Below are 144,179 nucleotides of genomic sequence, written 5' to 3'. Positions count from 1 at the left end.
ACCAGCAGGTATGACCTGAACAAGTTCTACTGGCCATCCCCAGTAGAAGATGTAAAATGATACGGGCAAGATCAGATCATGTGCTTAATGCCAGAGCCAGTTGCTGTGAACGAGAGATCCATCCAGGTGGATGAGAAGATTTGGGCATACCTGAAAGAAGGGACTTTAAAGTGAGAGGTAAAATGGGGAAACGCCGTGTTTTTCACTGGTCTCTGAGAAAATGTCACTTTTTAAGCTATATCTGATGCTGATTTTCTGTAATGTTAATTTGCATTTGCTGTTCTAAACTTGGCACTCAAATGTTTTCAACTTCTAATCTAAATGCTGTTACTGAGTTACATGGCATTTTTATTTGCTAAATTGTTTGAAACATTAACTGAAATTAGATGAAGAATGTCTTGTGTGAAGTCATTGGTGTTATTGTCACGCCTGCTCCCAGTCAGCCAGATCAGCCACGCCCAGTTCAGCCTGGTTCAACCTCACCCACTCATCAAGAGCACCTGTGACTCGTTCTTCAATCAAGTCCTGGCTACATAAGGATTCTGCTTATGTTGCCTCACTGTGAGGTATTGTTTGTTGCAACTCTACCAAGCCTGCACTCTGTGTTTTGACTGCTGGTTTTGACCCTTGCCTGGTCCTTGGACCTTGCTTGTGTTTGGATCTGTTTTTGTACTGCTGCTTCTCGATACTGACCAGTTTTTTGTCCCTGACTATGATTTGCCTTTCGTCATTAAACTTTGTTGACCTCTTTTGCATTCCACTCTGTTTTCATTAGTTATATTGCGTCACTGGTGTTACTGCATGTTTTTTTCAGTGATGTGATATTATAGATGTAATTTGTTTTACTTTTTAGCAATATTTTGTTTGGTGATTGGTGATGTAGTCATTAGTTGATATTTTACAGTTAGTATCAAACACTTTTTGTTTGAATATTCTTCAGCTTTGGTCTGACAGAAAAAAATGATGGTGCAAATAAATTCATATAATGTTTAAACATGTACAATTTTATTAAAAAATGTAAATCAAATATTTTTCTTGGTCATATCATTCCACTACTCTGCCTTTAACTTCAGATATTCATATTCATAAATATTCTTGTATACTTGAATATTCATAAAGGTTGTAATGAGAAAAAATATTTTTATAAACATTTAATGTTGTTTACATTATAGGTTACACCAATGACAAGGGGCACATGAATTCTTTAATGAAATGTAAAAAAATAATAAAAATATATTAAGGTTTACTTGTTGTGGATTCATCATGTTTAGAAGTTAGTTATTGCTATTACAGAAGTTTTAGGTATGTAAGAAGGAATACATTTCAGCAGATTTGTATCAGCCAGATTCCACTGTTTCTGTAGAATGACCCATAAATTTTTGCAATTTCAATAGTCACCATACTGCCTTTATTCCACATTATGTTATAGAATTACTTAAAATGTATCACTTTTTATTCCCTTAGAGTGTTGTATCTTCATTTTGAGTGGTAATTACATAAAAATGTCAGTAATGGTGAAATGCATATACTTTTTACAACATATCAAGCTATTGTACTTGCCATGCCTTTATCAACTAAAAGTTTTACAAGGTTTGTAAGAACTCATCTGTAAACACTAGATTTTTTAAGAAATCTTTTTTGAGAATAATGTATGTCATTTATAAGTCCTAGGACACCAAACAGTAACCTCATAAGGCCAGACTTTTATTTTACATTTGCTCTTCTTCCTGGGTTGTAATTCATATATCACAATTAAAAGCTGCTGTTACAAGGTTTTGATGGACCTCTACTATTAAGTCCAGATTTCTTAGCTATTTTCAGATGGTTGTATGCCAGACTTGTAAGGTTATACATCTGCTTTTCATCCAAGGCTGTAACAGGATTCATTTCATCAACTTTAAGGTAAATATAGGTAGGTCTAAGGTAAGTCTAATGGTCTAAGTCTAAAGCAAAGTCATGGGGAAAAATCAAAAGAAAATGGCCATCACCACCTGCAAGCACTACCTGCTTGACATGAAAAAGTTTGTAGGTTATCTCTGGGAGGAGTCATGCCCCCAAGTAAGGCTCACCCAGCGCGGAATATAGTCCCTGGAGAGAGCCCTCACAAGGGAGCTGTTGAACCTCTTAAAGGAGATCACCACCTACAGGCAGGAGTTTCGCTCAGAAAAAGGAAGTAAGTATATAGAGCACCATGAACTGAAGTATTGTTTTTTAAACTCTGTCATTAACTCAGTATTTGTTTATAAATTTAGAGAGAAGCTGCTATTGATTGAGCAGTTGAACTCATTTAGCATGTGTGCAAACACTAGTGATACTAAAGTGTCTTGGTAAGTTGGCTAGGTTGAAGGTAGGTAACATTTAATCATATTTTCTAAGGCGCTGCATAATTTCTTACAGAAAAATTGAAACAAGAGCCAGGACATGAAAGGAGGTTCCAGAAATGTGCAGGTCTACTGGCCACATATATATGCAGTGACTGGACACCGTAAAGGGTGCTGGGCAGGTCCTGTATTGTGATAGAATTAATGACCTTGTAACAGAGCTGGCCGATGCTCTGCACATAAATTAGCAGAAGGAGTAAAACTTTACAAAAAACACAATTTATTTAAAAAAAACCATTCACAAACACAGGAGAACCAGTTTAAAACCTCCAGCACAGCAAAATGGCTTGCAGCCATCTCTGAGCCTGGCCACACACCTGTATATAACAAGCCTTAATTAGTGCAGGTGTGACCAGTTAACTGGCTCTCAGACAAAGACACAAAACAATGAAACAATCATTAAATCAACATAAAACCTGTCCCAGTTGTAATTGATTGAATGAAGCGCTTATTTTACAAGATGGAAAGTAGACAATGAGGATCCTCAATTTAACCAATTAAACAATTAACAAACATTTAACCTGTTGGGGGTGAGGTGAAGGGCTACTCCTTCACAGACCTCTATGTCATCAATGTAAGATTCATATTTATTTTCACATATTGCTTTTGTTTATGGATGTTTACCTTTTAGCTATAATGTTTTCTCTGAATGTCTGTCTGAATGTGTTGTACCCTCGGCAAAACACCACAAGATGGCTTTGATACATGGTCAAGCCAAGCTACCCCCTCAAAGGAAGAGTATGGCCGGATAATTTTCCAGAATTCGGCCATTTCTGCCAGGGTTCACACCCACTGTGAAGACCTTCTTTTTCACAGGTCTGGGAAGGAGTTTCTGGTCAATTTGTCAAAGATGTGTGGCAAAATCTAGGCTTCCCGGGTGTGACAATCACCATCATACGATCAAGTTTGTCCACCTGTTCCCACAGTTGCCTATGTGCTTGCTCTAGGAGTATTAGTTAGATGAACCGCGACAAAGTTGACAGGGCCATGTGCCACAGCATGGTCTCTTTGGACAAATTTTATGTCGCGGAGGACACTGTGACTGAGGCACATCAAGCCTGTCAACTGATAGAGAAAGCTTTGCAGGTTCCTCCTCCTACTGCAGCTGTCACTGGGAAAAGAAAATTCAAAAGAATGCGTGTCTGTGAGTCCAGTGATGCTGACTCTGCAGAGGAAGAAAGGGAGGACTGAGGAGCAAACGGGGACATCTGGGGAAGAACCTGGGCCTGGGGAGGAACCCGGGATGCTACAGCAGGGTCTGCCACAACAAGAAGTAGCTAATAGTTCTGCTGAAAAGGAATTCCTGACTCCCGAGGAAGAGGAATGCCTGAGACCTGAGGAAGAGGATTGGCTAGAAGCCCTGACCCAACAAGAGATAATAGATTTGGTATTCACAAATCCACAACATTAGTCAAAATCATCTCTCAATGTATTTGATAAATATACTTGTTCTTTTTAAACTTTCTTATCTGCAGGAACAAAGTCCACTTCCATCACAACCAAAGGTAAGTTAGAGACCAACTATCATTCTTAACATGCTTATTTTAATTTTATTTGTGATACTTTCACAGGTTTTAATATTTTTCATTATTTTTATACCATGCTCATAATACTTTTATGTTCAGTGTCATAAACTCGTATCACTACCTTTATACTGTAGTTTAGAAACAGAGGATCTTCAATTATCCTAACGACCTGATACAGGACATTAAGAAGGCATTTGCCCATTTGTCGGATAACCCCATCACTGTTAGGATGGTAAGTCTGTTTCTGTTTCATGTGTCTTAAACTAAACTTTTCTCGAATTCCCACTATCACAGTCAATATGCATGCTGTGTATGGTTTTGACCTGTAGATGTATGAAGTACTTGGGCAAGACCAGGAACTCTGCAGTGCCTGAAACTACAAATGACCATACACAATATTCCAGGCCCTAGTTCACCGCCTCCAAAAGCAGTGAAAGCTTGTATTATATGTATGTAAGTTTGTATTGTATTTTCTGTTGTTTTTTTTCTAGATTTATTCTAGGTTGTGTGCATAGTATTAAACACTAGGTTTAGGGTAATATATTGGGGTTCGGGTTAGGGGTACAAATTGTAACTTCTTGTTTGCTTTAAAATATAAAACCACTTTTGATTAATTGTTGATGTTTAAATTGTTTTGTGATACAGCTGTAAGGAAACTCAAGTGCTCAAATAGTCTTTAATTGTTAATTGTTACTCGTCAAAGAATCTTTAATTGTCAATGTAAAATTTGAGTTGTTCAAATAAATTTAAGATGTTAAGCTGTTTAACTGTTAATGTAAAATTATTTGAGCACTGTGCCGGGGCTCTAATATGCAGTAGCAGGAGCCGAACCAAATCTGGCAGTGTAGGTTTGGTGTCAGTTGGATGCTTGGTTCAACCACAGCAAGCACTTGAAATTCTCCTGCCCTGCCCTTCTAAAGGTTTTAGCTGACAACTGAAACACATCTAGGTGTTGAAAATGTACCTCTTGGTTTTACGGATTTCAAAGGGAAATGTAGATTCTTCCTTTAAAATCCGTACTGGTTGCCTCTATTGTACGTAATTTAAAGGTTTACCTGGTTAATTGCTCTCTTAAAAATTAGGCTTTTTGAGGAACATTGTCTTACTCCCTCTGAATTATGGACTGCAAGTTAGGCCTACTATCCCCATTGACTTTCAATTGCCTAACAAAATTATTTAAAATATTCATATAAAGTCACTGAAATGAGTCACATGCACAAGTCTGACGTTATTTCATCTTTATGTGGACCTTGATATTCTGGCTTTTTGAGGGACATTTATTGACTTTTATTCCGGAACACCTTGGAATTATGGATTTTAACGCAACAGTTTAGTACGAAGATTCACTTCCTTCCTTACAATTACAGTTTTTATTCACAGTAATTACAGATTTTAAAGGGGAAAATGTGTACGTAAAACCCTAAATAACAAAATTATTAGTGGAGAGTCCGGATTTTCAAGGCCATCGGTAATCCTAATCCATAATTGCTAGGAGAAATTTTGGATTTATCCCACACAGGTCTCACTTGGTCAACTGGTACAGCAAAGTGAAAAATTTTCTAAGTCTTGTTCTGTACTTCTGGCAGTTATGAACTGTGATGACAGATTATAGAACCATAAATAGCCAAATTATTAGTGGAGAGTCCGGATTTTCAAGGCCGTCTGTAACCCTAAATCCATAATATAGAGGGAAAAATGTGGAATTGTACCTTTGAAATCCTGAATTTTGAAGGGACAAATATTATTATTTTTTATTTAACCAGGAAGGTCCCATTGAGATACAATATCTCTTCTGCCAGGGAGTCCTGGTCATATTGCCACTATTGTTATTACAATCACGTATTTTCAAGGTGTTCTAATCTTAACCATCTGGATTTCAGGGGATTTCTAGGACTCAGAAAGCCATATATTTAGCTAGAAAATCATGACTTTTAGGGTTAGAGTTATGACAAACCTTAAAACACCACAGTTACGAAGATGACATTCCAAACTGTAAGGACTTCTTGAACCTTAAGACCTTAAAAATCTGTAAGTATAAGGACTGTCACAAATTCACTCCTTTTCTCCCCCTGGTGGTGGAGAAAAATAACAACAATTAAATTAAATTTTTAAAAATGACTAAGTGCCTGGTCACTGACCAAGGTTTTTAGGTTTTTCAGTGTAGCCTTACAATTACAGATTTTTTTTGGGTCAATGGAGATTTGAATGGAGCGCGTCAGAAAGTCAAGGGCTGCGATGCCTTCGCAGCCTCCCACACTCTCCAACTTTTCAAACAATGTTAGAAAAATCCAGGAATGTCAGAAATTCGGCCGTAATTGTTACCTTACAAGTATGGATTTTTACCCCACTGACCCTAACCCTAAACTCTAACCCCTAACCCCTAAAATGAAAATTCACAGCAACGTTTTCCAAAATATTGTGCTTATTGGATGATGATCATAGTGACCATTCGCACATATTCAAGTATTTAAGAACTTTTCAGTCATTTAGCTGAAACTCCCATACAGAATAAATTACATGCATGTAAGTTACAATTTTCATCCAGTTACACAATTGGATATTCAATGGGGCAATTCTGGCTTAAGTACCTTGTCCATGTGCAATATCCCAGTAGACAATTGAATCAGCAACCTTTCACTTACAAGCCCTGCTCCTTACCACTATGCCACACTTTAAAGTACTTGCAGAAGATTTTAATAATATTTGGCCCAAGAATTTGGGGAGTAGAAAACAAAATAAAACACGTTGTAAGAAAGTGTGGAACTTTTTATTTTGCCAATTTAAAGTGCTACGTGTGCACAATAAAAATGTAAGACAAGAATATTTTATGGGGGGCACAAAACTAGAGTATGTAAGTCATGAACTAGGGGACACCCCACAGCCACATCTTCAATTTTCTACCTGAGGCACTCAAAAGTACAAGAGCCAGGTAAGTACAATACAAGGAAAATGCAACAAATCTGCACTTGGTTGAGATTTATAGCATACTCTTAAGCTGCCGCTTCACTGTGCATCTAGTCAGCGTTCGGCATCGGTCCAGGATACAGATAAATGTATCATTTCTTTAGTTGTTTTTGTTAAGCTGTAGCTAGCAAGTTTGTGATTGTGTGACCAGCTAGTTTTGATCTGCCACACCTGTGTTTTGATATAGCCAGCTGTGAGTCGTTATTGCTTTGACCTAGGTAATTAGCACTCAAACATATTTAATTCTAGTACCTGATACAGGTACGGCAGCCTCGTTGTCAATCCGTTACACCAGCTGCATTTCTTGTGCTGCTCTCCTTCTCTTCACCGAACTCACCTCTCACTAAGCCATGTGTTTTCTCCCTATCCCTGTTCAACTCCTCCTTCTCCTTCCAGGCGATACAACCACAGCAGACGCAATCCAGCCAAACTGGCCCATCCAACTCTGTCCTCTTCGGAGGTACCCTCAGTGGCGGGTGGACTCTGGAACTGTCAGTCATCGGTCCAGAAAGCAGATTTTATCACTGCCTACGCTAAGACCAACTCCCTTCTCCTAACAACACTGCTACCCCTGCTGCCCTGTCTTCATCCTGCTCCTTAACACACACGCCATGGTCTTCAGGCACAGGCCTGCTTGTATCTCCAGTTGTCAGTCAACTTGTATCTCCATCTTGGAGATATTGCCATGTACCCCTCCAGAGCCTCTCTATCATCTCTTTCGAATTTCATGCAATAACTGTCTCTCATCCCTTTAAACTCACCATTGTCATTCTATATCACCCCCCAGGTCCACTTGGTCTCTTCATCGATGAACTCGACACGCTCCTGAGCTCCACTACCTTTCACACTCCACATTCACCTCCACTGTTCTCTCCACCCTCCCTCCCCTCACCTCTTTCTCAAACATGCCTGCTAATACTGTTACAACTGTTTTTAACACATGCCTGTCTCAATCTCTAGATGCTCTCTGTCCCCTTATCTCCAGGACATCACAGCCATCGCCTTCCTCCCCATGGTTGACCGACTCCCTCTGCTCCGATAGAGCTGCGCTGCAGGCTGCCGAGAGGAAGTGGAGGAAATCCAGATCCCCTGATGATCTAGTGTCCTACCACTCCCTCCTGACAGCATTTACAGCTGCAACAACAGCAGCTAAGTCCTCATTTTTCCAAAACAAAATCAACGCTAACATCACTAACCCCCACAATCTCTTCTCTACCTTTTCCACTCTCCTCTCCCCTCCTTCTCCCCCTCTCCTTCTCTTCTTTCTGCTGAAGACTTTAAGGTTGACTTTGAGAGGAAGGTGTCCAGCATCTGGGACTCCTTCACTCCTCCAGCTACAACCTCAACCAAGGCATCCAATTACCACCTGTCCTCCTTCTCTACACTCAATGATTCAGAAGTTCTTCAACTCATCACAACCCACCAAGCTACAACCTGCCTTCTCGACCCCATTCCTTCCACCCTTCTCCAGTCTGTATCCGGTGAGATTGCCCGATATCTCTCCTCCCTCATCAACTCATCTCTAACTACAGGCCTTGTTCCCACAGATCTTAAAAATGCTCTGGTTACCCCCCTGCTAAAAAAACCTACCTCTGACCCATCTGACATGAACAATTACCGTCCAGTATCCCTTCTGCCATTTGTATCCAAATCCTTTGAACATGCCGTACTTAACCAAATGTCTCCCTTTCTCCACAAGCACAACCTCCTGGATCCACACCAATCTGGGTTCAGACCTGGGTACTCAACTGAAACGGCACTCCTGGCGGTGACAGAGGCCCTCCACACAGCTAGAGCCTCCGACCTGTCCTTGGTCCTAATCCTCCTCAACCTCTCTGCTGCATTTGATACTATCAATCACAAGCTGCTCATCGCCAAGCTCTTGGCGATTGGCATCTCTGGGACCACCCGTTCTTGGTTCAGGTCCTACGTGACAAGTAGATCTTCCCAGGTCTACTGGAAGGGCTCCACCTCCACACCCACTCCCTTCACTACAGGCGTCCCCCAGGGTTCTGTATTGGGACCCCTCTTCTTCTCTATCTACATCAACTCACTTGGTTCAGATAGTATCTCACATGGTTTCTCCTACCACTGCTATGCTGATGACACTCAATTAATCTTCTCTTTTCCTCCCTCCACCCCCCAGGTCAACGAAAAGATCTCTGCATGCATGGCTGACATCTCCAAATGGATGGCCTCCAACCACCTAAAGCTTAAAGTGGACATGAAATGAGTTTTGTACAGAATTAAGTGCGTTGGAATTTATTTTGAGAAAATTTTAGATATAAAACGATTACACATTAAATTATTATTATAAACATTAAACTATTATTAGAATTGATTTATGTTTGGTACTAACTTATGCTTTCGCTCTGGCTCACCGCCATATTGCCGTCATGAAGTTGGTTAGTTGGAAAGTCAACCAAAGAAGACAACAGTTGTGTCAAATTATTGATTTCTTTAGTAAGTAGCCGTGTAATAAGCGGATAATGTACAGCTTCACATCGGGGTCCTGCATCACTCCGTTGGGATTTATTTCGCAATAATGACCAGCTCGCTGTACATTATCCCTTACATATTATCTAATCATTATCTTGTAAACTAGATGGCTGTGCTTTGCCGGGAAAAGACGTAACATAATCCTGGTCGTACCTCTTTCTGCTCAGCCAGATGGGTGTGCCGTTGGGCCCTTTCCTTATGGCGCACAGCTACTTCTTTGCTATTAGACTGGGTCGGACGGTCTGTACACCCAATCTTATAAGAGGGAAAGTCAAACACGGGGAGTGGCCTCGGACTTCAGCTTGTTGATCTGGCGAACCACCAGTATGCCTGACTCTCGTCCACATAGTCCTTGTTTACAAAGTGCTCGTTAAAACCCTAGCATCACGGCTAACTGGGGGATTCTTTCGTTTCAGTGCAGCTAGAACGATAAAGAACTGCTTGCCGCATAAGAGGCAAAGTATGAAAGTGAACAATCTTTCTTTGGTTTTTGACTCTATAAAATTCGTTGCTGCATCCAGGGGAAATACAAAAGTGACCCACTTGCATCTCTTTTTAGTTTGGCTTTTCTTATTTTCCATTGAGTCAGCAATTGTCAGTGCTGTCGCTAGTTAGCTAATGTGAACTAATGTAGTATGTCCAAGACAACCAACCTCATGACGTCACATTCTACGCTAAAACAATATGGCGCTACACTTGTTTCAAAAATATAACTTAGATTACTTATTATTTTTAATCCGGTTTCACTGACAGAGTTAAACCTATAAGGATTATTAGAGTGGGAATCCATCTTGTAAATTATGCTAACTATATCTAGTGTTTCGTGTCCACTTTAACCTGGACAAGACCGATCTACTGTTCATCCCGGCCAAGACCTCTCATCTTCAAGAGCTCTCAGTTACTGTTGATGGCACCATAGTAACTTCCTCTACATCTGTAAAGAGCCTGGGTGTCACCCTTGACAACAGGCTAGACTTCAACAACTACATCTAGCAGATAGCATGCTCCTGTCGATTCCTTCTCAACAACATCAGGAGGATTCGCCCTTTTCTGACCACCTACTCCACCCAGCTGCTTGTCCAGGCCACCGTGCTCTCCCGCCTGGACTATTGCAATACCCTCCTTGCAGGCCTCCCAGCCTGCACCATTCAGTCGCTGCAGCTCATCCAAAACGCAGCTGCTAGGCTGATCTACAACCTCCCAAAGTTCACCCGCGTCACCCCTTTACTTGAGATCCCTCCACTGGCTCCTGATCACAGCCAGGATCCGCTTCAAAACCTTGACTCTCACCTTTTCTGCTGCAAAAAAGACTGCCCCAACCTACCTCCAGGACCTCATCCAACCTTACGCACTCGCTTGACAACTTGTCAACCCGCTCTGCCACATCCGGACGCCTCGCACCTCCCAACCAACAGAATGACAGGCCCATGGTTCTCTCAACGTCGCTTTTCCATCATCGCCCCCCAGTGGTGGAATGAACTCCCCACCCCCCTGAGAACAAACCCTTCAAACGTGTGCTGAAGACACACCTCTTCAGACTCTACCTGGACAGACACCCTTGCCAGTTTGACCTTGTTAATCTAAGATTCTTGGCTCGTTCTTGTAGCACTATCTCTTACGTTGTATTTGTAGCACATTTTTGCCTAGGTAGTATAGCAGCACTTTATTCTCCCAGTGACTGTATTTGATATATCACCTTAGATCAGATTAATTCTGTCTCGTTACACTGACCTTGTGCTCAGTGTCAGCACTATCTGCATTGTATGACCTGTACACATCTTGCCCTTGTGCCTGTTGTTTGCCCACTATATGCACTTTTGTGTGTCGCTTTGGATAAAAGCGCCTACTAAATGAATAAATGTAAATCTAAATGTAGATCCCTTTTATCTCAAGAAATAGAGTAAGGCAAGAGGTGTGCTTTACTATCTCCACACAAACAGTAGAAGGATGGTGTTCTATCCTTAAACACACCACCAAGTTGACCAAAAAACTCAAGAGTCCACACATCATGGGTCCCTCTTATGTCTGTCCTTTCAGAAAGAAGGCAACAGGTAAATCCTTAGCATCACACACACTCCTGCTGTAACCAAAGATCAGTGCATCTCTTATGTGCAATATGCAATGTCCTGGTACCATGCTCCACACTCATCAACAGTCTGGCCTCTGCTCATATCAGGGATCTGTCAGTCAACTCCACCTTTAGCTGGGCTCCTCCAGTCCATTTCCCTGGTGCTCACCCCCCACCAGCTCCTCTAAGACAATGTTTAGAACACTAAGTAAATGTAGTGTGAATTGATATTAGAGATGAACAATAAAATTACAGCAAATAATTTGAAATAACAGATAAAAAAATTTATGGGTAAAATAATTATGAAACCCACTTGTTGGTCATACTTGCAAATGACAGTTTCAAAGCTGTTGTAAGCCCAAGTAGTAGGGCTCAGCTTGTACTTAAAGTGAACACCTTGGTGACTAAGCCAGTCAGGACCCCGGCCTTCATTTAAACTGTCTTTCACATTAAAATTAGGACTGCCATCTGGCCATTTTAATGTCCTGTCTGATTTTGTAGTTGAATTTTACTACAAGCCAGTATTGTTTTTCAGAAAAGGTCAGTCATTACAAGGACATTCTGTATTCTCTGAATGTGACCGGCAGAGTTGCCCTTTTGCCTCTCAGCCACCGTAGCTCCTTCCCTTGGCCACGCCCCCTAGTAGCACTCGGGTGGCTAACCACTAATTAGCCAAGGTTCCCGTCAGGTACGGCAGTTCGAGTCCCTTAGTTCACTGCTTTCCGGTGCGTAACGCTATTAATGCTGAAAAGGTTCTACCAACGCGTCCTGTGGTGTGTGTATGTGCTTCACTGAAGGTCTGTGCTGGAGACGCCGAGTAGGCAGCAGTTTCGCTCACGTTAACCGGAAGGCACGTAGAGGAAGATTTGCCACTGCTGCTTTGCCTCCTGTAATTTTAGTTAGCTTTTGCCTTGCGAGGTTTTTAGACAAGTGGCCTGAGTTGGTGTGTTTGGCCACTTGTTTGTGCGTGATTTTTATCGGCAGACGGATTTTAGGCGTACTGGCTGCCCCAGTGTTTTTCTATTTTATTGCTTTTTAACTATTTGCGCTCAACATTTTTATATTAACTTTGTATTTAGCCCTTAACCAACTGGTTGGGGCTCTAATCGTCCCCCCTTTTTTCCCCTTCCCCCTTATATAGTTATCAGGGAGTGTAGCTGCTGGTCTGCAGGGTGGGTCGCTGGACCTGGGTCCCCTCCTTCATGCACTGCATGCAGTGTTGTAGTGGTAAAGTGCACTTCACTATTTGCTGTGGTCACTATTTGCTGTGCGTGTGTATATGTACGTGTGTGTGTTAGCAGGCACCAGGAACAAGGGCACGCGTGGTGTGTCGGTCTCTCCCCTTCCCAGAAAAGGTAACCTCCTCGGCGATCAGCCTACTCATCCCCTCATTTGTCAATAGCTTGTCTCTGGTGGCAGCCATTACCCCGTCCTCTGGCAGCATTGTTTGCCCTTATTACCCCCCCACCTGTTTTTTAAGAGGTTGTAGCAATAAGGGCAGGTTTATGTTTTTTTATTTAATTTATTTGTTCAATAAACTTTTGTATTTAACTGAAATACCACGTCTCTGTCTTTTCTGCTAGCTTACCTGCATGTGAGAACCCTCTAGTCTCTGTACTACATCTTAGGAATCTAAGTCGTGAGCATTTCTTGGGGTGAAAGTCCCCAGGTGGCGTAGTCGAGTACCCTAGAGCCAAGACCTTTGACTGTTACCACCACCTGGTCACATATACATCTGCTAAAATGTAGTAAGCCAACAGTAACATACATACTCACTTCATTGTTATTTTTGTTCCAATATGGATGTGATCTGCCACAATCTTGAGTATACTTGTGTTTTTTTACATTGAGGTTGACAGTTCCAGCAACAATGACAGAAGTGGGTTTGTTACAGGAACCTTACAAAACATTACTGTGGTAAGATAGATAGATAGATACTTTATTCATCCACTTGGGGAAATTCAGGTGTCCAGTAGCTGACACAGCACAGGAGAGGCATGGCTTTATGACTGACAAATGTTAGTGAATGTTAGTGATAGTGAATGTTACTGTCAGGGCTCCGCCCCCCTAGCTGTGGTGTTTTTGTTTTTTCCCTGTCCATGTGCTTTTTGTTTTTCCTTGTGTTCCAGCCCCGCCCCGCTCCCCGCCTGGTCCCCGCCCTCCTGATTGCCCCATTACCTTCACCTGCCTGCCTGCCCACCTGCATCCCATCTCCTCATCAGCCCAGCCCTATTTCTACCCTGCTTGTTCCTGTCTTGTTTGCCAGTTCGTCTCAGCGTTTTCGTACCTGTTTCGTTCCCGCAGTTTTTTAGATTTCTGTATTCTCCGTGCCTGACTCTGCCTGCCCTTCGTCTTCGTTTTCTGCCTGCCGTTTTGTCCCTTTGCCTGATCGTTTGCCTGCCTGGTTCCTGATCCTGCCTGCTTCTGTTATTGACCCTGTTTTTGTCCATGGACTGCCTTCCGGTTTTTGACCCTGCCTGCTTTTGGTTTCGCTACTTTCCTGCCGTCATTAATAAACCCGCCTGCAACCTGAAGCTCTCTTGGTCTGCGACTGAGTCCCTGCCTGAGTCCTTACAGTTACTCCCTACACAGCATCATGTAAGAAACCCTGAATCTGACCCTAACCTACAGGGAGTAGTTAGCAAACACCTCAGAAGAACTTTATGCTCATTGTGTTGCATGCAAGTGCATGTTCACTGTAAAATTTGATGGTGTTTGATGGTGTAGACACTGGCGCTGCAGTCTTTCTTACAAGTGGTGTGTCCCAAAAACCTAAAACTGAAATGGAAATGAAAAAAACAAATGCACACAGGATCCTTATATACATGCATACACATACACATTCAAACCAACTACAAACAGGAAGGGAACATGTCCAATATGAAGATAGCATATTAAATCTTCACAAAGCATCTGTTGAATAAGGAAAAATCTAATTAGATGTATACATTCAAAAACTGAACTACATATTGGCATGTAAATAGTTCACCTGTTGAAGACATTCAAAGGTCATTGTCAAATGTCAACAGTTCATCCTTTGCACAGCAGCAGTGGAAATGCTATGGGCATATTCTGCTGCATGTATTTGTTTAGATTGACAGCTCTTGCTTCTATGTGGCAGATTTTTCCATGTGGCATCTTTTCCCAGGTGGAAAACTTCATTCAAACTGACAACATTTTCTAGATAAGCTTTGGATCCAAATATGATGGGAGACTTTAAGCCTCTGCAGTCTGTCACTCAGTCAGTTGGTAGTCACAGCTATGGCAGTCCTTCCTCTTAGTCACCTTTTTTCTGAGCAGCAGGTGGTCCTTTATTTTTCCAAACTTAGCATACATTTCTCCACAGGAATGCCAGAACAAACCAGGTTTATTCACTGAATCTCAGAATGGATGAATTAACAAAGTAAAGCTCTCCTTCAGTGCCCCCTCAATCGGTATGAATTGACGTGGACTTAGTGATTCCCATTTTTGCTTGCTTAAACATTTGGGAACCATGTTTCCTGAAGCCTATTGTTTTTTTTTTATTCATGCAAAGTATCAGAACAGTATATACAAAAATATGACAAACAGCAGGATACATATGTCATGCCCTCCCTGAGCAGGGATATTGCAAGCCTATCAGTATTGGCGGTCTACCTTCCTACTGATATGCCAGGCAATACCGTTGTCTTAAGGGGTTGTCACCTCTCAGGGCGGCGTGCAGCTAGTACACATTTGCCTTGCTTAAATACAACAGAAAGAAATGAAAAATTAACGTTACCTAGAATTTCGGGACACGGACGCCAAAGCTTCACACATTCCGTGGCCAGCCCGCACCTGTTGCCCCGCGACGGACAGCCCGGCCTTGGCGTAGCGAAGAGAGTGGCGTTCGCTGGCTCTCTTACGTTTGTGTCGTTCAGTTTAGTTTCTAAAAGGTCCCCGTTAACTTCAGCCGCTCTATACTTGTTGGTACACTTTGGTTGGTCGCCTTCCCAGGACTTAACACAAAGGAAAAGAAACAGCGCAAAAACAACGTCACGGTGTGGTAGGTCACAAACTGCAGTGGGGTACTCAGTTTTCCCGTGGGAGACCAGCTTCAGCAGTCCGAATGGATCCACAGTGGCAGCCACCACCGGAAATAGCATCATTCCACGTACCGCCCCGGGGTCACAGGGTCAAACCACTCTCATTAATTAAACAAACGCCAACCCTCCTTTCATATTGTACCAAGCAAGCCGAAGTGTTTTAGGGACCCACTAATACTAACAATGAAATTTACTTAAATAAATCTAACAAAATGTGTATCAATAATAACAGGCTCATCTGGGGACTAATAAGATCTCCTGGCACTCTTAAGGGTCATTTTAGATCTCAAAGGAAATGGCCTGTCCGTAACACATATAACAAATACAGATATGCTCGGGGTATACAAACAAAATACTTATAAAGAGAACAGAGAGAATGAGGCACAGGCTGTATGTGTTTTCACAGCTTTGGGATGTTTGCAAGTTTTCAGCATTTTTAAATACTGACAAAATATCACTTTAAATACAGGATGAATTGTCCTGAAAATCTGCTGGTATGTAAATGATACTTGCCTAGAAATTTGATTTAATGTTAAATTATTAAATCAGCATCTGGGCTATAAGTAAGCTGTAAGGTTCATGGATGGACTGAGCACAGGGTATTGAAGGTGAAATTTCATGAAATTGACCAAGTGATGCACTACAGCCACTTTAGGATGTTTAAAGTGGCAATATTTGTTGTTGTTGTTGTGTTTAAATGTTATGTTTTTGTTATATATGTCTGTTATGTATGTGAAACATTTGTTTCCATGGGATGCAAGACAAATTTCAGAACAATCTGACAATAAAGTGAAATCTTAAATAAAGTGAGATTAATAACATACAATGCATTGTTTTCCAAAACTTCATGTTTAGGAACTCCGAAAAGAATATGCTCCTTTTAAAAAAAATTGAATTCCAAAATATTTGACTGTAAGTGCAGTCCCAAAAGAGGTGGAGTATCGTTTCATCTTCTCTTTTACAAAAGGTACAAGAAACATCAAGGTCTATTTTGAATTTGGGTAGCTTTGTTTTAACAGGGTAACATATGTGTATGATCTTATAAGAAACTTCCTCGACTTTATTATTTAAGAGAAATTTGTTTTGCAAAAGCCATGTCCAGTTTCAATTAATATCATGTTGTTCCAATACTGCAGGGGGAGATGATACAGTATCCCTTTGAATTACACTTCTACTTCATTTGTTGGTGGCTTTAGAACTAGCTATGGGACACTGTCAATGTAAACATTCTCGCCATTAAAGTCAGGAATTACACATTTTTTCCCTTTAGGAGTGCTAGACAATAAAAGCATTATAGCACCACTTAATAGAATCCATAACAATAGCATAGTTTTGTGGATTAACAGGAAACTGAAATTCATCAAGGAATTCCTCATACGTTAAAAGATGACCATTATTAAATAGCTGACTAACAAGTATAATACCTCTATCAAACCAAACCTTGTTAAACAGCATTTTGTTTTTGTATGTTATTTCTGTTATTCCATATATAGTATTTATGTGGGAAGAAGTTGTTTGTAAATTAGGAACCAGCTTAAGAGCATTTGCTTGTGAAAGTCAATTTCACAGGGATTTTCGTGATATCATAATTGCATCTAAGGAGAAAACTACACTGAAAAAAGTAAAACAAAGCTGTCGTTCGTTTAATGTGTTTTTTCTCATTCCAATAGTTGAAAAAAAATACTTTGCTTATTTAAACTAAACTTTCTAATTTATGTTTATGGTTGAATCGATTTTTTTTACTTTACTATAATGTAAACTGACAGCATGGCACCAAACTGATTTTTTATTTTTTGATCAAAGCATTTTTATTAGATTGAGTATGAGTTGCGCCTGCGCATTCGTTAAAACTTCTGGCGGCAACTGCATTCATGCCTCAACTAAGCCTGCGTTTCAGAGCGACTTTGACACTGGTAAGGAAAAAAAATAACTGCATTCTGGTAACGTTAAGGTAAGTCTAAGTCATTCCCGTTTTTAAACTACATTATCTCTATCTATGAGATAGCTAATGTAGATAGCTAATGAGCTAATGAGATAGCTAGTGTTTACTTATAAGTGTTGGGGTTGTTAGCAGGAGGGACTAGCTAGCCGTCATGATAGCAGGCAGGCTGAGCTCCAGAAACATCACCATTCTGGCTCCCATTATCCAGATGAAGACTAGTTGGCGCTACCCTGACTCACAAGTGATAGCATGGTGTGGATGTCTCTGTTCATTTTTTCTTTCATGCCCTTATAAATGCACAATTTAGAGTTTGTTCGGATTGAACATTCATTAAACATGAATGAATGAAAATTAAAGGCTATTGAATATGTCTGTATTATCATTTAAAAACGAAAATTAAAATGACAGGTAAAAATGGATTATGACAAGATTTTTATGACCCTGTCAGTCAAAATGACAGGCAAAAAGACAGACAAAAAGTCTAGCGCAACCTCTGATCTCATGATGTGTAAATAGCAAAAAAAAAGTGTTTTTGATGCTGGGTGTGTGATGGCAAAGTGTGTAACTGTATTCTGCATATGGCTCATTGCTTTTTGCCCTTCAATTGATAGTCCTTAATACAGTTCATCAATGTTAGATGGCCATATGAGAATATGAGTTCTAAAGACTGTAGTGTGTATGTGTATACATACATGCATACATATGTATGTATGTGTAGTATGTGTATGCCAGGACATCTCTGTAGCATGACAATACGTACTTTAAAATGATATTTTGACACACATTTATTTAACAAATATTGTGCCTTCTTGCAATTTGAAAATTGATGTAGGCCATAATGCAACTGCTATGTGATTAATTGTGCAGCCCTAGTGTATATTATCAGGGCATGCCAAAATCATCAGTGTCTGAAAATACTCAGAGACCCCAAAGGATTAATTGCTCAGTGTTTTCTCTGGTTAGTAAAACTAAACTGAACTGTGTAATAATGAAGCAACATAAGTTATGGTTTGACAGGTATTTTATTTTATAGGCATAGTAAATCTGATTTAAAAAGAACAGAAGGCATAATAATGTTTTGTCAAGTTTACACTGTATAGTTTGTAGTTCATGTAACATTGAGAATACCCAACATTAAAGAATGTTTTCTCCTTTAACTTAGGGAAAGCAGCCACCAGATCCACTGTGTTCCTGCTGTGCAACCACCTACCAATTTGGAAGCTCCTCTTCAGCTTGTAGTAAGTTTTGTGTACAATATCATGAGGGCATTTGTGATAATTAGAACACTCTCCTAAAACCTTCTTCTCCTCTCCCCTCCTCTCCCCTCACCTCCCTTGTATTTTTCCTCAGTTATCCATTCATGTGGAAATGTAGAGACTGTGACCATTCATATTCAAGAAGATCTGAACTTCTAAGACATTATAAACTTGATCATCAACATTATGGGCGGGGCCATGCTTACCCCTGTACTTATGAGAATTGCCCATGCACATGCAAGACATGGAAAGCTCTGCTGACCCATCTAAGCAAATCCCATCCTGCTCAAAAATCCTCACAGAAAGATATCTTTTCAACATTCAAGTGCCACATCTGCAACAACAATCAACTTTCTACTGAGACAGACTATTTTAGACACATTGGGACACATCTGAAAAATCATAAATCTGTCAGCTGCATGTTTGCTGATTGTTCATACATAACAAATCTTTACGGTGCTTTCAGAACTCACAAATGGAGAAAACATACCCCCCACACAATTCACGATTTTAAGCCTGGAATTGTTGATGGACCTGTTGATAGTCCTGCTGTTGTAGAATCATTTGAAAGCAGCATTACTGAGCAATCAGATGATGATATACCATCTGAAGAGCTTCCTGATGAAGAATCAACAAATGTGACAAAAGTTATTGAACTAAAATTAGCCTCAGTCCTTCTTAAGTTAGAACACTCTTTTCTGGTGCCAAGTGCAGCTGTGAATGAACTACTTGAAGAGTTGCAATATTTATTTGGTATTGCCTCTGTGCCAGTCGCCCAAAAGACAATATTCGACTTCTTACAAAATAACAGTTGCAGAGCTGATGAATCTGTTGTGAAAGAGTCAGCCACTGTACTTTGCACTTCTAATCCCATTCAAGCTGCAATAGGAAACCACGGTCCACTGTCGACTGCTTGGAAACGGAAGACATACTATATTAAAAACTTTAACGTTGTGGAACCTGTTGAATATATTTTAGACCCAAAGAATAATAAGTCTTTTCAGTATGTACCTTTACTAAAATCCTTGCAGCAACTTTTAAATTGTGAAACTACACTAAATAAGACTATAAATTTGAAGGAAAAACATCATCCAGTGGAGAGTGATAAACAGGTATACAGATCCTTTTGGGATGGACTAATCTTTAAAAGAAATGCTATTCTCTCAAAAGAATGTGCAATTTCTTTGATTTTGTATGTTGACGACTTTGAAATATGCAATCCCCTTGGTACGTCGCGTAAAAAACACAAAATCTGTGCCTTGTATTGGATTTTAGGCAATCTGCCACCTGGTTGTCACTCCTCATTGTCCTCTATACATTTGGCTGCGTTGATCAATAGCAATGATGTCAAGGTCTATGGTTACGAAAAAGTGTTAGAGCCTTTGATTACTGATCTCATATCATTGGAACAACATGGGATTTTTGTGGATAAGCTGAGGAAAACTTTGAAGGGAACATTGCAGTGTGTTGTTGCCGACAACCTTGGCGCACACAGTATTGGTGGTTTTGTAGAGAGTTTTTCTGGCAGATATGTTTGCAGGTTTTGTACGGCAGATAGGTTAGAAATTCAGGACAAGGAAGTTGGAGCTGGAGATTTCTCTCTGAGAACTGAGGAGATTCACACAAATCATCTGAAAACCCTTGAGGAAAATTCCTTGAACAACTGTTATGGTGTTAAGAGTAAATGTGTTCTGTCAGAAAAACTTACCAATTTCAATGTTACTAGTGGTTTCCCTCCAGACATTGTCCATGATTTATTTGAGGGAATAGTTCCTGTTGAAATATCTCTCTGTCTGACTGTATTCATTTCCAAAAAGTATTTTACTTTGGATACTTTAAACAAGGCGATAGAAGATTTTCCCTATAAATGGACTGATAAAACAAATCGGCCCCACTCTGTTCCACTGACCTATGCATCCAGGAAAACAATTGGTGGAAACGCACATGAAAACTGGAGTTTAATAAGATTTTTTCCACTACTACTTGGACAGAAAGTGCCCACTGATGAACCAGCCTGGAAACTCCTTGCCGATTTGAAGGACATTGTGGAAATTGTTGTTTCTCCAGTTCAGACTCCGGAATCAATTGCATATTTGAACTTTAAGATCTCTGAGCACAGAGTTAGATTTAAAGAGGTTTTCCCAGAGTCAAACTTTCTGCCTAAACACCATTTCTTAGAGCATTATCCTCACTTAATCTGTGAGTTTGGACCGTTAGTTGCATTATGGACCATGCGCTTTGAAGCGAAGCACAGCTTCTTCAAAAGAGTTGTGCAGCATACAACCTGCTTCAAAAATGTGCTTCTGTCCTTAGCACAAAGACATCAGTTTCTCATGGCACATCACCTTCACATGTGGAGCTTTCCTAAATCCCCCCTGGAGGTAGCAAATGTTTCAACTCTTCCCATTGATGTTTTAAAAGAGGACATTGCATTTGCTCTTAAGCAGAGGCACCCAGAGTTGGAAAGTGTGTGCTTGGCTAAAAATGCCACATACGGTGGCATGAACTACAGGAATGGAATGATCCTTGCACATGGCTCATTGGCAGGGCTGCCTGAATTTGTGGAAATAATCCAGATGATTGTTGTCAAGGATAACCTGCTTTTCATTGTCAGAAAGCTGAGTGCATGGTACTGGGAACATTACAGAGCATATGAACTGAAAATGTGTCCTACCAAGGAGGTGGAACTGGTCGACCCAAACCAACTGGCAGATCCATACCCATTGGCTGACTACACAATTGGGGGAATGCGGCTGATAACTCTCAAAAGATACATACATGTGTAAGGTCTGTCTTAAAGTGGAACACAACAAAACATTCATTTTAAAAATTTGGTTCCCATATTATGCTTATTTCAGCTCTATTTTATTCTTGGACTCCACTAGACTATATTTCCATGATTTACAGTTGATGGTCTTCACTTTTGCAGAAGATGGGGGGACATTAAAACTTGTTAGTTCTTGGAGTTAACAACAGAACAATTTAATTCAGTATCTTTTTAGTGGGCAGGAACAGTCAGCCTGCTGGAGGAGGAGGTCTATGTTCAACAGATTCCTTTATAATACAATGGGAGCCAAATCTAATACACACATTTACTGAGAGATGGAGCAGGAAAAATATGAAAGTGCATTTTACATCATTTCACCTTAAGTTTAATTTAGAACATTTTAAGTATTACAAATGTTAAAAAGCAACTGAGTCTCTTTCTCTCACTCTCACAGAGCACCATGGCAGATATCACACCCGTTCGATTGCTGGTCATCCTGAGTGAAGACAGCAGCGTAAGAATGGAGCTACGCAAGGGGATTCCCAATTCACTGGAAGAGCTTATCGATGAGGTCAAGAATGCATGTGGCTTAGAGGGATACATAAGGCTGCAGTACAAGGACACAGATTTTGGGAACATATTTGTGAATCTGACCTCTACAACTGTAATTAAGGATCTTACAATTCTCAAAGTAATCCAATTTGACCCTCATTTTACAACTACTGTCTTGTACCCAGTTGATCCCTCAGTGAGTAGCATCCCTTTAGTTGGACTGGACAGTGATGACTCCTCAGTGTCTGCACATACAGATGACACAATACCGCTGAGCAGCCCTTCCTCAGACTCACTAAGAACACAGCAGTGGCCACAAGTGTTCCCAATCCCATGCTTCTCCTATGACACAGAATGTCAACTGCAGAGGGGAAATGCAGAGTCCACGAGAAGCCAAACTAGACTGAAACCTAGCTCAAAAATGCTGTCAGACATACTGGAGAAATTAGCTGAAAGTATCTACGCATACTCTTCATACCCTGAAGATTCTGACTTCAGTGATGTTGCTGAAGCATTGACAAGGAAGCACCCCTGCCTGAGAGAACCAGGATCTTTCAATGAGAGCTATGGATGGAAACGCAGGATGAAGATAAAAATGGGCAACTACCGGACCCAACTTAAGGCACACGGTATATCTGCTGAGCTCACAGTGAATTCTTTGAAATCCAAGTCTCAAGAGGACGCCTACCCGGCAAAGAACGTGAAGAGGCCTAGACGAGCTGAGGTCAATCATTTTCCATCTTTGCCAAGTGGTGAGACTACAGAAAGCCTGGAACAAGTGAGGATTTCCCTTTTGGCAGAACTACAGAAAAGAAACAACCGACAAACAATAAAAGAAAAGATGGCAAAGACGTTTGGATACCGTAGACAAGAAATAGTGCATAAGCAGCTGAGCATTGAAGACATCTTGGCAAGATGGCCAGCACTTTTCCAGATGGAGGAGGTATGTTTTTAGGTGCAAGGCACCTCAGGCCCATTACCCATCACTCACTCATTCATGTACAACTGTAAGAACTGTAAGAACAAGAACAAAAAAACACATTTTTGAGAGGAGAGGGACTTAATATATTTATTAATGTTATTAATTAGACATTCATAAAAGTTGATCTTCAAGTGGTTTGATCAAACCTTTAGTTCTTTTCGGAAGATCATTTGTTATTTTATTAATACATTTTCAAAGGTCTGTTTTTCTTTTCCAGATAAATGCTGAGTTCATGCGAGTTACTACAGTTCCCTTGGAGACAAAGTTCTTGGCGCAGTTGGACAAGCACTCCACCAAACTGCTGGAGGTCATCAGGAGCAAGGGAGGACGTGTGAAAGAGCAGACCACCAGGACCTTGCAGGTTTTAGATGAGGTATCTATGTATGAGTTGGCTATCAGTGGGATCCATAGTTGAATAGTTGGGATGTGTGTGTGTGTGATTTTAATAAATAGTAACTGTTCTTACTCAGACTGTGGACATCACCATCAGAAGAGAATGCATCCTCAAATCTCTGATGATCTACCTGGGTGAACCTGTTCAGCACCTTATCAAAGAATACCAGGTAAGGGCATCTCTCTCTCACTGACACGGAGAACACCCACACACCCATTTTTGTTGTTGAGAGGTAACATAGCACTGTATATTTTTTCCTGATAGTATTTTTTCCTATGATTTGTGTCTATTTAAATTTGATGGCCAAATTGCTGTAAAAACAGCCCCAAGTTGGGAAAAAAATTTAATTTTTGATGAGTCTTTGACCTTTATTGTAGCACCATCATCAGTCTAAACTGAGAACTCTTGTTTCTGTCATTTATCCAGTTGCCAATTGGCAATTTTTTGAATCATTTCATGTCATTCAACCTCCTTTTTACAAGTTCTGCTTTAAATCGGTTGTAATCAGCTATTGCTTCAGCTATGTTAGCATTACTGTTACACTAAAACATGCAGGATCTTCTAAATTTTCTTCTGCCTTTTTAACATTTCAACTGCTTTTAGCACTTTAAAAGTTTAACATCTCTCAGCTTACAAGTTATGCTTTTCAGCTATAGCATCAGCCTTTCCAGCATTGCTTCAGCTGTTTATTCAGTGGATTCAGCATTGCTTCAGCAATGGCGTTCAGCCTTCGGCATTCACACACATTTTCTTCAGGAAATGTCATTTCTTGCTTTTTTGTGTGTGTGCAGCCCAGAGTAGGCAGAGCTGAATTCCACTGTCTCCCCTGATTTTATTTTCCCATTGGTGAGAAAATTGTATTGTTTCTACAACCAAGACTTTTTACCCTTTTATATGAGGTTGGTGTTCGGAGTTTGCACTTGCATGACTGCATTTCCACTGCAGTATTGATTGACAAGTATCTGCCCAAGTTATCATAGGCATGAGTAGGCAGTGTACTGAAAACCTGGAGAGCGATTGCATATGCACTGCAGTGTTTGTACTGATTTTTGTATGGCAGATGGTAAGATTTTTCAGACCAAGAGAGGGCCAGGAGCTACCTCACACATGTTGGCAGGTTATGGAACTGAGGAGATTGACACAAATCATCTGATAACTCTTTTTATTTTAAGGAATTATTCTTCTCTGACTGTATTACTTTCCATTTTGAAATGGGACCATTTTCTGATTTTGTTTTAGGAACATTTTCTGTTACTATTTGTAATTTATTTTAGTCTGAGTATTTAGTTTGGTTCTGTTCAGCGAGAACAAAATGTACCCATATACATACAGTGTGTTAACTTGAAAATGCAGATGTTTCTTGGTTGCTCTTTGTATTTGAGGAAAAAAAATTTTTATTATGGTTGAAGGGCTGTTCATCTTTATACATTTTGAAAAAAAATGTAGTGTTAGCCATTTGGCAAAAAAAATGTTCATTGAACAATAAATAAGAATGTGTTAAAAAAGGAATGTGTTCTGAGTATAAATCAAAATGTATTAAAAGCAATTTTTTTAAATTCAATTTTATATACATTAAATTATGACAACTTAAAATTTTTATTTGAGACAACTTAAAAAAAGTAGTTTGCTCTCACATTTAAAAGTGGTTTACATGAAGTTAAAATATTCAGGTTTAATAAAGTGGATTATTTACATTAAGTAATGAAGCCAATTTATTTATTTTAATTTAGGAGAACTTGAAATAATTGGTTTGCTTCACCTTCAGAAATTGGTTTACATGAAGTTAAATATTTCAGGTCAAACTAAATGAATTATTTACATTGCATCAATGCTAAAATATTAGGTGTGACAGATTACTTCAATTTTTTTAAGTTGAGCCAGTGTTTTATTTTTTTCAGTGTAAGACTACCAAGAGAATCAAAAACATAAGCAGGGATATAATTCCAAATGGAAATTGGATCTTTAAGAAATGACTTTATCCATTTCACTTTAAATGAGTGATTGAGGGATGAAAAATCCTGGGCATTAATGCCACCTAAACAGAGTTTATTAGTAATAACATTTTTTTTAAATATAGTGAGATTTCTTCTTCCAAATAAAATAATAAAAATAAAAATAAAAATAAAATTTTGCTTAATTTGGTGCATAGATCATTGAGGACTTCTAAGGCTAATGCAGCATAAATTATTCTTGAAAGCCCCTCTACTTTGGCTACCAAAGATCTACCATTAAGAGAAAGGTCTCTTTGCAGCCATGAAGTAAACCTCCGCTGTACTGTTTTGATGAAAGGATTGAAATTTTCCTTCACTCTTGATTTCTGAGTTTTATCAATAATAATTCCAAGATGTTTCAATTTTTTAATTGTAATGTTGTATATCATATTATCTGAGCAAGTTTTAATTGGAAGAAGCTCACACTTCTTCCAGAAGCCTCTGAAAAAGTTTTAATTACCTGAATGGCTTTACTAATCTATCTTTTAAAAATAGTGTGGTGCCATCTGCTAATTGACTAATTGAGATGAGTTTGTTAGCAACAGAAATGCCAAAGATGTTGTTATTTTTAATATGGTCTGAGAGAAGTTGCATAGCCAGAAGGAATAAATACAAGGAACTGGGACACCCCTGACGGATGCCTCTGTTTACTATGCTAAATTGCTTGGAATTACCATGAGACAGCTTAATAGAAGCATTACTATTCCTATAAAGGGTCCTGACAGAATTAATAAACCCCTTTCCAAACCCAAATGATTCCGAGGCCGTAAAGATAAAGGTATGTTCGATGGTGTCGAACATCTTGTAAAAATCGAGGAAGAGAATAAAGCAATCTTCATCTTGTCTCAAATCTGAATAATCAAGAATATCAAGAACTAGTCTAATGTTGTTCGTTATGTGGCGTTGTGTTTCATCTATTACTTCAGTTAGAGTTTCTTTAATGTTTTTGGCTAAACAAATTGCAAGTATCTTATAATTGTTGTTTAAAAGACAAATTGGCACCAATTGGCGAGAGCCAATGTATCTTTTTGTGGCTTGGGAACACTGAAAAAAATGTTTTGTTGAATGAACTTAATTTTATTTAGGTAAGTGGTTGCACGAAATGAATTTATCTAAATCTAGATATATTTATTAAGTTGACTGTACTTATTATTTTTCAGTAAATTCAAATTATATTATATTTGTAATTTTAGCTCATCTACTTTGAGTAAATTTTAGTCTTATTTCCTTAGTAATTCCAACTAAACTCATGTTAAATGTGCTTAAATACACTGTTTGCTATTGATTGCTTTTAACTAATTTTTATTGTAGATTGAATTGTAAAAATTCTGATCAATTTAATGGTTTAATTACTACATTGTAAAATTAAGTTGATTCTAATTAAACATTTTAGTTATAATTAGTAGTTTAACTTTAAATAAATTCAATATTCAGAAAACCACAAAATGTGTTTAAACAACTCTGACTTTAACAATGTCAGAGTAGTCTCATGAATCGCGAACCAACATTTATACAGCTACTTCTATAAGACAAGTATCTATAAAATACAATTTGATTCTGTAGTTCCCATTACATTAACTTTAGCCCTTAGCTGTTAAAAGCCTCTATAATCAGATAAGACATGAATAAGCATAATAATGGAAAAAAAATAAACCTGTTGCTCAGATTCTGTTAACACAACCATTAACATAAACACAATACAACACAATAAAATATACAATAAAAAATGCTGACACATTTATAACTGCAGTCTCCTGATTAGAGACTACTAGGCAAAATGTACTTGTACATTGAAAAACATACCAATAACAAAAAAACAAAAAGTATGTTCCAGCACCATTCATTAACAACAACCAAACCGTACCAGAACGGTCCACAGCTGGGAAACACAGATAACCCCACACTGAGATTAGAATACACTGCAAACACTTCCATTGAAGAATATGGTGAGGTGATATGATAAAACAAGAGCCTTTGTTAAGTGAATATTCCCTCACTCTGTGTTGGGTGTAATGTCCTCACCAGTGGCTGTGTAAATATTTCAATCCTGCACACACTTCCTCATCTCGCTCATTTTCTTGCAACATTTTCTGAAGCTGCATTTGACATCATGTTAAATGCCCCCCTATATACAGAAACAACAATGCAGCTTAACTGTGTTTGTGTGGCTGAAGAATTCCTACAGTCTGTGCTGAAACTATACTTAGTTTTATTTAAATAGTCTAATTTCATTTCATTTTTAGCACTCCCTGATGAGTATTCATGTGCAGATATTATCCTGTCATTTGGCGCCACCTTGTGGTCATTTGTGTTATCTGCCCTGTTGGACTCTACATCGTATTAGTTGTGACAGACTGGAGATCGTGTGTGCAGTTCAGCATCTTGTTTATGGCAATGTTTGGAGACTATATGTCTGTGAATATATACTGACATGCTTGTTTGTTGTCTAAGAATGTCAGAATGATAACAGAGTGCATATGTTCATGTTTTGTAAAGATTCGATTGCTTTTACAGTGCTGGTCATAATTTGCTAAGTAGCTAGCTTGCTAACTGTGGGGTTTTGTACACTGGTTAGCTAACTACAAAAGTGCTTCTAGTTGAACTGATATAGCCTAGCTGTGTTTTTGAGTGTTTGAATGATGGCTACAGTATGTTTAATTGACATTTGAATTATATGGAAATACTGTAAAGAGCTGATAGTGATTATATTTCGTTTGTATGTTTTATTACAGTTCTTAAAAAAAAGTTGAGAATGGTTTCAATCACACTGTTCAAGATGGAAATACAAGGAAATCAGTAAACGCCTTAAACTTCCAAGCTTCAGTTTTCATTGGACCGCCTCACATGTTGGCTATCTGTCTAGTTTGACATCAACACATCAAGCGAGGACAGAATACAGTCCAATACTGATTTTGTTCTGTAGCCCAAGGACTTTGAGGGAAAGCCTTTCCCCATCCATTCCCATGAGCACTTTTTGAATGAACTCATAATAGTGTCTCAGCTCCTTGGGATAGGCCAGGTTCAGTGCATAGATTACTCCAAGCATAACCGCACAAGCTCGGGCTGCAGATCCAATGTTGTCCAGGATGATCACTCCTTCAACAAAAATTCCAATGTCCACATAATGTCCATTTTCTCCACCCTCCTTGTTGATGACATAAATGTCCATGGTGGTCTTCTCCATGTCTCTCTGGATGTCACCTCCTTCGATCTCCTGTATATATTAAAGAAAATAAGAGAAAATGGAAAACATTTGAATGCCATATATTTCACCTGATGATAAATAATCATCTTGGTCACATACCCAACAATCTCTAAAGCTAATTCTGGTGATATTCTGTATTTCTTTTCTTGTTAAAATGTATAAATGAAGGATTAATAAAATCTTTGTTCACAGTATGTGCTTTGCCATAATCACTTAGCTCTCACCAGATACATGTCAGCCACATCTTTTAAGTAACGCATCTGACATCTGCCTAACACAACAGAAATCCTTGGATTTTAGTCCACACCGGCTACATAATAGTTTGTGCATCAAGTGTTTCATGGCCATTGTGTGAAGCTACGAGGCATTAAATATTGAATTAAAACTGGTATACTTTTGTCTGGTGTTCACAAACTAACCAATTAAAGTCTAACAAGACAAACACTGAAATGCTTTTAACATTAGCAACAAGTTATTTCGCTTGTAATGTTAACAGAGCTATAGCTAACATTACATCTACACTTGGCTAGCTAAAGTTAAACTGTCAGAATACACAGCTCATAGCTGTACCTACACCTTTCTCTATTAGTACATTTTGGAATTTCTTAAATTATATGTATAATTATATAAGTAGAATTAAATAACACATTTTAAAAAATCAATCAATCAATGAAAATCAATGAAATAAGCTTTATTAAAATATGTAACATTTAAAAGGGGTCAGAATCAGTTTTTTCAGTGATAAGATTGTTTAATCCTTGTGTCATGGTGGGTGGGAGTTCTTCAATGTCAAAACTTTCTAAAAAGACCCTATGGAGGAATGGTGTTAGTTCTTGTGGAAACATCTTTAAAAAATTCAGCAGTTAACCCACCTGTACCTGGGGACTTATTGATTGCAACCTCAATATCTTTCACAGTGATTGGAGTCTCACAAAGAAGCCTACTATTTTCGGTTACGTTATTAACATTGTTCAGGTTTTGTAAAAAAAAAATAATAATCTGATAGGCTGATAATTTAGATGTATAAAGATCACCATAGAACTCCTCACATATACTAGAATCCTAAGAAGGTCCTTCGTAACTTTTTCTCTGTATTTAAGTCTAACTATATTATTACTCTTGGAATGCCTTTTTTTCTAATTTGAAGAAATAACTTGAATTTTCTTCCCCTTCTTCTAACCATTTTCTTCTGGATCATTTGCTTTATAAGTATTTATCTGAGCTGGTTTTAATTGTAATTCTGCAAGTCTTACTTTATTATCTTCTGACATATTATCAGGGTTAATACTTGAAAGTGAAATAATTTCTTTAACCAGTTCAGTTTCTTCACATTTTCTTTCTTTAGTTAAAGAGGCTCCGGTTTTCATGAATAATTTTCGTAGCTCATATTTAAGAAGTTCCCAATATTTACAATACATATTTTCATTAGAGGCTTTTTTAAAAATATTTTTTAATTAACAGTAAGATATCTTTTTCAAGCTGCTTCTTCATCAACAGAAAGTTGTTTAATTTCCATTGAGTAAATGATCTTTTGACCTGTGTTTGATTAAACCATTTCAGATCTAATAGTATTGCCTTATGGTCTGACAAAGGTGCAGGCACAATTTCAACCAAATGTAAACAGTCTGATAAAGAATCCGATATAAGCCGAAGATCTATTCTTGATTGCAGTGAGCCTAATTTATTTTTCCAAGTGAATTCAGACAAGTAAGGATTCTTAACTCTACATATGTCTAATTAATAAAGTCTATTAATAAAATTACTTAGACCTTCAGAGTCTGTTTTATCTCTGGGGGGCCATCTATCAGTTTTATTACCAAGAGTGGAATTAAAATCTCCTCTCAGAATTATTTTCATATTGGGGAAATTATTTTGTAATTCATCAATTTTAGTATTTAATCTTTCTATAAACTCAATTTTTCTTTTTTTTTGTTACTGTACCCATATACAGTATATTACCAACCAGAAACATTTCCTCATTCAGAGGTACAATTATCAAAATAAAATGTCCATTTGAGTCCATAAACGATGAAATAATTCTCCCTGAAAAGTTCTGTTTGAGCGTTAGAACCCCAGCTGAACGCTTGGGTCCATGTGAAAACCATAGGCCCTCTCCCCATTGTAATCTCCAAAGGTTGCAGTCCTCCTGGTCCTGGTTGAATGAAACAAAAATCTGCTTTGAAACTTTTTATAAAAAGAAAAACAGTGTTGCGCTTTATCTTGTCCCTTAATCCCCGAGCATTGAACGATACCAAAGTTAATGAAGAAACAGTGAATTTAAATGAGCACTGAACTTAGTATCCTAAGAATTAACAATTGGATAATACAAACTTAACTTCCGCTAACACCCCTTGAAAATAGTCTTGTCAGTGGATCAAAAGAGGGGCAAAACAACATTCACTTCATTTGGGAGGAAAAATTTCTCTCTACAAATGCTCTGGCTCCGATCTTCTGTCGATCTTCTGGAGAGAGGTCCTCCTTGAAGTACAGCTTTTCCTTCTGAAAGTATTCGCTGTTCTTAGATGCTTTCCACAGGCTGTTTCGAAAAAATCTCATTGAGAACTGCAAGATGATGCCTCTCGATTTTCCATCAATGAACATTGTCTATTACATCTGGGAATTTGTCTTCGCATTCAGCTGTCGCTTGGCATGTATTTATTACTTTGTTACACAAATTTTCACCCTGTACTTCAGGAATGCCAAACAGGCATATGTAGTTTCTGTGAAGACTCTATGAAGAGTCTTGTAAGGCTTCGATTCCCGACTGAAGCCCATCTGCTCTCTCATTAATTGCTTCTCTCAATGTTTCTATGATATCTGCTGCTATGTCCTCGTCAAATGAATCGATTTTCCTTTTCTTTCTCGAAGGACTTTTGCTTGGGGTCATGCTTTTGCATTTGTTGACCACCTTGTCAAGAGACATACTGTCACAATAGCAGCTAGACTTTCTAAAACTTTGGTAACACTATCAATTCAACTAAGAATGTAGCTAACGTTACCACTAACCAATTAGCCATCCGGCTGTGATATGTAAATGGAAAAACACAAATCCCAGTGTAAGAAGGAGAAAAGTAACTTGAAAAGGATGCCCCTATTAGTGCTTAATAATGTCCTGACACTTATTGCATGATATTACCATGGGATGCTCAATACTGACGTTTCGACGCTGTGTCGAGCTTCCAAAGTGCAGACGTTTCGAAACACTGCCCATGTTTCAAAACGCCCATGTCACGTGACCATGGCTAAGTGAAGCTTCGGTGCGTTTCACCTCTGTTTCGACAGGTGTCATGCCTGCTGCTCCTACGTTTGATTGACAGTGTCTGGAACAAATCTGATCACACATCTGTCTCAACCGCAAACTCCCAGAATGCTTAAAAGTCAAGCAAACACATCCCAACTTTGAGGGTTTTTGTGACAGGAGAGAAATTTTGAGATATATATATTATATATTTTGGAGACATAGTGATTGACAGTGCGATTTAGTGAGTGATAGGCTAGATATAAGGTTAGTGATACATATTGATTGATAGGTGAGAGACAGACAGTGAGTCTGAAGCCTGCTGCTGGGCCATCTAAACAAGGTATGTATTGTTTGAAAGACAATTCAGATTAAATCCCAATGTGTTAAAACTCATTGAGAAAGTCCACAGTTTTAAATATGCTAACCTGGTAATGCCCTTACACTAATGTCCAAATTGTGATAAATCTCACTCATGTTAGAAGACTCCACTGTGGATATTTGAATATGGTGGTCAAAAATGGGAATTGTATTGAATCAAAATGTTTTATACATATGTTCATCTAAGCAGGCAAAAGGTATGCTCATGGCTGAGTGGGGAATAACCTCAAAAGTTCAATGCCTGGTGACGAATAATGCAGCAAACATGGTATTAAGTGCCCAGCTACTGAACCTCCGCCATGTACTATGTACCAGCTGAAAGGCCAAGGACAAAGTTGTGGAGATGCAGGGCTTGATGGGCAGACCTACACTGAAACTGATACAAGAGGTGGAGACTATTTGGAAAGACACATTTTGACATGTTGCAACAGCTGTATGAGCAACGTGAGTCAACTTGCCAACCTCAACAATGATACTGTTCCTCTGACAAGTTTTGAATATGAGGTGATTCCTGAATGCTTGATACTCCTACAACCATTCAAGCAAGCAACATATCAGAGGAACAGAGAGTGTCGGCATCAAGACTGATGCGAGCTGTACAGAATGTTGCAGCACAAACTTACAGACAAGATGAAACATGCAGCACGAGAGCCAGCTGTACAATTAGGTAGGCTGAAATAACAGTAACACTTATGTAATTGACCATAAATGTCATATTATGTTTATATAATTAATATGGTATGGTTTGCTCCTGTTTTGTACATTAGGTTTGCACCTGAAGGATGGCCTGCACTGCAGATGTGGGACATAAAAGTCGTTCCGGGTATTGGCCTTGGCCATGCTGGACCCAAGGTTTAAAAATCTTGGGTTTGGTTATCACCTCAAAACCCAGGAAGCTAAGAAGATCCTGACACTGGAGTGTGCTTCTTTGATGCATTCAGCTACCATATCAACACCTGATGGTGAGCAGTTTCAGTCTTCATTTCACTGTGATGTCATCTAAAGAATAATGTAATGCCTAAGATATGTCTATGCTGTATAACTAACTGCAATTTTCATTAAATCAGAACCACAGCCATCAACGTCCGGAGGCCCATCATCATCAGCAGCAGCAGCAGCAGCAACCACAGCTACTGAATCAACAGTTTGTGGGAACTTTTTGACAGCCGTGTCAGTGAAACCCATACTATCCATAGTGCAACTGCTGATGCCACTGTGGAGGTCAAAAAATACCTGACTGGTGCTTTTGTTCCTAGGACACATGATCCTCTGGTTTACTGGCAGGACTGATGTGCTGTATATCCGCACCTTTATATAATGGCAAAAAAATACCTATGTATGCCAGCAACAAGTGTTCCACATGAATTTTTTTTCCAAGGCTGGGGGGGTGGCAATTTGTAAAAAAAAAGAAGCCGACTCTGAAATAGCAGAACAACTAATATTTTTGAATATTAGATCTTGACGTATAACAAATGTGGGACATTATTCCTTAATTTTCCCTTATTGATCTTCATTTTCCATAAGCATAATTAGCTATTCACTCAAACTTCATTCTGCTGTAGATGAAACATGTTCCACAAAGAAAGCACATTAAAGGGGCCTACACTTCATAAGGTACGAAGTACACTCAAACCCACAAAAGCCATGTGGTTATTTATCCCAATAAACACAGCAGCCTTTTGTCAATACAATAGATTATCTTCCTAAATGTCATGTCTTACACTTGAAACTGAAACCAAGCAATTGAAATAGCCTCACTGATGTTAATAAACACAAAAAAAGAAATATTTATTGAAACACACTGTCGGGGCACAGGCACAGACTCAAATACAGACTAGACGTACTCAGTTTCCAAGTGGTTTTATTGAAGTCACAGGGCAGGTTCGTAATGGCATAACAGGCAGGGTCAAAAACCAGAAAGGCAGTCCGAGGCAGGGCAAACGAGGAACAGGGATCAAAAACAGGAACAGGCAGGGTCAAACCGGGCAGGCAGGCAGAACAGGCGACCAAAGCAGGGATGTGGCAGGCAGGGACAAAGTCGGAGGTCAGACGAAAGTCAGGACAGGAACAACACATTGAATAATCAGGCAGGTACGAAACTGAGATGATCTGGCAACAAGACAGACAAGCAGGGTAAATATAGGGCTGGGCTGATGATGAGATGGGAAGCAGGAGGGCAGGCAGGCAGGTGGAGGCGATCAGGAAATCAGGTGGGCGGGGACAGGGCGGAGAGCGGGGCAGGGCTGGAACACATGGGAACAGTAAACAAAAGCACATGGACCACATTGACAGAAAGGGAGAACACCAAAACAACAGCTAGGGGGCCGGAGTACTGACACACACTGTTCATTACAGTCCCAATTTGCTGTCTCTGACAATCTGAAAGCTTTTGTTTCTCTGTTGTATAGTGACCTCTCCAAAATATGTATTGATCATATGTATTGATAGCCTGGCATAACCCACCAGAATAATAAGTAGTTTAAAATTTGTCAACGCTTGTCTCAGTCGTTGTTTCGCAGAATAGCATTCTCAAGATGTGATGATAGCAAAAGTGGACAGTAGGTGTCACCGTGGAGATGGGTGTCGGATTGTTTCAAAACCTCGAAACAAATTCCACCACAATTGCTTTGAACGTTTCAGTAGGCGGGTTTCATTAACCTGCTTAATGCACAATTTGAAAGTGTGAACTAAAAAAACGAGTAATGGAAACGTGAATTTTGAAATTTTTGATAGGAAGGTGCTAGAGTGTTGAAACCAAGTTCCATCCCATATATTTTGTCATACTCTTTCCAACGGTACCAGTCTCAATTCTGTGCAAGCTTCCGTTACAAAAATTAGGGTTAGTGTTAGGATTAGGGTTGGGCTATGGTTAGGGTTAGATTTGAGTTTATGGTAAGGGTTATGGTTAGGTCCTGAATCTATTGGTTCCAGTTTGATGACTCTACGACCTTCCTAAGTGGGTGTTGCCATAGAACTCCCATTATAAAAAATGACCATGTCAAAAACTAAGTCCCATATGGATTCCTGGGAAAAGTATCATGCCAGACCCTGGGTGAGCTTGTTAGAGACCATTTGAAGTCAGATGGTACCCTCTGTGCATGTTATATTGCCCCCATACATTGGTGGCTGCCCCAGTGCACTTGGTTTTTGATGAATAAATTTTGATAGGAAGGTGCTAGAGTGTTGAAACCAAGTTCTATCCCATATAATTTGACGATGCTCTTTCCAACAGTACCAGCCTCAACTCTGTGCTATCTTCCATTCCAAAAATTAGGGTTAGGGCTAGGGTTAGATTCGAGTTCATGGTTAGGGTTATGTTTAGGTTCTGAATCTAGTGGTACCAGTTTGGTGTCTCTACGACCTTCCTAAGTAGGTGTTACCATGGAACTCCCATTATAAAAATTGTCCATGTCAAAAACTGAGTCCCATATGGGCTCCTGGGAAAAGCATTATTCCAAACTCTGGAGGAGCATGTTTTAGACCATTTGAAATCAGATGGTTCCCTCTTTGCATGACATGTTATATTGCCCCATACATTGATGGCTGCCCCGGTGCAAGTGGTTTTTGATGAATAAATTTTGATAGGAAGGTGCTAGAGTGTTGAAACCAAGTTCCATCCCATATATTATGACTATGCTCTTTCCAACGGTACCAGCCTCAACGCTGTGCTATCTTCCATTCCAAAAATTAGGGTTAGGGCTCGGGTTAGATTCGAGTTCATGGTTAGGGTTATGATTAGGTTCTGAATCTAGTGGTTCCAGTTTGGTGTCTCTACGACCTTCCTAAGTGGGTGTTACCATAGAACTCCCATTATAAAAATTGTACATGTCAAACATTAAGTCCCATATGGGGCATGACATATTATATTGCCCCATACATTGGTGGCTGACCCAGTGCACTTGGTTTTTGAAGAATAACTTTTTTATTGAAAGGTGCTAGAGTATTGAAATCAACTTCCATCCCACATATTATGACTATGCTCTTTCCGATGGTACCAGACTCGACTCTGTGCAAGCTTCCGTTGCAAATGTTAGGGTTAGGATGAGGGTTAAGTTTAGGAATAGGGTCAGGATTAGGGCTGGGTTAGGGTTAGGGTCAGGGTTAGGGTTAGATTGGAGTTAATGGTTAGGGTTATGGTTAGGTCCTGAATCTATTGGTTCCAGTTTGATGACTCTACGACCTTCCTAAGTGGGTGTTACCATAGAACTCCAATTATAAAAATTTTCCATGTCAAACATTATGTCCCATATGGGCTCCTGGGAAAAGTATCATGCCAAACTCTGGGGGAGCATGTTTCAGACCATTTGAAGTCAGATGGTACCCTCTTTGCATGACATGTTATATTGCCCCATACATTGATGGCTGCCCCGGTGCACTTGGTTTTTGATGAATAAATTTTGATAGGAAGGTGCTAGAGTGTTGAAACCAAGTTCCATCCCATATATTATGACTATGTTCTTTCCGATGGTACCAGGCTCGACTCTGTGCAAGCTTCCGTTGCAAATTTTACGGTTAGGATTAGTGTTGGGTTAGGGTTAGGTTCAGGGTCAGGGTTAGATTGGAGTTAATGGTTAGGTTTATGGTTAGGTCCTGAATCTATTGGTTCCAGTTTGATGTCTCTACAACCTTCCTAAGTGGGTGTTACCATAGAACTCCCATTATAAAAATTTTCCATGTCAAACATTAAGTCCCATATGGGCTTCTGGCAAAAGTATCATGGCAAACTCTGGGGGAGCATGTTTCAGACCATTTGAAGTCAGATGGTTCCCTCTTTGCATGACATGTTATATTGCCCCATACATTGGTGGCTGCCCCAGTGCACTTGGTTTTTGAAGAACAACTTTTTATTGGAAGTTGCTAGAGTGTTGAAACCAAGTTCCATCCAATATAATTTGACAATGCTCTTTCCAACGGTACCAGCCTCAACTCTGTGCTATCTTCAGTTCTAAAAATTAGGGTTAGGGCTAGGGTTAGATTCGAGTTCATGGTTAGGGTTATGTTTAGGTTCTGAATCTAGTGGTACCAGTTTGGTGTCTCTACGACCTTCCTAAGTGGGTGTTACCATAGAACTCCCATTATACAAATTGTCCATGTCAAAAACTCAATCCCATATGGGCTCCTGGGAAAAGCATTATTCCAAACTCTGGAGGAGCATGTTTTAGACCATTTGAAATCAGATGGTACCCTCTTTGCATGACATGTTATATTGCCCCATACATTGATGGCTGCCCCGGTGCACTTGGTTTTTGATGAATAAATTTTGATAGGAAGGTGCTAGAGTGTTGAAACCAAGTTCCATCCCATATATTATGACTATGTTCTTTCCGATGGTACCAGGCTCAACTCTGTGCAAGCTTCCGATGCAAATGTTAGGGTTAGGATTGGGATTGGGGTTAGGGTTAGGGTTAGGGTTGGGTTAGGGTTAGGGTCAGGGTTAGGATTAGGTTTGGGTTAGGGTTAGGGTTAGATTGGAGTTCATGGTTAGGGTTATGGTTAGGTTCTAAATCTAGTGGTACCAGTTTGGTGTCTCTACGACCTTCCTAAGTGGGTGTTACCATAGATCTCCCATTATAAAAATTGTCAATGTTAAAAACTGAGTCCCATATGGGCTTCTGGGAAAAGTATCATGCCAAACTCTGGGGGAGCATGTTTCAGACCATTTGAAATCAGATGGTACCCTCTTTACATGACATTTTACATTGCCCCCATACATTGGTGGCTGCCCTGGTGCACTTGGTTTTTGAAGAATAACTTTTTATTGGAAGGTGCTAGAGTGTTGATATCAACTTCCATCCCACATATTATGACTATGCTCTTTCAAACAGTACCAGGCTCGTCTCTTTGCAAGCTTCCGTTGCAAACTTTAGGGTTAGGATTAGGGTTAGGGTTAGGAATAGGGTTAGGATTAGGTTTGGGTTAGGGCTAGAGTCATGGTTAGGGTTAGGGTTATGGTTAGGTTCTAAATCTAGTGGTACCAGTTTGGTGTCTCTACGACCTTCATAAGTGGGTGTTCCATCCCATATAATTTGACTATGCTCTTTCCAACGGTAACAGGCTCAACTCTGTCCAAGCTTCCATTGCAAATGTTAGGGTTAGGATTAGGGTTAGGGTTAGGGTTAGTGTTGAGATTAGGTTTGGGTTAGGGTTAGTGTCAGGGTTAGGCTTAGGGTTATGGTTAGGTCCTGAATCTATTGGTTCCAGTTTGATGACTCTACGACCTTCCTAAGTGGGTGTTACCATAGAACTCCCATTATAAAAATTTTCCACGTCAAACATTAAGTCCCATATGGGCTTCTGGGAAAAGCATTATTCCAAACTCTGGGGGAGCATGTTTTAGACCATTTGAAATTAGATGGTACCCTCTTTGCATGACATGTTATATTGCCCCATACATTGGTGGCTGCCCCGGTGCAAGTGGTTTTTGAAGAACAACTTTTGATAGGAAGGTGCTAGAGTGTTGAAACCAAGTTCCATCCCATATATTATGACTATGCTCTTTCCAACGGTACCAGCCTCAACGCTGTGCTATCCTCCATTCCAAAAATTAGGGTTAGGGCTCGGGTTAGATTCGAGTTCATGTTTAGGGTTATGATTAGGTTCTGAATCTAGTGGTTCCAGTTTGGTGTCTCTACGACCTTCCTAAGTGGGTGTTACCATAGAACTCCCATTATAAAAATTGTACATGTCAAACATTAAGTCCCATATGGGGCATGACATGTTATATTGCCCCATACATTGGTGGCTGACCCAGTGCACTTGGTTTTTGAAGAATAACTTTTTATTGGAAGTTGCTCGAGTGTTGAAACCAAGTTCTATCCTACAAATTATGACTATGCTCCGTCCAACGGTACCAAGCCTCGATTCTGTGCAAGCTTCCGTCGCAAATGTTAGCGTTAGGATTAGGGTTAGGGTTAGGGTTAGGGTTAGGATTAGGTTGGGGTTAGGGCTAGGGTCATGGTTAGGGTTAGGGTTATGGTTAGGTTCTAAATCTAGTGGTACCAGTTTGGTGTCTCTACTACCTTCATAAGTTGGTGTTACCATAGATCTCCCATTATAAAAATTGTCCATTTTAAAAACTGAGTCCCATATGGGAAAAGTATCATGCCAAAGTCTGGGGGAGCATGTTTCAGGCCATTTGAAGTCAGATGGTACCCTCTTTGCTTGACATGTTATATTGCCCCATACATTGGTGGCTGCCCCATTGCACTTGGTTTTTGAAGAATAACTTTTTATTGGAAGTTGCTTGAATTTTGATACCAAGTTCCATCCCATATATTATGACTATGCTATTTCTAATGGTACCAGCCTCAACTCTGTGCAAGCTTGCGTTTCAAAAATTAGGATTAGGGTTAGGGTTGGGTTTGGGTAAGGGTTAGGTACTGGTACCAATATAATCAGAACCTAACCATAACCCTAACCATGAACTCAAATCTAATATTAACCCTAAACCAACCCTAACCCTAACCCTAAACCTAACCTTAACCCTAACCCAGCACTAACCCTAAACCTAACCCTTACCCTATCATTTGCAACAGAAGCTCGCACAGAGTCGAGCCTGGTACTGTTGGAAAGAGCATAGTCATAATATATGGGATGGAGCTCTAGCACCTTCCTATCAAAAGTTATTCATCAAAAACCAAGTGCACCGGGGCAGCCACCAATGTATGGACACAATATAACATGTCATGCAAAGAGGGTATCATCTGACTTCAAATGGTCTGAAACATGCTTCCCCCAGAGTTTGGCATGATACTTTTCCCAGGAGCCTATATGGGACTCAGTTTTTGACATGGACAATTTTTATAATGGGAGTTCTATGGTAACACCCACTTAGGAAGGTCGTAGAGACACCAACCTTGGACCACTAGATTCTGGACCTAACCATAACCCTAACCATGAACTCAAATCTAACCCTAATCCTAACCCAACCGTAACCCTAATCCTAACCCTTACCCTAACCCAACCCTAATCCTAACCCTAACCCTAACCCTAACTCTAACCCAGCCCTAACCCTAAACCTAACCTTCTGTGGCTTGAGATATTGATCTTCTTGGCATCTCTTTAGTCCGTCCTGTCCAGTGGCATAGGAAGGTCGTAGAGACACCAAACTGGTAGCACTAGATTCAGAACCTAACCATAAACTCAAATCTAACCCTAACCCTAACCCAACCCTAACCCTAACCCTAACCTTATGTGTCTTGAGATATTGATCTTCTTGGCATCTCTTCAGTCCGTCCTGTCCAGTGGCATCACATTATGGGATCATTGTGCTGTTGGAGAGTTTCCTTTCAGCAGATTCATCCAGACTGTTAGCCTTTTTTGTATTAGTGTTGATCAGCATGCACTGTGCCACTTTTAACTGTGGTTTCATAACTACTGCCTACCATCTCTGTAATACTTTACCACTCATCTGTGTTGGCTTTCGGTGAAATTGATGCACTCGCAGGTTAACTGATAAACTGTTACACAAAGAACTTCAGTCTGGACCATGGTTGAAGGAGAGGTAGAAACAGGTTTATTGATGGTCTTCAATACAGCAAGGCTTCACACGCAATGGTCGGCTCAAATGTTACACGCACTAAGTTTCACTTAGAGTCTTACGCCTTACACACTCATCCTCCTCTCACGATCCAGTCTGTCTCTGCTGCAGGTGGGTGACTCTCACACTCGCGCACGACTGGAGCTCTGCTGCACAAAGAACATCTTATACATCCCTAAACTGTCTAGAATATTTAATTATAACTGACCTTGCATCGCCTAGAGTCTGGTGCCTAATTGGAAAAACATTGCTTCAAAGGGTGTCCTTGATGGATAAGGGAGTACACACTGACCCAACTCCTCTTTGTCACAAACATTGACATGGGAGCCAGAGTGGGAGAAAGTCCCACCGGGTAGAGAATCCCTATATCACCCAAGAATAAAACTTTTAATATAAGAAGCCTCAAAGATCTAAGATATCTTGGTTGTGATATATGCGTCGACATATCTGATCATCCCAAATGGTTAAATATGAAGTAACTGACCTAGTACTGAACTACAGCTGTATGAGGAGTGCTCGAAATCATAGGCCTTTCCGTTGGGACGCCCTTGTGCCACGTACACACTTTCGGTATGCCTGTGTGCATGATTATTTCAACATAGCAGCATCTCTTGAAATGTAGGCCACAGGTCACAACTCTGTGAGCAGCCTAAGAACTACACAAACACAGTCACATTATACACTGTGCATACTAATTCTACCAAACTAATCAGTCTACTGATATAATGATCACTAAATAATCACCACTATTCTTCATCTGTCTACAAGTATGAAAGAGTGGTCCATCTATGTGCTGTTTTTGCACCCTAAATGTCACCATTCTTTAGGAAGCAGCAGTCACTACATATGTTAACTACAGGAACAATGTGGGCCTTCCCTCACCCACCTCCAGTATATTAGATGCTCACTTGCTCATTACTTGGCCTATAGTTTTAGACCTGACAGTTCAGGTGATAAAATAGTAAATGCAATCAGCAACAGATATAAGGTCTTGACCAAGCCACCATTTCACAATTTTCCATTTCATCTGACATTTTCAACATGTGCTGTATGCTGCATGACCTCATTGATTGCTGTACAATACTGACCACAATCTGCTTAGTCACATACAAATCATTGGCAGACCATTTTGGAGCATTGAGCTATCTGTGTGCTGTGAAAACACCTCCACAGCCACTTGTGAGAGTAATACACAAACTGCAGTGCAGGCTGGGATGGATCATTTTGTGAAAAGGATTTTTTGATTGCTGTATATTCTACAGCCATTGGGCTTGTGGGTTGAGGTGTCCAGTGCTCCTTCTCTGTGGCCCCTGAACTCTGCAGTGATAGAGGTCTGTTACAGACATTTGAGGTTATATACCTGCATTATGACAGACTGATGTGTACGAGAGTTCCTGACCTGCCACAGAGACAACAGAAAGTGCCATGAAGCACCGCAGATATTAGCACCATAGATATGGAATAATAGTGAAGTTGCTGTCTACCTTCGTTTATCGTTCCCAAAACACACACTACACTTCCTGGCCAAGACCCATACAAAGATATCCTATAAAAACCCTGTAACGGACCCTGCTAACACATTCTGGAAAGTGAGTTCTCAGCTCCTTGCAGGTTCTTTCTGATTCAGCCCAGTGCAGAACAAAGGGTTGACATTTGCAGGGCGGCCAGTAACTCAGCCAGAGATATACTATCCTGAGGTTCCATTCCTGAAGATGGGAGAGCTGGAACTTCATACAAAGACACACAGAAGCCAGCACTTGAGTTGTTACGTGGTGTGCAATAGGAATCGTAACTCTGCTACTCATGGGAAGTGAAGTGCAGAGCTTCAGGGTGTCGAATACATTTAAATGAACTCTGTGGTCAACCTTTTAAAATCAACACATGAGCAGGGACAGACAATGCACAATGTACACTTGGTGGCCTCCAGCACATACAGTGTTTGTCCCCAAGACAGCTGACTGAGTGAACAGGCTTCCATGGAGGTCACCTCCCTGAGGGTCACACTCCACTGTGAATGGAGCACACGCTCACCACAGCATCCCCAGTGCAGCAAACTCAATGCCTTGCTACAGCATTGGCGCTGCATGATTGCAAAAATCACACAATGTTTTTAGAATGTTGTCTGTCAGATGGCCACACGGAAGCTGCTCTGAGGGACGCTATTGGGATTGATAGTAGGGGCGAGGCCTCATGTCAATCAATGTATGACTGTATGTCACACAAGGTCAGCACCACATCTTTTCCATTCTGTTGATTGAGCAACGGGGGCATGAAGAGATGCAGGAGATAGTGAATGTTCTGATGGAAATCCATTTCCAGCCATTTCCTAGCATGACTCTGTTGTTCACACAGGCTGTGGAAAATGTAGTCACAATGGACCAATGGCCAGATGGGCTTTCATACCTACTACATAATGGAACATGGAACTGAGGACATCAATAACCACTTGTCTGATCATTCATTCATCATGGTATCCAGTAGTAAATCCTCATATTTAATTCAATCTGGTAACTATTAATAATTATTATAAACATTTGGAGGCATATTTGAATCATCTTCATTACACGGTTGTTCATTAATAGTTCCTGTTCATCCACTCAAACAGCAACAGTTCCCAGCAGCAGATCTTACCTCACCCTGCCAACAGACCATCCTGGCCAGCTTGTGTAAGCACTGTAAGAGGGTAATGCAATGAGAAAACGGCAGCAGGCCAGCAAGCAAGAACAAGATCCACAGGGTAATGCCATACAGCTCCTATGTATTGGAGTATGTGTTAACCCTCTCTAACTGCCCATAATCGGTTTTCATTTTCCAAGATTTTTTCACGCAAATGTGTTGAAGTGTCTTCAAATGAAGACCCCACAAAGGAGTCTTCAAATTGTGCTGTCTTCCCAGAGTTTAAATGTTTTTTAAAGCTTAGAATTTTTACTCATAATTCTATGAGATAGTAAATTAATGTTGAGTCTTTTTGCACAGCATTGCCTATTCTATCCCAGCATCAAGTAAGGAAACTGCTTATTGCATATACAGTACCAGTCAAAAGTTTGGACATACCTGATTAAGATAATGGGAAACATGCGTTCAAAGACATTTTGATCTAAAGACTTATGTTTAAATGCTTGAACTTTTTTCTTGGACAAATATAAATAGTGGCATTGATGCCTATGCATGAATTTCTTAAAAAAAAATTTAAAAACTATTTTTGAATGTGAAAACAATACAAAGAGAATCTAAAAGAATCTAAAATAATCTAAATAATAGAAAATATAAGATAGTTTTGATTTAACACTTTTTGGTCACTGCATAATTCTATTTGTGTTATTTCATATTTCACCTTTCAACTATGATATTTTGACAATGGAATCCTAAACAACAAACCTCATTACTACATTATAGTTAGGGAAATGATGTGCTGTCTCTTCGTTCCAGTGCCCTCCTGGACTCAATCTGTAATGTTCCTGATGATAGCAAGAGGGTCCATTAACATTGCTCTCCTGGCAGCCCCCTTAGTTTACATCACAGTACATTCTTTCTTTTCCAGCTGTAGGAACCTCTCCACCAAAATTACCCGCCCGCTCTCCCCACCCCACTCCCTTCTCAAGGTAAACTTTGGATGGCCACATTGTGAATATGCATATTTGGTCAGGACAGCAATGATGTAATGCTTGAGGATCTGTGGTTGCTGAACCAAGGACAATACTATTCTCTGGAGGAATTGGGGTATTTTTGTATTTTGTCTTTATTGCAAATACAAGTTTCTTGCCACAGTAAAACAAAGATTGTGTAATCATGATGAAAAGAGTCATGATGCTTGAGATTTTCTGACCAAAGAAAGACTTCTAGGAACTGGACAACCCATTGATTGTACAATTGCAGTCTTATGCCATAGTAGTGCAAGGAACTTGTTTGCTTAGTTTGTTAGTACAATGCAGCATGCATTAGTTCTACATCTGGGACATTGTTTGAAAAGATGTGATGTGACCTTTCAATTCAGTTGCTAAGAATACGCCTGCAGGTTACATAAGAGAGTCCCAAGGGAAAGAATTCAGTGCAACACAAGGCTTTTCCTCACTGTTATTCTTCCTCGTATCATTTCCAGCTCCAGAGCCCAATTCAATGCTCAGGCAGGCACGGACATTATTTACTTTCAGGTAGTCTCAGGTAAATTGGCAGATCATACTGTAAGATGTGAGGCGAGACAGAGGTGAGATAGCCACTTTGAAAAATGGGGCTGAAGGAGTCATGAAGGAAGAATGGACATATTGAAAGCACAATAAGGCTCCCATCTGCCATTTGTATTCTGCTGTGTCAGGGAGCAAAAAGTGCCTTGGGAACAACAGGCCTGGTTCAAAGCCTCTACTAACAATTAGCAGGCACAAGAGTGGGACCTCCCGGAGGACATGGAAAGGAGCGTCCTGAAGGTGAGTCCACAAACACAGCTTGGCTGGTACAGCCCTCAGGCATGCAGAAGTGACCCTGATTACCTCCAACACCAATCCCTGCTGTCAGGTCCTTTATATTCCACAGAAACCAGGAGGATGTCCAGCTCTAAACCCATGGACATTGACAGAGTCAGTAATGGTTTGTAAAAATGCTTAGGATTTAGGAGCCCAAGAGGAGCTTTTGAAAGAGAAGGGCCAGTGTCTGATTGTTTTATTAGAAAAGATGCTGTGAAGCTGGTAACTCATCCTTTCACAAAATTATTTGGTTTTATCATATAGGCATGAAATGCAAGTGCAAAGGAAATTAATGGTTTGGCAGCAAAAGCACACTTTCAGTTGAGGAAAAGATTTGCCTACACAGTGTAGCTTTAGTCACATGTAGCAGAACCTCTGACACCCATCTGTCCTGGCCATTGTTGTGCTGTTCCACCTCATCATCATGCAGGTTCTCTTAAAATAGACTTTCAAGGTAATACTGAGATGCAGCTCTGGCTGCAGTTTTTAAAAAATCCAGCTGTTTAAAGGGATGACAAGTAAAAATAAAAAAAAACTATCAAGTGCTGTAAAAACTGTAAAATAGGATTTTACAGTTGCCCTAGTGAGCAAAGATGATCCTTTGGAGAAGTGGTATATGCAAAAATGGTTATTAAGAAATGTAACTGAATAATGTACAACAAACGATACAACAACTCAGACCTAGAAAGAGGCTGAATGGCCCAGGTAGCACAAGGGGGTAAGCTGGTGGGATCATTTTCCAGTTGGTGGGACCAACCATTGATGGTTGTCACAGTGTGCTGCAGGATCACGGTGCCTAGCTGCAGTCTAGCTGGGCCTCTGTGGCAAGATGGCAGCACTCTACAAAGGCACAGCAGGGTTTCCCCTCTTTTGAGTCCGCAGAATCCTTTTGCAGTTGTAAATGCAATACTGTCTCAGAAGAGCATGACTGAATATGTGCCGAAGGCTACCGTGAAAAACCTTAATCTGCAAGGCAACTCACTGGCAGCACAAATCGTGGGGCCAGTCCAGGTGCCACATAGCATCTCAGTACTTCTGTGTATGAAATCCGGCTCGTATATTACATTCTTATAACGTTACATTGTAGCGAATTAGTTGAAGGTGATAAAATTGGTGCAGTGTTACGCTGACATTGTCAGCATGCTGCATTGTGTCTGGGGTTGAAATGTCAGCTAATCTTTCAAAGCTCTGAGTAACAGAGAGCAAGTGATGATGTTTGTAGGCTTTGTGCTATGGCTGCACTGTTGCCTCCTTCCTCCTGGAAGTGCCATTGCTGTCTGAGGACAGAACCGGCCATGCCTGAACATTCTGGATTTAACAGTGCAGTTAAGGATGGTGGTTAGTGATGGAAACCATTTTAAAAAAATTATCAAAAAAGTCCTCTGTCTCAGCACATTAAACATTAGGCACCATTCTGTGTGACAGGCCAAATAGTCACAAAGGGTTCAGACCATTTCTTGCAGACTCTCCTCTGTGTCTCAGCTGTCTCTTAGGAGGGAAAGTGGGTCAGGCCCATACCTTTGGTGGAAACAATCTCTGCCAGCTCTGACGGCTGACACTTTACATTCCTTCAGGGAGGGAGATGGGGCACCTGCCAGCACTTTGATGTGACCTCTAGCAAATGACTGTGGGATTTCAGGCACAAGCTGGAAGGCCTGTGCAGGGAATAAATCCCGGTATGCCTCTAACTTTTGATATTATAGGAACGTATATAACACTCACATGAAGTGCTTTCATCTGTTGAAAGACAAAGCCATTTTTGGTTTCATTTGAGGCCTCTCACAATTCCTTCTATCCAGCAAAAAGCCCGCAGTGACCATCCATAGCCATCAATACAGTAGGAAGACCTATTCCTCTTTTTAATCTAATCACAATGACTTTTTTCCTTAACTATGATTAAGGAATTTAAGTGACATTATGAGTTTACTGAATGAAAACTGATTGTCCAAGAAACAAAAAATTGCAACACTTGCTTGAATTCCCTTCTCAGAATAGGGGCAGGAGGCATTAAAATGGATTAGGGGCCTTAATATTTTTTAACACTGAATTCTGAATTATACAGTAAGATAGATCTACTCCCTTCTCAGCAGGTGTTTCAGATCAATTCATAGAATGATGCCTTCTCATGCTGATCTCACCCCAGAAAATATGTTTATGGAATAGCAACAAGATGAATCATGATTATGGTAAAAGTTCATTTTTAACGGTTACCATAACACATTCCTGTCTACAGCCAGTTGTAGTGGCACAGTCACCATTACTGTGCCCCACCCTGCAAGACTAATTCTGACTGTCTACTTCAGTCGGTGGCCCCAGATAGAAGATTATGAGTGCAACATAGCAAAATAGTAACATTCATAGCAGCAGAGTACAATATTGGACATCTCATTTATTTTTGATATGTTGTTATTGTAACGTGCCCTCATTCATAAAAATGTTAGTAATGTGGACGTAATGTGTAAGTAATGTTATGTCTAATTTGCAGTAGCTGGAAAGAACCAAAACTGTGAAAGAGAGTCAAGTCCATTCCATAGATAAGGATGTGTGTATGGGTCCTTCATGGGAAACGCCCTCACACATACTGACACAACTTTTGATGCTGGGACTGAAATTCAAAGAGCCAGCTCCACTAGGCAATGGTTCACAACATAAACAGCTCATTAACAAAAATGGTTCTGCTTCTGTCTTTACTCATAACAAGGCTTAATGCAGAGGCAAGTACTGTAATCTGTATGACCACAGGTAATTTGGAATTGAAATTAAGATGAAGCAAAAAAATGAGCTGTTCCCATTGCAACGCTGCTGTTTGAGTTTGAATATATCCTCTTTTTCTCTCCTGAGAGAGTCCCAACTTGGTTTTTGATTCTGGCTCTGGGAGGAGATGCTAATGATTAACCCAAGCCAAGTGCTTCCCGGATTAATGTGTTCCCATGCCAAATTCTGTTTGTCTAGCAATCAGGACTGAACACAAGTCAAGGATGTGTATAGAGAAGGAGGTCAGTGTTGCTGTGCAGGGTAAAGTGTTTAACCTGGGGTGAGATCAAAGGCAATAGGGGCAATGACACTGACCACATCACAATTATGGTAGCTTTTTAAATGCCAATCCCAGAGGTACTTTGCTGTAACCGTGACCCCTTTGTAATTGTTAGCAATAAATCTATTCTTGGATTATGGTTGTGATTTATCTTTCTGTCACAACTATATATAGTAAACCTACATTTCAGATTGCTCCATTCAAATCTAGCTATGAAATCAAAACAGGGTAACCAGCAGTGTTTCAACCATACAGGCTACTATTTCTAAGTCTATGGGTAAATGAAAAATAAACAATTCATCAAACATTTTACTTACAATACCATAACTTGCTCTCTGACAAGCTAATTTATTTGCACAACCAAATCTTAAATGACTAACATATTAGCCATCTAAGACATAGCTTATTAATGAAAAATAGGCACACCTAACAAAATAATATTTAATTTAATGATAGCTAAATAACTAAAATGATAGCTAAAGCCATGCACCACAACCCAGTTGGTAGTCATTACATCAGTCATTCTTTCATCTGTGCTGTAGTTGTCTACCAGACCAAAACGAGTCCAGTGGCTCACTGGGTTAGCTTTAATGTTCACTTCCTTCATTCACTGAATTAGCCTCAAAACTGTATTTGCCTAATTCTGGTCTCAGTAAGAAAGAAACTGAAGATACCGCCAGGCTTAGATACAATAGGTATGTGGCTGGGTAAGTTAGAACATTTCATTACGCATTTGACAGAAAAACCTGAAGTAATTTCTTGCCTGCAGCTTTTTAGCTACAATTTACGCACAACTCAGCTATATGGTTTTAAAACATGTATGTAAATAGCAGCTTCCAACCTCACTATTCAAAGTAGCAAAAGCTTGTAACCAAATTTCATACACCCAAGGGGATTCCCTTTATTGCCTGCACTTTTATCCCTCTGACAAGTGTTCCTTGCTTACTGTATTAGCATTCACTTTTCTGTCATGGATGCTCTGTCCCCATAGCTCAATTGTGTAGGTTTGTATAACCCATCACTGCTGTTCTGGCTTAACTGTTTAAAAGTGAAAGCTCTTACACCTCCTGCTAACCACACTTTACCACATGTGAAGCTTTTATTGCACTGAGTTCAGCAAAAGAAGCTCACACAACATTGTTCTGAAACACAAAGTGAGATCTTACAACGACTTGATACCGCTAGGTCAGATGAGTTTTATCTCTCCTAAATACCAGAACCTTTGCAATCTCTTAAGTCTTTTGTGCATTCAGGGACAAGAAACCAGGCACATATGGTGCTCTTGACAATGTATAAAGGTCTTTGCTTGCAGTAGGGCTAATGAGGGATGAGACACTGACTTGAAAACTCTCTTGTGTTTGTGATAAACTTATAACAGTGCTTTCATTTTTGATGGTCTGGTGATGAACTATCAAATTTCTTTATTGGACCTTTCCCTGAGGGCTTCAAGGAAATTTTAAAGAGCCACATGAGTTATTTCCAACATGTTATACTGGACAGGGATCTGTATCTTATTCACTTGCGTAGATCTTTGGCCTTAGTTTTGTCTGGGTGATGCTAGTTGTGCTGATGTAGAACTGCCTTGAATACAATGTACAGGTTACTTAGGCTAGAAATATGGAGTAGTTATTCAAGCACCGGGCTCTGTACCTGAGGCTCATGTGTTAAATCCTAGGGATGACACTGTTGTTGAACTCTGGAATAGCATTCTGTACTTTCAGATGTCCAAAATCCAGCCCCTTAAGTGAGTTACAGAATGTTAGAAAATAATTAATATTGTAAGTCTCTCTTAACAAGGGTGTCTGTGAAACAAATAAGTTCAACAAAACAACTCCCCATTCAAAATCTCTCGATCTTTCTGCAGTCCAAATATTCACATTCCCTGTCTAGGTTCTTGTTTTGTAGCAGTTGAGCTTTTAAAAAGCCATTCTCAGATCCATTTGAACTGTACCCACTGCCAATCTCACACACACACAACAAAATTCACCAGAGCGACAACTCTGATTGCAATCTGAACTCCAGTTAAATAATCTCTAATTAAGATCTTGACACTGCAGAACTGATTTGTGGTGCACTAATGTCAAATCATTGCATTGTTCAATAGTTTGCAACACAAAAGCAAACAGGATTCATAAACAGGGTACAAATACAACAGGAGCAATAAGACATCTTCCATTTGCTGAGCTAAAGCTCTGCAATTATTAGCCTTGTCAACATACATCACATTCAGAGCAGGAAAAGCAAATATTATCAAAAGGCACGTCTATATTCAGGGCAAGATAACATCTAAACTGAAAGAATGACATCCCTGGATACGGTTTGTGGTATTCACAGTTCATCAAAACAGCATAATTGAAGTAAATGAATGAAAATCTCTTTTAACAGCACCAATCTGCAAATGCACTCTGAAGATTTGTGCAGAGAAGTCATCTCTTATAACTGAAGTGCTGGAAAACCAGGGATACTATTAATAAACTGAATCTATTTAAAAGCTCTTCTACTTTTCAATATGTGTAATTCTCAGCTATGTGCAGATAAGTAAGCTAATACATTTAGGCTTATTTCTTGGACTGTATCTGAAAACACCAGAGTATACAACATAAACCAGTATGATTAATAACCTTTGAAACAATGAGGATTCAAATAGTTTTCTTAATTGAAAACAAGCGGTCCAAGCTAGAGGCTGAAGGAAGTAGATGGCAAGGAATGGAAGTTTTTTCTTCCTCGCACATTTCTGTCATTTATGGCTTATAGGCATTTCATAAATAACAATTGCTTTGCCATGCAAAGACTGCTAACTTATGGCATGATCAGATTAAATTCAGAGGGTCGAAAATAATGCCTTTCTCTGTCACTCAGAGGAGCCACCCACTGTTGATACCCAATGGTCAGTTGTTCAAGCAGTCTTGATGGTGGCCATCCAAAACCCTGTTGTTAAACAGTACTACTTCACACTGAGACAGATCTAATTTCAACAGTGTTTTCCTGTTCCCACACCTTTGTTTAACTTAAATAAAAACATAATACAGCTAAAAAAAAAAAAAGTTTGGAGCTCTCACCACGTCTAAGAACATGACTGATATCTTTTCAGTGACTTGATAATATGAGCCGATAAAGCCATTTTCTTCAAATCCCTCCCTGTCAACAGAGGCAAAACCCAATACAGCAGCCAATCAAGTTAATAACAAGTAAGAACAAAGGAAGTTCTCAGTTACTGTCTACCTTTCTGTGTGACATCTACAAAGAGTGATGTTTGGCCTCCAAATAATAAAGACTAATGAATCCACAATATCTTGCCACAGGCCTGTTTCCATCTCCAGGGAACAGCTCACAATGAGGTGTACATAAAACCAGTGCTCCTGGTTTGGGCTTCTTTGCAGACCACCTGATGGTGAAAATCCTCTACAGTTCTTTTGTTAGTGACATTCCTCTTGAAGGTGGATACTTGTTTTATTGCTTTTTAATACACTTTCTTCTTGCTCTATCCATGCAGGTATAATGCTGAGTTGCAGTGCCGTGCGGATACAACAACAGCCTGACTCGTAGCATGGTTTTGACCAGCACGGGTCTGCCTGCACACCTATCACATACTGTAATCTCGTATGACAAGAAGTGCTACAGTGTAGCTGTCTCAGAATTGGCAGTTAGATAGCACCTCCCCTCCACCCTCTCTTACTAAATTATTATATGTGATACATATTCAGGGCTTATGCAAGAATGTAACAGCAGTGCCACAGCAACATGAATGTGTAAGTGGCATTGACAATTGTGCTATAAAAGCACACACTCTGTGTTGTACCAATAGGCCTGACCCATTTTTGGGTATGAGAAGTTGCTTTAGTACTCCCACAGTGTTTAGGTTACCCTCTTAGTGAGGAATCAGAGGGGAAAATCCTAATCTGAGTTAGTATTGCCATAGCCAGTCAAGCCCAGCAACTAGCTACCAACTCACATGTCAGAAAATGACATGGTAATGAAATGCAGAGAAAAAATGTGAATAACTCCAGACAGCTCGTTACTAAATTTGGACTCAAGACAGATTTTAAATTGACCTATTGCAGAGTTACACAGACCCATTTCATTACATTACATTACATTGCATGCATGTATCAGACTCTCTTATCCACAGCGACTTCCAGCGCAATAGAACAGAAGTGCATCCATCCAAGTTAGATGAGAAACAGTGTCAGACCAGGCTAACAACACTCCCAGACTAGTGAGCGTGAGCATAACATCATTCAAGCCCTACCACAAGTTAACTTGTGCAATCTGACTATGCAGCAGAAAAGTAAAGTATACTATGATACATCAGTTACTAGAACACACACTCCAAAATACTGCATGTGAAATAAACTTCAAATACTAGAGGTGGCCGGTGTTAGGGGGCGGCGATTGAGATGAGACAGTCTGAAGCAATCTGAAGAGGTGGTGTTTCAGTCTGCTTCAGAAAATGGCCAGTGATTCTGCTCTGCTAACATCTGTGGGAAGTTCATTCCACCACTGAGGGACCAATACAAACAGGGGCCGTGTCTGAGAGGAGCGATCCCATCGGGATGGGACAGTTAGTTGTCCCATGGTTGCAGAGCACAGCAATCTTGATGGAACATTGGTTTTGAAGACCAGTTGTAGGTATGAGGGGGCTGTCCCATTCATTGCCCTGTATGTGAGCACCAAGGTGATGCGAGTGATAACAGTAAGTGAGGTAAAGAGAGGAGTAACTTGACTACATTTATGGAGATTGTAGACAGGTTGAGCAGTTGTATTCTGGATTAGTTGTAGGGTTTTGGGGGAGGGGGGGGTTTCTAGGAGAATACATAGTGAGGTAGGGGACAACAAAAGGTAGGGGACACACCCGACTCACTGCTGCAACCTGAGAAGAGAAGGACAGTTTGCAATCAAGTGTTACACCAAGGCTTTTGACAGTGGCATTGGTGAAAAGGCAAGGCTGAGGGAGAGGTCTTCAAATGGGGTGGACTTGGATGGGATGAAAAGTGTCTCAGTCTTAGCCAGGTTAAACTAAGATGCGCTCAGAAACCTGTGTGTCAGATGGCAGAAAAGACAGGAAGAGTTGCATGTCGTCAGCATAGAAATTTTATGAAAAGCCATAGGAGGTGATGACAGAGCCGAGAGATTGCATGTAAAGAGAGAAAATGAGGGGGCCGAGTACAGAGCGCGAGGGATTTGATTTTAACGCCGATTTATGGTAGTTTTCTAAAACTTGGGTTAAAAGTTACATAGCCCAAAGACGGAATGACTACGACTCCCGTGAGCGCAAAACATACTGCTGCTTTGCCACGCCTCAGTTTTCATTTACGCTGGTACTGACAAATACCGGTGACATGAGTCCGTTCATTCTCTTGATTGACAACGTTCTAGCCAATGAGATCTGAGCAGAATTAATAGTATTTGGGGCATGGGCAGGCGTTTTGCCAGCTCATAGAAGTGCCACGACTCCACAGATAGCGGCTATTCCAAGGCATCAAAACAGGACACTGTGGGGGAATATATTGATTTACAGAAAAAGAACTAAAAGAAAAACACAGAATTAAAAAACAAAGATTCACACTTATATTTTGTAGCGGTTTACGAATACTGCATACGACTGCTTAGGTAAGAACAATTCGATAACTAAAATGGTGATTTTATTTGTAGGTAATTAATAAATCAGGTCTGACTTCTGAGGAATAGAGGATGGATGAATGGCAGTTGTATGTTAACATGATGTAAGGGAATGATGCGCAGTATAACTTAAGTGTTATTAGTGTTATGTAACTCTTTCAGCTTGCCTTTTGTCAGTGGGAGAAGCTAGACTGCCAGCTTGCTAACTAACCGGCTAAGAACTCATGATAGGGTTAGCCAGCTAGCTAGCAAACACATAGTTCCAGCCATTAGCGTGTTAGCCGTGGCCGGCAAGATAGGTAGCCATACGTAGTTATTGAGTTAAGTATTTGGACCAGAAACCATCTAGAAGAGACTGTGGTTTGTTAAACGTATTTCGGCAACTTGGTACGCATTTCATTTTTGTTAGGACTCCAGATATGAGAACATGCAGTTTTGTTCTCTTTCTTTAGCTAACTAGGTGGTCTAGCTAGTCATTTCATTTGTAGTCGTAGCCCATTATTTCGATATGTAGTTCGCTTGGTTAGGTGACCATCTGTCTAGTTGACTAGACTCTAAGCGATACAGGCGTCATAGAGTATTTGCGTGTGATAACAGGCTACCGATGCGCTTTGATTTTCCCATTTGGCTATATGGCCAGCGAGCAGGAATCTCATGGTTTTTCTAGCTAGCTAACAGCCAACCACTGATGTAGCTTCTGGATAACTTTTGCTATACAATTGTTTAATTCGTTTTAGAAGTAGATCATGTCACAACATGTGCGAGTAGAGTGCATTTAGAAAATACTGCAGCCGTATAATAAGGAATTTCCGATTATCTAACAAACATTAGTTAACCTAGTCGAGACAGCAAGAGTAAGCCATGTCTTAAAATATTTTATATAGGTATATTGACGCGGCGCAGCGCCTTTAAATGTAGTTTGTGACTGGAACCTGAGTCCAAGATGTTACGTGTCCAGCTTCACAGAGCACACGTTTCGACCAACTTTCTGATGAGAGGAAAATGTGCTATTGCCACCTCACAGCTCGTAACTTGGTTTCCGTGCTCGTTTCGAGTGAAGTTCTAAGCGAAGTGTGGCATCGCAACATTAGTAAAATGCTGCTGTAATTTCAAGTATGTCCAAATTTCTTGTTATTGCATGTAGTACACTGTAGTTCTTCTACACCGTGAACTACTGGATTTTGTTAAGATCTTTGCTTCTATAATTCCTGAAGCTGTATTTGCATTGCTATGGAACAGTAAATAGGCTACTTTCAGATTTATGCCAAGTCAGCGATTTCTTTTTCAAGCTTGTAAAGTCTCGGTCGTGTACGCTATTTCAGAGACTGCTGTGGATGGGCTAATCATGGTCATATTTTACGCCCGTATCCCAACTCGTTTACCTTCTAGTGTCCGGACTTTACTGTCTGCGCCAAACCTCGTTGTCTTACTAAAGCCTGTAAACCCACTTCCCATATTAACACAATGACGATATTTCGGCTGTTAATGTTTTTCGTGTTGTGGTCGCTTAAGCAACGTGCTTTATTACAGCGTGTGCTCGTCTGATAAATCGAATTGTTTAGTCTATGCATGCTTTTCATTGATGATGACGTGTGCTCTCAGGGTCCTGTTTGTCTGTGGTAGTTGCGTAACGTACAGTACAAGGTGTCTGACTGGTATTGACCCCTTTCTAGTTCTCCCCATCTGAAATAGTTTCATTTATTAATGTGAAAGTTCAGAGCTGAGTAGTGTTTTTATTTTTATTATTTAACATTTGAATGTTGACATTAAGTGTTGCAATTATTTTTGCTGAATAGACTTGCACAAAATATTTCTCAGTCTCTCTTTTTGTATTTATAATTAGGTAATGTATATGGGTCTAAAACTGTCATAGCAGCTTACTTGTACCATTAGGGTTCGGGAATATCACGCATATAATATTTGAAGTGGTTTTTTTTACACTTAAATTTCACTTCACATGAAGAAGTAGCATTATTGCTGTTGCACATGGCCAGATTTCACTGTCATAAAAAGGAGTTCTGAATGCAAGCCTGAATTCCAGTTACATTGTGTGTATTTCCTGTGAAAATTGTATGTCTCGGTTGTGCTCTTTGTTTTTCCCATGTCTTTCCATTGTGCCTTTGCACAGCATTACAACCCCTGCTGGAGGACCGCAGGGTGGTTTGGTAAGGCAAGGAAGATGATTGCTGTCATGCCCCCCACTCAGTTTATCTGGAGGCAAACCTCTCCAGTCAGCACTTCATAACTAACGTGGGGACCCTCTCCAGGTTGTGTGTGTGTAGTGGAGGGTCCTGAGCAGGAGGGTGATGCTTACTCCCCTGAGGAGTCCCTCTGGAAGTCCAAGGGGGTGGAGCCAGGAAGTGTTAACATGTGGGAAATGTATTGTGTGCAACTGCCCAAGTGTCCTATGGAGAGGGGAGGGAGGGAAGTGGCAGCAAGAGTGTGTTGCTGTGGCACAGTGTGTGGGAGGGATATGTAAAGGTGTTGCATACAATTGACTCTCCTGTAGTCGGCACTGAAGCAACCTGCACGTCTTCATCAAAGAAGCATTTCTTCTGAGGTAGCCCGGAAAGTTATAGGCTATCTACTTTTCACAGGAATCTGTTTTTAATTTGTCTCTTGAGGGAGTATAATCACATGTAACTTTACATCTTAGTTCAGGGGCTCATTAGGTTTGCCTGTAAATTAACTGGGTAATTTTGATATTCTTCCTCTCCCCATTAGATATTTTTTTCCATGTCACTGACAGTGTTTCATGTGTATGGATTACACTTTTCATGTCTATCAACAGGGTATTTTTTGGGAATGTAATTAGTCTTGTAGTGCAGGCTTTTGGCCATGTTCTGCTTGTTTGATGAGGATGAAATGTATGGTTCATTATTAAGACTCCACCGTAAGTAAAATCAACGAGTCTCCTGTCTTGATGTTTCTCCATTTATTAAATACTAATTGTGACTCATGCTGGCAGTTTTTTTTTTTGTTTGGTTTCCTGATGGTCTGGGAGCCTTTGGAAAATAAAATGCGTCAGTATATCCTGTTGTTTTGTTTTTGTGTCTGCTTCAACAGGACAGAAGTCAAGCAGACATGGATATCTATGACCCCCAGACTCTTGGCTTTATGGTGTTCGGCGGTTTCATGGTGATTTCGGCCATCGGGATCGCCCTGGTCTCCACCTTCTCCATGAAGGAGACTTCCTATGAAGAGGCTCTGGCCAAGCAGCGCAAGGAGCAGGGCAAGACCCAGCCCGCACGCTCTGAGAGAAAGAAGAAGGAGAAGCAATCTGAGAAGAGAGGCAGGGCCAAGAAGAAGGAGGACAAACCAAACGGGAAGTTGCCACCGCCTGAGCCTACCCTGGAGGCTAGTGAGACGGTGAGTGACTCTGAGCCGGAGCCTGCCCCTGTACCCCCTCCCGAGCCCACTGCCCCAGAGCCCCCTGTCGTTGCCGCTCCTCCCTCTGAGGCCTTGGAAGCCCCGCCTGCCCCCTCCCCCAAGGACAAGAAGAAGAAGGAGAAGAAGGTGGCCAAAGTGGAGCCCGCCCCTACCCAGGCTGTCCCTGCCAAGTCTGCTCCTGTGCTGGAGGCGGTGACCAAGGAGGTGCCTGTCATGGCCGTGCCACCAGTGGAGGCACCGCAGGCTGTGGCCTTAGCTGTCCCCGTCATCACTCCTGTGCCCCCGAAGGTGGAGGAGCCTAAGGCCGATGTCCCATCCAAGAAGAAGGTGGCCTCAAAGAAAAAGTCGGGTGAGCACCGTTAAAATGCCCTATCTCCTGTCTGTCTCTCAGCAGCCTCATTAGGGCAGATGGAAATGATGGTAGTAATGGTGATGCCTCAGGGTAAATGTGAAGAATGAATTCATTATCGAACTGTCATGATGTACAAAAGTTTAATTAATCGCACCAGCCCGTGAAGTTATGCATGGTTACGCATTTTTCAGATACGGCCTATGTCTTGTCACGGACACAGGAGGTAAGGGGGGATGGTTAAAGGCACATTGGGTGCATGTTTTCACCTGTCATATAACTAAAGGAGTTATTTATGCAGCCACTGTGGTTAGTTTCCACGCTATCCATGCAAAAACTTATTTGATTCAGAGGAAAATAGCTTAGTCCCAGTTAGCACCACTGTGTCAGTGCTAACTCTTCTTAGGCCTTTATAAGTTGTCCCTGATAAGAGAATGAGCTAAGTGATAATGTGAATGGAATGCAAAGAGGATTCTTCAACCATTGCCAGCATCAGTTTGCAGTTCATACCCCAGATGATTTCATCTAGTACAGTTTTATCCTCCCTTAACATCCAAATAACATCCACAGAAATCACACTGAATCCACAAGGCATCGTGAGCTGTGGGCTATTGTTAGTTCAGTGAGGAGAACAATGTTTATGTCAAATATTGAACATTTTACTAATTTTAACCAACAGGCTGTTGTCACAGTGCTTTGCTATTTTTCAATCAACAAATACATTCTAAAATGGTACATGGCAATCTTAATGAGACTGGATAAAAAAAGGTATGTATGATATTTTGAAATAAAATCTCAAAACCAATTTTGCCTTCTCTTCATGGTCCAAAGCAAGAGGTTCTTTCTCCCTCAAGTGACCATATAGTTTGAGTGTCGACACATAATGTAGAAGAGTGCTGTCTGAACTCAGAGCAGTGATATGGGTGTTGATTAAAGTCAACAAATGACTAAAGAGTCATTCAGTGAAGAAAATGACAGTTTGATGAAGAAATCCCCCTAATTTCTGCAGAAAAAATGTGCCTGAAGTAACAGAAGGCTATTGTGCATAATCCCTGCCCTGCCTCATTCTACTGTTCAGGAGGTAACTCCAGTTTTCTAATTCCTTCCAATCTCTGTTGCTTATTGAATATAGAGCTCCTGTCTTCTAGTGGCTTTACAGGTCAACCAGCTGAGTTGATGAGGTTTTGGTTGAGGCTTGCCCCCATGCAGAATGTTTCAGTTTATGATAAAATTCATTTTTAGTTCTGTTTTATCCCATGGAACTTTTAATAGTAAAATTGGTTATTAGTAATACAGGTTAAACCTTGTCACAGTTTCACATTAAACATTATAGTAGTGTGGCGTAGCATAGTGTTTAAAGAGCAGGACTTGTAAGGGGTTGGTTCTGGGGGTACACACTTGTATGAATGGTTAACATTTAGCATGAGAAAAAAATCTTCTTAAGCTTCTAAAAAGTTTTCAAAAGGAATTTATCTTCTTAATGACATTAGCAAATGTATATGAAAAATGTAGTGTATTCATCACTGAGCTGTGTGAAAGAAGCTGTTTAGGACATCTCCCCCACCTTTTCTGGTTGGCATTGATGTTGCCCTATCAAGATTGCAGGAATTCTGTTGAATAATTGTTGAAAAAGCTGTTTTTTGTCACTGCCCTTTTGGCAGTGCTGAAATGACAGGAACCTCAGTAAACGACATGCCATTTAGCTCTGAGCTTATTTCACTGCAGGGAACATCCTGAACCCAGGAGGCATTCGTTTATTTACTGTCTCTCACTGAGGAAATTAATGGCGGACCTCATTCTCAGTCTGTCTTCCCGTGGTAGCTTGACAGGAATACCGAGGCAGATTCTTCCAGGCTTTCAAGTGAAATGCATCAAAATGGCTGTTTCAGTTTGAACAGAGGATACATGGGGGGTGACAGAAGGCGTCTTCTCTCCGTTGTCCTTTCTGTCTTTGGGTAAGAGTGTCCAGCAGCAGTGCTCACGGTATGATGCAATACTGAGATGTTTCCCTACATTTTAAATAAGACATCTTAAAAGCTGTTGGCTGTTTATGGCTTCTTTGTGTAAATCAAAGCTTCTGTGTCAGTTGTAAGGGCCATTTCATGAGGACCCCCAGAATGACATGACCTGAGTGTTACTATCAGTGTGGCCTCACCTCATAGGCCAGGTCTCTTTCACACAAGCTGCACAGCTTAGAGGCGTATCTCTGCAACAGGTTATCAAACTCTTGAATCTGAACCATTTCTTGGTGTGATCTCTTTGGCGAGAAATCGCCATCATCATTACGGAAACATCACTTAACTATATATGCCACACATGTAGTGGAGATATTGCGCTGGAAACATTAGTAAACATCTGTGATTTCTTTTTTTTCTGGTGTAATCCCTTCTCCTCAGACAGGCATAAGATGCATGCTAAACACAGAATTTAGCACAAACTTTTTCTGTCTTACATAACAGCCAGACGCTTGATCAGAGCTGTAGTTTTTGAGACGTGGTCAGTGGTCAGACCACTGGTGTGACCAGTTTGAAATTCAGATACTGAAAAGTAAATTCCTGTCAAGCAGGCTAGAGTGGGCAAAAGAGGTGCATCCCTCCACGCAAGCCCACTCGAGCGTCGTGAGTGCCCAGTGTGGTGGAGCCTGCGAAAACCACGTCAATAAATGGCGGGCTTGCGTTGTCAGCTTGTTCCCTCTGTGGACAAAGGCATTTCAGTGTTTGAACAATAGGGGTTTCTGTGCCCACGGCACCGCCTCGGCCCTGGTGTCACTCTGTGCTATCGCCGGGCCAACACTGCCAGGGACGTCCGGGAACTGCAGGCGACGCGGTGACGGAGCTGCAGCCGAGACCCCACTCTCCACAGACAGTCTGAGGGGTTTCAGTGCATAGTGCAGATCCCTGCACTAAGAATATTCTGAATATTTTGAACCATATTTTGTTGCCGAATGATTGGCTCTTACAATGACTGTGATTAGCTGTAATGTTTGGAGTCTGACCCAAACAAGTAAGAGTTTTCCTGGGAACAAATATTCATAAGCAACTGCTCTCACCTGCAGCTCTTACAGTTCAATAATTCGGGGATGCAGCCATAATGCCATAATGACATCTCATTAACATATACATTAACATATACATGTGTACATTACAGTAATAATTTATGAATTTATGTATGCATACAGCAGGTGTATTAACATAGTATTTTGAACAGACTTCCAGAATAGGTCATGGTATTTGTGTAGGCTGAAAGGTTAAAGGGTGCGATGTTCATTTAGCCAGAAATTGCAAGGTCAGAGTAGAACTGCAGCTTGACTCCCTGAATGTGTATACGCATCATTGATTTTGATGGAGATTTTTGCCACTGTGCCCCCAGCAGTGCGCTTGCTGTCCTCTCTCAGGGCTGTTGACATGATGATGAACTGCACACAAGTTCTCAGGCTGCTGTTTGTGACTGTAAGCTCCTGTGACAGCGGCTTCGGGGCATGAACGAGGCAGGTAGGTGTCCCGGGATGTTTGCCGAGGTGCCGTTCAGCTGCAGCGGGCTGACTGGCTAACGCAGCACGTGGGCCGAGGTGCTGGGGCGCCGTCCTCCTCTGCCCTGCCTCTCAGCGCCCAAACAGGGGTCGGCTCGCACTCTTTCCGTTGATTTGTTACCGTTTCCATTTCCATTTCTATTTCTGTCTCCTTCTCCACTGCAAATAGAGGAAGTGCAGTGGGCCGAAGTGTCCAGTGTTTAGGTCTTTTCAGACGGGTTGCCGACTCCTGGTTTTGCTGACACCTTGGCTTTGCCCGGCACGGTAGAAGTCCTGGAGTGCTGCCGTCTGGGTTCCTCTCTGTATTTCAAGCTGTGGCAGACAGAGCGACACACATCATCTCCTATTTCATAGTGAATGTTCCACTTCAATTTTGTCGGGTCTCACTCCCCGCTAGATTGAATTAATGAGGTGACGACTGAACAAGCCAGATCTTTCCAGCGCTCTGGGTGGGGCGTGCAGGCACTTGGGTTTTGATTACACAACGCAGCGAGCGACAGCGGTGCCTGTGGGCGTGTTGCCGGCGCACTAACGCGTCTCCTCCTCCCCCCTCCCCTCCAGCTGCAGCGGATTCTGTGGACGCGCCTCTGTACCTGCCCTACAGGATGCTGGTGTCCACTCTCAGCAGCATGGTGTTCAGCGAGGGTGAGGCGCAGCACCTCATCGAGATCCTCACCGACAAGGCGGGCATCACACAGGACACCTGGCACACGGTACCTCTCCGCACTGCATCAGCGTTACCCCTCTCCTCAATCCCCCGCCCCACCCTGAGAGGTCAATGCCAAAGCAACAATGCTATATAGTAGGATATATCTAAGAATTCACTTTGATGGGATGCGATATGGTTTGAGATGATACATTTTGATGTAATATGATGTCAATGCAACCTTAAAATTCTGTGCTTTTGAAGAAATATAGCAGCTCTAAGCATTTCTTCATTATATGCTATTGAAATAGCTCTGATTGTTCAATGTTCAGTGTGTTAACAATATCCAGATTGTGGGGCTTCTTACGATAGATCAGCAAATGTGTCACACCTTGAAGGAAGGTGTGCTACCAAAATCCCTGAGTAATGATTAAGATGCCCCAGATGCGGATGAGGTCATGTCTGATATTATGTGGGAGTAGAATTCTCATTATCTGTACATTTCCCACTTTCATGTCTGCAGTGGCTTGTGGCCTGTGAGTTCATTTAATCCAGCTGCATTTTAATTCTGAGACACCCCTGAGTTTGTTATTGCAAGCCTTTTGAATCAGTGTTACCGTGGTCATTAAGACAGTAATATTGTAATGTGGTGAGATTTTTGCTGCAAGAGCAGCGCAAATGGGACAGTGGGGTCTAATGCTCTGCCAGGTGACGTCAGATGGCCTCCAGCTGGTGAGTGGGTGATTTTAAGATGTTTACTTTGAGAGGAGGAGGAGGAGGAGGAGGAGGAGCAGGGCAGTTTGGCCAGAATTTGCAAGGTCAATAAAACTGCTGCTTCTCTGTGCAGATATGTAGCGTATACGTAGGATTGATTTTAGTGGGTTTTTTGCTGCTATTTAGAGCCTTCAGTGGTCACAAGTTTTTTTTTTTCCTCATTTGCTTTAGATTGGATTAATATGCTTCATTTCCTTTACTGTTCAATTAAATGATGAACAGTGCGCAGATTGCGAGCATACGGAGCCTTGTGTCCTACTTTATTTTCCCAGCTGCTGAAATGTCAGGCATGACTGATGACGAGACTTTGCGTGCTCAGAAGCGCTGGGTCCCTCTTTAGTTTTGAGGGGGATGCATATGCAGTTTGCTGCCTGTGTTGGCCAGCGGCTGTAATAATTGGGTGTGTGTCCCTCTCTCTCTGGCCAGGCCACCCAAAAGGGCGATCCGGTAGCGGCACTGAAGAAGCAGCTGGAGGAGAAGGAGAAGCAGCTGTGTGCTGAGCAGGAAGATGCCGCCGCCGCCAAGAACCGGTTGAGGGAGCTTTCCAAGGTGGGGGCTTGAGGCATTTGGCAAACACATTGCAGATATTCCTCTTAGTTTGCTACGCTTCCTTTGCATATTGTTCCTTGGGTACATTCCCTGGGGTTGTCATGTATTTCGATGGTGGATGTTTACTAAGCAGAAGTAGTGTATAATAGTTTGGGGAGGAGCTTAGGCCAGGGCTGGTGTGATAGCATGCCTCCCATCCCACCCCCTTTTCTGTACGCAGGAGCTGAACGCGGAGAAGTCCAAGCTGGCTTCTGTGGAGACGCGCCTGAGCTCGCAGCTGAGCGCCCGGGAGCAGGAGATGATTGCCCTCCAGGCTCGAATGCAGGCCAACTACCAGGACCATGTGACCGAGATCCAGCAGCTCAACGGCAAGGTCAGGGGTCATGCTCAGGCCAATGGCATCACTAAAGCCTGGAGTTTGATATGTCCCAGAACAAATCCCAAAGTAGATCTGCATATAGACAAGACGCCTCATTGATGACAGAACGTCAACGGAAAGTTTCCATTAAGATGAATGGTACCGTTGTCTCCAAACCCACCTCTAATACCCCTTTCCATGGAGTTGCTGGAAACGCTAGCACAGCCTGAATCAGAGCCAGAGCTGGCTGACCCAGTACAACACAACTGCTTTTTCCAGTGCATTACCCATGATCAGGGTGCATAATGTGACATGGGATGCAGGTGTCTGCTCTGACTGAGACAATTGCCCAGGCTTTTTTCTTTAGTCCAAGGCTGAGGTTTGCCTCCACCCCCCAAAAAAAAGCTGACTCCACATAATATCTTTCTCTGGTTGTTTGTTGTGCTCCTGAGTGGAAAAGGGAGTATTTGTGGTGTAGGCTTTCCATGACGGAAACATGACCCTCACAGTTAGTTTTAGGTTGGCTCACAGGAACAGCTGCACAGTCAGGGGCCCTTGGTAAGTGCGAGCGCAGTTCTGACGGCACTGCCCCTACAGATCCAGAGTCTGCAGGACCAGCTGGAGAAGGGTCCCAATGCTCAGCTGGCTCGTCTGCAGCAGGAGAACAGCATTCTGAGGGATGCCCTGAACCAGGCCACCAGCCAGACCGAGAGCAAGTGAGCATTACGGGGGGACTTCCCCCTACTGTCATGCACCCTCATCTGTACCCCCAGGACCAACTGCCTTTGCCTTTGAAATATTTTGTTGCATGCATGCTATAATAAGAAATCGGCTAACAATGCAGAGTGGTAATGGGGCGCTGTCACACTGGCTGATTTTTAGACCTTACTCATGCGACATGGGCCCTGTGGTGGGATTTGGTAATGGGGAAGGCACGCTTTGTTCCTCTTCAGTTTGAATTCAGCAGTGCTTTCAGAAGTTGCCTCATGCACTTGGAAGATAACATTGGTTTAGATGAAAAAGGCATTATCAGGCAGGATATTACAGCTTTAACATCTGTACTCTTCGAATATGAACATACTCAAGCTGGACTGTGCATTGGTTGACTTTTGCGTATACAAAAGGCATCTGTATGTTGTCTTTTGTATATGCAAGAGGCAGCGAGTTTGATGCTTAGGCTCACATTGTATCATTGTGCACTAAAGAGGAGCCATGCTCACTGAAAATGAGCTCTGTTTATAGCACATGCCTTTTGTGAAAAGCCTCTGACTCAACTTGTCACATTCTCTCATCATGCCAGACTCTGTGGGTGTGTAGATGTTTTTGTACATGATGCACGCTTAACTCTCATTGGTGTTCTTCCCCCATGTGATACTTCTGGACCAATTGCAGACAAGTGTGCATTGTATGCGAGGAGAGAATGTACGCACACTGAGAGGGTTGCATGTGGAGGCTGAGACAGTGCTGGAAGAGGGCAGCTGACAGCATCATACACAATTAAATGAATGGGAGGGAGGGGGACTTACTTGACTCTTGATTTCTGCTATTGAACTTAATGTATGAAACAGCTGTCTCACTGGTAGACTGCAGTTGCTAAGCAATCAAAATAAGCATGTAAAGTGTAAAAAAAAAAAATGACAACTAAAAAAGGTTTAAAAATGACTTAACTAAAAAATGTTTGAATTTGCATATGCAGCACAATTTTACTTTCTAATTCCACATAACACCAGGACATATCATGTCATTTTATATGGGTTAAGTGCGTATTTGAAATGTCTCACGTGAGATAGGGACTGAAGCCCAATAAAATTCATTTTAGCCATGCATCGGATTATAGAAGCGGTGGCAGTAGAATTCTGTGATGCAGACGTGCAGATATTGTAAATGAGTTCAGGTGCCTCAAACGGTATCCCAGAACCTTTGCTGTGGCGGCTTGTCATAACTGCTTCTGCTGTCCTTGAAGCAGCTTCTGCCTCTCGCCCCTCAGGCAAAACGCAGAGCTGGCCAAGCTGCGGCAGGAGTGTGCCAAGATGAGCAAGGACCTGGCCGAGAGGAGCGAGGCTCTGCACACAGAGGAGCAGCAGAGGAAGGCCCTGGAGGCCAAGGCGTTGGCTTCCGAGAAGCAGCTTGCCCAGACCCAGGTTAATGTGCATCCCCGGGGGAGGGGTGGATCCTGCACCCACAGCAGGGCAGCAGCAGGGTGGGATTTCACAGCCCCGGGTGTGGGAGGCACACTGCTGTCTGCCGAGAGCTCAGTTAATTTGCTCTGTTTGAGCTCTTAATAGAACATGCTCATCTGGATTTTCCGTCATGGCAGGAAGATCTACATGAGTCCTTTGATAATGATATGTGTTAATGGAGGTATTAGTTATTACAGAAGGATGTAAATCAAGGTATTTCTGAAAGCTATTTATGTTGCTTTTAGCCCTTTAAACAAATTAGTAACACAGAGAGGTATCTGACTGTTAGAGTAATTGTTCAGTGGGACAGTTGTTCAGTTAGGTGTTCAATGGGAGCAATGAATTGATCAACTAATTATTGCTCTCTAAATTTGATCAATATGGAGATATTTGCAAAGAAGTTTTGAATAAATAACTGCATTGAGTAACACAAACACAAACTCTAGAACTCATTAATTTAGAGCAGTTATGATGTCAAAAAACAGTGTCAATTAACAGATGTTTAACGGCTCAATTAGACTGAATTAGGAGAACTCGGCTGGAACGAAAACTAGCATACACACCATGCCCTAAACCACAATGCATGCACACACATTTGTTTTGCTCATGTTCTGTGCATGGTGTCACTCCATTCCATGGTTTTCCTGAAGCTCCATTCAAGTTTGCTGCCTTGATTCCATTTAACAATGGGTGCTCCTCCATGGCCCACAGTAAATGACCTGAAACTAAATAAGCTCAGATACCCCTCTGGTATTTTAGTTCTTAATAGGAACATCCATGTCATGTTGGAATGTAAGATATCTGCATAATCAGGCCATTCCTTGCAGATGGGTTGAATGTCTCAGCGTATTAACCATTTGAAGGTGCGCTGCTTAAGACAATTAGGAATTTGAGCGTGTCTGTGTGACCGTATGAGCCTGCTGAAGGCTGCAGTGAGAGCTCCTTCCAGACGCAGACCCACTGCGATTCAGTTCTGTGTTATTCCCTAAGACCTGTCATTCCCTCCAAAGTACGGTGTTCCACAAGCGTCAGAAGTTGACCTGTTTAATCATTACTTGGTGGGCTGCGCTAGGTAATCATCCATGCTTAATATGTAACTCAGGCTTTCCAGAATGTGTTCCTATCATGCTGTTCCTCCTTCCTTTGAGCCTTGTCTCATTCATGCCAATCTTACTCTTTCTGTTCCAGATACCTTTTCCATCAGGAAAAAGATTTTTTTGGTGGGCCAAAAGTGTTTTTTGAGTGATTTTCTTTGTCTTGTTTCTGCTCTTCTACTTGATGAATGTGTTATTCTTGAACTCACTTCCAAGAAAACTGCCAGGGAAGACTTCATTGAGCAGCTTAACTTCCCTTGATGCTTAATGTTTGCCATGCTTGTAACTGTACTAACATGCAGCGTTACACAGTTGAAACAGTTGTACATAAGCCCCTTCGCTCCAACGCAAGTTAAAAGGTATCCATATGAAGTCCAACCAGAAGTCCAACCAGAAACAGTGCTGGGAGAAAGGGGGCAGCTTGCCGTCTTTGACATTTTGTGTCTGAACTGTGTTTCCGCCTCTTGCGTCTCAGGCCAGTCAGGCGGACAGCGAACTGGCCCTGCAGAGGAGGCTGGAGGAGATGAGCGAGGCACTGCGGACGGCCCAGAGCGGCAGCAGCAGCCTGCAGGCCGAGCTGGAGAAGGCCCGGCAGGAGACGGCTGCCCTCGCCGGTCAGTACCCGCACCCCACGGCAGCCAGGGGATTCGGGATTCGCCTTTAACTGGGCTAGGACTGGGTATTTCTTTGGCTCTGCATGGTCTTACTGCAGTCTCAGTGTGTGGAAGCAGGAAAATGCCTGCTCTTTTATTGTGTATTATCACGCGACTCTTTGGGATCATGTATGGGGGACTGCAGTTTTTATAACGACGCTTGGTGTCCTTGGCATTTTATTCAAACCATCCAGCGTAGTTAGATCAGTTGTTTGACCTATATGCTGTAATGCTTTCTACCATGTATACAAGCACAATATTTTATTGGTTTTTGAATTAAAAAAAAATATTTATTTTTCTTATTTATTTATGCAATGGTCTACATACATTTAGGGGTCTAAACAGTTACACAGCAATAAGTAATGCATACATTTTAAGCCTGGAGGGGGAGTCTCAACTCTCATTGCATTTCTGATGGGGGCTTTGGGTTCACAAGAAAGTTTTACATCCAGTTCTAAAGGGCTCTGTGCTGAGGGTGTTCAATCACTGATACGGCATAGATTCGCAGCGCTGCAGTAACAGACCTGGTCATTGTCTCCCGTGCACATGCATCCCGTTGACCTTTTTGTTCAACGAAGTGTGACCTCAGTGCCACCGCTCCCCACAGAGCTGCGGTCGTGCGTGGACAAAGCCGAGGTGGAGCTGAAGGAACGCTGCGCCCTGGTGGAGGACCTGCAGGCCCAGCTGAAGCAGGCGGAGGCCGACAAGGCGCAGCTGCTGGAGCGGGTGGCCTCCATCGATACCCTGCTGGAGGCCGGGCAGAGCAAGGCCGCGCAGGCAGAAGAGCAAGAAGCTCAGGTGAGGCCTGGAGATACGTCAACTTCATCCTGGGAGGGAGAGAGAGCCCACGGGAGGTGGAACCCAGCTGCAACCCTTGGTCTTCGTTGGCCATCCTCTTACCCAAGGCCTCTGGTAACCTTTCATGGTTTTATGGCTTCAGAAGTATTTCCCGCTTCATGTTTGAGGACAAAGTACATCAGAGGCCTTACTTCAAATCTTCCCAACTGTAGCAGATAGTCTTGGAGATGGTGTTCCGTTATATAGAAATCTTGTGACTTCCAGATTTTTTTTCTAGAATATTTTTACTACATTTTTTTCTAACATGATTCTGATGCTACAGATATGTTTGCCTGGGGTGATGCCCCAAATCATGCTATTTCCTATGTATTCGGCTGTTTTGGGGTGTTGCTGCTGTACCCTTGGGCAAGGTGCTTAACCCACAATTGCCTCAGTAAATACCCAGCTGTATAAATGGATAACATTTTAAAACTCTGTAATTGATGTAAGTTGCTCTGGATAAGAACGTCTGCTAAATGTAATAATGTTTTTCCATTTATATTTTTACAGGTCAAAGAAGATGCAGAAATGGAGCTGGTACAGAACAGGTATGATCAATAAGTAGTTCTCTTTCATTGTTTTTTCAAATGTTCACATTTATTATTATCTAAAAATGTACATTTTTAGTCTTAAGGAAAAAGAGAGTCAAGTGAAATCGCTGGAAGAAGAACTTAAGCAACTGAAAGAAGAGCTGGAACAAGTAAAGAACACAAGAGCAGTAAGTGTTACCTCTTTGTGAAAGCCTATGTAGTAATAATGTAAAACTAATTTCATACTGCAGCAGTGTGTAGAACTCACCTTGGCGATGCATGGTGCCATCGTCACCACAAGAATCTCTGGTGTTTAATCACAGTGCATACAGAATAACCTTTATGGGGAATTAGATGCTTCTTTAACACTTCAAAATACAAGCAAAATATTCTGGTGTCTCAAGTGCTTTTACCCTCTTGTAGTTTTTGTGGGATAACCAATTAATGACTGATAGTGTTCCGCAGGAAGGTTCTGTTAAACTACCTTCTCTATCTTTTGAGTATTTTATGTTAAACTCTCTCTCTCTCTTTCTCGCTCTCTCTCTCTCTCTCTCTCTCTCTATATATATATATATATATATATATATATATATATATATATATATATATACTGACAACTTGTGTTTTGTGGCAGTTATGTTACCAACCAATCTGTTTGAGAACCAATGTTTAAATCCAGTCGTGAGATCTTAACTGTTAGACGTTGTTCAGTAATGTCTGAAGAGAAAGTGTTTTGCCTTTTGATTTTGATGATTCAAAAGGCATTAGAGGGCAAAGATGGGAAGGACCTGGACGAATGGTATGTTTCTGATCACGTCTCTTCCTAATGCAATTTTAGCAGTCTGACAGCACGACAGAGGTGGATCCACAGCAGAACGGGTATGTTAAGATCACATACACAGGCATTGCATTCTTAAATTTCTTGTATTCTTGGTCACAGTGCATTTTCAGTAGCAAATGTATTGTTATATTGTTATCAATTTATGTTCGTAACAATTCACTTTTTACTGTTTACTAAAATGAAAACGTTTTGTGAGTCAGCAGTCAATATTTTGTGAGTCTTTTGTGTGTCTTGTTTAATTCTTAAACATTGACCTGGGTTGTTGGGTCAGTTGGCTTTACCTTTGCAAAAATCATGTATATTATCTAGAAAAGTATCAGTAAGGGTTTGATAATTGTTACTGCACCTTCTTTCAGGCTTTTGGAAAAAGACAGCCATGTTTCATCACTGGAGGAAGAGCTTAAACAACTGAAGGAAGAGATGGAACAAGTAAAAAGCATAAATGTAAGTTCATCTTTCATGAGTGACCATCTTTGAATATGAAGTCATTATGAAGAGTGGTGTGAGTGGCTCTTGGAGTGGTCATGCCTAAAATGCATTTTCTGACATATTTAGTGACTGAAAGTCATCATTTTTTATCACTCCCTTTATGAATTTCCCAACCGTATGCCACAAATGTTATTTAGCCAAATGTTATTCAGGGTTCCTGTACAAATCATCATAAATGTAGCGTAAGGAAAAAAAAATGCAGTCTAGTTGCATTGTTGCTTGTGTTGGCTTCCAGGATCTGTTGGGTTCCCGGTATTATTCTGGCTCTGTTTAATAACTGACTTTTTCCGTCAATATTTCAGCAGCCTGACATCACAGCAGAAACTGAGCAGCTACAAAACAGGTATGTGTGTGTTTTTTTTTTTATAGCCATTTTCTCATATGAATATTCTCATATTGCCCTTTCACACATGTAGCACACAGCAGGAAATTGTCCGTGACAGACGCGTTCTCACCCGCCGGAAATACTCTGTTTGGTTTAGGTGAGGGGTGGCGCCTGGGTAGAGCATGCAGGAGGCAGGGCATGACGCAAAAAGTACGCTGCGGAAATCGCAGTGTTTTTTTTATAGCACATCGGTCACATAGCCGGTTCGTAATTTGGTCATAAACAACTGAGTCTCTTGCTGTTCCTTGAATTTGTCTGATGATTTCGATGTTGGCCCTTACCGACAGAAGTTCCCGAACCTCATCAGTTAGGCATTTTTGTTGGCGTCTTTGTGTAAATGACCCTTCATCTTCACCCTCAGATGTTTGTATTCTTCTGGTTTTGCGCCAGTCATCAACACGCCCACTCGCTCGCTGTGAATTCTCTGGACAATGACCTGCTCTATTCACACATGGACTCAATCGGACATTACATGCATACATCCCTAGCATACATACTAGGGAGTTGTCAGGATAAAGTCCGTTTAATGTCCGGTCCAACTGATTTGGATATTTGCGTTCTCACACATAGCTCCTCTGGGTAATGTCTAGATAAGTTCAGGGTTGCAGTGCATGTCTGAAAGGGGCTTATGACTACATGCTTCATTCTGTTACTTTTCTGTGTTGACAAATCACACATATCCATTGTGCTGTCAGTCTTTTGGAAAAAGAGAACCAGGTAACATCACTGGAACAAGAGCTTAAACAGCTGAAAGAAGAGATGGAGCAAGTTAAAAACACAAACTCTGTAAGTTCACCGCCTTAATGAAAACTCCACGTTTTTATATGTATTGCATATATGTATCTGTAAAATTATACAAAAAATACCCACATGCTCTTCAGAATGTTTTCATTGTATTTTTTTCATGGTCATCCTTGTGTAACTGCTGTTGCCCGAGATACGGTTATATCCAATTATTTTTGTGTGTGTCTTTACTTTTTTTGATGTGTTTTGTTACCTTTCCTAATGGACTTCAAATTTTAATTTTAGCAGCCCAATATCACTACAGAGACTGAGTTACTGCAAGAAAGGTATGTGGTGTTTTCTGGAAGAATTTCTAACTTTATTGGAGAATTAATTTAATAATGCTTAACATGTCCATTTTGCTTTTAGTCTAAAGGAAAAAGAGAGTCAGGTTTTGACACTGGAAGAAGAACTTAAACAGCTAAAAGAAGAGATGGAGCAAGTAAAGAACACACTAACTGTAAGTTTAACACCTTTCGAAAGCTTTTGTATTGTTGGTAAATATTTGAACAGTCCAGTAGCTCTTCATTTCAAATTCACAATTTTCAGTGACCTAACAGTGTCTCTGTAAAAAAAGACATAATGCTACTAAAACATGTTTCTTGCATATTGAATCTATTGCAAATGATCAGTTTTCATTTGAAGTGAGATCTACAGGTGTACAATAATTCTGAAGTTTAATGTTGCTTCTTCATGCTGTGTTATTGCCATAATCTTTAGTAATGGCCTTTTCTGTTCAATTTTTTTAACAGGCTGACATCACAGCGGAGACTGAACAGCTACAAAGCAGGTATGTAGTGATTTTGTTATGGCATTATGGATAATTTTTACTTTTTTTCCTGAAAATCTGCGTTCATTGTGCTTTCAGGTTTTTGGAAAAAGAGAACCAAGTGGCATCACTGGAAGAAGAGCTTAAACGGCTAAAAGAAGAGATGGGACAATTAAAGAGCACAAGCACTGTAAGATTTCCGCCTTTTGAGCTGCTGAAAAATATTATAAAACCCCCATGTTGACTTCATATTCAGAATTTCAACTTTTCCTAGTAGTTAACTTTTTTATGACCTGGCTTCAGACATCTGAAGGTTTAGTGTTCATCCATGTGTCTAATTCCATGTTAAAGCTAGCCTGGACTGAGATATGCCTTCCACAGGCCAGGTGGAAGTAGTCGTCTTATTGTCGTGCTGTGGAATTCAGCATCGGGATGTTCATTTACGCACCATGGTGTAAGCATCCCATAAGTAAGCAGTGGAAGATCTGTGCTTCTCTTTATGTTGCATACAGCAAGAAACTTAAAGGTGTAAAAGTTAATTTGACTGCCACTTTCATCATTCCAAAGGCTTAATGAATGACGCTTCACTGAACTCCTTACTTTCTAGCTGCATTTGTATATGTGGATGTGCAGGTTTCCTGACTGACTATAGTCTGGGTATGCTTCTGCGGTGTTAGCAGATGGCTCAAGTGCTAATTAAATATGATTTCATTGCTGTCCACTTAATATATCTGGCATCAGATATGCCTGCAGAATTCAACAAAATTATGAACAACTTTTTTCAATTCCATCAAGCTCACATGATTTGGGAAGGGTGGACTTAAATGAGGCATGATAATTGGTCAGAACTGGGGCGTCTTGGATCAGCTGTAAACTAGAAATACTCAGGGCTCTTTTAATGGTTCTCGAGTCCATTCCATTAAAATGCACTATGTGTTAATTTTCAAGACAGATTTTGAGTTTGTGTACTTCCAGATTTTACAGATTAGAATGGGGTGTGCTGAATCAGCTGTTGCTCAATGCTGCTTTTTGTGACCATCTGTACTAATGGGCTTTTCTTCAAATACATCTTTTAGCAGCCAGACATCACAGTAGAGACTGACCTCCTTCAAAGCAGGTACACAACAAATTTATCATGCCTCTTATGCATTGCTCTGTATTAAAATGCTGTTACATACATAACAAAAAATAAATGTTTTGTGCTTCCAGCCTCAGGGAAAGAGAAAGCCAGGTGACATTGCTTGAAGATGAACTTAAGCGGCTGAAAGAGAAGATGGAGCAGGTAAAGAGAGAGATTAATGTAAATAGCTTTCTGTTCTCTATTTCTAATACTCTTTCACCATTCACTCGCTATTCTGTGACTGAAGTAACATCTTTGCAGGTTTTGCTAGTTTGTTGAGTGAAATAAAACTCCAGCATAGTAATTTTAATTTGTGTATTCCAAGCTTTTTAAAAAGGATATATTGGAAAATGTAATTTTTATAATATTAACATGATACATTCAGCAGTGCATAGAAGCAGCTTTGATTTGCATATTTTGCTTTTCTGCTGCCCATTTTAGGTTATGTAACTTGAATTTTGCCGCTAGATCACACACTAGGTCAAAACTGGTTTTTCTTTTTTTTTTTTTTTTTTTTTTTTGGCTTACTCAAACATTTGTGCCGCACTGAGCCAATTTGCTTCTGGCTTGCTCTGTTGTGTGTTTGAAACTTCAGGGCTAGGGTAATATTTCCAGTGTTCTGATGTCTACCCCACTGCCAAACCTTGTGTGTTCTGTGCTGTTTGTGTCCTTGCCCCAACCCCCCTGACCCCCCCCATCACCATATGAAACTCCAGACAGGAAAATGAACGTTACGAGTGAATTGCGTTACTTTTTTTCCAATATACCATGAATGTTAAAGACAAAAAAACTACACATACATGAAGAGAATAAACAAAGCTCTCTCATGGATGAATATTAAAATAGTTCAATATTCCATCTTGTTGCTAACGGGATCATAGATGATTCATAACAATCTGGGGTAGAGAACTCTGTCACTGCACGTTTGAGAGATCTCTAGTAGCTTTAGATATATAACAGATTTCAATGACAGAATCAGAATTAAGAGGTCTGTTGAAGCAAAGTCTGAGGTGGAATCCAGAGCCATTCTGGCCTCTGATACAAGTCCGCCCGGTCCTGATTTACTTGGGGATAGAAACAGGAACAATAAGTTTCCCTCATATGTGTGCCTGTCAGTGACTGCTTAAAGGGTGATTTGACTGAAGCTGTGTGCTATATCACCTGTCAGGAACTTTGAGAAGAAAAGCCATGGAGTCCATGAGCACTACCAAAAGAATGAGTTATGAGAGACTGTGGTTGGCTAAGCATGCTCTGGTTAGGAGCACAAACCGGAGTCAAAGGTTACTATAAAGCACACTTGTGATATCTTTTTTGTTGTCATACAGGCTTAATTAACTTGCAGATGCAACCACATTTTCTTTCTGTGAACATTTTCAGTCTTGCTGATTCGCCTTATGTCCTCTATTTCACTCAGGTCTTAGCAATAGGAGGACATAACTTCTAATACCTAACACCTGCCTGTGTTCTGTGTCTGTTGAACATGGGGCCCGTTTCAACCAAGTGTCTGGCCTCTGCTTTGTTTCTTCTGTCCCAGTTCAGCACATTGTTGTGAATGTTGAGTTCCTGCCCATTTTGTCAGATCTATGGTAAGCCCCAGAATGCCTTGCGTGTCTTGAGTTGTCATAGTGCATCTGTGTCTTTAGGATGCAGTGGAGCAGCAGCTGATCACATTCCAGACCGAGACCAGGACAGCCCTTCAGACACTCTTCCCACACATCTCCATAGAAACAGAGCAGGTAACTAATTGCTTGCATATACCAGAATCCTCCATGGCTCGGTTTGGTGCCTCAGGCCAGCTGGCGAAGTGAACTACTTTGGGTCCGAATGAACATTTCCTGCCAGTGGTTTAAGACTGTGGCGTTTGTTTTGCTAGCATGCACAGTGGATCTAGAAAGTCTACACACCCTTTCAGAAGTCTTTTTTTATTGTCTTGAGGCCTGACATGAAAACCCATTAAATAATTTTTCCCCACTTTCATTTAGATATGGTAACCCACAACCTCAAAGTAAAAAGAAAAGGCAACACATTTCTGAGTATGTGAATCAGTGTTAACTACCGCCACTGTGGAGGCACTTGCATGTACTCTTATATTAACTGTCATTCATTCATATTCTGTTTGTTCAGTGCATTTTAGACTTGTTGAGCTTGGGGCTTTGGAGGGGGGAAGGGTCATGCAGTCTCCTTGAAGCAGCAGGGTGTTTTCAGACAAGGCATAGTGAAAATGTGAATTGTGGTTTAGATGAACAATGCCAAGAATTTGATTTGTGGTTCTTATGTTCCGTTTGTTTTCCCTTCAGAATAACTGGCTGCAAGAATTCACACTGAAAGCACAGGAAACGCTCAGTCAACAAAGCCGGCAGAAAACCCAGGAATCCACAGAATTGATGGTAAGATGTTTCAAACTAAAGCTGTTTTTTTGTGTTGTGAATGCTGCATGAAAAGGAGTTTTGCTCCTGGTTGGATTTAATCAGCACGACCACCTTGGTCACCTTGGATACAGAAATGTAGTCTAAAACCTCAGGCTTTGTAAATGCTTAGAACACGTGTGGCTGATTTGTGCTGTAATTCTGTAAGTCAGTGAGCACATGCCTCTGTTTGAAATAAACAATGTCAATTGCCTTTCAAGGACCTGCAAGAGAAACTTCGGGAGGCAGAGGAATCTCAAAGCACGTTACAGGCAGAGTGTGACCAGTACAGGACCGTTCTGGCCGAAACTGTAAGAGTGCACGTATGCACACACACACGGTGTGCATTTTCAGCAGTCAAATGATCTGATCACCAGCCCTGAACCTTCCTGCTGCAGCTTTTCACAGCCATTAGGATAGATTAGCCTGTGCTATTTCAATCATTTCATTTGCCGTTTCACTTTCTGTCTTCACGTTAGCACATTTCCCTTCATACTTCACTCCAGGGAGACATTGCAATGGCACATATTTTGCTTCGCCTGGCTGGATTATTAGAGTACCTGCCTGACAGCCGTATCTCTGGTTCTGCAGGAAGGCATGCTGAAGGACCTGCAGAAGAGTGTGGAGGAAGAGGAGCTGGTGTGGAAGACCAAGATCGCGGAGTCCGAGGGGCAGCTCAGAGCGGTAACAATATGACTCCGTACTGCAGAGCACCCAGATCCAGGCTGAGCTTACACATCTCCAGTTTCAGTGCTGCCGCTTGGGTTAGGGTGTTGTTTACTAAGATGGACTTTTTCCTGCAGGCTCTGGAGCAGGTGAAGGCCTTGGAGGTGGCTGCAGAGTCGATGAAGCTGGAGAGTCAAAGTATGGAAGGGGTAAGGCTCTTCTGGAAAGACATCAGTTCATCCAAATGTCCTCACAATGTTGCTCATGCCTCCTCCCCTTTCTGCAGCTTAAGGAGCAGGTGATGCTCCTGGAAGCACAGCTGGAGAAACAGCTGGAATCTGCAGTCATTAGCCAGAATTACTCGGAGGAGGTGAAACAGGTAGGCTACATTGTAATGCTTCATGCTCCATGTACTTAAACTCCAAATAGTTTAAGATTCTGTTTCTTCATAACTCTCTGACTGAACTTGGTCCTTTTGTGGTGCAGTTTAATAAGCCAGTGGGCCACACTACAGTATAAATCCTCTTATTTGAAAAGTACTATATTGGCAGATACTTCAGTGAAGTGTTATTTCTTTGCAGCTGAAGGAACTGTTAGCAGACTCTCAGAGCCAGCTGGAAATGGCCCAGTCAGAAGTACAAAAACAGAGTGAGGAGCTGGCTTTGGTAAGTGGCACTAAGATATTGTGTGGTTAGTGTGTGGTACAGTCATCAGATAAGGGAAGCACAGTCATCAGATGCAGGTGCCACATGGAGTTGGTTGTGTTTTAAGGTGTATTACTGTCTGGAGTCTGAGGACATTCGCTCATCTTTGGATCATCTCGATGGCTCATCTCACTTGCTGTGCCCTTTGCATCAGTGGGTTTACATGCCATAAAAGATGAGTGAATCTGCATGGGATGCTGCCCTGAAACATGACCACAGGGATCATTTCACCCTAGTAGCATTTTGGCACTGATGATCCATATGACTCCATACCTCCCACGTTATTTCTTGTGAATATGCTCAGTTGATGTCACGCAGTTACGACCACGATACTCTGTTTGATGTCAGTGTACCATAGATTTGTATTTTAACAACTCACATCAGTGGGTTGCACAATGCCAAAAGGTCCCTCCTGTTTCTCGCCAATGGCGTGGATAGAGGGGGTGTCCCAGGGCCACTGAAATGGCAGGCTTGTGGTGAGTGCCAGCTTCCCTTTGCAGGTCAGGCAGCACCTGAGTGAGATGAAGGAGTGCGTGCAGAGTGAAGAGGCCTTTGGGCCGCAGAACGGCCAGCCTGAGTTGGAACCCAGTCAGGTCAGGGTGCGAGCTTGAGGGTGCACCCTGCAGAGCCTTTTGGGAAGTACTGGATGTCCTCAGTATGACCTCCCGCTAAACCAGGGGTCTACAGTACGCAAGTCTTACCTATCCCAATGGACAATTGTGACGGATTAGCCACAAGTGGCTTCACAGCCCCAACCTTTGGAACCCTTGATTTGGACTGTAAACTGTCATGCATTAACCTTGATGTAGATTTTGGCTTATGGTTATGCTGGTTCAGTTCAGTACTTTCCAAAGGCAGCAGCTGATGTTTGCACTAACCTGTGAGTGCTAAAGGCCAGTTTTCCAGCCATGGCTGTTAACCTGGGATGCCTACTGCTTGTATTAACCACTCCAAACATTCACCTTTGTTTTCCTCACCGATGAGGCATCTCACAGCATGTGTTGCAGTTGCTGCCGCTACCCTTTAAAGGCTTTATACGAGCAGTACACTGTCTTGTATGGTGTGGAATGAGAACAACAGCCGGGTCGCTACTGATGTCATAGTCCTGTCTGAATTGTTTTTAAAAAAGTCACTCACCTAAGGCACACATTTGGAAACCCGCTGGAGCAAGCACCTCACAGTTAGGCCACGCCCTCCTCGTCCTCGGTTCTGCTTCCACTCCCCGCTTGATAGGTGTTGACCTGGCTCTGACATGCGAATGCGTCTCTCGTAGGTACAGTCACAGCTGGAGCTGACAGCAGGGAAGCTGGAGAGCGAGCAGGCACTGAGGCAGCAGCTATCTGACGAATATGAGCAGGTAATGCTTTATTTACAGCGGCATTGCATCAGCATGCTGATTGGGATTGTTGGAAGTGTTTGGTCTGAGAGAGAAGTAAAATTAAAGATACTTAATTGTTTTGGTTTATTTATCCCTCTTTAACAAATACAATTTTCTTAATTAAGACTTCAGTAATTGCTATGTAACAGTGCCAGGTAAACTTTAAGTGAAAAATTTGTTCAGCTTAGTGGAAATGGCTGCCCCATATTTCTTCTAGGGACAGATGGTAACAAAAATACTTTTGAATAGTCTTTCTCCATGTTAATATTTTGGAAGCATAAATGCCTCCAAACACATATTTTGTGAAGAATTTATATCTGGATTTATGAGATCACACTAGTAATGAACTGTACCACTTGTCCTGGTAAATTAAGTCCCCCAGATACATTTCCTTTATTTATATCCACAGATTTTACAGTGATGTAAAGCAGGTCAATGTGGTCATGTCAATAGACTGCACTGTCTTTCCTCACTGCATGCTTGTACCTCCTCTGTTTCCCTCAGGCCCAGAAGTCTGTTAATGACCTCCAGGTACAGCTAGATCTACTGAAGGCTGCAGGAGAGGTCCCTGCAGCTGATCCAGAATTAAAGGTACTGTGAACTGCACAGCCTCAGCTGTCACATGCCTTGTGGTGAGGTGCACTGCTGGTTTAGACAAGTTGCCTCTCCCCAGAAGGATGTTACGCTGTGCACGAATTTCCACTACGAAACCATTGAATCAGCAGTGTATATAGATTGATTGATTATTTTTATTGACTTTGATGCGTAAAATGATCCGCTGCTTATGGAAATCCAAGTGAATCCATTTGGAAGCTGTTTTCATGAATATTCTGAATTCCTGTTATCTCTGTGAGTTGCAGGAGAGGCTCGAGAAGGAGAAGAAACTGACCAGAGACCTAGGCCAGGCAGCCACCAAGTTGCAGCAGCTCCTTAAGGCCACCCAGGAGCAACTTGCCAAAGAGAAGAACACTGTTAGGATTCTGCAGGAGCAGCTTCAGGGGCAGGTACTGTACCGTCTAAGCAACATTCCAACTGCCCCCACAATCTCACCAATATAGGCGCCTTTTCTGCCCTCCCCCCTGAAGAGCAGCAGTTTCTCCTGTGTGCAGTCTGCACTATATGAAAACATGTTCCAGAGTTCAAGTGTCATGCACTCAGTGGGTTTTTCCTTGACTCCATTTGGCAGAATGGACCCCTTTACCACATGGCAGAGCACAAGAGTCCGCAGGGACTCCAAGTGAAATGCTTACTGTGTGTGAGTTACCCTGGAGCAGCAAGAAATATTAACGAGATTTCCAGCTGAACTGTTACTCTTAATCCTGTTATGCTACTGTAGCAAGGTGGTTGTGATGTTGTAGCCAGTCTGAGAATGCTTTTACTGTTCTTAGGCATGAGTAGGTGTGTACTAGTGTGAATAGGAGATGCTGTGCAAGGCTGACTGTCTTCCTTGCTAGCAGTATATAGACAGAAGAAGTATAGACAACCCCCCCCCAAGAGTGGTGGTGGTACATTAGGTGCGCAGGTTTCAACAGACAAAGATGCTTATTGCACTTGGATGTAGAAACTCTTCAATGTAATGTTGTTTACTGTCTTTCTTCCAGAACGATGGTGTAGACCTGAAGGAAGGAACATCTGTTTGAGACTGAAGAAGCATCACACAACTTGCCAAAATGCCTTACAATTACTATAGTTATGCATTCCATTCTGTACGCTCTCTATTGTACTGTAGTTAATGATGAAACATGTTTAAAAATAGAAAGAATACTTATGAACACTTCATGGGAATGGGGTACAAAATGCAGCTACATGTTTTTTTATCATGTTGGAACAAACATTCCATCAAGGAGCTTCTGGCTGTGTCAGAAACGACATATTTTGCCTTTCGTTCACAGAGCACCCCACAGTTCAGTGTTAAAGAAAAGGGAAACCACATGTACGTTAAACGTGCATCGACTAGTGCAATTGTTTTTGTTTTTTAATGTCTTTTGTCAGATGATGAAGGTGAGAACATTTCATGGTACACAGATGGGATACATGTCATGCCTTCTACACTCTGTAGCTGGCTGCCAAATAAAGTGTGACTTTGATAAAGAAAAAACTGAAATGTAGCAATTTTTGACTCATTTGATATCTTCCTCTTATTTATACCAAACATAAACGTGGGGAAATACAAACAAGGCATCCCTAAAAAACTATTTGTCATACAACTTTCATCTGCAATCCCTGCAATATTCATCTATGGCAATAGCCAGGGTTGTCATCCAGTCAGTAGATGGCAGTATAGTGTAGTTTAGGCAGCATCATAATTTTACTATTATTATTATTGTTATTGTTATTATTATTATTAGTAGTAGTAGTATTAATATTATTATTATTATTATTATTACTATGAACTACTTCTGCTGCTTATTTCTGAAGATGGATTACCATAGTAACATAACTTGTCCAATTTCATTATTTTTTTTCAAAATTCAGAACACTTGTTTTGAATGGAATCATTTGTTTCCATGGCATGCATGGAACCTTATGCTGTCACTGTAACATTTCACAGTACCAAGAATTATGTCATAATTCCTGAATTCTAATTAACTGAGCTGTGTGGTAATATTCCCGTGTGCTGTTCATTCTTCGACTTCTTGTCTTGAACATCCTTCAGCCTACTCTCCTGTGAATTTACTGATCTGTTTATCTAGCAAGTTTATTGTACTCATATACTTGGCTAATAAATAGCCACAACATAGCCTGCCATCATGGCAGCTGTTTGGCGTTGGTACTTCTTGGCTTTATTGTTTCAATTAAGGGTACCACAAAGTGCAGTGGATTTCAAACCATTTGAAGAATGCACTGGTAAGTGTTCCCAGACATCTTAACTATTAGCTAAAAGTGATGATAGCAATCAGTGGCCTATTCCCTTTAGTGGTTGTGTAGTAGGTAGCTAGGAGATAATCTGCATACACACAGCTATACTTTGGTGATGTTGGCTGAATATCAAAAGGTAAAGCCTGATGCAGACACAGCTAAACACAAGATTTACCTTCATTCAACTCATATGCTGCTAATCAAAACTAGTTCTAGGTATTTTACATTTCAGTGTATTTATATTAGTTATAGCTTTATTGATAACTATTTTGCCATCATTGATTGGGAATCCTGCAGACACACTGAGGTACAGTTTTATGTTTGACAAAGTGCCGGCCTCAGAAGTGTGATATCAGTTTTAGCCAGCTAATTAGTACCATTCCTTTACTCAGAGCTTCCTTGCCTCGTGTTCGGACCGCAGAACATCTCTGGACCAAATGGTCAGCTCCTGGAATTTGAAAATGTGTTAAGGCTGACAAATGCATGGACAGGAAGAGTAAGTGTGCATTCAGTTCAGTATTTTGTGTGGAAGGAATGCTGCTTTCATTATCTCTAGGGTACATTCTTCCACACAGCTTGCTGATATTCTGATGGGCCGACAATGAACTTCAATGATACCTCAGATATGTTACAGCCTATTATGAATCTCTTACTGACCTCTTTAGGTCAGTAATACAATTGCTTGATGAAAAGCACAATAAACCATGCAACAAAAATGTGATATTTCAAATGAAGACTGGTCTACCATGTGGGTGAATGCCCTGAATTACAAAAAAAACCCTAAGTAAATTAAAACACATTTTCTCTCAGTTTGTACTGTTTTGTTGTTTTACTCTACATGAATGTCTCTCTATGCATTACTGTATACCTTTTCATCAAATTTGTAAATAAAACCTAGTTCTGCACAGGTGTGCAGGCTATATCTCCTCGTGGTTCACACAAGTAAGTGAAGAAAACGTGCATTGAAAGAGTTACACATTAACATGTCCTTGTGGGTCACACAGGAGGCTGCTCACTTGACAGCTCTCTTTCATAATTTTCACCAGATTCAGTTTTATTCATCTTCTAGCAATAGTGGGCAGTGATTGATTAACATCACAGTGTTACGACACTTTATTCAGTGCATATTAAATAGATGGTTTGATGATTTATGATATGGTATCTCTTTTGGTTTTCAGGAAACGGATTCAGTAAATGGCCAGAACAGAGGCTTCAGTGGTTTGATTCAGACAGGCCAACAACCTGTTGTGACAAAGAAAGCACATGTCTGTCAGGAGGCTGACGTGCAACATCATGTGCCTATTTGTCTGGAGGCCGACCACCCATCTACAGGTAATTACTTTCTGCTGTTGCCTAGAAGATGGACTTTCTTCAGTGGACGGGGAAGTTCACATTTTGTTACATTGTTATGTTTTGACATCTAAAACTGTATCTCCAGTGTCCCTGGATTCAGCAAATGTTTCATTGCATCATGGAGACAAATCAAAAGATGATACTTCCTTGACCAGCAAAATGGATCTTGGCAGCATTCTCCTTCTTGCAAAACAGCTTTGGGGAGAATATACTGAAATGGTAAGTACTTTTTTATAATGTATGTACTTTCTTGAGGTGAAAAGGTTATAATGAATTTCAATAAACATTTTTATTGAACATATTTTGACATTAAACTAATACTTAATCATTTTAGCACTGTCAGTGCCCACGTAAACTACTCATTATGTTTGGAGCATTGTGTCTTAAGGCTTTCATTATATAAGGTTAATTTGATTTTAACCTTTAGTGAATGAAGGAGTCAGTGCCTCTTAACTTCAACCCTGATTGTTTTGTTGTTTTTGCTGTTGTTAGGTCGTCACTAGCCTTCCTGATGAATGGCAGCTAGGCACCATCTTTGGCAGCACGGACATGGTCATCTCAACATCTTTCAAAGTCCTCGTGTTATTGGCATTCATCTGGAGGACAATGTGCGCTGTAAGCTTTCATTTCATTTATAATCATTGGAAACAGCAGCTTGTAGTAGTAGTAAAACTCGTAGTAAAACCTTTTCACACAGTTAAGCTGCTCTGCATTACTTTGCCCTGCACATGATGATCTAGAATCTGTTTTTCTCTTTTTCCTTTTTTTGTTTATAAGGTTACAAGCAGGAAAAGTCTGTGTAAGTTACATTATTTTGATGACTTTAGTTCATTTTAGTAGTTTTTTAAATGCACATATGCCACATTACTGTGTACAAAATATTAGCAACGGCAGGGTTTGGTTTTATGTTCATTTCAATTTTGTTCCAGTGACAGAAAAGCAGCTTGCCAAACAAATTTCCCAACTTATTGACGAAAAGTGTGAGATTCTTATGAAGATATCAGACTTGAATAAAAAGGTATGTGTCGGTAGCCTTTCTCTAGTATAAGTATGTTTTAGGAACACCCTTAATCATGTGTCCTGTGCTTGTCCATCTTAGATTAAAGAACATGAGAAGCAGTTTAAAGAATCACAAGGATTGGTGACCTCTAACCTGTGTGAAAACAAGGATCTAAGGGTGAGACGCTGAAATAGGTGGTTAACCCAATTGTCAACATTGCTAAACACCTAACATTGCCACATTGGTACAACTTGGTTTACAAATGAATAATTGTGACTTTTGCATGGGATCTATTGTTCATGCAAAAATTGTATTGACATCATTTGATATTTTAAAAAGGAATGTCTCAAGCAGCTGCAGAGGAGATGCAAACGACTAGCTGGAGAAAACGCCTCCCTAAACACTACATTGATGATGCAAATGAAAAAGAACCAGATCAAAACCATAAACCTGGCACCAGAGATTACGAAACAGACCAACCAGCAGAATGAGAGAGCTATACAGCAGTAAGTACAAGTTTTAATCCTGTCAAGTGAAACCAGGGCCTCATGCAAACATAGCTTTATAAATGAGGTAACAGGGCTCATAACATACAGGTTGCCCACATAGCCCTGTGCTCTCTGTGTCGCAGAAAACTGAGTCAGGAGGAGCTTGAGTGGCGTGCCCAGATAGCAAAAGTATTGGAGGAAATAAATGGGTACGAGCGGGGCATCAAAGAAATTAAAAATGAACAGCAGAAGACTGAGCAGCTGTTCAAGAGCAAGGTGAGCATGTCCATCCAATGTGGATATACTACTCTTACCCTACAAGTTTGTCTACTGTCATGGGATTTTTGCTGTTGTTTTTATACTGTACATGTAGGTCTTGGTAACCCTTTGAATCATATTTTCTGATCTTGTCCATTTTAGATGAAAAAATGCGAAGAGCAGTACATAGAATCACAAAAACTGGTGGATACTCTGAAACAGCTAAATGAGGAGTGGAAGGTGAGAAGCTGAAATGAGCAGTAGGCCAGTAGAACATGAATATGATGGGCAACTTGCTACGCTGGTGGTTTACCATGAAATGTGGTAAATGCTCGGTTTGAGGATGGTGCAGAAAAATTCTTCACTCAAGATATGTGACTTTCAAATAAAATGCCATCCATTATCATGGCTTTCTGCATTGGTTCAGACTCATTACATTACATTTTTGGAATTTTATGTATTGCAAAATTGTCATTAAAAAAGCAACATCAGTTATACCTAACATTTTGGTGTGGGTACATCTCAGTTTCAGAATTTTATTCAGAATTATGACTTTTGCACTGAATGCCAAGACTAGTACTCTTTTCCTTGCAATAATTTATATTTTCAGTTAACCATAACCTGGAAAACTTTGTACATCTCTTTATCTCCTGTATGCCAAAAAAGTACAGTATACTGTGACTCATTTTACTGCGCTCACTAGACTTTATTCTTTAAACCGTATTCACAGACTCAAAAGAACTGAAAATTGCCTCTCCATGTCTAATCTATAGCACCGTGAGAAAGAAGAAATTGCACAGAAGGTAAAGGCATTCATGGAAGAAGTTTGGCTAAAAGAGGTTGTCGCTGCAGAAGAACTGCTAAACAACAATGAGAAAAGCAACCAGACAGTTGAGGAGCAGCAGAAGCAAATCCTGTCCCCTAGCCCAGACCTAGGTGAGGAAGCCCAGCCAGTGATTCTTATAGTAGTTTATTCATGTAAGCTGAGCGCCCAATAAGTCCTTGTATAAAAATCAATTGTTTTCAGTGATTCTTATTAGCGGAGTTTAATGTTCATCATGTACTCTGTATGTAAAGTTTAAACACAGAGTACAGAATGCATGCTGCTACTACACTCACTGTCCCTGTAATTCTTAGAGTGGCTTCACTCGTCATGTCTTGTGCTGACTGACCTTTGTCTCACCACAGGATGCATCTCAGGATATCAAGCTCAGGACTGATTGGTAGGAAGTACATGACTAATTGTTTTGTGAGTGCCAGTCTTGGGCCAAGATGAAATATTCATTGTGCCCTTTCCATCCACCTGAGAAAGTCCTGGAGGAAGACAGGAGAAAGATCGCAAGCTTTCAGATAAAGAAACTTTAAACATTCACTGAAGGCCTTGTGAATCATTCTGTGATTAATCAATTGATTGCTTGATTGCCTGATCGATTGTTGTACAAATATCAATAAAGTCTATTAATAAAGAGCTGAGATGTTTCCAATGTAGTCATTGCACTTATATCTGAACTTTGATAGCGACCGAAATGACATTAACCGTGATGAGAGACCGTCAGAACAGACCCCGGGAGCCCTCTGCTCCACTGTCATCTCTGAGGCACGGGGGTGTTTCTTGAGTCTGGGGCAGAGGCTACACCACACTTTGTTAGCACATGGGGCTGGGCTCCAAGAACGTTCCAGTGCCACACTTCCCTTTGGAGGGTCTGACATCACATCAGGGAACTGGAGCCTGTCTCATTTTTAACATGCACATAAACATTAAATCTAGAGGGGAAAAGCAGTCTTGTATTCTTTTGGTGTAAACATAATTGTTACAAAGAGAGTGTGTGAAACTGGTGATACAGAGGACACGCCATACAGACGACAAAAGCATATTTAAAAACGCAAACATTTAAGCAGAATCGCAGCGTTTTCATGCTAACAATAAACACATTCTCATCCAATGTATGGCTGTTCATCCCAAAAATTTGCATACGAGCATTACATTACTTGCACAGAGGATGTCTTAAGGAAGATTCTTTATCTACCGCTTTGCTACACTTCTTTTTTCATCGCAGCCATTTTCCAAAATGACTTCCAGGTAAGTCTGTTGAGAAGTGCGATTTAAGCACATCGAGTCGAACTTATTCATTAGATCAAATTGGGCTTGAAATGTTTGCTAAAAAAATCGACAAATAGTTAAACCATAATACGTCACCATAGTCAGTATGGTTTTAAACTAAAATAAACAAAACCTAGAGCTCGGGTCCTAAATATCCACCATAGACATCACCACCTCTAATGGAATCACGAACAATGTGAAACAATTGTTTACGAACAATGTGAATGCATACTGAATTCAGTCCCTGCATTGATGTACCACAATCTGTGAAATCATGGCCATGACATGATCGATATCATACAAAGAATTAATACATTCCATTTTATTGCCGTACCACGGGTTTTCGGTTTTGTTCGTATTATATATTACAGTTAGTATAATTCGGATAAATATTTACGTACATCAATTAACCACGACTCATCGTCAGTTTCACTGCAAATGAATGTGCAGAAAATGTATAAACTGCATAATTTGGCATATACATTTCAATTAAGTGTATTAGTTTTAGTTGCCTGGCCACGTGACATAACCGCAGAAAAGCTTTTACCTTTGACCTTGACTCTATCCGACTCTGCCAGCCTCCAATATGGCTGCCTTCGTAAGGATTCCCAAAACATGCAACAGTGTTCTTTTAAACCTGAAATGTTTTATTTTGGCGACACGTTTAAGGCAGCGTGTAGCATTTTCCTCCACGATAAGTACAGAATTCACATCAAAGAGAGTGCGACACATGTTTACGGAGTTTTTCAAGGAGCAACATCACCACAAGCTCGTCTCATCTTCTCCTGTGCGACCGAGAGGAGACCCGAGCCTCCTGTTCGTCAATGCAGGCATGAACCAGGTGCAGATTGGTAGCAACTGACAGCCGACTGTCAACGACTTAATGTGTGCCGGTTTTTAGATGGAACTGCCCATATCAACCCCAGCTTGTTTATCTATGACAGGGCTTCCAGTACAGACTGCCTAGGCTGCCTAGCTACCAACAGTAAGCACTGATCCAACAGTTGTTATATAGGTATATAATTACTAACACAGTAACTATTACGAAGATACTTTCACTCCACGGCCCCACTTTCACAACGAGTAAACTGGGGAGGACCCTACTGCACAGCACAAATATGGAATACAGTTTTTTGTATGAGCCAGCTCAATGTAAAATTCCTAGGCTGATTGTTTGTATAATAGAAGTATGCCGTGTCGCAGATTTCTATGTTATCCCTGTTTGTCTTTTGTAAATGTAATAGAAATATGTATGTTCAGATCGCAAAAACGGCTAATTTAGCTGAAGTTCTGCAAGCCAGCTGCTTTTATACATTATCGCTCGTTTTATAGAACACGCCTCTGGAGCAGTAATTACAGAGCACGGCGTTTACTGGTATCCTCTGTCCTAGAGTATCTATTAGATGCGTGCATTACAATGTATCGTTCCTGTTCGGTCCAATATTGTAGTCTTGTCAGCTTTGCCTAAGCTGTTTCAGGACATGCATTCTCTCGGAGGTCCACCAGGTGTCTCCCTTACCACAGCACTTGATCTAGTGGTGTAAATATTTAATTTTAAATTTCATTACAGTATGCTTTTTAGATGACTGGAAATATATCGTATAATAATGTCAATTTTTATACCCTTTATCTTAACTAGTACATGGTAATTTTTTTCAACTAGTGGCATTTATACATGTATTTTTCTTAATTTGTGACCATGTAAAACATATTGCATTCATTAATTTATTCTTGCATTACTTACGACAATTAAACAGTAAGTTGTCTTTTCTCTAAATTTGTTTGAAGGGTAGATGTTAAAAATTAGTAGTGCTAATCCCCTGACTTCATATTTCTGAATACTGAGTAGATAACTCTCAAGTGACATAAACTCCCGATAAGGTTTAAACGACAAACTGCATCATAGCTAATTAATTTTGGATAAACACAGAACAGCGCACACAGTGGCTCACCAGGGCGAGACAGTGGTGTAACATGTTGCATGGCTTACTCAGATGTTTAGAACATCAGGTCTGGATTTTGTCACCTCTCAGTTCAAGCCCATCCTGTTGGGCACGGTGGACCCGCGCAGTGAGATGGCGCAATACCGGCGGGTGGCAAACAGTCAGAAGTGTGTTCGCGCCGGAGGCAAGCACAATGACCTAGAGGACGTCGGCCGAGACGTCTACCATCACACTTTCTTCGAAATGCTGGGAAACTGGTCCTTCGGTGACTACTTCAAGGTCAGTCTCCTCCAGCTCCTGCTTTGGTTGTCAAGTCTTTCATCTGTCATTATACAGTTAACTCCTTTTAAACACATCGTTTGCCAGATTTCTTAAGCACTGCGCTTTGGGAAGAACAGCTGGTCTAAAAGGGTTTGAGAAGTTTGATTTGAGAAGTCAGCTCACGTCTTTACAAGCATGAGCTACTGTGTGGCAGTGCTTAGTACTGCAACATAGCCAATGTGTTTGTGTCTCTGGACTATTTTCGTAGAGAGGAAAAGCTCCTCAATTAGTCACCCGGGTTCAGTGGTTCCAGTGTTTCAGCAGACTGCCTGTAGATTTCTACCACTGCCATGTGGAGTTGTAATGTAGCCTCTTCACTATAGTGGAGTGCCAAAGCTTCCGTACCCACTTATGCCTCCAGTGACAGTCCCCTGACTGATGTCTTTGGGTGTTTGTAATTTTGCAGAAGGAGGCATGCTCCATGGCTTGGCAGCTGCTGACAGAGGTGTACAGAATCCCTCCAGATCACCTCTACATGTCCTACTTTGGTGGGGACAAGACACTGGGACTGGCAGCGGATGAGGAAACCCGTGAGATTTGGCTGAGCATTGGGTATGTCAGCAAGCATGTTCAAATGTCCAAATGTACCAAGACATGTCTAATTTTGAGCGCACAGGGAAGTGACTATAGACATGAAGGCACTTCCTTGTGCTCGATAAAGATGTTGCTGAGCTGCATGATGGACCTCTGTTTTGGTTGTTGTCCTGTCCTTTCACTGCACAACCTGCAGGGTCCAGCCTGATCACATCCTGCCATTTGGGATGAAGGACAATTTTTGGGAGATGGGGGACACGGGGCCATGTGGCCCTTGCACGGAGATCCACTACGACCATGTTGGGCTGAGGAATGCAGCCACCCTGGTGAACAGTGACAGTCCGGACGTGGTGGAGATCTGGAACCTGGTTTTCATGCAGTACAACAGGTACAAAACTAGCTCATGGAGGCCTGGATCAGGGATGATGAACTAGGATTTTTCATTTGGTTTGTTCCTCCTCCCATGCACAGTTGTCCCAGTTGTTGGATGGCTTGATGCTTGCATGACTCTGTCTTTCAGTGCGTTATGTGAGGCTGTATTTACCCTATGTGGCTGGTTTTCCCAGGGAGCCGGATGGCAGCCTACGCCCTCTCCCCCAGTTGAGTGTGGATACAGGGATGGGTCTGGAGCGCCTAGTGACCATACTGCAGGGTCAGCGCTCTAACTATGACACTGACCTCTTTACACCACTCATTTCTGCCATTCACCAGGTACTACTTTGCTCTTGCCGTAGTCTGTCTTGCATCCTCTGCTACTGTTCTCTACAATTTCTGTTAGATTTTTTTCTTGTTCTTCTGTTTACCTTTCCATGTTACCAGGTTTATAAATTAGAAGTCCCTTGGTGTTCCCACTCATGTAGATTATTTTATTCATAACAATTGCAGTTTTCAACGAACCTTGTAATAGTAAAGAGACAAAAAGATTCTGCCATGAAAACATAAGTATTCGATAAGCAAAATCCTTACATAGACAGTTAATTGAGAACTGGCCATACAACACATTTGCATTGTGTGATAAATACTAAACATGGCTACTGTTTCTGCCTCAGCGGTCCCAATGCCCAGAGTACCGTGGTCAAACCGGAGAGGCTGACAAGGGTAGTGTGGACATGGCATACCGTGTCATTGCTGACCACATCCGCACCCTGTCAGTCTGCATTGCTGATGGGGTGTACCCTGGCATGTCGGGAGCTGAGTGAGTCTGCTCTTCCTTTAAGCGGCACAGCACGCCTTCAGTATCTAATCCACAAAAAGGCAACGCATGTGCTGGGCTGCAGGCAGCTGCTGCTCAGGAGGATTTTTCAGTGTGTCAGTGGGTAGGAGGAGCAGTGGGTTTGACTCTGTGGGTTTGTGTGCTCGTGTGTTTGTGCATTTCTATTTTCACACGTGCGACTGTGTTTCTGCGTGCATGTGTTTATTGTAGGCTGGTGCTGCGGCGTATCCTTAGACGGGCGGTACGCTTCTCCACAGAGGTGCTGAAGGCCCCCCCTGGGATGCTGGCGAGCCTGGTTCCCACTGTGGCATACATACTGGTGAGCTTCATCACTCAGTCAGAAGGTGCCTTGAGATACTCGATTAATTTACTCAGTGTTGTTCAGCTCTGGGTAAATGACCTCTAACTGTCATGGTACTGTACTGGTGACCTGATGTCTGACTCATACCCTAAAACTCTGTCAGAGAAATGAAAAGGTATAGGTGATGTTTAGAGCTCACCACAGTGTCTGTCGGTCTTTATTAATGATCAAGTGCCTTGTGTGCTCTTTTTCACAGGGTGACGCCTATCCTGAGCTGCACAAAGAAACTGATAGAGTGAGCATTAATAATGGCACAATATGAACGCATTTGACAATATTTCTGAAAACTGTGATAAAACTGTGCAATTAAGGCAAGGTATCAAGTTGTTTGTTTTTCTAGATCATGGATATTATCAATGACAACGAGGCCCAGTTCCTGTCCTCTTTGAAGCAGGGGCGTCGCGTGATTGAGAGAACACTTCAGAAAATGGACGGCAGCAAAGTTTTCCCAGGTAAGACACTGCTGACTGAGAAGCTTTCTTGATGTACAGTGCTTAGCCCTCATTGTTAAAAATGAAAGCCAGTAAACTTGGAAATGTACCTGACACTGTGAAATGTTGTTCTGAAAAACAGGTTCTTTATCCTGAGTTGTCATTTTTCATTGGTTGGCAATCTGTCTAATCAGCTAGGCTTGTGGAGCCTGGTATAAAACCTATTCCTGGTGTAAATTTCCAGGCTCAAGCCAGAGGAATCTTAGTCACCTTGCAAGCACACTCTTCATGATCTAATGTCCCGAGCCAGTATACAGTTTCAGCATGCAAGCGCTGAAAATTTCAGCTGAGTTGTAACAAAATTGTAGCTGCGATTGAAAGGGCTAAATCAGGAAAAACTCAGTTGCTTTAACTTTTGGTTGGACTTACTGTGGATGTTTTTATAGTATCATTAAATAGTGACATTATTACCTAATATGTAAAACAGACACAGTATTTCTCACTCATTTTCAATATAAGTGGTTCTATATTTTGTCATGTTAGTCTGTAGGATCCACTTACTGTATGTTACATATTGTAGCTACAGTAATTTGCAAATTATTGTGAAGGATTGTTCTGTATGGAAACCTTATACTTTTATGCTACAATAGTACATGAATGCTATGAAAAGTCCTCTTGCGTGCAGGCAGAAGTTTGTTGAATACAAATCCTACAAGGAGTTATTAATGTCATTTAGTAGATGCCCTTGTTCAGAGTGACATACAATACAAATTCAGATATGGATATATTGGATCATAGTATCATGGAGAGTAATATTTGTACAGACTAGGATAGACCTGTGCTGAACCAGTGTTAGCCACCCCAGCCACTGCCATCCCTCTGCTTCCTGTCAGGATCTGTGGCCTGGTCCCTACATTGCAACCTCGGCTTTCCCCTGGATCTTATTGGCTTAATGCTGGAGGAGAGAGGTGTGGCTATGGATACAGAAACCATACAGACGTTGGCTTTAGAAAACGAACAGGTTAGTATGCTTTTTGTGCCACTGCAAGTTGTCTGTCAAAGTCTGAAGCCTGAAACCGTGAGAATGAACAACATTAACATTCTTTGCTCACCCACAGCTGAAGGCGCAAGGCCCTGTTGTTGACAAGCAGAGCTGCATGGACCTGGATGTGCATAGCCTCTCAGAGCTTCAGAGGGTGGGAGTCCCTCATACAGACGACTCCCCAAAATACCACTACAGCCTGGGGCAGGATGGGAAATATGGTGACATCTTGTTATCACTCTCAGTGTATTATGATCTGTGCGCAGCCTGGTAGACCAGTGGGAGATTTGAATCAGTGTGAATAACTCATTTTTTTAACCTAAATTGAAAATGTCATAGATGTGTAATATCAGTCTTTGGCCTCGATGTTTAATCAGAAGTATTTATTACAAATGATAAAAGAAATTATTTCATTCACTGAAGTTCAGCTTTAACAGTCAATCAACTATCAGACCACAAAAGTGGGTATGACTGTCAGGATTTTCACAGATTACTGCACCTGTAAACCTGGGAATGAAAGCCAGGTGCCAAATTTATGCAAATCAGTGCTAAACCACTAACATCAGGAAGTGTGACAATGTGTGACCATATATGACCATGTGAGACAGGGTGTTACTGTGCCCTCCATGGTCCTGATCCTAGGCTGGTCTCCTCTCTCAGTGTTCCCCCCCTGCAGGGCTACGGTGCAGGCCCTGTACTACGGTCAGGCCCTGGTGCCGGAGGTGCAGGAGGGCCAAAAGTGTGGGGTGGTCCTGGACCAGACCTGTTTCTATGCCGAGCAGGGAGGACAGGCACACGACCAGGGCTACTTCATCCGGGATGGACTGCAGGTATCTGCCTGCAACTGTCACGTGCCGTCCTGTCCTGGGCGGCGGTCATTTCCGCACCCGCCATACCCACCTGTCTCAACATGGGATTGTAGGGCGCTATGGTAATGTTGCAACACACTCTTTTCTTCAGGACGTCCTGTTCCCTGTTGAGGCGGTGCAGCTGATGGGAGGGTACGTGGTCCATCAGGTCACCGCTGCTGAGGCCCTGAGGAAGGGTGACCAGGTCGAGCTCTTTGTGGATGAGGTACAGCCTTCCACATCATGGTCACAATGTCATCTGAGCTGCTGCTTTCATATATTTTCATCCAGCACGATTGAATAATTCACAGCTTTGTGTATTACTGTGCTGTAAGTCTGTTGTGATAGTAAGTACTTTAAGTGCTGTGCTAGTAGTCATTTATCTGCTGGGTGTGATTCTGTCCCCTGTCATGTCACAGGCCCAGAGGCTGGCCTGCATGGTGAAACACACCGCCACACACGTCCTCAACTTTTCTCTCAGGCAGCTGCTTGGCGACGGGGTGGAGCAGAGGGGGTCCCACGTCTCCCCCGACCGCTTGCGCTTTGACTTTAGTATCAAGGTAAAGCAAGGCCCACACAGCCACCCCAAATTCTCTCACATTCTACATTTTCTCATGAAGCCCTTCACAGGGAATGTTGAGTAAGGGTATCCTGCTATATCACTTAACAGAGACATGATGTTCTCACCATAGTGTAGTAATATTGTAATGTTTATGGCTGTTCAGTGCTAAAATTTCCAAGAACAAATTTAAAAGTTTACTTTAACATGACTTCAGTGGTTGCTTAGATTGAAGACTTGTGTTGCGGTAACAACAGAAAAAGGTTATTTGGCACTTGTTATTTTTAATATGTAAACGTTAAAGACAAAACTGAAAGCAGGTGGGTTGTATTGCCTCACAAGGCTACAGTATCATAATATGACATGAAGTGTAAATGTGTTTAGCTTGGCAAGTCATCCAGACAGATAAGACCATGGTGTGAAGATGTGAGCATTTCAGGTTAAGTTGTTGTCACTGAAATGTCTGTTTCTTGTCTCCAGGGGACATTGAGTATTCAGCAACTTCAAGACATTGAAAAGACAATACAGGACATCATCACCAAAGATGAGCTTGTTCACACCCAGGAACTGCCTCTGACCTTGGCCAGAGGGATACAGGGATTGAGAACAGTAGATGAGGTAAAGGCCTATCTAGACCTGCCTTTTCGTAATGTGCTAGTCACAGTTTACAGCTGTTCATTTGTCCAAGTGAAAGAAAATGAACATTTAAATAAACCAATAACAGCAAATACATACAAAAAAGAGGTAAAAGGGGCAAACAATATCATTATGTGCAGTGTCAGACAAATTTAATTCCGAAGTGTTCCCTTCAAAAGCTCACAGATTGTGTGACACACAGGTCATTGCATAATGGAATAGGCTCAATGTAATTGAATTGGCCTGCCTTTCGGAAAGGGATAAGATGTGACTTAGCATGGCCTGATGCTGTCTGTGTGTTGCAGGTGTACCCTGACCCAGTGAGGGTGGTGTCTGTGGGAGTGCCTGTCTCTGATCTTCTCAGTTCCCCCACCAGCAGGCCGACATCTGTGGAGCTCTGCTGTGGAACGTAAGGCCGCTAATAAAAGCACAGAATCAATAAATCGATCAATTTCGATGAGATGTCTGAATGTGGAAATTATCCAATTAAAATTCTGCATGTTTTGCATTATCCAGTGTAAAATTGCTGATTTGTCAATAGCAATAGCTCTTTGAATGTTTATGAAAATGCATGGTTATTAGTGTGGAGAGTATCGAGTAGCGGTTGTGCACAGTGGCTTTGAACGAAGAGGTGGAGCGCCTGGTCCTCCTTGCTTTTGTGCTGAGTATCTAAACAATAACGGATGTCTGTGATTTTTAGATGTTTTCAGGAAAGGTATTTACTTCCCAAGCACTTCCATACCGAAAGCTGGAGCATGCGACTGGCATCCTGCAACCCTGATTTTGTGTGATTTCAGGCACTTGCTAAGAACAGGAGAGATCCAGGACTTTGTCATTGTCTCTGAGAGGCAGATGGTGAAGGGAATGAGCCGGATTGTAGCTGTCACAGGAGAGGAAGCCAGGAAGGTGAGGGCAGGGAATTGCAAAGTCCAATTTGGTAACGTCCTGTTACAGACATAGTGCGGTGCTGGCCAGCTGAACTCCTCCTTGAAAACACGCGGCCCCCTTTATTTGATAATGCTGTAATATATTGGTTATGTCAATGTTTGTTGCTGTGGTTTTGCTGCAGTTGCTGTGTTAATGGGGGTTGGTGTAAACATCAATTTTATGCTGTCTGGGAATTTGAGTATCATGTAGTCTAAGTCCCTTTAAATATTTTCATTTAAGTGTTAATGAATGACAGTAGCTCAAGGTGTTCGCTGTATGTCTGCATATTGTTTGTACGTCTCTGTGAAATTGCTGCAAGGTGTAGAAGCTGCTACAACATTTTTGCCAACATCGATGGAATGTTTTGTGCTGGGTGGGTAGTGCTCTGTGGTGATGCTCTTCCTGATCTGCAGGCGCGAGAGGCAGGGCACATCTTGGTCCAGGAAGTAGAGGCTATGTCTGCACGGGTGGCGTCTGCAGACATGTCCATCTCCACCACACAGAGGCTGTCCAAAGAAGTGGGCTTGCTGACTGATGTATGTAAAGACCCCACTTACCCTCACACCAAGAACCCCTAATTGCACCCTGCACCCTACACCCTCATTTGAGCACTACTATCTACTGCCATACACAATTCAAATTGATTGAGAGAGTGCACAAGCTGTGGCTGTGGGTGCTATTTTGATAAAGACTAGTCAATCACTGGGGATTTACCACTTCTATTGATCTGTAGAAGCAGTTAAACACCTTTGAAAGTCCATCAGTAACTGGGTGATTTTGTAATTTTAACATCAGTCCACCGTTGCGGAACTACTTAGTTGTGGTCCTAGACCACCACAGCGCCTGCTGCTTTTTGTATCAGCCGGACCCTCAACCACCCAATTCATTGGGCTTGACTGAGCCAGTTTAGCATCCCCTCCCAATCCTGAGAATGTTATTTGTTAATGAAGAGCTGAAAAACCTGCAGGACTGTGGCCCTCCAGGACTACATGGATTTATGCCTATATGTTATGTTTCAGGCGGTGGACAGCACGGCCATGCCCCAGTGGGAGCGGAGGAAGCTCCAGCAGCAGCTCAAAGCTCTGCAGAGGACCACCAACACTGCCATCAGGAAGCTGGAGACCGCAGAGGTACAGCCCACAACACCACAGTTTGTTTCTCCCAAAGGAAATGGTGACTGTACAGTTCCCTTTTGCTCATTGTACTCCCTGGAGTGTAGGAGTTTGCAGTTCAAAATTAGTCCAGACTTAAACAAAGGTTGTGTACTAAACATGTGTACACACTGTGTTCAGTGGAAAATGCGATTCCTCTCACGTCTTCATATTGGAAAATCTGACACTGACAGTCTAATCACATGCTTTTCACCCATCAACACAGTATTTGACAATATTAGGGCATTGTGATTTTAGAGGAAACAATGATTGCCTGCTTGTGAGCAAGTCCATAGTGACATTTGGTGTTGACTTTTTATTCTTTTCAGGCTGGCAAGAAAGCCCAGACACTGTGGGAAAAACACAATAAATCATCTTTGGTTGTGGACACAGTGGACGCAGACTCCATATCGGTGCGGACTTCATCTTGAACATCTATTGATAAAGCTGTCTCTTTTAAACTGGGCCCATTCTAGTTTAGTGGTTAACACCCTTGTTCTGGTCTCCACAGGTGGTTATGAAGGTGGTGAACCAGTACAGTGACAAGGCCCCTGGAGCGCTGGTCATGCTCCTGTCCCACCAACAGTCAGGGAAGGTCCTGTGCGCCTGTCAGGTGCCAAAGGTAAAACACTAGGGAGCTCCAGAGGGACAGGCATGGGACCAGGGGGGTTTGTGGATTGCACCGGGTCTGCTGGATTCAATTCTGCTCCAGCTCCTCATTGTAAAGTTGAAGTCATTCATTATACATGAATTTACTTTTTTAAATTGCTTTACATTGTTGAACCAATTTAGAGGACTCCAGCCATTAAGCGTTGGTACTGCCAATTCCATTAAGCATTAGTACTACCTATTCCATTAAACATTAGAACTGCCTATTACATTAAGTGTTGGAACTGCCTACACCAGTCTTTGACTTACATAAAAAAATATTTTCTCTTCGTTGTGGAAGTTCTGCTAGTTTGTTTTTCAACTGTCCAGGGCTTTTTATTAATTTGTAGCGATAACAGTAATAATGGAAGTGGTGGTTGTAGTAGTATTAATGAAACGGATTGCGTTTAATTGCACACACTCCAGATTATCTGTGTATTAGATTGCCCATATTAACAGTAACTCCCTTAAAGGCCCTTAAAAGTTGGAGACCTTTATGGGAGGCTTACTAAATTACAAATCTCAAGGACCTGATGGAAGCAACTGGAGGATGTTTAGAGACAGACAGACAACGGAACATCAGTAGCAAATGGAAACAGGAAGTCATAATTCCTTCTCCCTCCGTTGCCCTTGCAGGGTTGCAGCTTCCTCTCTGCCAGCGACTGGGCCCTGGCCGTCTGCAGCCATCTGGGGGGGAATGCAGGGGGCTCTGCCATTGTGGCAAAGGGCACAGGAAGCACCCAGGACATCTCAGAGGCCCTCCAGTGGGCTGAGGAGTTTGCCCGTGGCAAGATCCAGCACTGACTGTGACGACAACCCACTGGGAAGGGAGTGTCTGTGTGCAGCATATATGATGCTTCACATTTATCATGACTATCTGTGCCACTGGCAGGTTCCAGTTGTTTGTCATTTAATTATGTGAGTAAATGTAAATAATGTCGCCATGAATTTACAAAATAAGGATGCCATTCCTTAGTCTGTGGAAACAGACCAAAGTTCCCAGAGACAAATGTCCTAGTTGCCATATGTTCAGTTTAAATACAACACTGTAATTATATAGTGTTCATGGTCTGATTTCTCTGGGAAAGTGGACATATTTTTGGAGAGAGCAGAATGCTCTTTCATGCTGTAAACTTGTGTCTGCCTGTTTTGATCTTTTTAGTGAAGTGTTCAGAATTTTGGAATGCATCTCTGCAGATTCACATGATGGTGATTAAACATTACTCAGCTGGGTTAAGTGGGAGTGAAGATTTAGCTGTTCACTTAAAGATGCCTCTAACCTAAATCGTGGTTCAGTACTTGGACATCGTTTTGTACATTCAATTGAATACTGTCTGCATTTTCTTTGTTAAAGAAGGAATAAAGACATGAAAATTTGATTTTCTTGTGTGACTTTCTTTCTGAGATCATGCTTCTCCATGCCATGGAGATCTTCTTGATGTGTGATTTTTTGCCCATGAAAGGCAGTGCATACTGGCTGGTGCTGAGTTATCTAGCCTTCATTTCATACTGTCATGTTTATTTATGCTCCCACATGGCTTCTCCCACATTCGCATTGAGCAGAGCTTCTACAGTTCAAAAAGCTGCCCTCAATGTCTGTGGAACCGGGTGTGTGTTTGTTTGCCTTTAAGCTCCTGCAACCACAATTATTAATCTTGTCTGCCCTTGGATTAGCACTAGAAGGGAAGGGAACTGAGTTCTTTTGTCATGCCTCTTGACCTGTGCCAAACATGTAGAAGCTGCTGTAGGTCTTCTTCACAGAGACAGGCCTCAGGGTAAATTGGTCCTGGTCCTCTTCAATGCACTTTTGATATCTGGGGTCATGAAAGTTTTTTAAACCTTAAGTCAATCAGCAAAGTATTTTCCAGTTTTACACAAATATTTCTGTGAATTTGACTTCAGAAAGCAATGAAAGTTAGGATGTGAACACCAGTTAAAAAAACACTGATTTTTGTTTCTTTATTGCACAATAATTCCATTAATGCCATACTTACTTGAACTTCCTCAAAGGTGAAATCGTTAAAAAAGTACTGATTGAAAAAGCATTTTAATTTGTATCGTGTTATGTGTATTAAATGTGATGCGTACACATTTGTGAGAGAATGGCAATGTTGCATGCTATTGATAAATTTTCACGACTTTCACTTCACTGCTGTGTATGTATTTTTGAAGAGCAATCTTCCATACACAAAATGATTAGTTCATTTTGAGTTTCAGAATTAATGCCTCTGTTTACATACTATTAATGTAAAACTATGACCCTGTTGTGCCTTCATAACACAAATAAAAATGATGAACAACAAATGAAAATTTATATGGTATTTCTGATACTAACTAACCAGCACCTAAGGACAATGTTTTCTGATTTGGCTGCAGTCTTAGATACATTTTACATGCCATGATATTTTAACATCCTCCCTTCCTCTCCTTATGAAATATTTTTATATACTGCCTGTTTGCAGTTGTTGGTGTTTCATCATCACTTTTTAAACTAAACATCAGCTCAACATTTATGAGCACAATGTGGACTTGGAAACACTGTAAAACAATTGTGTTAAATACAATGTACATGCCTTTTTAATGACATATTTCATGATTTTTTATCAGAAAAAAAAACTATTCTAAAAGCAATTCTAAGATGATATATGCAATGTACCACACTGACATTTATGGAATGGCATTATTAATACATATCGTTCCAGCAAAAGCTTTCCTTTTCCACTATCAGATTGCATGCAATCAAGACATACTATGAAGGAAAAATGGAAATGGAAATAAATGAATAAATACGTCAGTAGAAGAGTATTGCCTGTCTGCTTCGATTCTACCTTGGCTTTAGTGTACTCCTACATGGTAATTCTACATATTTTGGAATTCTGGTATTTGTGCATAGTTTTAAAATGTGAGTTTTCAAGCAGAGCGCATACTGAGGTGGTTTTTTGAAGAAAGGCCATGGTGGGCTTCCACGTAACCATCTCTTGATTCAGTGGAAGTTAAGGTATGGGTTAAGAGGAAGCGCAGGGCTACTGTTGGCTTTGGGTCTTGTATGATCCCCTGGCCCTCTGAGATCTGCTGGAAGTGTTTTATCCTCAGCCACACATGGTCATATACAGCCACTGTGAAAAGAAAGGAAACAGGAACCTTACTGTCTGGGCATTCAGACAGTCTAGCACAGCAAAAACTGACAGAAAAACAGTTACCTCAGTAATATTCATCTCAGCCACACCTGTCCCCTCTCGGTCCAGTTGCTGGAAAGCTCCTATTAAAATTAAACAAAATCAAGTTAACAAATTAACACTTGTAGAAGTTGTACTGACTGTTAAGCTATTTAAGCTACAATGATGAGCTACCAATCAGGCACTGAACTACACATTTTGCAGTTAACTCTTTATGAAAATGGTTTGATAATATTCCTATTATCAAGGCAAGAAATCAATCTACAGAACTATAAAACAGCACATACTGAACATTGATTCCAGTTTGACCAGGCAGCAGACAAAGTTGTCAAAGTCGATGGTCTCATTCTCTGCGTATCTTGCCACCAGAACCTGGTTCAATCTATTGTTAAGTTTGAATCCTACAGAGGGAGACAAAGAGTAGAAAAAAAAACCAGACACAAGACAGGCAGCCCTCTGATTTTGTTAGTGTTTTGATTCTTTAAAGAGTCTTTAAAGAGGCTATGATGTGGTTAAAGACGGGCCAAGTGGCAGGGCATTGGGGAATGCCCACCAACACTCCCAAACACAACCTGGAACAAGCAACTGGATGCTCTTCGGTGTCAATACCACACAGTTTGAAATGGCTGTCAGTTTCAGACAATTTTTGTTTTTGTCTTCTTGACATCACATTATTTCAGTAAGGCACTGCTTGGACTCAAACTAATTTTCAGCTGTTGATTGGTGATAATATTTTCCCTGGTACATAGTGGCATTGCTTGCACTGATCAAACCTGCAGTGGCAGATGCTTAATTTGGGCACCAATCCTATCACGTTGTCATTTCCCGTGGGTGGCTACAGCAGGAAAGTGTGCTACTGTGCAGCTAAAGCCACCATGATCTCATGCAGTCATATCCTGTAGCCTGTAGGAAACCCCAAAACAGTAACTCACAGCTATTATTACTAGATAATCAGCTTCTGTGTGCCTTCTGTTTGGTAACAGAAAATTCTGGTGTTTTCTGCATTCCATTGGTGGCTATGGGTGTTCTGTTTTGACTAATCCAGCAAATCAGAACACAATAACAGGTACGCACCAAGATAATTGTCTGGTCAATGTACTGCAGGAACACATTATGGATTTTTTTTTCACACATACTGAACATAGCCCTTAGTCCCTTATTACATGGAACGGATGGTGTGAGCACAGTCAGGTTTTAATTTGTGGTAATACCTGCAGACTCCAGGGCCAGGCGCATCTCATAGGAGCTCATGGTTCCGGATTTGTCGAGATCAAACTGCCTGAATATTCCCTGGAGAATAAAGGGCCATAGAAAAAATTGAGGTATTTGAGCTCACAAGAAATCCAGTGGAAACACTTGCAATATTTTAATGAGTCACAGAACTACAGACAAATTGAAGGGATAATATGCAACTACCGAGCACATACAACAACTTACTACCTTGTTAAAATTCCAGAATACTAATGCCCACGTCTATCGTGTTACGATTGATGCATAGTGTTATTAAAATGAATGCCTTGAAGATGGGAGTAAAAAGCTGATTACCAGCCACTTTCTGATCTTGTTCCACAGAATCTGAAACTCCACTATGCCCAGACGGGCACTGCCATCTTTCTGCGTATTTTGTGGGTCAAGGAGCGTTCTTTGACAGCAAATGCAAATTTCACACAAAAAAAAAATTAAAAGCAAAGGATGGCCTGAACAAATGCATGCTCCACTGTTTTTCCAATGTTAAACCCCTTAAACTGCAATCATTGCAATGGTTGTTGGTATTTTGTTATAAAGGATACGTCCATGAGGCTGACCATTCCTCTGCAAGACTCCATGCTAAAACCGTCTGTCTTCAAGTCCCTGTCTGAATTATACAGACATAGTGGAGTTACTCCAACGAAAAAGCAAACTTTAATTAGGTTAGCTTTTGTCATCCCCACTGCTGAGGGCCCCCAGTGTAGGCTGGCCTACAGTAATGAATTGGGCGGATTGTTAAATTCAAACATTAAGTAATTTAAAACATGACAATCTCAACAATTACCTGGAAGAGTTCCTTTAGAAATACGTGGGAGGGGTCCATTCTAATAATAAATTCAAAAGGAAAGCAGATTCCTCAACTTACGATTTGTGCTCACCAAAAAAGTTTAGGTAACTTGTAAAATAAGTATTCACTGAATACTTGGTAATATGAATATTAAACCTACTTCACTCAGCAGGCAAAATTACCAGCATATTCAGTAGGCCACAGAACCAGGGGTAAGAAACTCTTTGGAGCACAGAAAACTAAATCTGACAGAATTAACAAAAAATCAAGACTGGTAAAGTATATGAGGAAACACTGTCTTCATCTGAGAGCAGTATACATTAAAGGCTTCACATAGATTAGTAAAACTACAGGTGCAACAACTTTGCAGAACTTACGCTTAGCCACTACTCTGTTGAGTATGGTCCTGAGCTCATGGACTGAGATCTCCATGTCCTAGAACACAGTCAGAACAGACAGTCTTACCACTGGTAGCTGATGAAGGTTGACTGAGTAGCTCAGTGCTAACCTTACTTTATAAACCCCACAGCGGTCTGACAACGGTAAACATAGCTTGTGTCAACATGAATATTCTCTTTTTGTATTTGGATGTAAAATTGCTTTAAATGTATTTACTTCCTGAAAAATTAAATTAAAATTTATGCCATACTTTGTGTTTCTGGTGAAGTTTCACAGGTAAACCTGACCCTGGATCCCTTCCAGAAGAGTTAGACGTTAATTGTCCCTCACTCCACCACTAGTTACATTTCTCTGTGTTGCAGCTAACTTGAAAATGACTGAACATGGGAACTGAGGGAAGCTAAAGATTATGCTATATCTGCTTTATCTGCACCTTCCACTATTCTGCAGCCAATTTACTGTTAAGTCTTGGCAGCTTTAGTACTGGACACATGCAACCAAAACTAGACAGGGAAGTTTTGTATGAAAAATTTATGGAAGCGTTATCTTTATTTCAGAAGTACAGTCTGCAGTTCCATACAGTGCCATATGTGATAATGCAGAACGAACAAGCAATCATTAACACCAAGACACTCACCTCCCCAGACAACTGTTCAAACATTGCCTTGAAAGAGTCATCAATGTCGTCTTCTGAAATTTCCTCCTGTGAAGAAATTCATCAAGCTGAAATTGTCTTGTTTGTGACTCAAAGAAACACAAACCTCCCAGCTTTCTGTAAGAGTATTATTTTTTCTTTTCTCCTGACCTGGTCCTCCAAGTCAGCCGTCACTTCATCGTCAAGCTCTCTGGGGCAAGGAGAAGAAATGCTGTTCAACGCATCTTACATTGCTTTTATTGGTGAAAATTTGACCATGAACAGACAGAATCCAACATCCAGTAAAAGTAAAAACTAATTACACATAGCATTAAACCCCACAGCTGTGGCTGCCTGAACTTACTGCGTCTCAGACTGCTTCTCGGTGAAGACCCTCATCACAAAGTCGGCCTCCTTGTGGGGCTCGAAGGTGGAGGGCACTACCAGGTACTCTCCAGGAGGCAGACGCAGGCGTGCGCTCACCTCCCGAAGGTTGATGAAGGTCTCTGAGCGAGCACATGAGGAGTGCCTCAGGAAGAAGTCCTTTTTCAGATGCACACTCTGGCAGCCCTGGAACTGCAAAGGAGGTGGAGTCTGTGAGGCTGGAGCCTACCTACATGTGTGGCTCTCAGTAGCAATTCAGGGAGCTAATTTGTGGGTTTGAATCCACAGGGAATACTATATTGAACAGTAGTACTGCTTTCTAGCTTGTTAGGAGACAATGTCTTATGGATGTTGTTGAGGCTGGGCGATATGGACCAAAAATCAAATCTCAGTATTTTTAGGCTGAATAGCGATACACAATATATATCTCGGTATTTTCTACAGAGTGGGCTAAATGTTCATTTGTAAGTCAAAGCCACCTGTGTCACAAGCACTTTTATTAAAACAGACTGTGATAAAAATAAAATGCAAAGACAGGGTTTCCTTCTCTGTTTGAAATAAACCAGGTCTTCTTCGGCAGTGTGGACCAGCGCTGTGTCTGTCTCCCTCCATGTTGCAGAGAACTTGTGATTGAGTAGGGCTGGGCTATTAATCGAATTTTATTTTCAATTACGATTTTGGCTTCCAACGTTTATGAAAACAAGATAATCAAGATAAAACGATTATTGTGCCGCATTATTTATTGAAATGTGTGTATATATATAAATATATATATATATATATATATATATACACGTATATATATAAATAATTTATCTAATTTTTTGAAATGTATTTTTTTTATTTGTTTTTCAGTTCAATTATATTTAAAGTTCAAGAAAATCCACTATTAACCCTTTCGCACGTAACTTACTTTTATGCTATGTAGCGCATGTGTTACGTTACATGGTTCGTTATGTTTTCATTAGCGATATTAAGCTTCTCATAGTTTTCAGTTAGCATTTGCTGTATTTTTTAACGTTAAATTGCTGTTTCCTCAAAGCTAAAATTAGCTAGAATTTTTCCAATCTAGTGTTCTAATTGCACTGGTTTTAGCATATGCGCTAAATGGCTAATCACACCGGTGTGACCGTATGTGTGAAAGGATTAAAAAGACAAGTTTTTTTTTAATGTTCAATAAATGCATGATGTTTCCAAAGTCAATGAGTAATCGTGTTAATCGTGATCTCAATACTGACCAAAATAATCGTGATCGTGATTCTTGCCATAATCGAGCAGCCCTATCAGATCGAGTGGGGGCGGGTTTGCGTGCAGACACACAGGGAGAGTGGGGGGCGGGGTTGCGCAGAGAGTGTGAGAGAGGAGAGATGCAAACACTGACATGGCTTTAAGGAAGAAATGGGTTATATAACGCAACATCTATATTGATATAAATGGTATTGTCTCATCCTATATCTCGTTTGAAAATATATCGATATACCTTAAAAAGTTGATATACCACCCAGCCCTAGATGTTGTGCATCATTTTAGTTACATCCTTTGTTCTTGACGAGCTATATTTAACCACTGCCACTAATATCATGTGTATACACCACAAAGTGCGAGCGAACATGCTGACCTACATACAGTGGATTTAGAAAGCCTACACACCCTTTCAAAAGTTCTTGTGGTTAGTGTCTTTATTTAATAAGCTTTATTTACACTTTTGTAACCAACAATATGTAAGTGAAAATCAAGTGCCTCAGTTTTTCAAAAAAGTATTAAAAATTTAAAACTTTGAATGTCTTGGTTGCATAATTCTTAAATTAATACTTGGTGGAAGCACCTTTAGCTTGAGTAAGTCTATTTGGATAAGTTTCTACCAACTTTTCACATGTAGATTTGCAAGTTTCTCCCATTCTTCTTTGCAGCAGAGTCTGAGTTCACTTAATTGTGAGGGGACCATGTATAAACAGCTCTCTTCAGGTCAGTCCAAAGATTTTCAATAGGGTTGATGTCAGGGCTCTCAGCTATTCCACTGTGGATTTGGCTATGTGCTTTGGGTCATTGTTAAACTGAATGGCTAAATTCTTCCCCATATTCTGCCTGTTTGCAGAGGGTAGCAGGTTTTTCTCTAAAATCTTTTGGTGATGCTACCACTACCATGCTTGAGAATAGGGACTGTGTTCTCAGGCTGATGGGCTGTGTTGGCTTTGTGCCAAACATATTATTGGGAATTAACACAAAAAAGTTCTACCTTAGTGTTGTCAGACCACAAGAGCTTTTTCCACATGGCAACAAGACATCCAGAGTGTCTTTTTGCATAATTCATAGAAAACTAGATGTTCTTTGTGAGAAGTTGCTTCTGTCTTACCACCCCTACCCTACAGATCAGAATTGTGGAGAACACATAACATTGCTGCTATGTGCATATGATGACCAGTCCTTGTCATGAAAACCTGCAGTTCTTTTAATCTTACTGTTTGCCTCTTGGTGACCTTCCCGATGAGTCTCCTTGCACAGTCATCCATCTTGGAGGGATGCCCAGATCTAAGCAAGGTCCTGATGGTGACATATTTAATCCATTTCTTGATTATGGTTTTTACTGTGTTCCATGATACATTTAAGGCCTTTGACATCTTTTTATATCCCTTTTCAACAATTTGATCCCTGAGATGCTTTGGTAGCCCCTTGTTGCCCATAGTTATTTCCTGATTTTATCTTGAACTAATTAGAATCAGTTCAACTGGTCATAGGCAAAGTCAGTTTGTCGATGATGAATGGCTAGACCTGAGCACAATTAAAACTCCCATTATAAAGGGCACCAAGGTGTTTTAGTTTTTCTATTTTAGATTAACATTCAGAAATGTGTTGCCTTTTCTTTTTACTTTGATGTTGTAGGTTACTATGTCTAAATGAAAGTGGGAAAAAAAGGTTTTTCATCTCAGGCCTCAGGGCAAAAAAAACAATAAGTTTAGAAAAGGGTGTGTAGACTTTCTATATTACCTGTACATTGCACATCCATATATTAATAAGTTTTGCTGTAGCACTGTACATGTACTTTCCATGCCATTAGTGTGACAGAACGAAGCGAATGATACTCAGACAGGACTGGTGAATACCTCTTCTGGAACCTAAGGAAAACAATTAGAAAAAGAACAGGTGATAATCTGAAAATGTGTATTTTGCATTTCACAAAATATTTCAGTTATTCCAGTGTAACAGATTTGAATGAATACATACAGTATGTCCCCCACTACACTATACTCATCGGAAGGACTCACACGGTATATCCCCTACTGAACTGCTGCACTGGGTAGAAGATCATGTACTGTATATCCAGCTCTATTTTGCTGTACTAGAATAGAACCCTCCATTTAATGGTAAATTTGGTCATGCTTCCCCAGCCTGCAGTGTTCTCACCTCATAGATGGCGAAGCCAATGGTGTGCATATCCTGGCCATGGCGCCGATACCGCCGCCGGTCCTTCTGCATGAGAGCCACCAGGAAGCTGCAGGCCACCTCGTCATCCTCGGGGTCGTCATCCTCCTCCAGCAGCGTGATCTTGTACTGGGGGTTGATCCAGAAGGTGTCTGCGGGACAGGGGAATAGGGAGAAGATGCTGAGGCCCGCTGTCACTCTGACCCATTACTAGCAAGAAAAGTTAAATGCGTCCACAGATAGAGCAAGGACTCCTTCACTTCACACCTTCTCCTCCTTTGACTTGGTCATCATCACCGTAATCATCATACTATTAAAATCACCTAATGCACAAGAGATGTCCATGTGTCTCTAATAATAAAAGATATGGCAACAGAGTAAGTGCATCTAACATGACTACAATATGACAGAGTTTAGAGGTGCAGTGGAGTTGCAGTACAACTGTTCTTATGAAAATGTTTATGAGTCCAGTGATGTTATAATATGACTGTTCCTCACTTGGGTGGTTTCTGCAGCCCCCTGCTGTGCTGCCCCTCCTCCAGCCTCCGTCAAACTTGATGGTGTGCCAGAAGCTTAGGCTGTCATCGCTGAGGGCATCTGCTGTCAGGTTGCAAATCTCCAGCCGGGAGAACTGGCGCAGGAACTCCTGGAAGGACATCCTGCCGGGAAAGACAAGGTGGACAGCTGCCCAATCACAGCCAGCAATGTGGGGGACACTGAATACTGAGCTGCTGTCTACCTCCGCTATACTAACACATAACAACAGTAGGCTGATTATGGGCAAAAAAAGTATCACTACCGCATTCCAGATGTGGCCTGAAAATGGTGTTTTAAATGTAAAAAAACATATGGGTTTCAGGTAATCATTGTTTAAAGTACAGCCAGTCAAAATGTGGAGCACAGCCTTCAATGATAAAACTGAACTTTGATAGAGGGATAAATCCATGAAATAAACACAAATTCACACAGATACTAGGTAGAGGAAAAAGTGGTAGTACAAAAAAGATGACAGTGTAATGAAGACTTAGTAGCCAATATTAACATAAGTTCATTAACACTCAATGGCTTAAAACAAAGAGAGCATCTTAGGATGTTCCTTTTCGTAAAATCACCAGAACAGTTTCACAAACTCACCAAAACTCTCCATCTTCCATGCGACAGTGCATGTCCTCTCTTTTAGATGGGTCTATCTCATTCCACTCTGAGGAGCTGGAAAAATCAGAGGGTGACATGAGAAGTGGACACCTAACTGAGACTTTGTCCTGCAGCAAGGATCCGTGTGAAACGAGAGAAAGGCCTTACCCGTCACTCCATGCACCGGTCCACTCAACTTGGCCCCATGGGTTCCGGATGCGGATCAGTCTCTCCATGCTACCCCGGAACTCCACCTGTGGTGCAGAGAAAAAGAAGCACCAGTATCAGAGAACATCAGCACTGCCTGTAGGCTCCAGGCCTGAGCCAAGCATCTGAGTGAAATCCTATCCCAGTCCCAAAATGTAAAAGCTGAACTGCATTCTAAATGAATGGGTCCTTTCGTTACTGACAGATCAAAACGCTTAACTGCGTTAGTGCTTAAAAAACAGTATGTAGTTAAAAATCTATATGAAAGCCAATCAAAAATGTTATAAAAAACAAAATGCTCAAACCACTACCCAGTATTAAATAAATTATTACCCACCAAATAAAACTAACCAGGTATAAGAATTATAATCTGTAGTGTACACCATGTCATAGGACATGATTCAATCCCAACCAGTTTCACTGACCTGCGTCACCCCAGTAACTGAGTATGCATGACCTTTCACAAGCTTCTTGAAGGTCACTGCTTCCATGTCGAAGGCACTTGTGATCTGCAATGACAAGCTGCGATATATTCAACCTGCTTCAGTTTGTCTGCTGCAAGATGAAATATCCATTAGGAATATAAAGGCCCTGGCATTGAGGGGGGGGTCCTAGCATGCTTAGGAGGTGTGGGAGGCTGGAAAGCCTGCAGTAATCAATTTTCTGGTGGGTGGGTAATTCTGCTAAATGAACTGTTATGGTAAATGCAATAATTATGTATAATGTAATAATGAATAAAATATAGGTATTTTCTATTAATGGGTGAAAAGAGCACTATAAAAACACTGAATATTCTGAAAAGCCTGGCCTCTCTATCCCTCTAGACAGAGGGAGGAGAGATGACTCACATCGATAGAGCAGCCCAGGAGGGAACCCCGCTCTAGGGCCTTGTTGATAATCCTGTACAGGTCTCTGGGGGCCTTTCGGAGCTCGTACATCTCAGACACACCACCTGTGAAGTCTTCAAAGCCCTCTGTGGTGCTACCACCTGACAGGGCCTCATAGGAGCCATTGAGTCTGAAGTTACATTGACACACATATTAGCCACTATGCATAAATGATTCTCCACATGGAGTGAGACAGACATTGGACCTTCAAACTGTACAGCCCAAACTGTACTCTGCTGACTTAATGACATAGTGTGAACTAGGCTGTGGGATGTGCACTCTAGAAACCCATGGGGTAGTACCAGGGACCTGATATCTGTGGACCTATTTTATAACTTTGGTATCCATTTCTGGCCCTGGAGATCCATAGGCCTATGGGTTCCAGACACACTTTTCAACTGGTTGTTTACTGTCAACAGATTATCCAACAGATCATTCAATAAGGGGCACCAGGTAAGTAATTAACACCCAATTTGGTGCACAGACAAGGCACTTGTGAATTTCCAACACTGTTTTAGACAATGGATTAAGCAAGCACAAACTCCACTGAAATGTTTAGTCAGTGAGGACATACTTGGCGTAGGCTTTCTCGATCAAGGCGCTCCAGAACTCGTTTCCCTCAGCGGAGTGAACGAACATGAGCTCACCATCCTTCACTGGCAGCCGGTCATCGATAACCACGTCCACCCACTCGCCAAACTGCCAGAACTGCAACACAGGAACCACCAACACATGATCAGACATTCCTTAATAGGAATAATTAAAACACAAAAGGAATACACAGTACCATTCTCAAATTCCGCCTCAAACCTAGCCATTACAAGTTTGGTACAGTAATTGTTTATGTGCAGCTTGATCACACTGAAATTCTACTTCAGCTTGATCCCATAGACTGCACTGACTGTGTCTGAGGAAGCCAGCTCAGATCATGTGAAAGGAACATTTGTGGTACACTCCCAATAAAAAAGTGTTCTCTGCTGACGCACCATCCAGGTAAGGGAAGTCTCCCTACCTGGAAGTGGAAGATGCCTGCATAGTCACCCTGGAAAGTCTGGCCATGAGGAACCACCCTGTGGAGCAGCTTCTCATTGAGGGTGAGGGAGGCAATAGCAGCCAGGAGCCAGCAGTCACCTTGGAACACAGAACAAGTGGTCAGTAGTTAAAAATGGAGCCAGAAAGTGACATGGGGTGACAAAGACAGAGAAAGAGAAAGGAACACATAATGGCCACAAGAGAAGCACAGAGATACAGAGCTCAGCATTTAAAAAGAACCAAGTGCCAGACAGCCAATGTATTGATTAAACTGTCATTTTCAAATGCACACACACTCAAAAAGTATAGCACAGAAAGAGAAGTCTTCTACTTTAACTATACACATAACATGTTCAAAGACACCCAGTGACACAGGATCTTGTCAAGCTAGGGCAACAGAAGAGGAACAGAGTTCTGTGTTTTCTTTTAATACAACTTACAGTTATTCCTCCAACTAGCTGTATACTGTAAAACCCAAGCTAAAATGATCGATTTGTTGGGCTGAGATATTAATAATGAGGCAGCTATGAAATGTGGTTAGCCTGTACAGAATGCGTAAGTTACTTCCTACCACAGCGGAGTCTGGGAAGAGTGATATTTTAACACAGCTCTCTGCTCTCACTGGGCAGGCTTAATGTGATTTTAAAAACTCTCATTACAGCACACATAACAAAACCAGGTCATAATGAGACATCAAATTAAGAACCACCACCACAGCACACAAAAGAGGATCACAGAAACATAAGCAAGATTCTGACTACACACAGATTCAGCAGGTCTGAATGGAATATAGAGAAGGTGTGCTTATTATTGACCTTGGTTTCTGGGAACATCGATGATTATAGTGTAGCTCTGTTAAGTACTGACGGGCAAGTAGGTCTACCTGATTTGAACCAACCAACCAACATTATTTGTTCAAATCAGGAAGTCATAGTCAGAGTAAGACAGCTATCAAGTACCTCAGAAAGTCTTGTGTTAGTCACATTTTCTTGTGATAACTTATTAACATGTTCAATGGATTGGATTCAAATTCTGTATACCAATCCTATAAATACAACTTCAGAAAATCTGACAACCGAGTCCATAGACGATGTATATAGTGTATAAAGTTTCATGTGAACTGGATCAGTGCTTTAAGAGTACACATTATTTTGATAAGATGTTACATTTTCAGAATGGTGGCAAATACAATATGGCACAGTGATATGGAGAATATGTGTGCAATGTGAGTTTCAGACTTCTGCAATATACTACTAATGTTTACAAACATTACCACAGTGATAACAAATTTAAAATGTATTTATTTAAATACACACACACACACACACACACACACACACTAATAAAACCATCTAAAGATGTAGAATGCTCTCTTAGAAAGGCTCTCTGTGCAAATCAGTCACCATATCCAGTTTAAACAAGGTTTAAACAAGGCTGGGCCAGAACCAGAGGAAGTATCAACTAGTGCCAAGAGGACAGGCATGGGAAGTATGAGTGGGAGGGCTGTGCCTGCAACCTCTCCTGTTTTCATAATCAGAATTCAGACCTCCAGCAGGCCTCTGAACTTTTAAAACACAGTTAAGAGGGACAGTTTTCAGAATGCATGAACTGTGTGCGGTGACTGGTCGAGAAGAAGTGGGGGAACAGAGTGAATCTTGTATATACTAATGCTTTAGAAACACATGATGACCTATAGCTGTGTCAGGTCAGATCTGTGTGCTTCTGCCCTGTTGGCAAACACCACCCTGGTATTCTGCAGAAGATCAGAAGTTTGGGATCCCTGTCTGCTGCTGACGGGAGTGTGAGTCATCTGAGTATGTTCTGTTTAAGAACTCCAGCTATGTGCTCAGCCACACCCAGTGACTGTAACACAAGCCCCAGTCTTTCCTCTTATTCACACTAATACTTTGGGAGGGGCCACTGTGGGCTCCTCCATTTATAGCTTCAACCCCCCAGTGTGCATGATAAAAGAAATGAACCAGTGCTAATGGAAAGGGGGTGCATTGGAGATTGGCCAGCAGATCAACGGACAGTGAATGGGATTCTGTCTAGATCTATAAATTGGTGGCACGCACTGCAGATGCAGGAATTGCATCACCTGTTCTCAGCAAAAAGTGATGAAGTCACCATTCACAGATCCACCGTCAAGCGATGGGGATTTTTTTCCCAGTGCCATCAGCACAACCATGTTAATCTTCTAGCCACCAGCTCTGTTGCATGCAGTGAAACCCCATGGCGAAATAGGACGGGGGGACAATGTAGCCCAGCTTTGCTTCCCCAAGGTTTACAAGATCTCTGCTCCCTTTGTTTCCTGCCTGCAGCTTATAATGGTTCTCAGATGGGAGTGGAGCAGTTTAACTGCTGAGAAGAAAAAGCCACTGCACACTACGGAGTAGCCACAGGCACTCACTCCAAAGAACACAGGGCTGTACTCCTGAGAAGACATTCGAGAGTTACAACCACCCTCCATTTATTTCATCTGAGCCTGACAACAAGATATAATAAATAAAATAAAAATAAACTAACCCAGGTAACATTAGGTTGAAAGGACTGCAGCAAATCGATAAATCATGGAACAGAAGGTTTGGCTGAAATTTTCAGCCCAAAGTATTGCACCAATGCAGCATGAATACATGAAACGTGACACAGCGAAGTTCTAGGGGAGAAGTATAGTCAGGGAGTGTTTATCAGACTCAGTTCCAGCACTCCTAATGAGAAAAAATTCCTGCCTTTGCCCAGCTAACTTAACTGGCAATGTAATGGTTAGCTGGGTTTGTACATGCAGTGCTACTGGTGCAAATCCCAAGTAGGGTGCTGTGCCCTTATTTAAACATTTTAGTCAAGCAACACACCATCTTTATCATTCAGTGCTACATGAGGAAGACCAGAGGAGTCTCTATACATTTTGTACATCTTGTCCAACCTTGATAATGCCATTTTGAGGGGCACTGATTTATCCACTGCTCTACGCATGCTTTATTTCAAACACTGAAATGTAATCCGACTTGGAAATGAAACAATGTGCAGCACAGAACTTTAATAACCCCTCCCTCTCAAATAATTCTGCTTTCAGAATTCAGTTTTAGTTTCCCGTCACATCGCATATTGGAGTCAATCATGAGTGAAGACAAGGATGCTTTGAGAGCTTCATTTGTGGCCTGTGCTGTGGGAGTCTACACAGAGATGAGAACTCACCGAGCGCCCCCTGGCAGATATCAGTCCTTGTAGCTCCACCCACGATGAACTGAGGGTTTTCTGCAAGATCCTATAGTACACAAAACAGCAACACACAAGGCTGAGCTATATGTATGCAGTACAAGAAATATGTACTGTTGATTCAGACAGTACAGATCCAGGAATCAGCTCTGATATCACACATTTAACACTGTTTATTTACTGAGCAGATGCCATTACTCACCATGCTTTTTATCATACAGACATACAGCTATATATCATACTAAGACGATTAAGGTTAAATACCTTATTCGAAAGTTTTACATACCTTACATGAAGAGTACAATGATACAAGATCAATGTCCTTTTGTTACAAAGCCAGAAAGCATGCTCTCTGAGGGGCTGTCAATGCACTCTATAACGTCTATTGTATTGTATGACAATAATAGCTGAGGAGTACAAAAAGGATGTTAGGGCTGAATAACCTGGCTTTTGCAACTGACACATTCTTCCAATATTGTACACAAACACTGATACAGTCCTAACTGCAGTGAAATATGATAAAAGTTAATGTTTTTGATTGGACCAATGTAATCCAATGAAAACCAATATTCTCACTAAAATGTCAATGAAACTTTTAGGCAGGTTACAGCAGATCAGCAAAAAGCACCTTTAAAGTTGAACACTGAAACTTATATTCTACATCATTAAATTGTTTCGTATTATTATTATGATTACCATAGACCAACTACCAATTACCATGTGCCATACCAGAATACTAATGACTTATGTTTGTCTCAATTTTTGTTTACAAAAAATGGCAGGTTTTAACAACCAAATATGATTACATTCTTTACTGTACTCCACTTGATATCTTTTTATATTTTTAAAACATGTATAGATTTTACAAACATGATGTATTGTGAATATAACCTAATGATTAAAAAGCTGCACAAGGTATCATGTGTATATTGCATTTTTACTTGCGTGGGCTTGCACCAACTATTGTTTTCAATTTCAGTTTTACCATTTTATTGACCTGGCAAAGGCCCTCAATACAACTGCAATATAAAAGTGAGTAGCTGTTGTTTTACATGCTCTGTTTTACAGTAACACCCTTTTTGGCTTGAGGATTTATTTACATGATAAGAGGTCATTCTTAAGAATTATATTTATGAATGTGTGTATGTGCATTGACTGTCATTTTCAGTTTTAGCTTAATCATGTTATTGTCCTTGAAAAAGCGCTTAATAAAGCTGCATTATAAAAGTGAGGAGCTGTTATTTTACCTGTGCCCTGCTGTGACAGCACCCTTTTTATCAATGTGGGCACTGTGGTAAAAGAAATATTTCCTTATAAACAAAATGTTAAACCAAGAGATTGACTGTTGTTATGGAAACAGTTGGCTTGTTAAATCTAGAGTCCTGGGAAAATTGGAGCCTCAGTCCTCTCAATATACACAGGCACCTAATCACTCTCTTCTGTTGACTGGATGTGCATGAACATCAATCCATCCTTGCTTCCAGGGTCTTTACTGTAAATGGGACCTTTCACTTGACCTTCTTGGTCAAACAATAAAACAGCCAATAAAATATGGCCAAATGCCCAATTCACTAACCAATCCTTAATAATGCTCCCAATACATTTTTTGTGACAACAAAACTGAAACAATAGAGGACATCTTTGAGGACAGAATTCTTGGACTGTTTCATACCAAGAAAGTTCCAGGCTCCCAGTCATACTAGATCCTAAACATCAAATACAAACATGAAATGAATGCACCTTTTAACTGATTGACACAAATTGCATTAGGAACATGCCGTCACTGAAAACAAACTGCTGTCCTTGGCTAAGAGATCATGCTTCAGCTTGCAGCACTGAGATGTCTAGTGACATCTATAAACACAACAGCAGCTGTGTAGAAGCTATGCCAAGCATGCTGTCCCTGGACTGCTTCCCCGTAGTGCAACAAAAGCGTGTTATCCTGGTCCACACCCCACACACAGGAAACACATGGCCTTGACAATGACTTGGTGTGACAGATTGCAGCTTAGTGTCATGGTAATGACACTAGTGACAACATGACTCATTTTATGATTGAAACATCCTCAAGTTTATATCAAGTTTCTTTGCTTAGGCTCCCTGGACAAAAACAGTCCGGGGTACTAACAAAACATTGAGCTTTATAACTTTTGCTGCAATGTAAACAACGCTTTCACATTTATGCAATATGTAAGCAGGACAAGTAACAGATGCAATCAAGGACAACATACAAATTTATTTCTTGGATATTGCTTTGGAATTAACTGAACTGAAACACCTTCGTTTACTGGCTGTTAATAGTTACATCATAGTTTTGATCTGGCTCCAGCCAGGGGCCTTTAGTACAGCAGTATTATGATGCTGGATATCATTAACTATATGCAGTTAAAAACCAGTCATAATCTTACAAATGCAATTTATGAAAGCACTGACTCACTAACCTGGTGAATGGATGTCATTGTCCTTTATGCCAGAGTTTGATAATTCACTCTCCTGGAAATGGGCTAATGATGAGTAGACACTTGTTACACTTGTCAGCACACCATCATCCCATTGGTAAAGAATGAAAATTTCACAACCCATGATATGGGTTTTTACATACTATATTTTTAGATTTTTAACTGGTTGCTAAACACTCAACAAACCAAGGTAGGTGCTCAGGGAAAAAAAAATTAGTAGTTAGGCCTCTCACGGTCACATAGCTTCTCAAGCACCAAGGCAAATTAACCCCAATATTCCCATACACATCTCTCATGACATTCTTGGCATGAGTACATTATTACATTACATTACATTATTGGCATTTAGCAGATTCTCTTATCCAGAGTGACTGATATCGGTTACAGTTTTTTACAATGTTATCCATTTATACAGGTAGATATTTACTGAGGCAATTGTGGGTTAAGTACCTTGCCCAAGGTTACAGCAGTAGTGTCCCTGTAGGGAATCGAATCGGCAGCCTTTTGGTTACGAATCCTCCTCCTTAACCACTATGCAACACTGCCACCTGCAATGTGCTGGATATTATGCCACTCTGTCACCATGAGTACTGGTGCTAGACAGGCAAGCAAGCCAACACAGGCAGATCAGTATATCACTGATTTGTCTGTGAAGAAATTGGAATATGAACACAAAGGAAAATACAGTTTCATTAATGAGCACTAGTTTGTTCTGTGGCATTGTAAAGATTAAATCTTGATTAATGCTTCCAAATGCCCACATAACAAAACCCAAAAAAGAGGATTTAACAAAATGTTTAACAGACACAGATACCATTCATCCTGTATATATACTATAGTAGAAATCTTTAAAGTGAAAGTGGACAGCAGTGTTATAAATTTGAATGACTCTGTCTGACTGCCAACAAGAAAAATAAGAAGCTGTTTTAAGTCACCAACCCTAACATGTAATTTACCCCTCTTGTGCCAAGATGTCCAACTAGTTCATTCTCAGTGAAATGCCATGACACTACTGTTCCCCATTTGTCTTCTTTTGACTGTTATTAACTGGGTAATACAAAGACTTCCACATTTAAGAGGAGAAGTTTTCACATAAAGGGGTTTAATGTCTGAGATAAGGAGGAAAGGTGGCAGCTCAATCTTTTTCTGTCCTGCTTTAAAAATAATTAGAGTGGGAGCTCAGAAATGACCTAGCTGGCTTCATTTTTTGACCTCTTTCCCCATATATTCAGTGTTCACAATTTCCAAAATACACTGCACCTTATAAAAGTCCACCATCTGGCTCCTGTTTGAGTTGATCCCTAAAGGGCCATCTCTGTGCTTGATACATGATGGTTTTCACTCTTCTGATTTTAATGAAAAACTCAATGGTTGAGCAGCATGTCCTTTTTTGGGTCATAACCGAGAAATGAAAGGACACAGGGGCTCTCTTACCGTGGGTCGCATCCACTCCACGCCCCGGGTTTTAGAGGAATGGGGAGCCAGTTCCTTGAAGCCCAGTGAGGAGGGCACAGCTGGGAAGCAAGGGTCCTCAAAGAGGCAGCCAGTCTCAAGGCACTCCTGCTTCAGTGCATCATAGTCCTGGTTGAGGAACTTCACTGCTTTCTCGTTGGACCCCATCCCATCTGCTCTCAGCCTCTCTGTCTGTATGCGGGTGCAAATCCCCCCAAACTGATACATACTGAGGCAGACAAGCAAAAGAGGCAGGGTGGGGGTAGTGGGGGGGGGTTGGGGGGTGGGTAAAAGGTATAAATTTAGCACTTCATTGAGTGGCAGGTGTCTCAGGCTGCAGCACATAGATCCATACTACAGAGGCCATTCGCTTGCTGCACTAACACTCACAAAGCATTGTTCTGTAAGCCACCTCGCCCCTCTGTATCACATCACCACAAACACGCCATGCCAGGCAGCTATCAGGATTAATGCGCAGTGCTCGGAAACCTATGAGACTCTGCTGATGCAGCCCATTATGGGCTTACCCTTTGTCTTTCTCCCTATGAAAATATGACAAGAATAAAAGGAAGCCAATGAGTTTTTTTTTATCTTTCATAACACTTATGCTTCTCTGTTAGTAGCTTTAACTGTCATTTCAGATATAGCAATGAATGTTTTCAAAAGAAAAAAGGATAAGGAATGAAAGGGGATAAGGAAAGAATATATCTCTATTGTGATTGACCACAACAAATTTTGTCTTGTTTTACAACTGCTGTTAATATGAGAATGCCCTAACAAAGAAAGCATTTAGTTTACCAATCAAACCCTGCTACATTTGCCCTACAAATCCAATAGCTTTAAACCAAGGAAGGTGCAGCTAAACAAACTACATTTTAAAACACAATGTGTCTCATCCCCATTACCTTACAGTGTTCAGAACCTTGGGAATCCAAAATCATGACTCAAATGTACACATTGCAAGACATATGGATATATCCTTTTGTTGGAAAAAGGTATACATTAAGCATACCTTTATAAATATACACTACTGACCCACACACCAGAAAATACACATAACATCTTAGGACCCTCAATTTGGAGTGATACCACATTTTCATTTGATTCATTTACATTTGACTCATAATATACAAGATAACCCCTCCTTAACTATATATGCCTTAGAGAGGCTTATGTCTAGGCATTTCCACATCTGAACGTAACAGAAAAGCATGTCCATTCTTATGGAAATGAGAAACTCAAGGTAAAATTGAGCCATATTCAGAGTTGCAATACCAAATGTAGAATAGTTAAAAGGGAAATCATAATTAAGGATTCCCACATCCTGGACCATTTATGACTCCTTCTTGTAGCTCTCTGCATATATTCCCGCAGATTCAGAGTGAGATTCTGTTCTTGTGTGCAAAATAAAAGGCAAGCAGAAAGCAGACCACAGCAAGAAAAAAATCAGTTACCTTGCGTCTCTTTGTAGCTGTAAGCTTGAGGAAAGAAAACACCAGTTGTAAGTCACTGATGCACACCACTTCTACAGTCACTTAATTCCATTAAGAAATACAGAGAAACAAAATGATGTGTGTTTTATACTAGATACATCCTACAAACAATCCCCGCACAGCACAAAGTCCTTAAACTACTACTCTATCTACTCAGGTACAAGTAATACGAAGGAGTTGGATACGCCTCATTTTGAAATGCCAAAAACAGCTGCCAGAGAATAACTTACATTTTCAGAGAGAGAGGCAGTTGGAGCTTACATAATCTCACTCAGGGTAGGCCTCACTCTCTGTCTGAGGCCAAGGAAAGGGCAGGCACTGTGACGTGGTTTGTTTCAGCCTTCTCTGGCTGCACATTCATGACTTTACTGAGACTGGGAAGCACCATTAATTTACCAAGAATGGACACTGACAAACACCTTTGAACTTCCCGACAGAATTCATTGGAATTCAAACTGAATGTAAATTGCTCATTCTGTTCCCTTGTACATTTCTCATTCTGTTCCCTGTGTATCATTACTTCATATCATTAAGAGAAGGGCTACACAGAGGATCACAGCTGCAAGACTTTGGTAAAACATTATCAGAAGTGTGCCCATTGCACACTTTGCACATATATGACCAGAAATAATAATATACTTCCACATTACAGTACAGTTGTGTACACTGTAACTTACATTTACATTTATTCATTTGGCAGACGCTTTTATCCAAGTGAGGTACAGTACAACACAAGCGAAAAAACGATACGGAGTCACAATATTAGAAGCACTGCATGACCAGGTTTCAATGGTTAGCAAGACAAGGTACAAACTAGCAGGTAAAGCTAATGAGTGCATTAAACCATTAGATTACTTGTTTAAATAATAATATTTTATAGTTTAGTAGGAGACAGTTTGAGATGTGAGAAGTTCCTTTTAGGGAGTAGTGTTCCAGGTGCTCAGGTGAGAGCAGAAGAGCTGTGTCTTCAGATGTTTCTTGAAGACAGAGAGGGACTCGGCAGAATGGATGAAGTGTGGAAGTTCATTCCACCATTGAGGGACAACAGCGGAGAAAGCTCTGGATAATGATTTTACACCACAATGCGATGGGACCACCAGGCGCCGTTCGGTGACAGAGCGTGGGGGTCGGGAGGGAACATAGGGTTGCATCAGTCAGTTCAGGTAGGTAGGTTCAGTTTTGTTGGTCGCCCTGTACGCAAGCATCAAGGCCTTGAATATGATGCGGGAAGCTACAGGGAGCCAGTGGAGCGAGACCAAGAGAGGTGTAACGTGAGCCTTTTTTGGTTGGTTGAAAACCAGATGTGCAGCCACATTCTGTATCAATTGCAGAGGCTTAATAGTGCATGCAGGTAGGTCAGCCAAGAGAACATTGCAGTAGTCCAGTCTTGAGATGACGAGAGCCTGGACAAGGAGCTGCACAGCATACTCAGATGGGTAGGGCCTAATTTTCCTGACGTTGTACAGAGCGAATCGGCATGATCTGGCAGTCATTAGAATGTGGTCGGTAAATTTGTTTTGAGCATCTCTGTAACGGCAAGGCTTGTGGGGTGCTCCCGGTCAGCAGTGGTGAGTACCTACTGACAGTGGTCCGAGGAGGGACAAACCACAAACCGGTGACAGGGTGTTGGGTGCCCAAGGCTCATCGATGCGCGAGGGAAACCAAAGCCATCTCGTCTGGTCTGAACCAACAGAAGGTCTACTGTGGCACAAGTCACAGAAAATTTTAATGATGGTTACGGGTGGAATGTGCCACAACACACAGTGCACCACACCCTGCTATGTATGGGCTGCATAGCCGCAGACCGGTCAGAGTGCCCATGATGACGCCTGTCCACTGTTGAAAGCCCCTACAATGGGCATGCGAGCATTGGAACTGGACCTTAGAGCAGTGGAAGAAGGTCGCCTGGTCCGATGAGTCCCGTTTTCTTTTAGATCACGTGGATGGCCGTGTACGTGTGCGCTGTTTACCTGGGTAACTGACGGCACCAGGATGCACTGTGGGAAGACAACAAGCCGGTGGAGAGAGTGTGATGCTCTGGGCAATGTTCTGCTGGAAAACCCTGGGTCCGGCAATTCATGTGGACATCAATTTGACATGTGCCACCTACCTAAACATCGTTGCAGACCAGGTACACTCCTTCATGGCAATGGTATTCCCTGATGGCAGTGGCCTCTTTCAGCAGGATAATGCGCCCTGCCACACTGCACACATTGTTCGGGAATGGTTTGAGGAACATGATGAAGTGCGAAAGGTGCTGCCCTAGCCACCAAATTCTCCAGATCTCAATCCGATTGAGCATCTGTGGGATGTGCTGGACAGACAAGTCCAATCCATGGCAGCTCCACCTCGCAACTTACAGGACTTGAAGGATCTGCTGCTAATGTTTTGGTGCCACAGGACACCTTCAGGGGTCTTGTAGAGTCCATGCCTCTGAGGGTCATCGCTGTTTTGGCAGCACACAGACGACCAACAGCATATTAGGCAGGTGGTCATAATATTTTGGCTTATCAGTGTATGCTTATCATGTGGATGTCCAAGTTTTGAATACATCAGGGGGTTTAACATTATACGATACAATGGAAAACTCACCATGTGTGAAATGATTACGGGTAAAGCTGCATGTATGTTGTTCATGTATGTGTGTATGTAGGCCTTCAGCATGAGGTATGGGGCATCTAATAAGATTAATGGTACTGTGCCTGGGCAATCATATTGAATTCATTCAAGAAAGCTGATAATGACAAGAGGATCCATCGTGAAACTTTTTATATCCATTCTACACATTTTGTAGAACATCATACCATAATGTAAACAACACCAACACTTTTTAAATATATGTAATATTTTTGATATTTGAAAAATTATTACACTTAAATTTTCAACAAACCTAAAAGGCCCCAAATGTGTCACAGCATACCAAGAATGTCAATATGACTCCAAGATACTGGGAAAGCATACAATTAGTGTTCATTTGAATTCAATATTTTAGGTTTAGGTTTGAATTGCCCCAAAATGTTGGTGATAACGTTAAAAAAATCATAAACATAAAGCAGAACCTCAATTGGAGGAACTTTGAATTTACTGACCAAATTTAAAATGTTTATAAAGAAGACCACAAACATGGTCACCTGTAAATAAATACTAAATAATCATAATCGTCTGCCTATTTCACAATGCATTTTCAGGCCCCTGAAACTGTTTACTTTAATATGCACCCGCCTGAACCAGCGTTGTGCTTCTAAATGTACTCATCTGTACATGTATTAGCCTTCATTTGTTTAACGAAAAAGACAGGCCTGAGGATGTAACCTGTATGTGGAAAATACTTTTGGTTTACAATACACAAGAGCACACCTCAGTACGGCATGAACTGAGATGGTAACGAAACATTGACCGCTACCACATGAATAACCGTTAGAATACAACAGAATATTTCGAAACTCGCATGAAGATTTAGTGAATAATGTTAACACATGCCCTCCCCTGACTGTACCCTCATAGTAAACTGATAATGAACCTGCACCGGTCTAATGGTTGGAGAAGAAGCGCCTGAAGAAAACAGATCAATTGATGAGTGAGGAGTCTTTAAAATGGATTGACTTGCTAGAATAGCAAAAAATTATACAGCAGTTGCTCGTAAGACTCCAGCACGATTGTCAATTAATGTTATCAAGTATGAATTGCCTCAACTGTCAAATGTCAGAAGTAGCCTACTTTTATGTACCGTGATTAAAGCATCATACCGTATTTTTGAAGCCACATAATGCACAATTAATATGGTTCGGTCCAATAATTGTTCCAGTGGCATGGTATTATACAGAGCTAAATCTGTTTTTTGCTGTTGACATCAAAGCTCCAGGAAGAAAAAAAGCAGCTACACGATCGCTTCCCTTGATGACATGGAAAGGGGCAACACTACTGCAACGCCATCAAACTGCAGTAGCCTATCGATTAAAAATCTGTTTACCTTCAGAAACTACCTGCCAGCCATAATAAAAGCAATCGTATTTGTAACATACATAAAACTTAATCAAGATTACATCTACAATACTTCTGTACGTGACTGGGCAAACAGTGAATGAGCCCAAATACAGCTAGCTATCTGGACAACTTAGCTAATATTTATGACAGCGTCGCTTTCATAAAGAACATTTTCTGGAATGTAAACAGTAAAGGTTAGCAAAACATCTTGATGTTTTAAATGAATCTATATTTGAGTGATTACAGAGTCGGGGCAGACTTTATTCAATAACAGCACCAATGACTCCACAAATCACATGTTCGATATGTACAACAAAAACAGATTTCCTGTGTATATGAAGATGAACATAAATCAAAACTTACCACTGCTCAGAAATTTGTTTTCACTGTCACCTTTTGGGTGACGTCAAGGTTTGTTCTTTTGCAGTTCTTCTTAAACCGGCTTATCTAAATATTGTGTATAAAGCAACGGCTATGGACGGTGCATTCTCCCAGCAGTCCGCGGTGTTGCAGTATCCAGCCCGGCCCAGCCCAGTGGGGGGAGGGGCACCAAGAATTACTCAGCAGCGGATCCTTCATGGTCTGTGCTGTGTTGTATTTAAGCAACATCCGCCAGATTAGTTAAAAATCAACCTTACACAGACATGTACGCAGGGAATTCAATGTAAGCATTGAATGAAATTAACTGCACAACGTATACAATGTAAACTCCAAATAATAAAGGCACTTTAAACATATAAATGACCAATAACGCTCGGTAATCGGTGAATGTAAAGGTCTGAATGTATATGTACGTTTATTATGTGCACAGTCTAAACACATTTTAACATATGCCTTTGACAGCAATCCTTGCACACATCCTCTCATTGCATCCAAGGCTTCTCTCTCAACATCTCTGGTTTGCTGGCCTCTAGTTTTCACAACTGCAGGGTCTCTCAAACCAGCAGCTACATGGTCTTTAGTATAAAAATTTCCGCTCTAGTAAGTAAGGCTAGTAAGGTTAAACTCATGACATCATTAAAAAACAAACGACTTTGCAAGTCACAAAAATCAACTGCACAGCTTAGTATTGTACATTACCTCCGGTTTTTGTGTTTTGTTAGTTTGTATGTGATATATTAAGTGAACTTTAAATGATGTATGACAAAAGCTGTGGGTTTTGAGGAGGAAGTGAAAAAAAATTAAGCATGAGACAGCTGGCACGCGTAGATGTAAAATCAAAGCTTTTACAAAGATGCCATGTTTCATATATTTCAAAGTACATCTAAAAGGTCAAAAATATAAGATTCTTTTCTGCAAACATGTCACCATGGTGCTTTGTGCATGCCACATGCTATGCCACTGAGCAGAGAAAGGGGTGAAGCCCCTTTTCCGTGAATAGCCTTCATGAACACGGCACTCCCAAAGTGAAAGAAAGCAACACTGTTGCAGGCAGGAAGTGATCACTTGGAGTACACTGGCCACATAAGGAGCTTGAAATGGCAGTGGGGGTGGGGAAAAAAATCACTGAATGCTAAATTAACACTGTCTGTTCCATGTTATTCCAACAGTCGCCCACCACAAAATGCCAATTTAACATCAATATCGTACATAAGAGAAAAATGCAAATTATCTTGTGCTGATTATCATTAGAAATGTGCAGGACTCCAGGATCAAAATGCAGAGAGCAAGATAACAAGATAATTAAAAAATATGCCTCTTCGTAAGTGTTAAACCCATACCATAAAGTCTCTGACAAGGTAAAACATATTATTATGTTTATTAATACTTAACAGGCATGCTCAAAGCACTAAATACAACAACACATTTCAAAGTGGTTCTGGCAATTTTATTTCTGTGGTTATTTCACCACAATGCTTGCATACAATATTGTGCAGCATTCAGAAATGGAGAAATCCAAAACGTGTTAAAAATAATAAAAAATATTGTTCTGTTAAACTGACAGATGTATATACTTATATCAACTTGTACAGTGGTTTTTGATGAAGACTTGCAGGGGTCTTCTAGATCATGGCAAATGTCAGCCACTGGAACAAAAAAAAAAAAAATGCAGTACATTATGCTTTGGCTATGAACACAGCACACTGAAAGAGTTACATGCCTCTCAAAAGCAGCCATTACTGTCTCCCATACATAATTCATTAACTTCATGAGGGCTCACCTGATGGAAGTCCAGCTCTATGGACCCACTGTCATCAATATCTATTTTCTTAAAGACTTCTACAAGCAAGAGAGAGAGAGGTTTTATTGACTGTCAGTCATCATTCTTGTGTCACTTTGATCAACCTCATTACCTAAATCCCAGAGAGTAACAGGGTCTTCCCTATGTTTTGAGATTACTCTGGTGGTGAGGACAGTACAGCACAAAGAAAAGCTGTACTCAAGGGGCTTTCCACAACTGGAAAATACTCATTGCCGTTCATTTCCCAAACCACCTTAATTTTACCAGGAAGAAAATTTAAGTTTAATTTTAAACCACTTTACTTTTCTTACCCTTCTTATTGACAGCTGCTTAATGATTCCTTGGGCCCTCTGTGTATTTCATTTACCTCACACTCCTTTAATGTTGCAGTCCTGTTACATACCCAGCTCAGATACTTGTGCTCACAGAATGTGTTTTTTTGACATCATTATGCTGTTCTCATGAGTTCATTATACTATTAACATGCTACTTATGGCGTTGTGTTGCTGTGTTGGTCCAAGAACGGGGCTCCTCTACATCCACTAGGGGCATGAATATGACTCTATCACCTTCTTCCACAATTCCCTCTTCAAAAACTAAGCCATACTCTCCATAAGAATTCATGCTGGCAATCCACAAACGGCATTAGGCTGCATTATTTACAAAACTTCTCTTGGTTTTACTAGGAATTGACAGGGGCAAGACATTTTCCATGAAAAAAAAATCACAAATTCTTTGCTTACCTCCACCCTGTGGTGTACAGGGAACTAATGTGTAGGCTGCACTCAGTTACAGATTTTGATCTGATTTTTGCAGACAGGTAGCCCATGTGAACCATGTAGGGATTCCTATGGATAAGTGTTCTCTGGCCTTTTTTCCAAGACACCTCTGTCCATCCATCTCATTGTGTCACTGAGTCTTGTACAGGTTTTGCTGCTGTTGCTACACCTGACCTGTCCCTAGATATTAGTTAACTGGCTGAGCTTCATCTCGGTGGGTTCAGGTTTGGAAGGCTGTCTTGGACCTTTTCCCCACAGGTGTTAAGAGAAAGCTTGGTTCCTTAGTTATATATCAGTACTAGCCTCAAGACGAATGAAATGCAGGCAAACATTGTATGTAACTCTTATGTTTTCCATGCACATTTGCTAATGCACCTACTGTGACTTAACTTTCTCCAGACTGCATGATAGGCAGTGTAAACCAGTGGCAGGGAAAAGAACCCTCAAGAGGAAAATCTCATAAATGCCTATTGGAAATACACACTAAAACTATGGCTGAGGCCAGGTCCTTTACAGGAATTTAAAACTATATTATTGCCAAATCAGTTTGTTACAAAATCCCATAACTGCATTTTAGTTCATAATCATATTCAGCATCAACATACTGTAATCTTTCAATCCAGTACACTGCATGTTTTCTCTAGGTCTTTACAGCCATGTTAAAATGACTATTCTCAATGACAGATCACAGTGAAATATAGAAAACAGCTCTTACTGAACATCATCTCCAGACGCATCAGGCAGGCCACAAAGTTGTCAAAGTCAATGGTCATGTCCCCCTCAGCATAGCGAGCCACAAGGATCTGGTGAATGTTGTTGGTCAAAGTGAAACCTACAAGAAGACCACTGGTTAGTGCCTCACCATTACCTAAAGTTCAAAGGGTTCAGCAACTAACGCCACATGCACCAAAAACCATACAGGGTAAAAGTAAATGATTCCTCTCAACAGCTGCTTTAATGACACACACCTGCTTCCTTCAAAGCCATTCGCATCTCAGGGGTGCTCATGGTTCCAGACCCATCAAGGTCATTTTTCTTGTAGATACCCTAGAAGGACAGGAAATGCCTTAACACTGTAATGAATTATCATGATACTAAACTGCCACTATTATGGTTTTACTCTTTTACATAACTCAAGGTCTAAACTAAAATACTGAGGAGGATCTCTTACCAGGTACCTCTGGACTTTCTTCCACAATGTGGCAAACTCTCCCAATCCCAGTTTGCCATTTCCACTGTCCTGCTGAAGGGTTAAGGTAAACACCCATGTCAAGCTATCCATTACAGTTATCTCTGGTGTGGTCTTTATTATCGTCTGTAATCAGAGCAGACAGCTGCTGTTTAAGAATATGAGGAGTACGTGCTGCAGTTACAATAGATCCTCATCAACACTTAGTCAGCTGCTCCAAAAGGGGGCATGAGAAGACTAGGATAAGGCTGCAAGCACTCAAAAGCACCTCCAGCAACAGCACACTGCTCTTACAGCCTTTGATTACATCCTTACTACGATAGTGTGGAGAGAGGTAGAGAAATGGCTGAATCAGAGCCAATGATGACAGATCGTTGGGTGGTGGAGGAGATAAGCAGCTGCAAATAAACAGTAATGACGAAGCATTCTGTAGCAGCCTCAGAGAGGCTAAGCACAACAAATGGCAGTTCGGATGTAGAGAGGAAATTGTGGGAATCCCCTTGGCTTCTGAGATGAAGAAATGATCACATCTGCATACACACAGTATATATTTAGATCTGATGAAAATAAGCATTTAGTTGAACTACAACTAATAACCATCCACATATGAAGGATACATCCATGAGGTTGACCATGACTCTGCAGGTTTCAAGGCTGAAGCCATCAGTTTTAATGTCAGTGCCTGCAAAAAAAGACATTGTGTATGGCGCTGCTGCCTTGTGTTTTTTAATTATTTTTAATGAAATATATTAAATATATATTCAATATTGCCCACGTTTTGCGACGATTTTATTCAAAATAGTCTTCAGTTCAGCCGCAGAGATCTCCATGTCCTATAAATAGTGACACGTGAACCAATTAGATGAAATATGCAAAACATTTCAAATTTTGCCTTTGGGGGCTTCCATAGGTGTGCTCATGTTCTAGGAAATCTATCAGCAAGTTCTTCCTGTTCTTAGGGTAAAAGTATTCGATGAGAGAATTAGAGCTGATTATTAACAGGATATTCCTATTATTTTTAAAACAGCTAACATGTTATGAGGCACCTATCAGAGACATAAAATAATGTGTATTATTTTCAAAAAGGTCTTAAAAGTTATTAGTACTTACAGCTCCTGCAAGCTTTACAAACAGGCCCCTAAATCCTGCATCAACCTCATCATCAGATACTGTCTCCTGATGAGGAATTGATAATGGCCACAGTCAAAGAATGCACAAATCCAAAATCATAAAATGAATTACAGAAACAAGAGGAAAGACTTCTCACATCGTTCAGGGTTGCATCAATAGGGTCATCACAGGGTCTAAACACAAACACAGCAACATGGAAAAAATGCCTGTTTTCTTACAACATGGTCAAAACCTGTACACTCAAACAACACATCTAAATGTAATGCTCCAATAAATCCACTTGCATGCAGAATCTACACAAGACAGAAATTGAAAAATATAAAAAGGTGAGTGTTCTGGTGGATATTACTTGAACAAACAACCTCAAACACATTTTAAACAGTGACTTAACAGTTAATTAAGAAATACTTGATGTTTTCATCAACAGTATCTCCACATCTGTCCAAAGGAAGAGAAGCAAAGGGACATGAGAAAGAAGGACATTACTGTGTTTCGTGCTGTTTCTCAGAGAAGACACGCAGGCAGAAGTCTCCGTCCTTGTGCGGCTCGAATGTGGAGGGGACAACGAGGTATTCTCCAGGGGGGAGCTTGAAGCGCGTGCTGACTTCACGCAGGTTGATGAAGGTCTCAGACCGGGCCTTCTGTGCATGGGTCAGGAAGTAGTTCTTATCAAGGTGCACCTCCCTCTGGCCATGAAACTGCAACAAAAGAAACATTCAGGTCATGGCAGACCTGCGACAAGTTCCCAGCACTAAGTACTTTCAAACTGCCCACAAAAAGATGATAAATTATTTCCAAAGCAATGTAGTAGCTTGGAAAAAGGAACTGAAAAGTGCAAATTCTATCTACTTGACCTTCACCCATCAGACGGTCACGCAGCAGACTTTTGTTCCCCAGTCCCCTCACTGATTAGACATCTCACCTGTGATGGAACCTGAAAAAACAAAAGACTTGTTTTACAGACCATTATAAAACACTTACTACTTCTACAGCTGCCATTGAGCCAGTAGCTCTGACTAAAACCTTTATGTACTATCAGATGAACAATTGATTTTGACAAAATGGCCTTGCAGTCATGCAAATGTCAATACAATGCAAATGTCAATACAAACTACTGCTTACAGTCATAGTGGTCATGTGATCATGAACCCAAATGTTGATACAGAACTGAACTCAACTTCCTCACTGCGTTTGGCACTAGATTTAAATGCTGTAAGATGTGTGGAAGTGGACATTTCTCAGTGCACGTGAGAGTCCTGACCTCGTAGATGGCAAAGCCGATGGTGTGCATGTCCTCTCCCACTTTCCGTAGTCGGCGACGGTTCTTCTGGATCAGGCCCACCACAAAGCTGCAGCCCACCTCATTGTCATCAGGGTCATCATCCTCCTCATCCAGCTTGAGCACAAACTGGGGGTTCATCCAGAAGGTGTCTGTGTAGTAGGAAGGATAAAGCATCGTAACAGCAATGCACCAAACACTGCCATTTGTTCAAAGTGCATTCAGAACTGCAATGTGTGTCATACATCAGACTGTGTCACACTTGAGTAATCGACATGTATGCACACAGCTATTAAGTGTAATTGTCAACTGAATCTGCCCAAACCAGTATTTAAATGGCTCCTCATTTAGCCCACATGTTAAGTTAAGACAAGACTAAACCAGTACCTGCGTGTCTGACACAAAGTCAATGCAGCATGGTCTAGTCTCATATACGCACTGAGAGGGTGTGACTGAGAATGTAAAACCAGCTGCCAAGGAGGCAGAGGGTACAGAAGAGGTCATTTAAGGATTCTCATGACTGAAAATTTCAGGATAAGTGTAGGTTAATGCAGACTGGGTACAAACTCAAGAAACATCAACCCTCAGACTAGGGTTTGTGCTCTTTACTGTTGCTCAGCTGCTCATATGCTAATATGGACATCCATTTTAGTGCAGCAGAAGTAAAAACCACTCACATGTTACATAAAGTATATTAAATATGGTTATGTCAAGCCCAAATACAAATAAAACAATGAAAATGTGATGTGGCATTGGGCAGTGAGTAAATGGGTTTTATGTTGTAGGGCAACGGGATTGCATTATATTAGATTCAGACGCTCTTATCTAGACCAACTTCCAGCACAATATAACATAAGTGTATCCATTGAATTTGAATGAGCAGCACTGACAGACCAGGTTAACAACACTCACAGACCAGTTAGTGTGAACACAACACTATTCAAGCTGTACCACAAGTTAACTTGTGCAATCTGACTAGGCAATGGATGCCAAGTATACTACGATATATCAGTTACTAGATCACAGAATCCAAAATGCATCACAATAATACACATAAAATAAACAGCAAGTACTAGAGGTATCAGGTGTTAGGGGCTGGGGATTGAGGTGAAACCAAGATGCAGTCTGAAGAGGTGGGTCTTTAGTCTGTGTCAGAAGATGGCCAGGGATTCCGCGGCCCTGACCCCTGTGGGCAGTTCATTCCATCACTGAGATACCAGTACAGACAGGGATTGTGTCTGAGGGGAGTGACCCCGTCAGGATGGGACAGTTAGTTTCCCCATAGTTGCAGAGCATAGCGGTCTTGGCAGCACATAGGGTTTGAAGACTGAACATTAGGGACATTAGGCTGTCCCATTCAATGTCCTGTATGCCAGCACCAAGGTTTTAAACTTGATGTGAGCAATAACAGGAAGCCAATGAAGTGAGGTGAGGAGGGGTGTAACTTCGTATGTTTTGGGATGATGGGTGATGTGGTTTTGAGTAGCAATATGTTGAATGATGTAGTGCTGATTAGCTCGGTGCAGACTCTTACGGGGGTGGTTCCTGCAACCCCCGGCCGTGGAGCCCTTCCTCCAGCTACTGTCATATTTACAAATGCTCCAGTGTTTGAAGGAGTCGTCCGTCAGGGTGTCTGGGGTCAGAGTGCAGATCTCCAGGCGAGAGTAATGGCTCAGAAAGTCTTGGAATGACATCCTGCCAAGGGAAAAAGAACACAACCACTGTCAAATGATATGAAGCCCAATCTTCATTAAGAGGAAATTTCACAACTATTCAGTCATCACCCAGTCACATACCAGAACTCTCCATCATCTGCTTTGACATTCTGACGGTCTGAGGCATCAACATAGTTCCACTCAGTGGAGCTATAGACAGAGAGAACACATGACAAATCAGATGTCAAAAACATCCCTTACTAACCCACACTAAGGGAGAAAGACAGGCAGTCCTCTATCCATTATCCATCTATCCATCCTGGGTTTAAATGAGGCTGAACTTTCATTTAAGTAGCAATAAGTGTTTACTGTAAAATAAAATGATACTTTGTGACCTCAGTTTCAGAATTCTTGATTAATGAATAAGCTGATTTGCAGACAAGGCATCTGTTGGTAGAATCTACTCAAATGAAATAATGTACACATTTCCACAATGGTCCACAAAAGCCGTCTATAACATACTTGTCACTCCATGCCCCTGTCCACTCCACTTGACCCCATGGATTTCGAACTCTGACTAACTTCTCCTTGCGTCCACGATAGTTCACCTGAAATGTGTCATAACCAAACCAGGACAAAACTCAAGTAGGCAGCCACTGAATGTTACTTTCGATTACAACTGTCATCAATGTGTAAAATGCAGACAGATGCCACATGGGTGTATGACTACCCAGTAGGCTGTGTACAAACCTCTACAGCACCAGTCAAGGAGTACGCATGCCCCTTCACCAGCTTCTGACGTGTGACAGCTTCAGAATCTGCAGCGCTGGTGATCTGAAAAAACCAAGACACAACTGAGGTCGGGCCGAAGAATGCTGTGAAACAGAAATGGTTTCCTGCCATGGTATACTGCGCTGTTTACCAAAGTTCACATACTTTGAAACTTTTTATACTGAACAATGTAAAACTGAAAGTGGCACCTCAACATTTCTCTCCTAGAATGTTTGTCACATTATTAATGTGACATTAAGTTTTGTTATAACAGAGAGGTCTGTCTCGACCGGCAAATATTACAGAGCATTAAAAGTAAAGTGGGACTCAATTTAGACAATGACTTGATCAAATTCAGCACCAACACCATCAAGTGTCTGGGAGACTCTACGTGAACCTTACATCAATGGAACAGCCCAGCAGTGCGCCCGAGTCCAGGGCTTTTCTAATGATTTGGAACATGTTGGAGGGGGCCTTCCTCAGCTCGTAGCTCTCCGCAATCCCACCAGTGAAGTCCTCGAACCCCTCAGTGGTAGATCCTCCAGAAAGAGCCTCATAGCATCCGTTCACCCTGGGGGAGAAAAAGACAAGACAAGCCTCGGATGGACATTTCATACATCCAGTCACAGCAACTTATGTTCACCAGTATGGCAACTTTAATCATTACACACTGATATCAGCACTGAAAACCACCACATGGGTAAAAAAAAAAATCTGTCCTTCAAAAAAATCAGGGAAATACCACGTAAAGGCACCTAGGGTTGTTTTATCAGAAAAGGGAACCTTGCAAAAGTGTTTGGTTGGAGCAATTAGAGCATCTATAAATCATCCTTCTGTAAGGGCCATTGGCTTGGCTTGTACAAGTTCCAACTGCATCCAGTACATACACCAATGATAATTGTAAGGTAAAGGATCATTACTTTTTAAGCCAATTGCATAAGCAATACAAGGAAAGAAGGGTGCAGATTACAGTTTTTAACTGCAGTTAAAGTTTTGGAGTAAGAACAATGAGTTGCATTCAAACTTTGATTCATCTCACTGCTAGACAGTGAATTTCTGACTGTTTGCATCAGGAAGCTTGCACTCAGGGGGGTGCACCATTTCTGTCCATACATTTCAATTACATACAATCTCTCATGGGTGCACAGAGGGTCACCTACTTGGCATAGGCCTTCTCCAGCAAGGCGCTCCAGAACTCTGAGCCCTCGGCCGAGTGGACAAACAGCAGCTCTCCATCTTTGGTGGGCAGCCTGTCGTCAATGACCACATCCACCCACTCACCAAACTGCCAAAACTGGGAGAAAGGACAATAGAGAACTGCAAAAAGAGGAAATCTCCACTTTGATAAAAAAAGGTAAAACAAACTTTGCCAACATTTCTCTGGTCATGTGAACATGCAAAAAAAATGTCAAAAGAAAAAGTTTCATTTACACAAACCATATGAGTATTAAACATGCCTCTTTTCGAAATACTTTAATTGTTTAAAATAAGATGCATATAATTAGACCAGACAGTTACTATCAGATAATACTGAAAATTTTCATATTAAACAACATAAGTACAGTTATAACTTAGCAGGGCACTTACAGCAGTTTAAAAAATGCTATAATAGTGGCATTAGCCTGGCCACCTAAATGCAGACACTTTTGGTAGAACAAACAAAACAATCAGGGTTTTGAAGAACAAAGCTCATAGTTTGTTTCCACCATTTCCTGCCACCACTCTTCCCTAAACAACAAGGCACCTAAGGACACACTCCTGTCCGTTGGATTTTTCACTGCATGAATGACTTAAAGGTGGTTTTTACAGACAACTGGCTCACAACTCAGGACAATGATTGTACCTAACCTGAGTACATGAGTCTAATCTCAGCAGACCTAACAGGCTTATACTGCACAAGGCTTGGACTGTTCACACCTGGGATGGGCTACTATACCTTTGCAGAAAATCAAATCTTAAGGTAGGAAACAATGCAATACAATGCAATAAATAATGGTTAGTGATTAACACAAATGCTACAGCAGCATGCTACAATGTGTACTAGTGAATGTAATTTTCAGTACAGCAATTATTTCTGTTTACTGTTCAATCTGAAGCAAGGAATTGGTGTACATACAGACTCACTGACAACAGATTTAATCACTTCCTATTCTCCACAAAACCAGCAAGCCATTTCTGAAAATTAGTGGTCAGTAAGTTCACTTTCCAGGGCTCAAATTTCAGATTTACATCTCTGATTTAGCAGAATGATGGGCTCTTGAAAATATCACTTCAGTATTCAAAATTAATTGTTGGCTTTTACCTGAAAGTGAAAGATGCCAGCATAGTTGTCCCCAAAGCCCTGTCCACTGGGGACAACTCTGGCCAGCACATCTTCATTCAGTGTCAAAGAGGCAATGGCTGCCAGGAGCCAGCAGTCACCTGTGAGATCATAGAAAAGAACCTGTATCAGTATCTTATATGAAATGAATATCATTGTTCATTACCCATTGCATATGCAGCGGGAGCTGTGCACTGTGGGAAGTGTGTACATTTTTACTGTATTCTGACGTGATAGGTGGCTGAGCCACAACAGTTGCAGGGAAAAAGAAATGGAATAAATTAAGGTCAGCAACTTAAGAATCTTCTCATAAACACAAACATAGGCATTTTTAAAAAATATACTCAAAAAAACTAACTATAAAAAAATAAATAGATAAATAAAAACAAAGTGATTTTTTGATGTGTGGAAAACATAACAACTTCAGCGTCTGCTCAGTCAGTGAGTCAGTGATATAGGGGTGCTAGCATTTCTAGTGCAGCTTCCTCGAATTGCCGTCAAAAATATGAATGCGCCAAGTGTAAGAGGCCACATCCTTCAGATGTTGAACACCACCCCTGTTCTCTTAAGGAGAAAAAACAAGGGTGGAATTTCATAATGTTGACAACAGATTAAAGTCAAGAGAGAAAGAATAAAAAGAATCTGTTTCTGTGAGGCAGTCCTGATGACTCACCCACTGAAGAGCCACAGACCACTTCCTCCCACCCCACAGGCAGTCGGCACAAACACCAGTCTAGTTTCAGTTAGAGCAGTTTGGTCCAGTTAGAGCAGGGCTTCTCAAACATGATTGCGCACACCTTACCATACCAGGTATTTGAGGGCTTCCCAGCTTTTCCATATGTGGATCATGCTCTATGTGCAATTAATTGTCAAAATCAATAGAAACTAAAGTTCAATATGGACCATACTGCGAAGGGATATGAGTTAGATGTCTCTATTTGCATGGGCTGTTTGACAATACTGTGAAATTTGAGCTGTAGTAGTTTTTTTTTTTGCATGGTTAACCCTTTATAGTATGTATGTGCCTATATTATCAAGGGCTTTTAGTGGTTGAACTGGAAGCCCCAGACAAATCAGTAAGACAATATTTACATAGTGCTTTGTCCTAAAGGCAAAGCCCTATATGTTACAGACATAGCTTTCACTTGGTAACAACTTTCTCCCACAGGTTTCCTGTGAGTTTATGCTGTGTAAAGTCCATACCTGACACTTCTCTGGCATGCAACTGGCCATAAAAACTTGTTCACAGTGACCATGAGGCTTTCAATTAACTCATGAGAGCTCAGGAGAAATGAAAATTGAGTACAGTGTTCCTCATATTTGCTACTTCTAAATGAGGCTTTTCATCTGAGGCAGAAAAGGAAGCATGTACCTCTGAAGGCATTTGACATGATAAAAGGACATTATTTCACATGGTCCCTTTAAAAAGAAAGTAGGAGGAATGTGCTGCCGAAAACATCTTTTACATATTAGTGCTTGCTGGATGGATCAAATTTCATTGGCCTCTTTCAGGGCCCTCTTGCACCAGAACCACTTCATCTCACTGTTCTCACCCACAATGCAGTGGATTCCTTTGCTTTTTGTTTAGGTGGTTTTTATGATTTGTTTAATAAAATGATGTCCTCTGACACAAACACTACCAAGGTCCATGACGAGAGATTAAATGAGTGCTTCACAGTGAAGCATAACATCCCTGGGATATACTCCAACTCCTCTCATAATGCAGCCTTGGATAAAGTACTGTGCTAGTAGTTTTAACAAGCCACAAATTTACTGTAAATTATTTAAAGTAATATCACACTTACTTGCTTAGCAGACACTCTTATTCAGTACAAATTAAACAGCTTACATTTTACATACAGCTGGAGAGCAAAAGAGATTCAGGATGATAACTTTGGTCCAGGTTATAAGAATAGTAATCTTCTTGTGATTGGAACCTTAATTTCTTAATTACAACTCCAACTGCCTCACCACTACACATGCCACAACTACTGGCCCATTATGAACAACTATGGCAACTGCAGCTACCAGTGAGCCAAAGACAGTGTTCACAAATCACTGGGCCCCACTTACCGGACCCTCCCCTTCTCCTGTCTCATTGCTGTCCAGTTAATCTCATCTTCAGGAGGCAAAAGGCTCAAGGAAAACAGTTTGCACGCTGCACTACCTTGATCAATCCATCACTTGAATTTTCAATGGTTCTATTGAGTAAACCCATGACTTGTAGATCAATGAAGAACTTTAGCTCATTGAAAAGGAACAGACAATTCTAATCTTCCAGTATAAAACTTGCTCTAATCATTTACTTACATGAGACACTGAACACATCAATATTAAAATAAGGTAATACCTTTTACTATACAATGAAACAGTTCTTGAATGTGATGTCACAACCCTAACATGACCTGAACTAAAATATCAAGGTGAAGAAAGAAGTCAATTCTGGAGGGTCATGAGAACATTCCAACCATATGCCTTATCAAAACAAGCTTTAGTTTAGACCATGTTTTTTGTAAGGTGATTATATATTCACAAACCATTCGGTTATTTGTTCATGAATTCTCAGATTTAGGAAGTTCTTTTTCAGGGAAATTTTTTCTCAAGAATTTTCCAAGACATATCCTCTGTATTTGGCTGCATATTTCACAACGTCACCTAGCCCCTCCCCCCAGAGGGTGTCTATGGCATTTTTCCACTTCCTTTCCTGTCAATTTGTGCCAACTGCAGTGGTTGCCACAGTCCAGTATTTTCTTGCATGAGTGTGCAGAGCCAGCTACTTTGGAGAAACTAGAATGAACAATTTCCCATTTTTTAGACAAGGTGGCTGCACAATAGTCTAGCAAGATCTGTCATCAGGCAAAGGGCATGACAATGACTGCTTTTGTCCTGTCTTTGAACACCTGTGCACCTTGTGGCTTACTGCCACAAATTATTCACAAAGATAATAAAAAGGGTGACAGTAAATAAACACGCAGTATTGTTGGAAAGTGCGTGCCTCATAGAATTTCCTGAGTCAAATAGAATAATACACATTTTAATCACAAAGAAATAACAAAAAAAGACTGAAAAGGAAGACCAGGGTTTACTTGGTTTACTTTTTCATTTAATGCCTCCTCTAAATTAGTTAATGAGTTGAGGAATTTCACTTCAAATGAGTGCGCTGCTGTTTTGCTGCTTCAATACTGTGGATCAGACAAACACACTCTGTTGTCTGTTCAACTGAATGCTAATTTTCAGTACATGAGCTGGCGTAATTTCTTCTCCAGTGGTGTCCATGGAAGATCCATGGCCTCTAGGCTTTCTCCTAACTCAGGCCTTCAGAGATTAATACAGCTCCTTGAGTGGATGGGAACTTGAATCAGATGGTATTCAATGTGTCAATTTGCTGCTGACTGAAATCCCAGGACTGTGAATCTCTGGGATCAGGAGAAAATACCACTCTTTGGCTTTAACTTATAAAAACATGTTAAGCTTCATTTATGTATGTCTTTGTCTTACCTAGAGCTCCTTGACAGATGTCAGTTCTGGTGGCCCCTCCAACAATGAACTCTGGCCTTGAGCACAACTCCTAAAGACAACATTTCAATTCAGTTATTGGTATCAGTCTATCTAGTCTATTCCATATGCATTTTCACATCCTGGTGTTTTTTTTACCCTATTAGCATTGTCTTTGTATCATCTCATAAATCATACGCAAGTTCTCAGTTAACCACCCCTTCTCCGAGTTGGTGTTCTTTCTGTCATTTATCTTGCTTATGCGACTTCTATTTAATGGCGTGGTAATCCCTTGCGGTTAAAAACGGACCTAATGTGTATGCAAGCGCTCTGTGACAATTCCTCCCGAGAAGTGCTCTACGCCAAAATGAATTGGCCTTAAACGGATACCAATTTCAGTGGATTATTACATGTTAATGTATTAATTCTTGATCCACCGTACTATGCCAATAACTCGACGAAGTAGAACTGAGTCTGACATCCTGCTTTTGGATGAAGGAGGGACTTAAACTGTTCATCCTGCAAGAGCTGACGCAGAGTGTAATGTTTCAGTCGAAAGACACAAACTCGCTGTCCAACTAGATGTCCAGCTGTTGAGGGTGTGTTTGTTGTAATGTATCGTCTCAGAAAGTAACGTAGTTTAACAACGAAGTTGCAAATTTGAGGAATAACGTGTAAGTCCCCTCTGAATTGATTCTGTGCAGAGTCAGAAGGACAAGTCATAGACAACAGCAGCATACATATAGACATAAAGCATACATTTAAATCTTAAATTACATCTTTGGATTATCTATACCAATGTTGTACAAACATGTACTTTCCTATTGTGCAAGATGTGTCCGTTAGCTTTCTGTTGCTTCAGTGCATTCATTTGTAACTTGTTAGCTATTCACTTATGGTAGCAAGAAAATCAAAAACGTTGAACGACGACTGATGACCAGAAAACTTACTCCGGGTCTCTTCCATTGGACTCCTCTGGTTTTATACGAGCTTGGTCCAAGCTCGTTGAAGCCCAAAGACTGGGGCGCGGCTGGGAAAGTTGGATCCGAAAAGAGTCCACCTTGGCTCAAACACTGACTTCTGAGCGCCTCAAAGTCCTGGTTCATGTATTTGACCGCATTAGCGTTGGTACCAAAGCCTGCGGCCAATGCCCTCTTTTTGGCCAGAGTAGATGCAATCCCAGCCATTTCTTCCCACTAGCCTTTCCCTTCTATGTAAACCGAAATTTTTTTTCGCTCATAAAGTTTACATTCCCACTCCGCCCCTGACTTTCAGGCGTGGTCTGTCAGCAAGTTCTTGCTAGTTTTTTTTTTTTTTTTTTTTGCCGTGCTCCTTGGTACAGGAAGAGAGTGATGGTTCGCTTTTTTGTGCAATTGTAGTTTGAATATAGCGGGCTGTGGTAACTTATTCGGACAATTCGGCAGGTTTTATTATCATTATTATTTTTCATATTTAAGTGCTGCTCAGGAAGTCATTTTCAAACACGCTTCAAACTTTTTTACTCCACTACTGCCAAGTTTGCGGAGGAAAAGTAAAATCTACTGGAGTGTGGAATATAGGCTACATGTTTTCAGTTACTCACCCTAAATCCGAAGCTTCGTTTGAGTTCGGATGTGGATTTCGAAAACATCATAAGGTACAACAATGCCTGCCATATAACTGTACACGCCTTTAGCGTGTATATATATGGCAAATTAAATCGACCAGCCGAAATAATACATCTGTCAGTTATAGGCGTATATCAGAGTTATCTGTCAGAAATAGGCGTCAAACATGTTCCGAACAATTGCATGCAAGTAAATCTGAAGGATATTCCTAGAGAGGCAGTGCACAGTTTTTGGTGATGAATGTCTTAAAATAGCGTGATGTATACAAAATACGTGTAGTGACGGCCATCATTCAGTTTACTTTGTCTCTCACGAATCACTCTTTAGTCCGTGAGTAATTCCATCTTTGTCTGATAATGTGAAGGTCCACTGTGTTTTCTGCGCTGAGCAGCCTGCACCCTCTCTGGAAGTGCGCACCGCTCAGGACTCAATCTCTTGTCCATTTCCTCAGATAGTAAAAACTAGATAACATTACCTGGAAGTGTGGGTTCAGCGCTCTCTGTGTTTCTTGTCAACACAGCAAAAGATTTACTTGTTTGCACTTCTTTACTATGCCCGTGTTGACTGGGATTGTTAACCTGTCTCCTGGCTTGTTATCTGCCATTGCTCTTTGGTTGTGTTTAACAGCCCACTGGCACTACTGCATCAGAGGTCCTCTGTCACTGTAGAGCATTGACATATCATGAGTATGTCCGAACAGTGGTCACAATGTGCCTGCTCACACACACACACACACACACACACACACACACACACCTGACTTTACGTGCTGTCCCTTGGGGTTATGCGACCATTGTGGTAGGAGTGCATCCATGTCAAGAAGCAACACAAAGAGAGAGAACACGCACTTTTACCGTTTCAAAATTGTATCTTACCAGCACTCCCATGTATAAGCATTATTCTAGCCTGTCTTTGTGGCCAATTGACTCCTTGTTCTATTGGTTTTTAAAAGTGTTATTGGCAACATTGAGTGAGTTTATTTAACCCTGTAATTCTCAGCTGCCATTGCATCTATTGATATTTGCTTGTGATCACAGCTACTGCTTTTTGCCATTGTTTGTGCAGTGCAACCTCCCATCCTGCTGAGCAGGGTTAGCTCTACGCACCTTGCAGATCCTGAACCCTGTTGCACCATCAGTCTCATTATAACAGCACTAAAATTTGAACTAAATGCTGCTGCAGGAGTCAGACTACATGCCTTTGTGTTAAATTGGCACAGTGCCCTCCGTAGAAAAAAGATTCACTGCATGCAATACATAGTGTGTTGAGGTGTGACTGTACCAGCAGAGTTCAGTCTGTCAGTTGCAAAGCACACACACCCGTGTTTGTTCCATTTCACTCACAGCAATGGTTTTAACGTAGGTATAGAGACACATATTTACCTCATGGTGAGGTGTGCTGGTTTTGGTCTTGTAGCGATCATTGCTGCAGTAGTATCAGTACTGCTGCAGCAGAAAGAGCCCACACTATGTTCCGTTGGTGTTTCCATTTGCCCAGGTGTGGACATGCAGTCAGATTATGCATCTGGGCCTCACTTGTCTTGCTGCCAGTGCTGCTTTTTAAGATTTTCATTGGTGCTGTCATGGAATTAGTTATGAACCACACTGACCATTATTACTGCAGTTTCCACCAGTTTGATACATTGTGTTTATTAACAACCATCCTTTGGCATCCATGTTATAGGGAAGCAACTGTTAATTAAATGTGATAAAAATGAAATGCCTTCAATCAGCATAATATTGCTGTTCTGCTGTACCATGTGTAGGGTTTTGGACACATATCTACAACCAAAATCAAGTTATTTGCAAAGCTTACTCCTGGCATCTGGGCTCCGCATGATCCCTCACCCTTACCAGGCCATAAAAGAACACCAGGCCATTTATTGATGGGCTTCATGACACTGCTCTTGGATAATCACAAACTTCCTGGCACAGCCAGGCGTGCAATACCTCTGAGACACTTGACACCTGAAACGTGAGCCCTCATGGGATCACACACAGTTCACTGGAGATTCTCAGGTCTTTGTCACGTAGAATCTACACGGGCTCCTATCGTCCAATCAGATTGCGCAGCAATTAGAGGCACGAGTTTTCTACCAGTGACCGAACTGTGTGCCCACATGGACTATAGCGTTTGAAGTGTCTCCTGTATAAGTACGGTAAAAGCAGTGTCTCTCATTGCCTAGTGTCTCTGTCGCCTAGGTCTCTCACCTCACCTAGCTCTCCTAGGGGACCCCTCCTTGCTCTGGAAGGGGGGGGGGGGTCCTTTCCCCCCGAAACAGATGCACTTAATTTTCTGAAATAAGCAATAGGCTTCCTCTGAAAGCAGCAAGGACGCCAGAAGACGTAGCTATGGGTAATATGTAGCACTCCTGTGTCTGGCAAGGAAAGCCAGAATAAGCGGACCTCCAGTGACGGACCTGGACACCGCGTTTGCTACCCAACGATGCTCAGGCAACGGATCTCTGTGTGTCTGTGTCTTCGGCCTCCGGTGGAAAAGGGACTGCGACCTCCCAATAGGCCTGCCACAAATGAGCTTTCATCCCCTCAAGTCTGATGGACTGGCCCTCCTCAATAGCACGATGAGTATTATTATTTAATACTGGCATCGTTTATTGCTTAGCTGATTTGATCTTGTACGAGATGAGACTCATACAACGATAATTTTTTCCCGTTGCATTTACCATTACGAGACTGGTTAGACTGACTTACACATAGTTGAGCTAAACTTGTCAAATAAGGTAACTTGCACGATTAGACACACGTCTAATTAATGTTTGCCAGAGTAATGTAATTGTACTGGGTTGTGCTGCTTACAGTCACTAAAACAAAGATAATTTACTGCAATAAAAATTGGTTCATATTTACGGATATTACGAGAATTATTCCATGATGCTTTTTTTATTCTTACATCCATCATAGGATGCGTAGACAAGTTAAAACTTTAAAATGTCATTGAGTTTGGTTTAAAAGAGAATGCAAACATAACCTGGACAAGGTTTGAGCCCTAATGCAAAACTGCCTCTGTGTTCCTGCAAGTGCCTGTATGTATTAAGTTTAGTCATGTAAAAGATTCCAATGCCTGTGTTTTTTTAAGTTGGTGTCTGCCCCATTGAACATCAAGCTAGTACTGACATTTAAACAGAAGTCTCCTTTGGTGAGATGGAAGCATATTAGTTAAAGAGGTATTTGTTCACTTCTATTTGAGCCCTTCAGAAATTTAACTAAATATGTCTATTCAAGACCTGCTAACATTACATTAAATGTGAATAATAAATCAATGTAACACATATATCTTTGCAATGATGATGGATGTTTCAGTGGCTCAGCAGACATTCATTCATTAACATTTTTCTCCCAGGCCATTCTAAGTAGTTGTAACAGTTATTATTTATCTTATGAAGTGAAAGAAACATAGACCCAAAATATCGCAAGTTTTGAATTTTTTTGGGACTAAATGACCTATACTTTCTCCAGAGTTTCTCTAGAGGCCTTGCAAAGATACTCATTTCTGGATATTAGAAAAGCAAGTTCTTGAGGCAAGTGGGGCCCAATAATTTTTGTCATGTAATACATACAACAAACAGAAAAACATACAGTATATGCTTTTGAACAAGCTGCATTTATTTCTGTAAGATAACTATATTATTAAATCTTTCCTCAAGGCCTTCTGAAGGCCATCATGCTTTTCACAAAGGTATTCTGAAATATGAATTAAGAATGTTTGTTAAAGGAGGTTTATCAGTCATACCAAATATAACCACCCACTCTGAAGTAATTATTTGTCCAAACACCTTTACTCTGGTACGGAGCAGGAACCACAGTTATTTTTCTTTGGTACCACCCTTTGCATGAGGTGATGTTGGTGCCGTGTGGAAAAAGCATGTATTGTTGTAGCAGCTGTATCTGCTGTCCACTTGAGGCAGTCTTCACCCATTTTAAACAGAGCAAGAAACAGAGTGGGGATGTAGTGTCAGCTGGATACAAATATTGTGTGCCCTACTACTCTTGTCACATGAGCTTCAACTTTCTAGTTATAATAGTCAGCACTTCTTATGGGGCACTCTGATATATGTGTTCTTCACAATGTCTGGTAACTATTTACCAGGAAAAAACCCAGGAAATTTTCACAACATAGAACTAAATGTAATATGGTGCGATTTGGGTAATATCCAAGAAGTGATATATTACCATTTCATATTATGCTGATTATACCATATCAGCCACATTTTCACCTGTGTATCATGCAACACTGTAAAGCAGACAGAGGTTGTTGCACCTCTATAAAGCCTATTTTTTGCATTTGGAAAGGTATTTTGGTTTCAATGTTTCATTTGGGGTTCTATTGGTTTAATAATCAGGCAATTGTTGTCTTTAGCCAACTGAGTGACATTCAAATTAATGTAACTTTTGGGTTAGCATATAATGTAAATACAAATTTTAGATGACCCTCTCAGAGAGTAAATATAAGGCAAAAAAACATTCTGCATTCAACATTTAGTGAAATCACTAAACTCACTGAGCATGCATATCAATTTCAGTCACCACTTACTTTAAATGATAATGATATTGTGTTCATGGTCATAAATACCACTTATGTGTGTGATGCTGTTTTAGTGCAGTTAATATGTGATCTTGAATGAGACACGAGAGGTGTTGCAAAATCTCTTGGAAAATCTACCCCAGCCTCCAAATACACAAAGTTCTTGAAATAATGACAATAATGCTGTGCATATTTCTGACACACACAACATAACCACAAATCAGGTGCTCCTGACAGTACACTATTCACCAGAGTCCCTGAACATAGTTGGGATCCACTTCACAGATATGCACGAGTCATGGTCTATGGCCATCATTCTGAATAATCCCTCTCCACAGCAACCCTTTGAAAGGTAC

The 144,179-nt window shown here is 41.1% G+C and overlaps 4 protein-coding genes across 10 annotated transcripts; 2 read left to right on the top strand and 2 right to left on the bottom strand.

The window, feature by feature from the left end:
* The first annotated feature begins 53,692 nt into the window (after positions 1–53,692).
* On the top strand, positions 53,693–80,372 carry LOC118785677 (ribosome-binding protein 1-like). 7 transcript variants are annotated; one of them, XM_036540533.1, is made up of 33 exons: positions 53,693–53,850; positions 56,931–57,598; positions 61,689–61,840; positions 62,974–63,096; positions 63,317–63,469; positions 64,052–64,170; positions 65,442–65,595; positions 67,204–67,342; positions 67,989–68,179; positions 68,729–68,766; positions 68,846–68,936; positions 69,587–69,627; positions 69,946–70,033; positions 70,381–70,421; positions 71,159–71,249; positions 71,493–71,533; positions 71,616–71,706; positions 71,999–72,036; positions 72,115–72,205; positions 73,092–73,132; positions 73,225–73,297; positions 74,779–74,871; positions 75,433–75,522; positions 75,762–75,851; positions 76,132–76,224; positions 76,344–76,415; positions 76,493–76,585; positions 76,788–76,871; positions 77,411–77,503; positions 78,184–78,267; positions 78,793–78,879; positions 79,149–79,292; positions 79,890–80,372. In XM_036540533.1, exons 2-33 carry the CDS (start codon positions 56,944–56,946, stop codon positions 79,926–79,928), a joined length of 3,513 nt encoding a protein of 1,170 aa, XP_036396426.1. In that variant the 5' UTR covers positions 53,693–53,850; positions 56,931–56,943; the 3' UTR covers positions 79,929–80,372. The 7 variants fall into 7 exon arrangements, with proteins under 7 accessions (XP_036396426.1, XP_036396436.1, XP_036396446.1 ...); XM_036540543.1 differs by having other exon boundaries at positions 56,926–57,598; positions 70,384–70,421; XM_036540553.1 differs by having other exon boundaries at positions 56,926–57,598; positions 71,496–71,533.
* Positions 80,373–86,933: 6,561 nt separating this feature from the next.
* Positions 86,934–97,776, top strand: aars2 (alanyl-tRNA synthetase 2, mitochondrial (putative)). The gene is made up of 22 exons (XM_036540735.1): positions 86,934–87,188; positions 88,381–88,569; positions 89,018–89,163; positions 89,342–89,533; positions 89,712–89,856; positions 90,195–90,340; positions 90,569–90,677; positions 90,916–90,954; positions 91,060–91,171; positions 92,044–92,171; positions 92,269–92,413; positions 92,853–93,022; positions 93,153–93,266; positions 93,460–93,600; positions 94,080–94,217; positions 94,541–94,644; positions 95,033–95,141; positions 95,576–95,698; positions 96,182–96,292; positions 96,643–96,726; positions 96,825–96,935; positions 97,598–97,776. The coding sequence occupies exons 1-22, from the start codon at positions 86,934–86,936 to the stop codon at positions 97,763–97,765; spliced, it is 2,979 nt and encodes a 992-aa protein (XP_036396628.1). The 3' UTR covers positions 97,766–97,776.
* A 1,261-nt stretch (positions 97,777–99,037) lies between these two features.
* LOC118785805 (calpain-1 catalytic subunit-like) lies at positions 99,038–123,388 on the bottom strand. The gene is made up of 23 exons (XM_036540745.1): positions 123,237–123,388; positions 118,851–118,874; positions 117,379–117,625; positions 113,465–113,534; positions 110,250–110,368; positions 109,812–109,945; positions 109,199–109,367; positions 108,776–108,859; positions 108,312–108,397; positions 108,144–108,218; positions 107,508–107,668; positions 106,992–107,161; positions 106,691–106,702; positions 103,570–103,781; positions 103,377–103,416; positions 103,209–103,274; positions 102,550–102,607; positions 101,928–101,992; positions 101,683–101,751; positions 101,349–101,427; positions 100,425–100,538; positions 100,162–100,220; positions 99,038–100,077 (listed from the first exon to the last, which is right to left on the bottom strand). Exons 3-23 carry the CDS (start codon positions 117,622–117,624, stop codon positions 100,051–100,053), a joined length of 2,115 nt encoding a protein of 704 aa, XP_036396638.1. The 5' UTR covers position 117,625; positions 118,851–118,874; positions 123,237–123,388; the 3' UTR covers positions 99,038–100,050.
* A 1,304-nt stretch (positions 123,389–124,692) lies between these two features.
* LOC118785747 (calpain-2 catalytic subunit-like) lies at positions 124,693–138,923 on the bottom strand. The gene is made up of 21 exons (XM_036540660.1): positions 138,625–138,923; positions 137,678–137,747; positions 134,162–134,280; positions 133,020–133,153; positions 132,262–132,430; positions 131,839–131,922; positions 131,611–131,696; positions 131,230–131,298; positions 130,968–131,128; positions 129,416–129,585; positions 129,077–129,088; positions 128,641–128,852; positions 128,291–128,327; positions 128,134–128,199; positions 127,799–127,856; positions 127,641–127,705; positions 127,006–127,074; positions 126,803–126,881; positions 126,550–126,666; positions 125,035–125,093; positions 124,693–124,900 (listed from the first exon to the last, which is right to left on the bottom strand). Exons 1-21 carry the CDS (start codon positions 138,859–138,861, stop codon positions 124,877–124,879), a joined length of 2,097 nt encoding a protein of 698 aa, XP_036396553.1. The 5' UTR covers positions 138,862–138,923; the 3' UTR covers positions 124,693–124,876.
* Positions 138,924–144,179: the final 5,256 nt, after the last annotated feature.

The sequence above is a fragment of the Megalops cyprinoides genome, chromosome 1 (genome assembly GCF_013368585.1).
Source record: "Megalops cyprinoides isolate fMegCyp1 chromosome 1, fMegCyp1.pri, whole genome shotgun sequence".
NCBI lineage: Eukaryota > Metazoa > Chordata > Actinopteri > Elopiformes > Megalopidae > Megalops > Megalops cyprinoides.
This window is presented reverse-complemented; position numbering and strand designations above follow the sequence as displayed.

Excerpts from the sequence above, each read along its gene's own strand:
- LOC118785677 (XM_036540533.1), top strand. The coding sequence starts at position 56,944 with ATGGATATCTATGACCCCCAGACTCTTGGCTTTATGGTGTTCGGCGGT. Across the intron at positions 70,422-71,158 it reads ACTGAGCAGCTACAAAACAG|TCTTTTGGAAAAAGAGAACC; the intron begins GTATGTGTGTGT and ends TTGTGCTGTCAG. Across the intron at positions 77,504-78,183 it reads CTGAGTTGGAACCCAGTCAG|GTACAGTCACAGCTGGAGCT; the intron begins GTCAGGGTGCGA and ends CGTCTCTCGTAG.
- aars2 (XM_036540735.1), top strand. The coding sequence starts at position 86,934 with ATGGCTGCCTTCGTAAGGATTCCCAAAACATGCAACAGTGTTCTTTTA. Across the intron at positions 90,678-90,915 it reads CCACTGTGGCATACATACTG|GGTGACGCCTATCCTGAGCT; the intron begins GTGAGCTTCATC and ends TCTTTTTCACAG. Across the intron at positions 92,414-92,852 it reads GGGGCAGGATGGGAAATATG|TGTTCCCCCCCTGCAGGGCT; the intron begins GTGACATCTTGT and ends CTCCTCTCTCAG.
- LOC118785805 (XM_036540745.1), bottom strand. The coding sequence starts at position 117,624 with ATGTATCAGTTTGGGGGGATTTGCACCCGCATACAGACAGAGAGGCTG. Across the intron at positions 103,417-103,569 it reads GAGAAGCAGTCTGAGACGCA|AGAGCTTGACGATGAAGTGA; the intron begins GTAAGTTCAGGC and ends TCCTTGCCCCAG. Across the intron at positions 101,752-101,927 it reads GAATGGTCAGCCTCATGGAC|AAAGATGGCAGTGCCCGTCT; the intron begins GTATCCTTTATA and ends CAAAATACGCAG.
- LOC118785747 (XM_036540660.1), bottom strand. The coding sequence starts at position 138,861 with ATGGCTGGGATTGCATCTACTCTGGCCAAAAAGAGGGCATTGGCCGCA. Across the intron at positions 126,667-126,802 it reads AATGGCTTTGAAGGAAGCAG|GTTTCACTTTGACCAACAAC; the intron begins GTGTGTGTCATT and ends GTCTTCTTGTAG. Across the intron at positions 125,094-126,549 it reads GCGTCTGGAGATGATGTTCA|AAGTCTTTAAGAAAATAGAT; the intron begins GTAAGAGCTGTT and ends TCTTGCTTGTAG.